We start from the raw sequence: 144179 nt of genomic DNA on the forward strand, positions 1-144179 counted from the left end.
ATATTCAAGACACCATTTTTTTTTTCCTGAGGAGATCCAAATATAGGCAAGGAATCAAATGTAAATGAGAAAAGCAGTAACTTAATCAATTATATTAATTTATTACCTGTAGAAAGAATGGGATGCGTTTATAGAAGCACAGTAATGTAAAGTGAAGCTAGAAAATGGGGAACCAAAAATAAAGATTCACAAAAATTTCTTCAAACTAAGAAGAAGAGATACTATATTTAAATCCCCCGAGATAAACTCTCATTGTATAAGGATACTTCACCAAGCTATTCTTATAGCTTTTAAACAACTTTTAGGATCTCAAGAAAGAATTGAGAAAATAGATATCTACAATCAGTCGACTTTAAGTAAAAGAGATTATTCTAGATACACGGATGGGCCTGATTCAATCAGTTGAAAAGCTAAGAGCAGACCTGAGGTTTTCTGGAAGAAACAAAGAATTCTACTTGCGGACTGCAGCTTCAGCCTTTTCTGAGACTTCCAACCTGCCTCTTCTGACAGCCTACCCTACAGATTTCAGACTTCTCTGACCAACTTTCACAATCACATAAGTCAGTTCCTTGAAACAAATCCCTTAGCATGTATGTCCTGTTGGTTCTATTTTTTCTGATTGAACTCTGATATACTCCAACACAACCTTTCTCAGAGACCATACTTCATCAAAAAAAGGAGGAAGACTAGGATTAAACCAACTGGGAATTCAATTTAAAAGAGAGATAAAGGCAATCCCAGGATGACGGTGACTAAAAAACCCCGATAATAGCTGTGGCCCATGTTAGATAGGCTGTCTAACATCCATGAGAGAAACAGGAACACGTACTCATAAAGAAAAAATTATTAATATGTATCAGATTGGAAGCTTGAGAAGAAGGGTAAGGGGGGTGGGGGGTGGGAGATGAGGGTAAGGGGGATCAAATATATGGTGATGGAAGGAGAACTGACTCTGGGTGGTGAACACACAATGGGATTTATAGATGATGTAATACAGAATTGTACACCTGAAATCTATGTAATTTTACTAACAATGGTCACCCCAATAAATTTAAAAAATAAATTTAAAAATAATAATAATAATAAAAATCAAAAGAGAAGAAGACAAAAAACAGACAGATTTTAAAACAATGTTGACAGGAGTTCTTAGTAATCAAGACAAAAACTACAAGTTGCCTGCCATTCACTGAGCACAGGGAGTAGAGACACCAACAAAACTCTTCCAGTGCCCTAAATGTGCCATAATTAGCTTTTGCCTGAGCTTATTATCAACTTTATGTTCTGTGTTCTGAAGAAAAATCTAATTTCCATTACAAAAGACAAGGTTAAAATAAAAAGTCTGAGCAATGAATTCTTTTCCATGATTTGGGGTGTTAGAGAAAATGAAATTTTCTGCATAAGGTTGAAGGAATGATCTGGGAAAGATGCCAGGAAGGAAATGATTTCTAGGAGGCAAAGGAGAATTAAAATTTGTGTTGATAGAAAAATGCTTTTCGTAGATGGGAAGAAACTCAGTACAACTAAAGTTGAGCTGTGGGAAATAAAACACCCAGTGTCAGAGTAACAACTTTGATATCTTTTAGCTACCAGAGTCTATACAATCAAATCACATTATGTAGATATCAGCGTCATGTTTTCTGCTCAACTGGGTCAAAGGCTAAATTTAAAGTAACTTCAGGAATGAATTGGATTGTTAGGAAAAGAAATGCCTTCTGAAGTTCTTGGGAGTCCATAAATCATTAGGTAATGGGATTATGAGCAATGGTTTCTCTTAGCCTCAGGTAAATATATGAAGCGTCACTCAGGCATCTCACAGATCCTGAAGTCGATGGACAGGTTATAAATAGTAAGTATAGTTCTCTAGGGTCAGTTGAGTAGTTCTTCAAGGGTTTCAAGTGGCTTTAAGACTGTCTTCTTCCATATCAGCTTCTGAGGGTTCTAGGGAAAATTAGACATGCAGTGCTTTAATCTTAAAACAATGGAAACAAATTTATCTTAAAATAATGGAAACAAATACATTTATATGTGCACATAAGGGAAAACACCATGGCATCATAAATTGAGCAGACTGAGACATGAGGCATCCTGGTACCTTAGCAACATATATATCCGAGGAAGGAAGAGAAGCTGAGACTGAAAAAGAGGGCATGAGAATAACAACCAGTCTTGGGCAGCTAGCTTTTGAGGTACATAGCCAGGAAGTCAAATGTCCAAAAGCTAAAGGACATGACAGCCTCAAGGTTGAGACACTAAGGGTCCCCATCAGTCAGGCAGAGAACAACGTCAGGAATCCATATGATGTTGATCATCACTCTCTTGCAGCAAGCTTCTTGCCAGGATCCAGGGTCCACAGGAAAAAGGCTTGGTGCTCATCAAATACGTAGCTGGAGTCACAGCCAAGTGAGCTCCAGCTCAGGGACGATGTCAAGTCCAGAAAGGAAAGCAGAGCAAATTCATGAGCTGGATTAATATGGTGGGTAATGGGGAAAAAATCCTTCCTACGACATTCATATGTTCCTATCCAAGAGCTTCCTCCATCCACGCCAATTACAAACTAGGAAGAATAGTTCTAGGCTCTATTGATTGGTGGTGCTAACAAAACTGCTCTAACTTCCTGACCTGACCAGGCTCTGCTAGAGAACTGGGGTCAGCCTGGTCCAGCCTGAAAAGGCCATTATTGTCTCCAGCTGGCAGAAACTGGGGACAACAAAAGAAGGGAAAATGAGATCATTAGGAATGAGCGGTACACATCTGTAGCTACATAAAAAGAAATGACACTTGAGTCTTCATTTCATACCTGTTATGTATGCTTAGAGTCCAAGAAACCCTTGTCAATGATGAATCAAAGTTTTTAATGAATAGGGTTACGGGAGTTCTATGCTGTATATTTCTAAAAACTATGCTCCTGAGCAGACCAATGAAAAGAAACATCTGCACATTTACTCAGGCAGATACTTGTTCACAGTGATAACAGGAATTATGTTTTGATCTCAGTAATAGTTTATGAAGCTGACTAGAAAGTCATGGAAAGAATGATCAAAGCAAGGACAAAAATAATCTATACTTTCTTTTTCCCATACAGCATGAAAAATCTTTTTTACCCACCTTTCATTATCCTTTGAAATAACTTGTAGGGGAATAAAAGCAGATGTCTGGAGAAGTCATCAAGAAAGGCCATAAATCAAAAAGAGATTTCAAATAGAAATGTTTTTAATGAACTGGCTGAAGGATTTGTGTTTCTTTATTTATTTTTTTTTACTTTTTCCCCCTGTTCCATCCCAACTGATCCCAGAATATTGGTGGCAGGGTGTTCTATCAATCAGTACTTTTCCAAATCTAAATGTGCTGTCATTCTATTTTCATTGGGAAAAGAAGACTTAAAGTGGGTGGAAGCATGCCTTAGAGTACCAAAAAAGCTTTCTTCTGCAATCCCGTCCTATTGCTTTCCTTTTAGTCCACGGTACATCACTCTGGAGCTGGGAAACTTGGAATAAATCCTTGGCCATCCTCCTGTCACACTTGCAAGGGAAAAATACGAAGTGGCTCCTTTTAAGAGCTGTCTTGATTCACAGAACATTCATTCATTGGCTTTTCTTTTCTTTTCTTTCCCAGAGTCATAGTATTTAACAACAAAATGTAAAAAATCTTTTTGTAATTTGGGTACTTGTTTTTCCTTTATAAAGAATAGGTAATTATTTTCTATCTAGGTAGGGGTTTTGGATAGATATATTATTTCTGCATAAATAGATCTCCACCCAACAAAGTCAAGTGATTTCTACAACTTTCAGTTCTTAATTAGATCCTGATTCTAAGTCAGCCAATGGTTTTAGTGTGAAAAGGAGGCCTGAAGAGAACATCTTGCTCTGGTCCCTGTGTTCTAACCAATGAGATGCAATTATGCCCATGTTATACTTTTATGGAGTACAGTTCAGTATTATGCTGAAGTTTCACTGCAACTCAGAAGGGCATGAGAATCCAGGACAATTGCTTCTCATGAAGGGCATTGATCTACCATGCTGTTTCTCTTCTGGAACAGTGGCTGATTTAAGCCATTATTATTATAAACCAGGCCACAGACATTAACTTACTAATTGAGTTCTGTGAAATTTCCAAGCTAGATTACGATGATTAAAGAGTATCTTCACAATAACAACTTCATAATTAAAACAAATGAAGGTTTTGTGAACACTGTGGGCAATAAAATACTTTTTTTTCTTTTTAATAAAGCAGTAAATAATATTAGGAGGTATTACTGGTAATTATTTAGATTCTCATACCAATGTATATAACTACAGAATTTCTACATATCACAGTGAATATATTCTGGTCTGAGATAAAATTCTAGAATCAAGAATTGCAATCAGAAAAACAAACCAAAAAAAATGAAATTCCTATGTAGAAAGATGTGGTAGCACACACTGGTGCAATAAGGTAAAAATTATTGCCCGTGGTCCCTCTGTCCCTTTTTGGGTGGGTCTAGAAGGGGTGAATAGAAAAGGATATGGGCAACCTCGGGTTGGACATTTCCAAATGGGAGTGATGGGCTGTGCATTATGTTACCGTTGCTCCAGAGAATGCTGTCAGTCTCCGCAAAGCATAGCTCAGTCAAAATCCTGGTTTTCCTAGGGAGCAACGTGCACCAGAAGAGGGAAGTGGTATGTCCACAGTCTCAAGATATTTGGGTGGCATCTCCAGCCAACCTTTAAGAAATCTTCACATCCAATGGGAAATGGTGATATGGAAAATACAGTTTGCTAGTATGATATATCTTGTTATAAAATGTTACTAAAGTAATTAAATCATATATTTCTATGACATTGTTTTGAAATATTTTATGAAATCTGAGACTTAATTCTTTACATTAACAGTGTAGACAAAGATCTCTGTGGAGTAAATTAGCACTCCTAACTCCATGTGCATGTGACCATGTATATTCTTTTCTTGTTTTAGAATAAAATCTTGGTTTTTATATTTCTTGTAAAAAATGTAGATATTTTAAAAATAAGATCCACAAACTGACTTTTCAAACACTGTGGTTATGACATTTTAAAACAAATTAGTATAAACTCTATATGACTGATGAAATTAAGGAATTATTTTTATTTTTAAAAGCAATAGTTTTTAAATTTTATACTTATAGGTGAGAATATTTCTGGGCAATATATCCAGATTTACATATATATATATATATATATATATATGTATAATATATGTGTGTATATATATATAAAGAATGTAGGGGAGATTAAAAAGATATAAATAAACCATATGAATCTACCTTTAGATATATTATAATTCAAGGTTATATTGTAGAGTAGATAGTTGTATTTACCAATGTAAGATAGATTATGCTTTGGTTAAAAAAAATAAACACAAATTTTAGTAGCTTAATAAAAACAATAATTTGTTTCTTGTTTACTATGTCTGTTGTGAGTCAAGGTAGCTTTTCCAATAAACGTGTTTCATAAGGAGACTCAAGAAATCAGGCTGCTTTTATAATCTTCTAATGGTTTTCAGAGCATATCAATTTAACTTTTACCAAAATCATTTAAGTGAGAGCATTCTTTAAATGTGTATAGGATGCTAGCAACTGTTCATTTTTATTAAGCTACAAGTTTCTATTAATATAATGTTAGGATAGTTTTTTCTCTTCATTTATCTTCACAGTATTTACACTTGCTACATTGCTTTTTAAGTGATGTTTGAAAGGCTTATTTGTATGATTATCTTTATAATTGTAAGATCATAGCTTCCTCCCCGCCCCCAAAAAATCTATTTATATTACTGTACTTTCTTTCCTGTAAAACAGTTCAGCCAAATGACTTGTCTAAGCATTTAAAACTAGCATTGATTTTGGCTATTTCAATTTGATTGTGTTCCCCAAACAATACATGTTTAAAATAAGGTAATTTAGAAAATGCTCTGCAATGTGAAAGAATTACAAGAATCTGAAGGTAAACAATATCGTTTTATTCTCAGGCATACTTTTGGATAAAATATCAAGAGTCTAATCTATGATATTCTAGTCATTATGCTAAGTACTGAAACAAAGATAATACAAAAGGGGAAAGAGAGAGACCTCAAAACTGCATATGGGTGTGTGTGCAGCATTCTGACGCTGATAGGGAGGGGAGGTCTCTCTCTGGGTGACATGTATGCTGATGGCCAAATGAGGAAGAAAGTGGACCATGTGAGGTTTGGAGGAAGGACATTCCAGGGAGAAGGAACATGAAGCAGAAAGCACAAAAGCCATAAGGGATGAACAAGTTCAGCTTGTTCAAGGGTATGAAAGAAGGTCATTCTCTGGGCAGAAAGCTGTAGAAGATTAGTTCAGAGTAGTAAGAAAGGTGTCAATCAAGCGAGCTTGTAATGGCCATGGCGTGGGGTTTAGATTGAAGTGTGCTCAGAAGTAGCCCTTGGGGTACTTTGAGTAAAGCTGTAGTACGTACGATCTGATTCATATTTGACAAAGGCCACTCTGTCTTGTACAGAAAGAATAGCAGCCAGGAGCAGGAATGGAAACAGAGATCTGGTAGGAGGCCAAGGGTCTAGTTCAGGTGGGAGCTGGTGGAGGCTTGGACCAGCAGTGGAGTGGAGAGAAATGGACAGCATTCCCTATGGAAATTCCAAAGACACACAATGAACTGGAGAAATATTTTCACCTCATATCGCAAAGGGTTGATTTTATACAGATCAATAAGAAAAGCACGATAGCCTGAAAGAAAAATGGACAAAAAATATTAACATGCAGTATGCATAAAAGGAAATTCAAAAAAGGTTTCTAAATATATGTTAAGCTGCTCAACCTCAGTCCTAATAAGATAAATGAAAATTAAAATTACACTGAAATACTTGTTTATCTAGAAGATTGGCAAAATGAAAGAATTTATTAGAATATAGACTTGGGGAAGGTATGAAAAAATAAACTCTCATGAATGTAAATTTCTGGTGTGATGAAATTAGTATACTCTATGTGATGGAAAATTTGGAGATGTATACCAAAACTACAAATGTACTTGACCTTAGACCCAGCAATTCTGCTTGTTATAATCTATCCTACAGATAAACTTTTATTCTATATCCTGGTAACAGATGCTGTCAGTGCTTTGCCCATATCTCTCAGATACACAATCCTCAGTCAATGACTCCCAGATGTTGGGTATTTACCTCAGGTCTTTCACCCTTGAGATTGTGAGGAGTGTTTTGCTCTTTTCTTAGACTTCCCCATTTTAAATTCCCATAAAGTTAAGCTCCAGTTACCCAGTGAAGGACTTGGCTTAATAGTGCACCATTGGTTGATCCCTTTTTCCTGAATCATTTTCCTCTTCCTTCACTAGTTTTCCCAGCACCCCCAAATAAACCACTTACAATCAGTGGTGCTTCCTGGAGGAACCCACGTGAGAATCCTCAGCTTCTTCTCTCAATGTGCTTTCCACCTTTAGCTTCCTAGTGAGGATGCTGTTGGCATATGCCGCTACCTCTTGGGACTTTTAGCATCCCTCTTCCCCAAACACTTAATTTCTATAGCATTCCAGTTCACTAGTCACTGTGACCACCAAAAACTTAATCCACGCTTTTCCATATTTCCACATGTCCCTATCTTCCCTGGGAACACAGCATCCTCTGTGGCCCTCACAAATAGTGCCAATTTCTTCTCTCTGGTGTCCCATAACCCTGGGCCTGGTGGGGGCTTCAAGTGTCTTCCTTACGCTTTGTACTTTACTGCTTCTGGATCATTTTCCTGCCCTCTTTCTCCAAAACTCCAGCTTTGAACTTCATCTCTTCCTACCAAAATACCACTACCCCTCATTGTAGGGGTACCCCCTGAAGACTCCTCCTTATTCCTTAAAGATTTTAGCCCCGAGCTCATTGTCATTCTATCCAACACGACTCTTATCATAGTTCTTGGGGACTGTAATATTTACCATGGCCTCTCAGTTCCTTGACCTTCTCTCTTCTCTTTTCCAGTGACCTTATATGTCCTTCAAAAGAGAATGTTTCACCACAATATCCATTTCTCTGTATCTGTGCCACAGTACTGCCTTCCTTTCTGTTAGTGTGAATGAACGGCCTCTGCCCCTATCTAGACCAACATGGTTTCCAGTATCCTATTCCCACACATTCTTACCTGCTTAAGGATATCCCCCCAACAAATTATACCTCTTTACCCCCATCATCAATTTTTCCCTTTCTACTGGATCATTACCAGCATTCAAGTATGCTGCAATTTCACCCATACGTCTATTGAAATGTTTATGTACTCACCTAGTTTTTGTCCTACTTTACTGGCCACTTTGTTATAGCCTTTCTTGCTGATTCTGCCGTATCCCCAGGACTTCTAATTAGTGGAGGGTACCAGGACTCAGTGCATGGCCTTTTCTCTATCCATGCTGCTGATAATGGTGATTTCATCCAGCTTTGTGGCTTTAAATTTCACACACATACTGACAACTGCAGAATTTAAAATCTTCAGCCGGGCCCTCTCCTCTGAATTCTAGACTCCTATATCCAACATCCTACTTGATATCTCTCCCTGGATACCTGATAAATGATTTTAACTGGAAATATTCAAAGTCAAATTCTTACCTCCTCCTACCCAACAAACACGCTCTTTCAGTAGTCCTCTGCTACTCAGGAAACGGCATATCCATTCTTCCAGTTGCTCGGACATACTCCTCATATCATTATTTGGTTTTTCTCTTTCTCTCATGCTCCACATCTACTTTATTAGCAAGTTATTTTGGCTCTACGTTAAAAGTATGCACAGAATTCAACCACCACTTACTCTGCCACTGCCAACATTCTTGTACAAAATATCACTCTTTTTAAAATTGTAATAGGCTACTAATTGAGTTCCATATTTTCATTTTTGCCCACCCTGCCCCTGCACCATAATTTAACTTCACCACAGAAATCAGAGTGATCTTTAAAGACTTAAGCTAGATCATGTTACTATTTTGATCAATTTCTCAAATTTCTTTTGGAGTAAAGGTGGCCCACAAGACCACATAGAATCTAATCCCTCAGGTATAGCTCCATACGTCCACTCTGATTTCTTTGAATAAATAATTGAAGAGCAGTACAGACAGATTAAGCATGTATTTTGGGAGTAGAACTATTTAGACCTGCCAATGAATTAGATGTGATAGGATTAGGAAGAGAGCAATTAAACGTGGTAAATGACTTATTAGCTTTTGGCCTGAGCATCTGGGTAAATGATTAACTTTCATGAGAAAGACTGGGGAAAAGTAAGTGCATGGGCTTGATGTGTTTATGTAGAATAGGGTTATAGTGAGTAGATACGAATTCTGTCATGTACATTTTAGGTTTTAGGCACCTATTAGACATCTAAGTGAAGATTCATGTGTACACAGCTGGTTATACAAATCTGGTAATAGAAAACTAGCTGAGTGTGATTTCATGGAACTCTAGAAAAGAAAATGTTTCAAAGAGAATGCAATGATAAACTTATTTTTGATGTGGTTAAGACTGAGTAAAATTCGGACAGAGATTGACAATGTATTAGACAAATGCACATCATTAGTGGCCTTGAAAACATCATGTCATTGGAGTGGTGGGATGGATTAAGGAGAGAATGGGAGGAGTGAAATGAAGGACAGTTTATACAACTGACTTGATGGTGGGAAGGTAAGTTGGTTACCTTCTGATTACATTCATTTTTGAAATATATTTATTGTGATATAATTAACAAATTTACCATTTAAAGTATACAATTTAGTGGTAATTAATATATTCACAAGGTTGTGCAACCATCACCACGATCTAATTTCAAGACATTTTCAATACCCCCAAAAGAAACCCCATACTCATTAGCAGTCACTTTCCATCTTCCCCACCCCACCATCTAACCCCCAACTTCTGGAGACCATTAATTTACTTTCTGTCTCTATAGATTTGCCTATTCTGAACATTTCATGCAAATGGAATCATACAATGTGTGACATTTTTTTTCACTTAGCATGTTTTCAAGATTTATCTATGTTGTAGCATGTGTTAGGACTTCATTCTTTTTATGGCTGAATATTATTCCATTGTATGGATATTCCACATTTTGTTTGTTTATTCATCAGTATACAGGCATTTTTATTGTTTCCACCTTTTGGCTATTATGAATAATGCTGCTATGAACATTTATGTACAGGTTTTTGTGTGAACATATATTTTTATTTATCTTGGGTATATAACTAGAAATGAAATTGCTCGGTCATATAGTAACTACATGTTTGGCAATTTGAGGAACTGCCAGACTGTTTTCCAAAGAGGCTGTACCATTTACATTCCCACCATCAATGTACCAGGGATGTATTTCTCCACTTCCTCACTAACACTTTTTATTATCTAACTTTATGATTACAGCCATACTAGTGGGTGTGAAGTGGCATTTCACTGCTTCCCCCTGCCCCAGTTTTATTGAGAAATAATTGGAATATATCACTATATAAATTTAAGCTGTGCATCATGATGGTTTGATTTACATATATTGTGAAATGATTATTGCAATAGGTTCAACTAACATCCATCATCTGATATAGATACAATATAAGGAAAAGAAAGAAGAAATTTTTTTTTCTCACAATGAGAACTCTTATCATGCGAGTTCTCCCTTAACAACTTTCCTATACATCATATAGCAGTGTTAGCTATGGTCATCATTTTGTACATTAATACTGAGTACTTATAACTAGAAATTTATGCATTTTGGCCACTTTCTTCCAATTCCCCTTCACCCCAACCTCTGCCTCTGCTAACCACATATCTGATCTGTGAGTCTGGGATGTTTTCGTTTGTTTTGTTTTAAATTCCACAAATGAATGAGATAATACAGTCTTTCTCCATCTGACTTATTTCACTTAGCATAATGCCATCAAGGTCCATCCACGTTGTCACAAATAGTAGAATTTCCTCATTTGGTTTTGTGGCTGAGTACTATTCCATTATATATATAAATCCATTGATGGACACTTTCGTTTCCATGTCTTAGTTATTGTAAACAATTCTATGAACATGCGGGTGCAGGTATCTTTTTAAGTTAGTGTTGTTTCCTTTGGCTATACTCTCAGAGTAGAATTGCTGGATTGCATGGTAGTTCTATTCTTAATTTTTTGAGGATCCTCCATGCTGTTTTCCATAATGACTGTATCAATTTTATTCCGACCAAGATCGCACAGGGTTTGCTTTCCTCAGCATCCACACCAGCATTTGTTATCTCTTGTCTTTCTTATGATGGACATTCTAACTTGAATGAGGTGATATCTCATTGTAGTTAAATTTGCATTTCCCTAACAACCACTGATGTTGAACATCTTTTTATATACCTGTTGGCTGGCTTGTTGTATGTCTTCTTTGGAGAAATGCTTATTTAAGCCCTTTGCCCATTTTTTTTTTAATTGGGTTACTTGTCTTTTTGTTATTGAGTTGTATGCTCACTGTGCTTTTGATGAGTAGTTCTTAGATGATTATTGTTGAACATCTTTTAATTGCTTGTTGACTGTTTGTATATCCTTAGAGAAATGCCCATTCATATATTTTGTCCATTTTTAAATTGTTACTTACCTTTTTATTTTTGAGCTGTAAAAGTTCTTTATATAGTCTAGATACAAATTCCTTATCAGGCACATGATTTGCAAATATTTTCTTCCATTCTTTTGGTTGTCTTTTCACTTCCTCATAGTGTCTTTTAATACACAAGAGGTTTTTTTTAATTTTGATACAGTCAAATATATCTAGATTTTCTTTAGTTGCTTATGCTTTTCTTATCATTTCTAAAAAACTATTGGCTCCTCCAAGGTCATAAGGTCATAAAGATTTACATCTATGGTTCCTATTAAAGCTGCAGCTCTTATATTTTTTTCATCTGTTTTCAGTAAATTTTTATATAAGTTATGTGGTAATATCATTTTGATATTACTGTAAATAGAATTACTTTCTTAATTTAATTTTTAGATTATTCATTGCTAGAGTATAGAAACACACTGATTTTTTTATATTAATCTAATACCCTGAAACTTACATGAACTTATTTACCATTGCTATAGCATTATAATAATTTTTAAAATCAGGGACTATTAGCCTTCCATCTTTATGTTTTCTTTTTCAGAATAATCTGTGCAATGTGTTTATCTAGTTTTGATATTAAGATAATACCGACTTCTATGCAGTTTGTTTCAGGTCTTATGTTTAGGTCTTTGATCAATTCTGAGTTAATTTTGGTACACGGTGACAGATAGCAGTCTGGTTTCATTCTTTCGCACGTAGCTTTCCAATTCTCCCAGCACCAATTATTGAAGAGGCTGTCTTTTTGCTCCATTGTATGTTTTTGGTTTCTTTGTTGAAAATTATCTGTCCATATTTATGTGGGTTTATTTCTGGGTTCTCAATTCTATTCCATTGGTCTGTGTGTCTGTTTTTCTGCCAGTACCATACTGTTTTGCTTATTGTTGCCCTGTAGCACAAGTTGAAGTCAGGGAGTGTGGCCACCCCAATAAACTTTAATTGGAAAAAAAAAATAAAGATAATACCAACCTCATAGAATGAGTTATCATGTAGTCCCTAGTCTTCAAATTTTTTGGAAAAGATTGGGTAGAACTTATATTATTTCTTCCTTAAAAGTTTAGTAGAATTTACCAAACTGTGAAGAATTTACCTGTGGGCCTGCAATTTTCTTTCTGGATAATTTTTTTCGGAAAAAAAAAATTCAATTTCTTTGATATCAGTTTTTTCAGGTTATTTTTTTCTTCTTGAGTGTTTTTTCAAGGAATACATTCATTTCATCTAAGTTTTCAAATGTATTGGTATAAAATTATTTATATATCCCCTTATCATTTCACTGTCTGTAGAATCTGTAGTGAAGTCCCTTGTCATTCCTGACATTGGTATTATGTGTTGTTTCTTTTTCTTCTTAATCAGTCTGACTATGGGTATATCAGTCTTATTTGATTTCTCAAAGAATCATCTTTTAGTTTCATTTGTTTTTCTCTATTATTTGTTTTATACTTTTTATTTCTGCTTTGACCTGTATTATTTTATGCCTACTATTTTCTTGGTTTAATTTCCTTTACTTTGTTACTTCCTTATGGTGGAAGTGAGTTCACTGACATGAGACATTTCTTTTTTTCTGTCATAGGCACTTCACAGTACAAATTTCTAAGAGAAACATTCCACAGATTCTTATATGTTGTGTTTGTATTCACACAGTTCAAAGTAATTTCTAATTTCCCTTTTGGCTTCTTCTTTGCATGATGGATGATTTAAAAGTGTATTATTTAGTTTTGAAATATTTGGGAATTTCCCAATGATCTTTGGATTATTGATTTCCAATATAATTCCATTGTGATCAGAGAACATACTCCGTATGATTGGAATCTTTTTTAATTTTCTGAGATTTGTTTTAAGGCCCAGAATATAATCTGTCATGGTAAATGCTTTGTGTAAACTTGAGAAAAATGTGCATTCCCCTCTTGTTGTGTGCAGTGTTCTGTAAAGATCAATCAGGAAAAGATGGTCATGAGCATTGTTCAAGTTTCCTCCTTCATTGTTGGTTTTCCGCCTACTTGTTCTATTATTGAGAGGAGTGTTAAAATCTCTGATTATAATTAAGGATTGGTCTATTTTTCCTTGCAGATTTGTAAGTTTTTACCTCATATATTTTGAAGCACTGTATTAGGTACATAAACATTTGGGATTATCATGTCTTCTTGATGAATTGATCACAGATCCTTATGAAGTGACCATCATAATCCTTATTAAATGACACAAGATGTGTTCTCATTTGGATCTTTTCCAATAAAAAATATCTCATTTCATAAGGATTATAAGGGATCATGGCTGGTAACATATTTTTGCTCTGAAAATTTCCTTTTTTAATGTTATATGGCCACCTCAGCTTTCTTTTGACTAGTGTTAGCATGGTATATATTTTTTCCATCCTTCATGCAGGCAGTATATAGTTGGGTCTTGCCTTTAAATCCAATGTGACAATTTTACTGTTTAAATTGCAGTGCTTAGACCATTTACATTTAATATGATAATTGATATGGTTAGGTTTGAATCTATCATTTTGTTATTTGTTTTCTATTTATCTTTGTCAAATATGTTCTTTGTTCACCCTTTCTTCTTTTCCTACATTCTTTTGGATTGAGTGTTTTTTATGAATTAATTTTTTCTGCTTTGTTTGGTTATTCACTGTAAGTCTTTCTTTTGTAATTTTAATGATTGCTTTACCTTGTCACAATCTATGTTCAAGTAATATTATACCACTTAAACTCCACAACAATAATTTTACAATAGTATACTTCCATTTCTCCCTCCTGGCCTTTATGCTAATGTTGTCATGCATTTTATTTACACATGTTTTAACCCCACAGAACATTGTTATTATTTTTGTTTAAACAGTGAATTATCTTCTAGAGTATATAAAGAATAAGAAAAATGTTTTATACATTGACTCATGTAGTTACCAATTCCTTTGCTCTTTATTCTTTTGTGTCTATTCATATTTCCATCTGCTATTATTTTTCTTCTGCCTGGATAACACTTATAACATTTCTTATAGTATGCATCTGTTGATAATGAAATCTTTCAGCTTTTATATGTCTGAAAATATCTTTATTTTACCATTGCTTTTCAATTATATATAATTTAGCAAGATATATAACTCTAGGCTGACAAGTTTTTATTATTATTTATTATTAATTATTATTATTATTATTATTATTATTATTACTTTAAAGATGTTCCTCTGCTGTGTTGTTTCCAATAAGAAAAATATCTCACATCACTCTTACCTTTCTTGCTCTGTATGTCTTTAACTTTGGATACATTTAGGTTTTTTCCTCTTTAGCACTATTTTTGAACAATTTGGTGATGATGCAACTTTGTGAAATTTTGTTTCTTGTGATTGGGTTTCATTGAGCTTCTCAGATTTGTGGGTTTGTAGTTTCTAAATTTGGAAAGGTTTTGGATATATTTCTTTGAATAATTTTTCTGCCTCTATCCCTTTTCTTCTGTGAAGACTCTAATTATCCACCCAATAGGCCACTTGAAGTTGTCCCAAAACTCACTAATACTTTTTAATTTTTTTGTATTCTTTTTTCTGTTGTTTCATTTTAGATAGTTTCTATTGCTTATACCTTTAAATTCACTAATCTTATCTTCTGCTATATCTAAATTGCTGTTATTTCCATCCAGTGTATTTTTTGTGTCAGACATTGTGGTTTTCATCTCTAGACATGATAGGTTTGTTTTTTAAATCTCTGCTTAACTTTCTGAATACATAGAATATATAGTCACAGTAATTATCTTAATATCCTTCACTACTAATTATATTATCTGTGTCAATTTTGGGTCAGCTTTGCCTGATTATTCTCCTCATTGTGTGTTGCATTTTCCTATCTCTTTGCATGCCTATAATCTTTGATTGCATGCATACTTTATGGATATATTTTGTTTGGTGCTGGATACTTTTGAATTTCCATAAATCTTCACCATTTTTCAGAAATGATCTTAAGTTACCTGCAAACAGTTTGATTATTTCAGTGTTGCCTTTATGGTTTGTTTGGGAGGCTGGGAGCAGTTCTTAGTCTAGAGTGAATTATTTCCCACTAATGAGGCAATACCTTCTTGAGTAATCTACCCAATGCCTTAAGAATTGTGAGTTTTTCCCATCTGGCTAGTGGAAACAGGCACTATCTCTGGCCCTGTGTGTGCCCTAAGCACAGGTTCTCTCTATTCCTTACAGATGATTCTTTCCAGGGCCTCATGTAGTTTCAGGCATGTGATCAGATCTCTGCTGAATATTTGACAAGAGTCCCTCTACAGACTGCCAGCATTCTTTCTGTGCAGTTTTCTCCTCTTTGTTACCTGTTTTATTAACTCTGACTGCCCTGATCTCCCGGGATTCTCACCTCCATCTCTTCAATTCATGGTTCTAACTGAGCTTCACCTCAGTTCTTTCCATATGTCATGGCCTGAAAACTCTCATGTCTTTTGTTTCCTGTTTTTCAGGAATCACTGTCCTTCACTGCCTGATAGACACTTCAGTGTCTTCATGCATTTTATCTGTTTTGTTTCTGTTTATTTCCTTTTTTCTTTTTCTCTCTCTTTTTTTTTTTTTTTTTGGTTACAGGTTGGAGGATAAATCTATTCCTTGTAACTCCATCTGGGCCATATAGATTTTCTTAGAGGTAGCAGAAAGGACTGTGAAATGACCCATCCTCAATGCCTTTTCTTCCTTTTTTTGATGATAATGGTAAATTTGGCTCAAATTACATATATATGTATATATATACATATATATGTATATGTGTGTATGTATATATATATATATATATATATATATATATATATATATATATGTTACAAGAACACTCATAGTGTGAATGTTAGCCCAAGTTTTGTTCCGGCAGAGTTTACAGCCGGGGGTCTGATAGATGGGAAGTTGATGGGAAGTTGCAGACTGGATGTAATATATGATGAACTGCGGAAATGGCAGTAAATGTAGAGGTAGACCTGGTCATCAGTAATTCAAATTGAGTAATATGATAGCAAATAAAAGGGCCCTAACTTTCTGGCTGAACTTATAGGAACTGTTTGCATCCTAACCTCCTACCGCCTACCTCAATCATAAGATTGTTTCTACTGAAATACTCCATGAAAACACAATCTTTAAAAGAAGAGCAACACATAATATCAGTAAGTGAGGAAATGAATCTGATTCTCTTAAAACAGTAGGTATTCTTTTTAGCTGCGTTGGAGACATTGTGTGTCCACAACACTTAGAAATATACTCATGTCAAGGAGAATACATCTCTTCTGTCTTCCCAGCAAAAGTAGCCCTACTATTACAACCTGCTTCTCCTGTTTTATAATCTGCTTTGGTCAATATTTTCTTAAGAAAGGAAGAAAGCTAACCGACACAGCTGGAGATGAGAAACTGGTCTTGGAATCCTGTTGACAAAACAAGCTAACAAAGACATGTTTGAAGAGCTGGGGTCAGTACTTTTAAAATAATAATATCTAGATTTTTGGGTGCGGTTTGGTTTCCAGTGTCCTAGAAATTCAATGGTAGCTGTGATGCTCATAAAATTCTAACTCCTCCTGCTCCCCAGGGTAGTCTATACAGGTACAGACCGAGAATATCTGAGTCACATTATGACTGTAATATTTGCTCCTACTAATATTTCATCTGAGTTTCCTTGCCTTAAATGACATCAAAAGATATCAACATATAATAGTCAGATATAAAGTACTAGTGTGATTTTTTTAATATCTAGTAAAAATAACAAAAGGTATTAATTGTGTTAAGAATGCCCATCTTGGTTAGGCGGACCAACCACAATACTGAGTAGGAAGATTAGTCTCTCCAGCATAAATATTTACTGGACACATCACTACTGTGACAATAACCACTGATTTTCACGGGGTTTATGGATCTCTAAGGCAGGTTATGTTTCATGACTAAACTGCATTTTTAAAAAGATTTTTTTTCCAAAATCTTCTTTAGAAACCTAAGCTTCTTATTTATTTTAACAACTTAAATTTAAAAGACGTGACATTTTTCCAAGTAGATTTGGTTAGAAGATCAGTTGTTCTCAACCCAGGGGGTCATTTTGCTCCTGCTTTTCTCTTGGGGGACATTTGGCAATATTTAGAGATGTTTTGGTTGTCAAAACTGAGGAGGAGGGTGGTACTGGCATCTAGCAGATAAAGGGAGGGATTCCACTAAACATTTTACAATGTACAGAGCAGACTCATACAACAAAGAATTATCCAGTCACAAACATCAATAGAACTGAGGTTGAGAAATCCTGTTTTATATAAAGGCTATGTGATGCTGTTAAACTTCAATATAAATTCCAACTGAGAAATACCTGTGCTGCTAACTTTTAAAATTACATTTGTTTCAAGAAAAAGTAACTAGTATTATTTACTATTTTAAAATAATAACCTCTTACATTTGCTTAGCATTTATAATTTACAAAATTCTTTCATATGTTTTCATCTCATTTGCTCCTCATAACTCTGATGACGAAACCTTTTCCTGTTTTACTGCCAAAGCCACTTTTGTGCAAAAAGACGCTAAGAGTTTCAAGCAAGGTCACATAGATTCAAATTCTGGGTGGAAAATCCAGTGACCTTTTTGCTATCCTACAGTTGTGACATTCTTGTTAAGAACATTATATAAAAAGGCATTTAAAAAATTTGAAAAGCAAATCATTGTGCATCTATGGGGATATTGACTAGAGAAGACAGATGTCATTTGCTCTAAGGATTGAAGGTGGGAGAGGGCAGGGCATGGGTTGGATAGATATTATGGGAGGCGGGAAGCAAGCAGGGAGGTAAGCAGCAGAAAGAACAACATTAGTCAAGCCCCGTGGAGGAGCATAGAGAGATCCCTAAGTTTAAAGCGACTATTTCCCTGTTAAAATCATTCCTTCCCCCTTTAAACAGGATAAGACCCTTCTGAAAATATTAAATGGATAATCGTGTTGAGTCCAACCAAAGGAACAGAAACCACACAGTTTACTTCAAACAGAGAATTTGATACAAGAACTCTATTGCACAGGAAAACTGAGAAGAATCCAGTATTTAACAACCACAAGAAGCCATTACACCTTCAACCAGGCAGAAGTCAGGAGGTGGTATTGCCAGGGCCAAGCCTGATCCCTGGTAGGCCTGCCCAGCCGGAAATGGAGCCTGGAAGCGGACACACTATACTTAAGGCGGGAAAAGAGCTGGAGAAGTAAACCGGCTTTCCCCTTCCTCACTCCCTCCAGGCTCTTGACAGTGCTTTCTATTGGCCTAACCCAGCAGGAAGCCAGCTGACATGGGAGCCTGGGAAACAGCCTGCAGGAACAGAGAAGGAAAAGGACAGGGGATGGATGTGAAGGTAAGGAAGCTCAGAACCATCACATATCCTGTGTGCATTATGCCAACAGAAAGATACCGTGAATTAATTTAAGGCATCGAGTGAATATTCTAGGACCTAAATCATGTTTTCCTTCAAGTCAAGGAAAACATGTCTTTATTTGGGACCAAACAAAATAAGTAAAATAAAAACCAAACTTAGACTAGAGAAGGAATTTGACAAATGAAGCACAATCATATTTTGTGTAAATATCCAGACCTTTATGTTTAAGTGATAACAATGGAGAGAAATAAACAATAGGAAAAAAGAAAGGAAATAGCTCTAATAGGTGTTTGGAAAGGAAGGTGGGATTTTTGTCACACCTGTTTTGCACACAGTAGGCTCCACATTCAAAACAGAAACAAATGCTTGCCGGATTCTTGGCAACAAGAAAATAAAAACGTTCATCACCTTTCCTCTCAAAATTGTAGACTGTACAAAATATGATTTTTAAAGGACTAGACTAATATTCCTACTGGGGAAAAAAATTGAGAAGGGAGACAAAGAGGCAATACTGTACTCCTGTAGGCTCTCCCTCTAAATTGGCTCACTGTGTGCTCTGAATATGCATAATTCAATTTTAATAAGTATATTGAAATTACAGAATCACTAGTGTAAAAATCTAGAAATCTGGAAAGTAAAAGCCAAACTTCTATTGGCTTTTTCAACTAAATACTGGTTAATATTTAGAAGAGATGTAATCTGGTGTAATTTCTGGGGACATTTTCGTTTTCTTGCATATGTTCTGTTTGCATAAGTGAACAGGAAAGCCTCCAGAGAAGTTCATCAGTGATGCTGTATATAACTGAGGCATAAAAGGCCTCCTTTAGAGAACAAGACACCCAAAGCACAGAGAAATGTGAGCAGGCACTTAAGTAGGAAAATGTAAAGTGTGAGTGATTTCTGGTAGCTATCCTGCTTCAGACACAGTGGACTTCACTGGTCAGTCCCAGTAGATAGGGTAAGACTGAAGCATCCAAAATGCAGTAGTGGACCTGTCTTGGAAAGGGGGGACAGGGCAGACAGGTGGATGTCGCTGCAGACTTACTAGAGTCCAGTCTGCAGAGAACATCATCATATCTACAGGATCAAGTAAACAAATACCTTAGCCCAAACCTGCAGTTTCCTGGAGACAGGGGGCACTAAGACAATAACCAAGGGCCCTAAGTGGTGGAAGGAGCCTGTGAAAGGGAATCCAGAGGTTGAGCATGCTGTGAAATCCAGGCAGGGCAGGTGACATTTGGAATAAGGGAGTATCTCTGTGAGACGTGTGGGTAATGGTGTGTGACCAAGACAAGATATCAAACAGAGAAGCCAGGTTATTAAATACTGGGGAATGGAAAGCTTTAAGGGATGATTGAGGTGTGGAAGGAGCTGAATAAAGTGTGTTTACCACCCAAGCCACTTTTTTAATCCTTTTAAGGCTCAGGTTCTCACTATAGACACAATGCCCAAGGCCCATAAGCTTTTCCAGGTTTTATCAAATTGCTTGAGAGCTAGAAAAGAAAATGTTTTTGCTCTAAAATGAAAAACAAACCAAACTGTAATATGAAATTAGTAAATATTTCAAAAGGAAACTTACATCTTTCATTAGTATAACAAAACATTGTATTTTTCCTGTGAGATATGGCTACATTTTCCAGTGTTTGCTAGCATGTGGGATGAAGCCTCTAAAAGAATATCCAGGGTTTGTATAGCCCTTGAGTTGGTCCTTCTTCAGTCTGGCATAGATCAGGCAGAGAAGGTCAAGAGTGTGCAAAAACTTTGGCAAGGATGGGCAGGTAAGGAGGGGAAACCCAAAAACCCAAATCACCAAGGATAGAACTGTAGGGGAGGGGAGAAGAGGAAGGCTTGGGGGAGGGTGTTTGGGACAGTTGCAGAGGTTGGTCTTGACCAGGTAGGTGCTGGACAGTACAAGCGCAGTGTCCCTGCAGATGGCATGTCTGGCTTGTAATTCTGGAAATGGCTATACCAGGGTTTCTAACACAGCAGACAGGTTGGCAGAGAAGGGCTCTGAATAGTGGAGAGAACCATCTGGAGGCAGGTGGGCACTCATTGCTGTGTTGGGGTATGGATGCAGAATTGGCAACAGCTAGATAGCTGGGCTTAGCTTCCAAAGTGTGGAGGTGGCAGAAGGGAAGGAAGGACTGAGTAGGAGAACTCAGTCCTTCTCAGGCAGCAGAGCTGTGGAATATTAGCGAGTCAAGGAACACTGAGGCCCAGAGGTTCCAAGGTTACCCAATGGACCTTCTCGGACTTCTAGATTGCTCTTCTAAATGCAGGGCCCAATTCTATATTCCTCCCCCTTGGGAGGAGGTGTGCCTTAGTCAGAGTGAAACAGGAGGCCTGTTTCTGCTGCAGGAAGGGCTCCTCAAAATAGCCAGAGAAAGCAGCCTTGGAATTGCCATTTCTTGAGTCAGGGTCAGAGAAGAGTGGAATGAAGTGACCCCAATTTTCAGAGAGAAGAAGTCTAGAGAGACAGGGAACCACCCTTTGGCTGTTGCAGGGGCAGATGTTTAAATAAACTCCTCTAGCCAGAAATTGCCCTGATAGGCAGAAGGGTGTGTCTCCCTGGGAGGGGATCAAAGACCCTGACCCTGAGACACTGTGATAACTGAGCAGAGATAAAAGAGGAGCAGACTGAGCAGCTACACTTCTAGAGCCATTTGGGGCTGCTGCAGAGATTGGTGACCTCTGCCTAGAGAGCAGAGGAGAGCTCTAGGTTTCACCTGGGATTTCCTGCAGGGTCCAGAACCAACTACAACTTCTCTGGTTACCTGAGAGCAGAGAAGGAGCAGGGCCAGAGCACCCCCAGAGGACAGTGAGCTTAGCAGGCCAAGCTGAAGAAGAGAGAGGTCATCACAGATTACTAGATCATGGCTGCAGTGACATCCTGGATCCCTGCAGAGTAAAAGGTTTCCAACAACTGCGAGCTTGAATGAGAATTCTCAGGGCATGCCTGGACTGATGCTGTAGGGCCTTTGGATAATCTTGTTTTCCTTCTATTATACTGCGAGTAGAGGACTTGCAGGTTGCTGACCAAGAGTTTTCTAAGATGTTATATTGCCTGGGTAGAAGTATTGCTACTTCCTATTCATTGGACATTGTTGATCCAGAATCTAGGGATTACTAACGTTTTACGAACCTCAAAAATATTTCAAACCTGATTAAAATTAATATTTAACTCAACTGCTATAAAATGTTAACAGTATGCCAGCAAGTGAACTGTAACTCAACCCTTTCTCTTCACCTGGTGATAAAAGAAAAAGAAACAAAAATCACCTCTTATAGTAGACTTGACAGATTATCCAAAGGACCAAAATATTAAATATATGAATGTGTATTTAATTTGAAACAAAGGAGAATCCTGAAATATTTGACATAATGTGGCTGGGAACAGGAAAATAAAGGTTATCAATGAAGAACCTAAACAAAGGAAATAAAAATTATCCTGTTCTCAGAATTCTGGGTGGGCCCTGTTCTGTTTTCTGGGAATGATTTTTGAGGTTTAAGTGTATCAAACTTGCTGGTGCTTTTTTTGCTAGAGATATCACTATACAAGGGTTGTAGGTGTAATGATAGAGTTCTGAAATTTTTGGATCCTTAAGAAGTGACCACACTTTTTAAGAAGTGACCACACTTCTTAAGAATGGACCACATTAAAAAGGGTAGGGGTAAGAGCAAAATGTCCAGGGAAGCTCAGAAAGTCATCACCTAAGGTTCACGAAGTATGTCATCTTTGCTAACAAGCATATTACTACTGTGTTTTAACCTCTAAACAGAAGGTAATAGTGGATTTGTGAACTTTGGCCACTGTATGCTTTCGTTTTGACAACTAGAATTGGAAAATGATAGTACAAAATTGGTGGTGGTACGGAAGGCAGTGCTGAGTCCATTGTGCATACCCAGCCACGAAATGGGAGTGTCTGTGGTTTAATTTAGAAAAGGGGAATAAGATGCTGCAGTCCCTAAACTATCAAAGTGGAATGCTTGGTTGGCTCTCCAGACAGAGCCTTATAGTGTTAGGTCAAGAAGATGCAAAGTCTGGTCCTCATCTGTGCTCATTAAGTTCAGAGGATGGCTCTTCTTATCTTTACTAACTGCCAACCTATTAATTACAATCAGTAGAACTTCCAAGTGAGCCACATCCATTGAGGAGTCTGAATGGTTTCCTACAAAAAAATTGACAAAACAGCAGCAAAATGAGTATCATAAAGTTTCTTGGTGTCTAAGGAGTTGGATGATCCTAATGGTTAGTACCATAAAAGTGTAAGCCTGATACAGGACTGGTGGAAGCACACTATGCTCTACACCAGTGATAAAGTTCTTATTTATTTATTTATTTTAAAGATTTTATTGGGGAAGGGGAACAGGACTTTATTGGGGAACAGTGTGTACTTCCGGGACTTTTTTTTTTTCCAAGTCAAGTTGTTGTCCTTTCAATCTTAGTTGTGGAGGGTGCCATTCAGCTTCAAGTTGTTGTCCTTTCAGTCTTAGCTGTGGAGGGCGCAGCTCAGCTCCAGGTCCAGTTGACGTTGCTAGTTGCAGGGGGCGCAACCCACCATCCCTTGTGGGAGTCGAACCCGCAACCTTGTGGTTGAGAGGACATGCTCTAACCAACTGAGCCATCTGACAGCTCAGCGGCTGCTCAGTTCAAGGTGCCGTGTTCAATCTTAGTTGCAAGGGGCGCTGCCCATCATCCCTTGCAGGACTGGAGGAATTGAACTGGCAACCTTGTGGTTGAGAGCCCACTGGCCCATGTGGGTATTGAACCGGCAGCCTTTGGAGTTAGGAGCATGGAGCTCCAAACGCCTGAGCCACGGGGCCGGCCAGTTCTTATTTCTTTTTCAGTCACTTACAGGAACAATAAACTAAAGCCTATTGTAATAGACTAGTTTATTGAACCACTGCCTGACTAGAACCCAGTCAAGTGTCAAGGGTCACCAAGTAACACTCATTTCTTAACTCCCAACTGGCAAACTGCTTAAAGGATTGATTATAATTTGACTCCTTGAGCTTATTACATTTATTAGGTCCTAATGATTGACTAGTGAAAGAGACGGCATGATATAATATGAACGGGCTGAAATAACTAAGAGGCCTGGGCAAAACTTACATATAATTTTCACTGTCTCTGTTACATAGCATAAAGTTAACACAGGACCACAATGAATATAGCAAATAGTTTTAACTGTTCTTTGTTCATGTTTAGAATGTGAAATTTTACGCTAATATTTTCTTTTCCCACCACTTGCACCAATGCTCACTCTCACTTGTTTTTAAACTCTTGGCCGAGGCAACTTTGAACTCTATGGTTAGGCTGAGCTTATTTTTTTCTACTATTTCTTGGCATATTTTGTGTGTTAAATACATGAATAAGATTGCCAATGTAGTATTAATTTGAAGTGAGGGGTATCTGTTTTCCCAGATTTCAAATCCCAGTAACCCTGGGATGAATGATCCTTTCTGATCCTCAGAAGTTGAAAGGATTTAAAAAAGATAATTGAAGTCTGTGCTTTCAGTGCTCAACACATAGTAAAACAATAGAAGTTTTCGTCCATCCCCTCCCTCCTCCTTTTCTTGGAAAACCAGGTAAGCAGTCAGTCATTTAATTGATATATAGTTTTAGTGAAAGGAGCTGGGGTCCTTAAATGACATTCCTGCCTGCTTTGGCAAAGCCTGAATTGTTAGTCCCCCAAACCTCTTCAATGAGAATATTCTTAGCAGCTAGAGCAATTATGTCTTGCCCAATGGGCGTGCTGAATAAAGTTCTCTTCTTTGTCACCTGTTTCTCCAAACGCCACGAGGCAGTCCCCTCAACTCTTTGGATGTTTCCTTAGAGCTTTATTTACCAAAGTCTAGTCTTGGGAAGAAGCCTGCTCTCCCTCTCCCATGCTTCCCAAGTATCCTTGAGGTCGTCCGGCGGCCCCCTCTCCTCCTAGGCCTGGGACTTATTTCCCTTTGAGGCTCATCCTTCTCCAAAGGAAAACCATTCCACTGTGGCACTTCATTTGTCTAGTCGAACTGTTTTCTAAGTCCTTGTCGTTTCTCTTTCTCTGAGACTGTATACTGATGTATTTGTTTTGTCAGTTCATATAGGTCTGGGCTCGAAACAGGAGCTCAGTAAAAGTTGTACCTCGGCTTTTTCGCCTGGTACAGCCCCAAGGAACTCGTGAGCAGAAACGGTTGCCGCCGTTCGCACCCGACGTGGGTCAATCAGATCAGTTAGGAGGCGTTATCCTTGGGCCTTTTAGGTAAGGAAAGTTTTATGTTGGGCCAAAACGGGGTCCCCTCAAAGCGAGGTACGCGCTCGGCCTCCCCGGAGCGGCCCGGACCGGAGCCCCGCGCCTGGCGCCGGCAGCGGTGGCTACTTCCAAAACCCGGCGGCGGATCCGGGTCGGCCCGGAAGTGCCCGGCGCGGGAGGGAGTGAGGATGAGCCTCGCGAGCCGCCGCCGCCGCGCGCACGCGCCCTCGCGGGCTGGGGCTGGGGCTGGAGTCGCAACTCGGAAGCCGGAGCCCGGACGGGCCCCGGGCGGGGGGTGGGGGGGCTGCGCGGGGGCGGGAGCGGCCGCCCCTGGCGGCGGGTTTGTTTATCCCGGGGAAGAAGTTTAGGAGCGGGAGATAGGGAAGGAGGGCGGGTCGGGGAGGAGGGATGCGGTTCGGCGGAGGCGGCCGCCACAGGGACTCGCCGCCATCACCTCAGCCGTCGCGGCCGCCTCAGCCTCTGGCTCCTGGGGCCGCCGCAGCTGCCACCTCAGCCGGAGAGGAGCCGCGGCCGGGACTGCCCGCCGCAGTTCCGCACGTACGGGTAGGTGCCCCTCCCCCGCCGGGGTCCTTGCCGCAGCCCTGGCCGTTCCCCCCCCCCCCCACACCCCCCCACACCCCCCCACACCCAGACTCGCTTGCGTCGGAGCCGGGCGGCCTCCTCCGCGCTCACCGCGCCCCCATCCCATTTCGTTCGGGAACCCGGCTCCGGCGGCTCGCCTGCTCTGGTCTCGGATTGCCTTCCGCCCCCGCCCCCCAGTCCCACCCTCCGCCCCCCGGACCGCCCTCGCCTGGAGTCTCTACTTCCCCTGGGGGCGCTTCCCTCCCCCCCCACCATTGATATCCCAGCCTCCACCTACCAGGATACCCCCCTGACTTGCATCCGAAGCCTCGCCCTGTTTCCTTTTCAGTCTCCCTCTGTACCTGTATACCTCCATGCCCGCCTATTTATACCTTGTCTCTTCTTCCCTCCCTGAGTACTGCCCAAAGTGGGAAACTGCCTCACCCCCGCACCTAGCATCCATATCCATACCGCCTATTTCAAACATACTCGAAATTGTCATCCGTGTTAGCCCATTTTTAGGGTAAATTCTCAACTCCCCAGACAGACATCTAGTACCTCCACCTCGGTGGTCATGCCCTCCACCTCCCTACCTCCAAGCACAAATTGCCCACGCAAATTCTCATTCACCAAGGTACATCAAGCCAACTTTGTGGTGCGGAATCCAAGACTCGATTTCCCCCCATTCTGGTTCCTTCTGCTGTCATTTCTCCTAATTGCTTGAATCTATGTACTCGTGTAGTGAATCACGTAAAAAGAAGAGGATGGCATCTCCCCCAAAGTAGATCCAGTAGAAATGAGATTCACCCATTTGCTTATCCCAACTTTTGGCTTCTTTCTCTGTGAATAGTGACATTCAGCCATACTTTTGATGTTTTGTCTATAGTCCTGGGCCTGGATTGTTCCATTATAATACTCGTGTTCCCAGTTTTTCCTTACAATTGAATCGACTGTTTTTCTTAGACTGGAAACTTAAGTAATTAAAGGTTCATGCCTTGGAAAATTACATCTCTTTTGCCATAATGGGAATAGTTGAATATTTCAAATTATCATCCTGGTATTCTTGAGAGAAATGGTGCCTGGTGTTTAAGAGCTCAGACTGTAGCCGAACTGCCATGATCTAAACATCAGCCTTGCCATCTACCAGCTCTGGTCTTGGACAAGATCTCCCTGTGCCTTTATTCTTAGAACTGTAAAATTGAGATACTGATATACTTCATAAGAACGTGGTGATAATTGCATAACTTAATGCAGGTAAAGTGCAACAGTGCCTGGCACATGGTAAGCGTCAAGCAAATGTTCATTATCTCTTGACTTGATTTGGCTATTGGTATATTAATTTTGAGAGAGTAAGGTGGCAATCAGAAGCTACCTTTTTGCTCTTTTTCATTTAACACCCTTTTTGATGTAGATATGATTCATATTTTGTTACTGTATAAGTTAATTCCTTCTGGTATGAAAAATACAGAGTTTTAGTTCCCTATTTTCAGGTAAGTTACGAGACTACAAGCAGGTCAGTCCCAATTTCAGTTGTCTGGAAATTTTAAATTTCTATCTTTGTTTTGAGATTAAATAAAGTTGAAAGTATAGTAGATTTATCATACTGGAAAATGAGGATTTTACAGATACTATAATTTTACAGATTAAATACTCAAAACTGGTGGTATTCTTCACACCCATATGTCCTTTATGTTGAATTGCTGGTCAATATGGAGCTTTGTCTTCATTCAGAATACTAGTGGCTTTTCTCTCTTAACATGTTACGTTTGTTCACATAACCATACCTTGATGTTTCCCAAATTTTGCTCACTCTAAAACTGACAATTTTTGTCATATTTGCTTATCTCCTATGCATTATTATTTTCTTAATATATATTTTTGAAACAACTCACTTAAACAATCCAAATAGGTACTGTTTAATGTGGTTACAAATAGCAAAATTTTGGTATCACAATTTACTGTCCTAATTACATGTAAAATTATGTGCATATGCAACTATCAGAATAAAGATCTTTGCTCATGTATAGCCTAAATGTTTGCTCATTAATAGCTTTTTGTGTCAACAGAATGTACTCCAAACTTCCGGTGACACTGCTTTTGCTTATGCTATTTCCTGGTCTAGAATAACCTTTGCCCTTTCTCCTGCATATCCAAATTTACCTATCTTCCTTCCATCTCTTACTATATTCACATAGTTCCTGCCAACATTGTTTTTTATTTTTGTTTCTTGGCTCTCCTACTTTCTGTATTGTGTATTTTTGGCTTTTAATAGTACAGGCAGCTCCGGTTCAAGAAAAATGACTCCCCTAGAATCAGACTTTTAAAACTTAGGGGAACTTTGAAGGGGTGGAATAAAATTGACATTTTGCATCTACTCTGTACTAAGCACTATTCCTTTGGTTTTGTCAATACTCATTATTTCCAAAAATATTTAATGAACACCTACTTTGTGCCAGCCCTTGCGGATACACAAGAGCAGCCCTTCTCAACTGGGGTCTCAGTGAGTATCAAGCCCTAATTCTCTAAGGCATCCAAGGTATGCAGTGAATTAACTCCACTCCTATGCACCTAAAATGGTACTAGCTTTGTACCAGCCCTGAGAGAGAGAACTGAGGAAATAGTCACTTAGTTCAGTTACTGTAGTATTTAATTCCTACAGAACCTTGGTTGACAAAAGCTTCATCAGACAATAATACAGACTCTATTCTTGTGTAATTTATATTTTAGTGGCACTGATAGACAAAAAGGAAATAAACAGATAAAATTATTGTATAAGAGAGCACTGGTAATATTAAAGATAATGATAATCACTAACACTTATAAAACACTGTGCCCAGCACTGTTTCAAATGACTTATATATATTAACTTGTTTAAACTTCATAACAGTCCTTTAAAGAAGGCTTCATTGTATCTCCATTTCACAAATGAGGAACCTGAGAAACAGAGATTACTTAACTTCCACAAAATCATTTAGCTAAATAAGCAGTGGAGCCAGGAAATATGGTTTCACAGTCTTATCACCTTTTGTTGGCTCTCAGATCTTCCAATTTCTTGTTGGTTACCTAAGACAAGGTTCTCCACCTTTCTGAAAAATCCTCTCTCGCTCTCCCTTTCTCTCTCTTTCTTTTGTTAAATCGCAAAAGTTTCCCTGTCTTTACGTTGTTTAGGGAAGTAAAAAAAGTGAACTTTGTGTAGGGCACCTGGTACACAGACTTATCCCAAGTCTTATTTATGTATGACTAGATACTGAAGTCATTAAAATGTGGTGTTCCTGCCCACTCTTTTGTTTCCTGTCTTAGATTTATTATTTAGGAAAAGTTTGTTGAACTGATCTATGCCAGACACTGTGCTAGGCTCTGCTGACACATGCTAATGGAAAGAGTGTACCTGTCTGTATTCATGGAGGCAAAAGTCTGTTGGGGAATAAAAAAACTAAACAATTACAAAAACAATAATTTCAGTTATGGTAACTGCTACAAAGGAAAATTATTGTAAGCAGTGAAAGCCCACTAATGTATCAGTGAATAGTTCTCTAAAAAAGGACTTTGAGCCTGAAACCTGAAGGATGAACTGGAGTTACCCAAGGGATGGTGATTTCAGCTTTCTGGAACTGAAAAGTCTTGTAGGGGCTGGACCTTAGCACATGCACCTGGGTGATATAAAACGAGACTGTAATAGATCACAATGGTCAATCATTGCTAAGCATTTTGTACTTAATCCTAAGAGCAATGGGAAACCACTGGAGAATGTTAAACGGCTGAATAAGTTACTTACATTTTGTTTTAAAAACATCACTTGGCTGCTCTGTGGAGGACGAATTGGAGAGAGAGAGAGGCATAAATCCTGGGAGACCAGTTAGCCCAGTGCTTCTCAAACTCATCTGTGGTGAAGGACGTGTTTTGTTTTAGCTTCTAATCTGTACTGTTCTTTAGTAACACAATAAAATGGATGTTGTGGAAGTGTCAAATTGCGATAAAAATTTCTAAATGCTTCCTCTCTGTTTCTGTATTTATCTTATCTCAGACCAGTAGCAATAGTTCGTGGACCAGTATTGGTCCACAGACCATACTGAGTAGTATTGAGTTCAGCTATTATAGTAACTTAGGCAAGAGATAATGGAATCTTTGTCCAGGATGGCAGTGATAGAGAAAAGCAGGTGGATTTGACAAATATTTGGAAAGTAAAATTGATAGGATTGGGTGATGAATTAGATTCGGAGATCCAGAGAGAAGAGAAGTCTGATTTCCAGAGTTAGTGGTTCTTGTGTCTAACATGGGGAGTACTGGGGGAAGAACAGTTTTTTGTTAGTTTCTGGGAAGGCAGGGAGTATTGATCATAATGCAGTTGGGAATAGTCAGTATATTGCTTGTAATTGATGTCTTAGTGTGGGATGAGGTTGCCTAAGGAGACTGTATATAGAGAGAAGATATAGGGACATAGTCCCCTATAAATCTTCAACATTTAAACATTGGAAAAAGAAATGAAGCAAAGGAGACTGAGAAGGTGTAGCCAAAGGTTGGAGGAAATTTTCCTGGTCATTACTGAGGCTACCAGTAAGGCGAGAGACTGTAAAAGGAGGGAGTGGCTAATCAATGTTGAATGAAACTGAGAAATCAAGTAAGTTGGGAACTACAAAATATACATTGTATTTAACAACCTGAAGGAAATTATGTATGTCTCAATAAGTCCATCCATAAATTACTTGATGAATTTTGTTTTAATCTGCCAAAGCAACAATCCTAAATTTAGAGTAAAATTATCATATCTGTATCATGAGCCATATCTTCCTTCCTGAGCTCAGACCCATGTTTCTGTTTGTCACCATCTGGATGTTCTATAAGCATCTTAAACTCTATTTCTGTAACTCATTCATTCACAACACAGTCCAACAGAATATGTTATTTTAAGTACTATTTATCCGGCATTGAATACTAGACTTTTAGGAATACAATTAGACCTCAGAGACTAGGGGCAATGGACAATTCAATACTGTTGTTATAGTATGATTAGAGCTGTCAGCAGTTTATTCAGGTTGCCTTGGAAGCACAGAGAAGGGGCATCAGCGAAGGCTTTCTAAGGAAAATGACACTTGGGCAGAGTGTTTCTGAAAGACAAGTGGAGTGGTGGAGAAGGCAATACAGTGGTAGAGGAGGCTAAGGAAATTATATTTAAGTAGTATTTTGAAAGCATGCGAAGGCAAGAGCAAGGAATTGTGGCTCTAGCATACGGGTGGTAGGTTAGGTTGGCCATGCCATTCAGAAGTTTTTCTCTTGAATTAATACCTCTTTCTGTTTGCTGTTTGATTAATATCACCACCCGTGTCGTCACCAAACATGGAACTATCTCTGAATACCTTAAGAAATTAAAGATTGTCTTTGTTGTAGTATTTATTGTCCAAGGTAGTGTTTTATGTTTGCTGGTTAGCTTTATATTTTATATATTATACCTATACTTATCGAATCATTAAGTAACTGATAGTATAAATTAAATATTTCAGTTATGCTTTAGTGATTTTTTTTAATTAGATAAATTTTATACATATAACTTGTTATCAAATTTAGAGAGTTGAAAATGAAGGCCTGGGTAAGGATTGCTAAGAGTTTAGTAATAAACCTCAGGTAGATGGTCAATGATGGTGCTTTTGCGTTCAGTAGAATAAGAACAATCCCCTGGTACCTTAAATGCTATGTAAAGTAGTTGTCTAAACATCCTTGGACTTACCTCTTGCACCATAGAACACAGTCCATCTGCAGGGATTACTTTCTGAAGAATATTGTAGTTGGAAAATCTTAATTGGCAAGATCAAAGCCTCAAAGGAAATAGTGTGTTAGAAGGGGAAATGATGTTCTAATGGATTTTAAAAATGCAGTAAAGGTTCTAGAAGATACCTGCTTTAAAATAAAAGGGAGTGGGCTACATCAAAACTTGCTTCTGACATACTTTCTTGAGATTGTGTAAACGTGTTATTCTGCATGCTCTTTTTGTAACTTTAAAGTTTATTTTTGTTCTTAACTTGCTTTAATATTTTTTGCTCTTGCCTTTTCCCTGGTTTTTGTTTTTCTAAAATCTTACTACATTTTTGTGTAATATATGCTTTTCATATATTATTGTGGTTTTTACAGGCACTCTTTTCCAGGCTTTTTATTTATATAAATAAATAAGTAAAGCCCTTCTGTGATATTCTTCAGACCTGCCTACGTTTTCCAAAGGAGGACAGAATAATTATTAACATTGTATTCTGAATTGTGTTACATAACTATGTAAAACAACTTTTCGTAGGTTAAAGATAGCAGATTAAAAAAATTTGATCTACAAATATAAATTTGAATTACCTCAACTATGGTTGGGACAGGTTGTTTACATACCTGAAGTGAAAGAATGATGGAGATATAATTCATCTCTGCAATATGAATGTGCTTAGAAAGTACCGCCTTCCCCCCAAACTCCTTTGGGGTTGTCATATTTGCTTTCATCCTTTATTAAATACATGAATAAAAATAATTGGGAATAACAATTCAAAACAAAAAAAGGTTTTCGCTCATATTAGATAAAGCGAGATCTCAAAGGTTGTACTATAACTGAAAAGTAGTGTGGTGCTTTTTTAATATTGTTTGAGATTTGTTAACTAAGAAGATAAAATTGTTTCCTGTGTGGGTATGTTTTCTGAAGCAAATTTAAGGTTTTCCTTGTGTAAAATTCAGTTGTACTTCTCCTTTCCTGTGTTGCCCATCCCCACCCCCATAATTAAGTGATTTTTAAGGTAGAGTGCAGTTGTCTTATGGCATTTGTTTTCATTGTAATTTGGATACAATTTCTGATGTTTTAGTGGGAAATTCCCCTGAAAGGTAAATAGTTCTCATCCTATAAAACGAAAACAAAAAAAACAAACACAAAGTATTAGTGAATATAAATTCATCCTGAAATTGTCAAGGCTAGTATCAGTATCAGCACAGGAAACTATCAAATAGGTACATGAATTTTATTTAGCTAAATTTTTTTGGTGGCGACTCTTAGGATCATTTAAAACCTTTATTAGCCAGTTCTTCAACATGGCGGTTAAGTTTAATATGTCCAGTTTGGTAGAGAAGATCAAGTGGGGCGGGAGCACATATGAAATCGATTTGGTCATTTCTGATTCCATTCAGATTTATTTATTTATTTGTTTATTTATTTATTTGAAAACGTGAAAATACTTTTTCATGTGAGCATTTTATCAATGGCATTTGAGAACTGGCTTGAATCAGTATTTTGGAGGTATCTTGATTCATGCTTCACTGTTGGTATTTTTTTCCTCAGGTGTCTTATTGCCACTGTGTTGTCTGTCTGCCTCCCCTCACCCCAAATCCTTCATCAGAAAAGTTTCTTCATTAAATTGTATAAGGAAACCAGTATTTTTCTCCTAGCAGACTATAACCAGGATTATTTGAACTTGGGCCTGAGTAACTTGACAGTTTACTATAGTGTAAAGATACCATGACATGGAATTTCCTCGTAGATCATTTTGGTTTAAAGACAACTACTACCCTTTTTAAAGGTGCTTGTACCAGACAGTGTCAGTACTTTAGTTATTTTACCTCATTTACTTATTACTAACCTATGAGATGTGGATAATACTATAAGTTTTTAATTGCAGTTACCATCAATTACCAGATGAACCATTACTTTATGTACGAGAGAGAGAGAGAGAGAGAGAGAGAGAGAGAGAGAGACAGTGTGCGCGCACGCACTGTAAATAACAATTATAAAATACCATCAATTTCAGAAATGTTAAAATATGGAATAAAAATGGGTACCTTAGAATTAGTGAAATGTGGCATTTGTGCTGCCTCGCTTTATGGTTACCACCCAGTCTTCAAAATAGCTAACCTCCTAATATCAAGTAAAGTCAGGATAAATTTAGTTCTGCTTCATTTCAGAGCTCTCCAGGCAGCATAGCATAGAGGTTAAGAGTGTGCATGCAGACTGCTATTTCATAGCTTTAGCTTTGCTATTTTAGGCAAGTTGCTTAGCATCTCTGCCTCAATGTTCTCATCTGTATAATGGAAATCATAGTACCTATCTCCAGAGTTGTTATAAGAACTAAATGAGTTATATTTACATTTAGAATAATACTTTCCCCATAGTTAAGTGCTTTGTATAGATGTTGGTTAAATAAAAGCAGTAATGCAATTTTTGATCTAAGCTATATAAGTTGATGATGTACTTAAAAGGGAGGGAAAAGGGGCCTTGTCAAATGGTTCATTGATATTTTGTGCATACAATGAAGATTAAAGTATTTTATTGATTTGTCTCTTAAAGCTAATGTAAGATTGCAGTCTTGGCAAGTTTGATATCTAAATTGCATTTTTATTTTCATAAAAATGATACTTATAAAGGATCAGCTGAAATCTGCTTTTCTTTCACCTCTGTTACTACATTTAGTCATAATATCGATTGCGAATAAGATGGATGTCTTGAAAATAACCTGTAATATACTTAGGATTCCTGTCAATCTTACAAGGAATTCATTCAGAAATATTTTAAAGGGTTTCAGTATTAACCATGTATTTTTTTTTTTATTTTTTTTTAATTTGCAGGTGGCATTGCTATTTCATTCATACCATAAATGTTCAGAATCAGTTTTTTCCTTCATTCGCCCTGCTCCTCTTCCTTTCCCCATTTTGGATAATGGCATCACAACCAGCTGCTCAAACCAGGAACCTGGAAGTCAAACTTGCCTCATACCATTTCCCGCACCACATCAGTCTCTTTTCCACCTCTTTAATATTTCTTCAATCCTTCCTCAACTTCCAGTTTCACAAAACAGCTTCATAGAAGCATATACCTCTTCACTGGTTGAAGTATGAAGTTTGCTGTGGGTGCAGAGGCACGTTTATTTCAAGCTCTGCAGCAGGGAACAGGTGCTGGAGGTTGTAGTGTTGCAGTTTGGTAATGTTTGGAAAGGAATGGGCAGTAATTTCAGAATCAACATCCCACTCTATGGAGGAAAATTAATACTGAAGCAGTTTTTGTTTATTTTAATGGTTTTATGTGTATATGGTTTCATTGCTTCATATTGAGATTTAAAAATCTTGTCATATACACTGATAACAAAAATAGGTTAAGATCTTCCTTTGATCCTGATTTTTCTCTCATTCCTCATTCCCACTTTTGCCTTCTATCAGTTTGTTCTTTTTTTGTTTGTTTTGTGCTTACATCATTCATTTATTCCGCAAATATTTATTGACCAACTATTTTCTGTTTACCGTGGTAAATTGGAAATAGCCCTTGACCTGAAAGACTCACTATTTGGAATTTATTAATCCTGTCCAGTTATTGAGTTCTTAGGCACAGTGCTGAAATCTTTATATACACACTTCTTTTTTAAAATTAAAATTACTCCTTTATAAACAGATATTGGTTAATAGTATGTTTTGTTCTACTATATATACTTAAACACATTTTAACTCATCAAATGTTATGTGGCTTCAGAATGTTTTGAGTGGCTCTTACCCAGCCTCTTAAAATTAAAACCCATCAGGAAGTGTTCTACTTGGCAGTGTGTCATTGTTAATTTTAGAGGCTGAAAATGGATAGGCTTTCATCATCTTAGATTCAAATGGTCCATTCTTAGTTATCAACCAGCCAACTGAGTCCTTCAAAACTAACATCTTAAGGCCACAGACCCAATCCAGGTCTATATATCTTGAATTTGAGTTTTGGGGAAGTGGGGCATTAAGAACAGGACGCTGAAATCATAGAACTTTTTTAGTAATAACTTGCCATCTTCAGCCAGTATTTCCTGTTGGTCAAAGGACTGTTTTTAAAGAGGCACATAAATGTATCCAGTATTTTCTGGAGAGAACTGTGTTGTTAAAATTCTTTTCAAATTAGTATTTTTTCCTAAACAGGATTTAACTTTTATGTTCTGTTACCTTAATATAGCCTTCTTTGTTTTAATATAAAAATGTTTTAAATTAGCATGAGGGAAGATTCCAAAAAGTGTTCTGTCCCAATTTTAGGGTGGAAGTAACATGGCACTGGGAAGAGGATTTTTATTATAAATATGTAGGCATCAAGGATGTGTATTTATTAGATATTTATTTGCTTTTTTTTTTGTTTTAGTTAAACTTTTATTGAAATATAACATGTTCAAAGACATGCACATAGCAGCATACAGCATGTACACCTTTGTGTCTGGCTTCTTACCCTGAACATTTGTATGTGATCTGTCCATGTAGTTGTAGCAGGAGCTTATTCATTCTCATTGTTCTGTAATATTCTCTTCCATTGTATGACTACACATACACCATGATTTATCCATTCTACTGTTGGTGAACATCTAGGCTGCTTCCAGTTTTGAGCCACAATGAATAGTACCCCTATAGAGTACTCTTCTACATAACTTTTGGTACACATGAATACATTTCTGTGTAGCACATTCTGTACCTTGTAGTGAAGTTGTTGGTCTGTGGTGTGTGTTTATGTTTAGTTTTAGTATAAATTACACATTGTTTTCCAAAATGATTGCACCAGTTTATAGTTTAATCAGTAGTAAATGAGAGTTCTGCTTGTTCCACATACTCTGCAACATTTGCTTGATACTTGTCTCTTTTATTTGGCAATTCTAGTGAGTATAAAGTGGTCTTGCATTGTGGATAGCCTATTTTTTTCAAAATAAACATGATTCCATTTTCCCCACTCATACTTACACATCCCTCCCATGTGCACACCAACAGAAAGTACAATAGAGACATGCTTATTTACACAAAACCCGTTGGATTATACTGGTTGCCTTTTCAGTTGATAAGATGCAGACTATAAAACACATTTAAGTATAATTTAAGGAAAATGAGACCGTCATGAAAATTATAGCTTCACTGTATAGTTCACTGATTTTCAGACAAATGGTGCACTTCTGCCTATTACTAAACATGAGAAAGGTTTTAAGATTTTGCAAGCTGGTGAAAAGTTTCGTAGGCTCTTTTATTGAGTGAGTTTGCAACATTGGCCCACAGCTGTAATTACATAGTGCTGGAATGCACTTGCTGTTACTTGACTGTCTACCCAGATTGTAGGTTGTATTCATTCATTATTTTGTGAGGTTTTGCTACCTCTTGAATAAGGAAAATACTGCCTATACAGCAGAGCTTACTCAGTTTTCAAAACTTGAAAGTCAAATTGAGAAAAATTTACCATATGCCCACAATAAGCTGTGTATTGTTTTATATTTAATTTCTTGTTATTTATGGATTTTTTTCTTGTGTCACAAAAGGCAGTGTTGCTAATATGTATTCATTTTCAAATTGTATAGTGAAAATCAAGGATGCGAAAAATATTTCAGCCTGCGTATTCTTTCAGTATTAGGATTACGGTTAGTCTCTTTTCATTCTTCAATGAATGTCGATCATGTTAGAATCATATGTGGGGAAGCACCATTCTTGTACATTTTGGGCATCGTAATTCATTGTTAACTTCTATGTAAACACACATATAGAGTCATAACTGCAGATAAGCCCATAGATTTTCCTTTTTAACCTTTTATATGCCTTTTTGTAGCTAATATTTTTATATCTTACTTCATTTATTATTGCCGCAAAGTACAACTGCAAGGTAGAACAGTTGTTTGATAAATACTTGTGCTCTACATATTCACATGCAATTACTGATTTTTACTAGTTATAAGAACCTTGGGGGTGGGGGCAACTACCTTGGAATTCCTGGCTCATCATCAGAGGAGCTGAGATCGCATTCATGTCTGTAAAGTGCTCCTGTGAGGTACGAGAAGAACTCAGTTTATTTTGCAAAACATTTCCTTGTTAGAGAGGTAGGATTAGTAGGTGGATGGCAATAGATTCCTTATTAAGTCTAGTTTGACCACATGTTAACTTCATTTCAGAAAAGACTGGATTAAAATCCAGGGTCTCCTCACACATTGCTCTTCCTGGATCATATTCCTTTAATGACAGTTTTGGGGCAGGGATCTCCATGATTGGACATGGGCTAGACACAAACAATTAGAAGCAACTAATTTTGGTCTTAGGTGATGATGGTAAGAGAGAGGTTTGATGCCACTGCTCTTAATGTTTGGTACCAGCCTGTTGTTTCATGTTCTTTGGTGCAGCTTGAAAGATTCACGAAGTCACAAGGATGTTAGTAGGTGCTATCAGTGGGAAATTACAGGTTTGTGAGCGGAAATAGTGGCTGGGCAACCCTGCTATAGAATGTGTAGAGCAGCACTGTTTACTAAAGCTTTGTGCGGTAATGGAAATGTTCTATAAGTTCCACTTTCCATTTTCATAGACACTAGCCACTTGTGTCTACTGAGTACTTAAAATGAGTCTAGTACAATTAAGAAACTGAATTTTTAATTTATTTTATTATTTGGTAAGACTTATTTTGCAACAAATCATTTTGACAACAATTAGTTAAAAAACAAGTATGTGTTTAATGAAAGCATACACTTAAGAAGTTGCTATTTTGTTTTTTTAAGATTTTTGTATACCATTGCCCAGCAGCCAAAATAAAGGAGCAGACAGTGGGTGGTTAGATTGATATGGAGTGAAGGAGGGTTTACAGAATGGTTGTGGTTAAAAAAAAAAAAAAGTGAATTGTTAAGCATGCTTGCTAGAGAGTGTTTGAAATGATGCATTGTGGATTTTGATTCTGATAAGGAAGGGAAGCTGTATGGGGATAATGACTTAAGAATGAGAAGGGCTAAATGAAGTGTTGATAATAAGTATTAAGGATTAAATTGATAACAGGAATAAGTTCTGTTATAAAAATGATATACTGAGGTTTATTTTCATAGTTGGTTAAGCTATTCCAGGTAATACGTTCCAAGTCAGAATCTTTGGGGAAAAATTGCTAAAATGTTAAGTGGATGAGATCATTCAGGAAGGTAAGGAACTTTGCTGGTTGGTCAGAATCCACAGACGTGAAGTTATCCAAGGTGATGGCAGGAATAGTGAAGAAGGCAATGGAGACAAGTGCGAAAGTCCTCCATAAAGGAGCGTAACTGGAAGAGGGGAGTAGATCAAAGCACAGGCGAAGCTGGTAAGAGAATATATTAATAATATTGGACTCATGAAATTGCCACTTTTGGAAGTGTGGAAAAGTAGTCTGGGAGAACAATGAAGAGTTGGAAGAACTCTACTTCAACTTTTTTTCCCTAAATCCTTCACAGGTGTAAGGACAGTATTATTTTAGTAATTCTACTTTAGGTGCTTATCTTTGTTTCTCCAGTGCCTGAATTATTTAGGTACCTAATAAATGTTTGTTCAGTAAATGCTAGAGTGAAATTCTTTCAGTGTCCTGGAATTCTAGAACAAAGAGTATTGCTTAGAGACTTTAAAAAAGTGATTTGAAAATTAGTAAAAGGAACTGTTACTTTAACACAATTGTATTTTCAAAGTATAGATTAATTACCCCAATTTTAATTAGACATATTTGTATTTGAAAAGGTAATACAGGAAATGAATTATATAACATTTTACATAAATTGGTGGATAGTAGTTTCATAACGGGTAGCTAGGATATTTGGGGATTGTTGATCTTTACAGGTTGACAAGAAGTTATTGCAAAATTGATGCATATCTTTCAGACCTTTCAACGATTATTACAGCTCTAATCTCCATAACTCCTTATTTTGTTGTTCCATTTCATTGGCACATTAGGCTCTTGAGGGAGGTATTGTAGCACATTAATTTTGGGCAAGATAGATAAAGAAGTCTTCAGTAATTTAAGGTAAAATTTTTAGCCATTGCTAAATGAGCAGGAGATGAAGAATGAAAGTGAGAGACTCAATAATTCTGTAAAAGTAAAACTATGGGGTCAAAAGGTTTAAACAAATGGTTACCCATATTTTCCTAAAAAGATTTTGGGGGAGAGTAGGAGAAAGGAGAGGGAAAGAATATTGCTTTTATATTGCGGATGAATGCTTTAGGACTCAGTAAATTTGAAAAATGCCCGGGGTTAATAGTGGATCCAGATGGCAACAAACTGTGTAGACACTACTGTAAGTATATTACAGACACTACTATAAGTGTGTATCTCCTGTAATACTATCATCTTTCTGAGTAAGGAATTATTCCCTTTCTGAAGATGAGGAAGCTAAAGGCCACAAAAGGAAAGTAACTTGTTCAAGGGTTATGAAACTTAATATATATATGTATATATGCATACGTGTGTGTGTACACACACACACACACACACAGCGTACAAAAAATGTATACACATTTTAAGAAAGGAAAAACTTAAAATTGTCATACTCAATATACACTGATAACAAAAGATGAATACAAGTCGTGTATACATTTGTTTTTTTGGCACCCCGGTATATATATGTTTAAATTTGTATTGTTATATACACAGATCTTACAGGTACATTTCAATAGTTTTAACAGATGTGTTCATCTGTATTACAACAGCCCAATCAAGATATAGATCATATCTGTTACTCCAGAAAGTTCCTTGAAGGTTACCCAATTCCTTCGAGAAGTTTTGGACATCAGTCTGACCCTTTCCAACTCTACCTCCACATTCCTTGCATTAAAAGGGAGATGGAAGTTGAATTTATTTTATCATTTGTATTTTTAACTAACAAGAATTCTTTCTTGTTTTCTGACCACCTTTTCAAAGTAGCTTGTTCTTGTTTTATTCAAGTATATGTTTATGAGAAAAAAAATTAAGTGTACCATTCTGTTCCCTGAATTATTTTCATTTCTACTAGGATTATTTCGTTTGTTTTATATTTTTGGATCTTTTCGCAAATATCTGTTGTCTTTGGTTTTCCATTAATGTTTTGAGATGAACAAGTAAGTTGATGAGTAACGGTATCTGACTGATAGGTTTTCTTCCTGAAGTTGTTAGGTCTGTTTCCTGGCAGGCCTCTCCCCTGAAAAAGGAAGACTGTGAATGTGTTCAGTGTAGGTGGGCAGTGTCTCAACAATGACCTGTAGGTTGTGTGTGTAAGTTGCGAACGTGTACACATGTCAGAGTAAGGAGGGCTTTATTTTGTGTGGTAGAGTGCTTTAGTATTTAATGTCTGTTAGGAATGATCTCTTCTCTCACCACCTTGTCCCTGATGTCTGTTATGATACTCAAGTTAACTCCAATCTCTACTTTGTTTGTCTCTCAGTCACTGACACTCTCATAAGGAATGTGCCCAGACAAGTGGCCTGCTTCCTTTAGAGGGCAAGTCTTGGGCTTTGGCATGATGGTAAAACCCACAACTGCCAGCCTTGGGAAAGGGGAGGGCTCTACCTTTCTCAGCTAGCCCAAACACTGTTTCCAAAATAATTAACCTGGGGAATGTCATTGTCCTTTTCCTGCTGTTTGTATTTGATGAAGGGATGGTTCTTATCTGGGCCTCCTTGAAAGAACTGTGAATACTTCTAGTGTCTTGGATTGTGATTTTTCTCTCTTCATTTCTCTGCTAATTTGTTCCCATCTAATTGATTTCTCTACTAATTTGTTCTCATTTATCTGCCTTGAATTTCTCAAAATTTCTGTTACACTAACATTACCGTTTCTTACTTTCCAGCCTTATTATGCCTTCATTCTTTTGTAAAACTGTTTTGTCATCTCACTGGTATGTTGAAAAGTAAAAGAGACAGATAAATGTGCTCGCTTCACTGCCTTGAGCCATGGCCTGTTTTCAAAATTCCATCTTGGGTGCAATATCTGATGTAGTTATCTAGAAATTAGAAAATTGATGGAAAGCTATATAACTGTCACATAAGTTTGGGAGAGGATTTGAATCCCTTTGTGGGTTTTTTAAACCAGACGTCTTTTTTTTTTCCCTGTTACTAATGTGCTGAAAAGGATGTCCTTAAGAACTTATATGTTGGTAGTGTAAATTTAGGCTGAAATCCAGGCAGGTCTTACCAAATCTTAGTGTTATAATTTTGGGCAGGTGATATAGCCTTTTTGTACTCAGGTTTGCATCTATATATAACATTGGCAGAGGCAGTTATTACCTTCTTCATAGAGTTATTTTAGGAATCAAATCAGATAAATACTTAAGCCTGGCATATAAAAAGTCATTAAAAAATAATCTATTCTTGGTATTATTAAATTGCTTCTATTCAGGAAAATGTTAGTTATGAATTTTGATAGCTCTTTCCTTACAGAACAGGTAAGTTCTCCAAAGGCTTTGAAGTAGTTTATCATAAAATAAAATCTCACAGTGATTCTCTTTGTAATACTGAAGGTGCATTTGCAGAGGAAAATCCTCCTGCTATGTGAGTTGAAAACTTGGTGAAGAAATTTGTTGGTGGTTTGTTGGAGTCAGTAGCAAGCATACTTGCAGGGGTTTGGCTACTAGAGATTGTTGTTCCCTTATTAGGAAGCGCTGACTGGAGTAGTATAGCTCTTTGCATAATTGGGCTCTCAGAAAGCCAGTAAATAACACTCATCTCATTGTATCATTTCTGTGTGTGCACTTCTGTAAAGCTGTGATAAATATGATGTATACTTTTATGGTCTTTTTAAAAGACCATGTAGCACCCTACCATCACCACCCCGCTTCTCCTACTGGGATCTCAAACTCCGAAGTTGTCCCAAAACCCAACTTCTTACTGTCTTTTACATGAATTCCCTGCGTTACTGAACTAAGTCTGTTTTCTAAACTACAAATCTTGATATCCATAATTCATCAAAATCTTGTCACTTGGACCTCTGCTAGTCTGACTTCTTATATCATAAGTTAGTTTTACCTGTTTTAAAACTTTGTCTGAATGGAATCATACAGCATGTCTGCATTTTTTGGCTTAACATTATGTCTAAGATATATCCATCTTGCATGTTTTAATAGATTGTTCATTCTCGTGGCTGTATAGTATTTCATTATATAACTGTGTCACAATTTATCCATTATATTGTTGATGGACATTTGTGTAGTTTTTCGTTTTTGGTTATCACAAGTACTTTATTGCTTTATTTTCATGTTTATATATGGAGTCCCTCTATGAACATTCTTATACACACCTTTTGTACAAATTATATTCTTGTACATGTGAATGTATGCTATTGGATATATACCCAGGAGTGGAATTGATGGGTTGTATCCATTTGTTTGGCTTTAATAGATACTGCAAATAGTTTTCCAAAGTGGCTATACTAATTTATACTTTCACTATTAGTGTAATTTTTATTCACTTCTCAATATCTGTCAACATTTATTTTATTGTTTTTTGTTGTTTTTTTAATTTTAATTTTAGCTATTGTGTTGTGTGAGTAGTGGCATCACATTTTTGTCTTAATATGTTTGCCTAAAGACTGATGAATACCTTTTCATATGTTAAGTGACCTTTTGGATGTCCTCTTTTTTACTTTTTATGTTAGTCTTCGGCCAAATTTATGTTAGTCTTTGGCCAAATCTGTTGGATTGCCTGCATGTTTTATAGTAATTTGCAGGAATTCTATTTGTATTTTAGATATAAGTCCTGTGTTGGATACCTGTATTGCAAATTTCTTCTACCTTGTGTTCTGCTTAAGAAATATTTGCCTACCCCAGTGTTATAAAGATATTCTCTCATTTCTCCCCCCAAAACAGTAATGGTTTACTTGCATATTTATATCTGAAGTATGCCTAGAATTGACCATTGTATATGATGTGAAGTAGGAGTCAAAATTTTATTTTTCTGTATGACTATCCATTTGACCCAGCCCGATGTATTAAAAGACCATCCCTTCTGTACTTTATTACTACCTTTGTCATGGGTGAACTGACTAAAATGTGTGTGTTTCTGGCCTGTTTATTTTCTTCCACTCATTGACCAGTTTCTCTATTTTTTACACCAATACCACACACTGTTAATTTCAATGACTGTGTTTTAAGTCTTGATACTTAATACTTATTTCTTATACTTGAGTCTTGATGTCATATACCTGATATACTTAAAATCCTTTAGTTTTGTTGTTCAAGATTACTTTGGGTATTCTTCACCCTTTTATTCATTGCGAAATAATTTTAGAATAACCTGCCAATTTCCACAAAAAGCACTATAGAGATTTTGATTGTGATTGTGTTGAATTTATATGTCAACCCGGGGTGAATCCTTTATTAGATAAATTTTTAATTTCATGAACATGGTATATTCCTCCATTAATTTAGCTTACCTTTGCTTTCTCTGAGTATCATTTTGTAGTTTTCCGTGTAGAGATTGTGAACATCCTTCATTAGATTTGTTTCTAGAATTGGATTTTTAAATACTAAAAATGGTATCTTTTAAATTTTTTATTTTCTGATTGCTGCTAACATATAGAAATACAATGGATATTTGTATGTTGACCTTTTTTATACAGTAACCTAGACAAAATTACCTGTTAATTCAATTAATTTATACATTCATATTATCTGTGAATAATGATCATTTCTCTCTTTTCCAATTGCTTTAAGGTACTGGCTAGAACTCCCAGTACAATGCTGAATTCAAGTGCTGATAGTGGTCTTTCTTGTCTCATCTGACTGGGAACTTAGTGTAGGGGTGTGTTTTAAGACACTTCTTAAAAAATTAAGGAAGTTCTCTTTTGCTTCCAGTTTGTAAAGAGATTCTGTCCTGAATTGGTATTGAGTTTCATCAGACATTTTCTGCATCTATCAAGGTGATCCTTTTTCCCCTTTTTTTGGTTAATAAGATAAATTACATTATTAGATTCTAATGTTAATCAGCCTTGCATTACTCGAATAAAACCCCATTGGTCATGCATTATACGTTTTATGCAATGCTAAGTTTGACTTGCTATTATTTTGTGTAGGATTTTTACTCCTGTGTTCATGAAAAAGACTTTCCTATATTTTACTTTCTTGTAATGTGCTTGACAGGTTTTGGTATAAAAGTCACATTGGTTTCATAAAACAAGCTTCAAAGTTTGTTTTTGTTTTCCGTTTTGCGGGAGAGCTTGTGCAATGAAGCTATCTGTAAGTTTTCTTTGAAGGAGGGTTTTAATAACTAATTTAATTTTAATCAAAGTAGGACTATTTATGATTTTCTTTCATGCTGTGTATTAGTTTTGGTAAGTTATATTTTTCAAGTAATTTTCTCATTTCATCTAAGCTATCAATTAAATTAGTGCAACGTTTTCATGATTGCCTCATTATTTTTTAGGGCATCATTTTTGGTGGTGTAAAATTGTGTCCCTCTGTTTTCCTTTGATTAGTCTGACTAACCCTGTCAATTTTACTATTTTTTCACAGTCAGCTTTTGGCTTTTTATTTTGTCTTGTACATTTCCATCCCCCAATCATTGGTTTCTGCTCATACCTTTATTATTTCTTCTACTTTCTTTGGGCTTGACTTTTTTTTTTCCCTCCTTGCTTCTTTAGATGGAAGCGCAAGTGTTTCATCAGCTTTCCTTTTTTGCTACATTCATGAAAGGTTGTATGTTTCCTAAGCATTGATATCGCTATGACTTGCAAGTTTGGAAATTTTTTATCTTTAATATCATTCAGTTGAAAATATTTCTGATTCCCATTGTGATTTCTTTTTTCACCCATAGATTATTATTTAGTATACTGTTTAATTTCTGGGGACTTAGATATTTTGTAGCTATCTTTTGCTTATTGATTTTAATTTAATTCCACTGTGATTAAGGACATTTGTTTGCAAGGTTTTCTTTATCATGTAATAATATGGTTAATTTTGGTAAATGTTTTCTGTGTAGTTGAGAAGAATTTGCATTCTTTTGCTGTTGGGTGCCATGTTATCTCTCTACTGTGTTTCCCCAAAAATACGACCTAGCCGGACAATCAGCTCTAATGCGTCTTTTGGAGCAAAAATTAGTAAGACCGGATCCGGCTAGGTCTTATTTTCGAGACAACACGGTATATGTACTGGGGGTGCCAAAAAATGTATACAAGTGGACACTTTGGTCATCGTTGCTCAAGCAGTAGTTCACCGTGATCAGTAGTGTCTATATGCTGATGGTAACCACTTTGAGCACCTTTTGTAATTGCAGAAGTCAAACGTGACTTGTATTCATCTTTTCTTATCCGTATATATTGAGTATTACAATTTTAATAGTTTTCCTTTCTTAAAATGTATACATATTTTTGACACTCTGTATATATACATATACATACACACAGACACATGTGGATATCTAGGCTATTCTTTTAGTTATTGAGAGGAGTGAATTAAAGTCCCCTATGGTTTTTGGAACCAATGTTATTGCATGCAGACAGATTTAGAATTATGTTTTCACAATTAGTCTTTTTTCTCATTATGTTCCTTTTTACCTTTTCTAATGCTTGCTTTAAAGTGTGTTTTGTCTGATCATGGTATAGGTGTACTTGCTTTATTTTGGCTAGGATTTGTAAGTATATATTTCCCGTCCTTTTTACTTAAACCTTTCTATATCCGTATATTTAAGTCTTCCCAGAACAGTAAATACTTGCGTTGCTTTTTCCTCACACAGCTTCCCATAATGTTAACACCACATTGAACCCATATTAAACACCCGTAAATAGAAAAACCTTGTTATTATATTAAATAATATAACGATATTAAACTTAATGAAACCAAGACATTAACATTGGTATAATACTGTTAACTAACTGAAGACTTCAATCAGATTTTTTACCAGTTTTCCCACTACTGTCTTTTTACTACTCTGAAACCTGGCATTGCACTTAGTTGTTATGCCTTTGGTTATCTCGTTATTTAATCCAGTCTGATAAGTGGAGTGTGTAGCCTATTTACATGTAAATGTAATTATTTTTATCTATTATATTTTGTTATGCTGTCTCACTTTTCTTTTAGTGGTTGCCCTAGTGATTACAGTATGCGTCATTGACTTACAGCTAATACTAATTCTTAGACTTGCCACTTCCCCAAGAATGACAGACCCTTGAAACACTTTTCATTCCATTTACCCCCATGCCTTTTACATTATTGTTGCCATGCTTTTTAATTGTACGCATATTTAAGCTCCACATGACATTACAATTATTGTTTTGTTGTCAATTTTGGGAAATTCTCATTTATTTACCTTTTCTTATTGCAGTTCCATTCACACTAGGTTATACTTTCATTGTGTCTCACATTTGTCTTAGGTTCCTTTTGTATTTTTCATAATTTTTTTCTACTTTAGTGCAGATATCTATTGACCTTTAAAGTTTATAGTCTGTTCAGTCTGCTGTTAAACATATATTAAATTGTTAATTTCCACTTTCCAGTTCTAGAATTTCTACTTGATTCTTTCTTAAAGAATTAAATTCTTGATAAAATTTTCACCTATTTTTCCCATCTTTTTCTCTCTACTACAACATGTTAATCACAGTTATTTCGGAGTTCTTGTCTTCTGACTTCTGTTTGAAAGTTCTGTGGGTGTGTTTTTGGTGCTGTTTTTTTTCTCTCCTATATTTCATTCATAGGCATCTGTCTTTTGACACCCTGGTAATTATTAATTGAATACCATCCATTATGAAAATTGTAAAGACTCCAGATGGTATCTTCTTTCACAGAGGATTCATGCTTTCCCCTCCTAGTTATAAAGCATAGGGGCTGGTAACTTTGAGACAGGCAGGGACTGTGTGAGTCAAGACTGAATTAGGCTATTCTGTCCATTTGGTTTGTCCTCATACAGCCTAGCTTTCCAGGCCTTCAAATGAGAGCTTGATGTTCTACTTGAACCTCTCTTTCTGTAGGATCTTGAACTCTAATCCTTGTCTCCTCAGCAATATGAGATACATGAAAATGTCGCTGTGCTTTTTGAAGGCTTCCTTCTTGGCATCTTGCTCCATGCAGTCAACATTCAGCAGAAATATTAAAGGGCGTTTTGCATTAGGATCTTAGCTCCTCAGGTATCTTACTTTTGTTTTCTACCTAAGAGACCCACAAAATCTTCGCTGATATTTCTACCCCTTGGCAGCAGCCCTCAGCCAGGACAAAATCTGGATTCTCATTTTTCTTTGTAACTAGAATCAGCAAATAGCTTTACGGAAGAAAGTAGCTGTAGTATATCAGCTTACCTTTAGGTTATTCCCTCTTCTCTGGAATTGTGGGACCCCAACCCTGATTGCTTGAGCAGCTCTAGATGCCTTTAAATAGATAGTTATTTTTATCCAAATTTTTCTACTTGACAGCAGAACTTAATTCACCTGCCAACTATTCCATCCTACTCAGAAGACCTCATGATAACTTTTAAGTACTTTTTAATATACATTAATTTGACTTGATTATTACCACCCTTACCACCACTACCCAAATTATTTATCCTCATATGTCACCTGTGAAGTTTTCCTTGCTGTTTGTGTTTTCTGGTACTCACTTTGTGCTATGTGTATTTATATATTATTTGATGTTAGTCAGTTACTAACCACATTCGAGAAATGAGATGCTATAGTCAAAGGATAGACAAAGGAAAGGCCCAATGTCTATAAGATTACAGAATTCATGACAAAACAATGATTCAGGTTGGTCTCAGTATTTCTATACTTGGTGATAAGTAAGATCTGTGCTTTAGTTTGTAGTCTTATAATTCATTTGCTTCCTTTAGAGTCTAGCTTGGACTATCTTCAGGACATGCTTTCTGTCCTGACAGTGCTTCATTATTCCATACGTTCCACTGTCCTATTATATTGAAAGTATCCCAGCATGTATTGTCTCTCCTGCTATTTTATAATCTTTTCCAGAGTAGGGACTATAATTTATTCATCTTTGTACTTTAAGATCCATTAGATTGCATAATATATCTAGCGTATAATAAATGTTTATTGCACTCACATGAAGTCATATGCTTAATTCAAAGACATTTAAGAAATTTATGATACATGTATTATCACCTTTATAAACATTTATTGTGGTCTAATTATTCTTTCTGATAACAGTCTTTGCAAAACTGTTGAACGTTATATATTGTTACATATTAATTCATTTCCTTTCATTATGTAATCATAGTCATTAGCTATAGAAAATTGCTTTGACCTCAGACAGTATTTTTAGTTATAACTTCATGAAGCAGTTCAGATAACTTTCAACATAAGTATGGTAGTATTTTATAGTTGTAGAGTGATTTACATTTTGTTAATTGAAGAATTAGTAAACAAAAATACACTCTATGATTAACATTGCAGTTGATTAAGCTAGCTCCTGGAAGACTAGCACTTACTACAGATGACACTATGAAAGAGGTTACAGATGATCTCATAAACGTGATAGTCACATTTTATAACTGGATAGAATTTTGATAATATTCTTCAGAGAGTGATTAAAAAAAACGATTTCGCTGGATAATTCATATATTTCTTTTGCCTGGAAGCTCAGTAGCCACTGTGTTTCCCCGAAAATAAGACTGGGTCTTATACTAATTTTTGCTCCAAAAGACACATTAGGGCTTATGTTCGGGGGATGTCATCCTGAAAAATCATGCTAGGGCTTATTGTCCGGTTAGATCTTATTTTCGGGGAAACACGGCAACATGTTAGGAATACTGCACAATTCAAGACAGTTATTCAAAAAGCTTTATAGTTTTTATTTTGAGAGTTACTAAAAATAATCTGTTTAGTACTTTATCCTGTAATAGTGGCCAATTTAGACTCAGTGGTTAGCGAAGAAACTTTATAATTGCTTCCATTACTTTTTTAATCACAAAAGAAATATGTGTGTAGATGTGAGTAATGTATGTGCATATATATATTTTTAGTGAGGTAAAATTCATAAAACAAAATTCACCATTTTAACAGTTTTAAAGTGTACAATTTAGCGGTGTTTAGTACATCAACAGTGCTATGCAACCAGCACCACTGTCTAGTTCCAGAACATTTTATTACTCCAAAAGGAAACCTCATATCCATTGAACACTCACTCCCCTCCCTCCAGCCCTAGGCAACCACTAATATGTTTTCTGTTTCTATGTAGCTGCCTATTCTAGATGTTTCATACAAATGAAATGTGTGGTATTTTGTGTCTGCCATTTTTCACTTTACATGATATTTTGAGGGTCATCCATGTATAGCATATGTCAGTACTTTATTACTTTATATTGCTACATAATATTCCATTGTGTGGATATACCACATTTTGTTTATCCATTCATTTGTTGATGGTTATTTGAAGTGTCTATCTGTGGATTGATTATTAGCCAGTAACCTTTTGGCTGTTTTGAATAGCTGCTATGCACATTCATCTACAAGTTTTTGTTTGAACACCTGTTTTTTATTATTTTAGATATATGCTTAGGAGTGGAATTGCTGGATGGTAATTCTATGTTTAACTTTTTGAGGAACTGCCAATCTGTTTTCCACAGTGACTGAACCATTTTACATTTCACCAGCAGTATACAAGTTTTCCAATTTCTTTGTATCCTTGCCAACACTGGTAATTTTTTTTATTACAGTCATCTTAGTCACTATGTTTTCCTTTTCTTTGACTTTCATCCTTTTTACTGTGATGTGTTTGTGAATCTGTTTACATTTATCCTACTTAGAGTTAGTCGAGCTTTTAAAATTTACCTATATTAATGTTTTCAATAAATGTTTTTAAAATGTTTTTTCAATAAATGTTCAATAATGTTTTTCAGCCATTATTCAAATTTTTTCTTGCTCCTTTTTTGTCACTCCTCTCTTTTTTGTACTCTCATTATATTTACGTTAATGTGTGTAATAGTGTTTACGTTTCTCTGAGGCCCTGTTCCCTTTTCTTTATTCTTTTGTCGCTTATTGTATAATCTCTATTGATCTCTTAGAAAGCTTAATAATTCTTCTACCAGTTCATATCTACTATATATGATTATAGCCCCTTATGAATTGAGTTTTTTTCATTTTTCAGTTATGTTTTTGAACTCGAGAATTTCCTTTATTTTTAAAACAATTTTTACCTCTTTATTGATATTCGCTATTTTTTGAGACATTGTCAGCATACCTTCCTCTACTTAAACACTGTTTCCTTTAGTTCTTGAGGCATATTTACAGTGGCTACTTTGAATGCTTTGTCTGTTAATTCCAACATTTTGCAATCACAGACAGTTTCTGTTACCTACTTTTCCCCTATTATATAGGTCATAATTTCCTGTTTCTTTGCATATTTCATAATTTTTTGATCAAAACTGGACATACAGGCATACCTTGGAGATGTTGCTGGTTCGGTTCCAGTCCACTCCAATGGATCAAGTATTGCAATAAAGCAAGTCACAGTTTTCTTGCTGGTGGAGTGTCTTGCCTTCAATTTGTAAAAACTCAGCATCTGTGAAGCACAATAAAGCAAAGTGCAATAAAACAAGGCATGCCTGTAATGTAGAAATTATTGGAACTAGTGTCTCCCTTCCAATATGTGTTATTGTTTCTTGCTTCTTTATTTGTTTAGTGAAAGGCTGAGTTAGTGCAGTCTGTTTTTCTCTCCTTCTACCCTCCTCCCTCCCTTACACACACACACACACACACACACACACACACACACACACACGCTTTTTTAAAAATTAAATTTATTGGGGTGACTGGTTAGTAAAATTACATAGGTTTCAAGGGTACAATTCTATAATACATCACCTGTTCGTCACACAGAGTCTTAAGCCTCCAGTGTTGCTCCTCAGAGGCACAGCCTTGGGTTTTCCCAGTTACCCTGGGGTGACAGTGGTTTGGGCAGGGCTCTCTTTGACAGTCTCTTACCCTAACTACGCACAACTATTAAGCTCCGCTAGCGTAGTGCTAATATCTCTGTTGTTTTCAGCAATGCCTTGAAGTATTAATTGCTCCACAGACTTACCAAATTTGAGTTCCTTTGGAGGGATAGTTTCCTAAGTCAGTACTTTGAGATTTGTTCTGACCCCAGGCAGGCTCCTCCTAGTTAGCTCCCTTCCTCGTTCTCTCTTGGCCGACAAACTACACTATAGATTAGACCTTTTTGTCCAAAGATTTCTCCAGTCTCCTCTCAGTTGCCTTTCACCAGGACTTTGGTTGTTTTTTAGAGCACCCTAAAGTCAGTATTTCTCTGAGAAGAGATTTGAAACTATCTGTTTTATAGTGTCCCTTCTCCCTACAGGCAATATCTCCAAGCCTTGTCTCTGGAATATGGAGCGGTGATGATATGTTGCTCTCCATTGATATCTCTGCTGTAGGAGCTGAGCACATGGTGGAATGGGGAGAGGGGAAGCGAACAGTACCCTCAGGTCTTCTTGGCTTGGCTCCCACTGTGGAACTCCCACCTTACAAACTAGAACAATAGCAGTCAGCGCCTGAGCAGCACCGCACATAAGGTAGAGCCTACACCACACCAATGGGGGCTTCATGGAAGAAGGGAGACCCCTCCCCCTCAACACACACCTCTTGGCCACATTCATCTGGGAACTTAGCTTCAACGCAGGTAGCTGGAGGCAGGATGAGAAATACTGACATCCCCTGGGGAGTCCCTGAGGGGAAGAGGGAGTGCTGTGCCCTTGGTTGTACCAGTCTGGAATGGAGTTCCTGCCTCCCTGAGCTGGAAGGTCTGAGGGAAAGATAGGTCCCACTTCAAACACTATAGAATCTCACTTTTCTTTAAAGTCCCTAGTAGATTTTCTTGAATATAGTTTCTTCATTTTCTCTATGCCCCCAGAACCATTTCCAGAGACTTTAAATGGTTGTTCTTTTACAATTTTCATGTGTTTCACTGTAGACCAAATCCATGGAGTTCCTCAAGCTGTCATGCTGCAAGTTTTCTTTTTGATTCTGTCTCTTTACTGGTTATAGGTTTGTTCAGATTTTCTGTCTCTTCTCAAGTCAATCTTGATAATTTGTGCTTTTTAGGAATTTGTCAATTTCCTCTAGGTTATTTAACTTGTTGGTGTACAATAATTCATAGTATTCTCTTACAGTCTTTTTTTATTTTTGTAAGGTTGGTAGTAATGCACTACTCTCTTTTATGATTTTAGTCACTTGAGGGTTTTTTTCTGTCAGTCAAGTTAAAGGTTTGTTAGTTTTGTTGATCTTTTTTAAAGAACCAGTTTTTATTTGATTTGATTTTTTCTATTGTTTTTCTGTTCTCTGCTTTATTGAGAACTTTATAAAGTTCTCTATCTTTGTTATTTCCTCCCTTCTGTAAGCTTTGAGTTTAGTTTGATCTTTTTTTCCTAGAACCTTAGGTATAAAGTTATCTTACTAACTTGAGATCTTTGTTCTTTTTAAATTTAGGTGTTTACGACCACACATTACCCTGTTGTACTGCTTTCATTGCTTCCTATAAATTTTGGTATATTATGTTCTCATTTTCTTTTGTCTCAACATATATTCTAATTTTTCTTGTGATTTCTTTTTTGCCTGTTGGTTGTTTAAGAATGTGTTTAATTTCCACATATTTGTAAATTTTCCAGTTTTTCTTTTATTGTTGATTTCTAATTTCATTCCATTGCAATCAGAGAAGATACTTTGTATGATTTCAATCTTTCATACATTTTTAGACTTGTTTTGTGGCCTAGCATATGGTCTAAATAGAGAGTGTTTCATGTGCACTTGAAAAGAATGTGTATTCTGCTGTTGACTGGTGAATGTTTGTTAGGGCTAGTTGTTTTTTAATGTTGTTCAAGTCCTCTGTTGCTATTGAGCTTCTTGGTTCTGTGCATTATTGAAAGTCAGATATTGATATCTCCAACTATTATTGTAGAACTGTCTTTTTCTTTTTAATTCTTAGGTTTTGCTTGATACAGTTTAGAGCTCTGTTATTTGGTGCATATATATTTATAGTTGTTATAGCTTGATGAATTTTTTACCAACGTCTATTTTGTCTTAGTATAGCCAACCAGTTCTCTTTTGGTTATTTGTATGAAATATCTTTTTCTGTCTTTTCACTTTCAGTTTATTTTGATTTCCATAAATGTGTGGAACCACCCACCCCCCCAAAAAAAAATTTAAAAATGCTGAAAACATTTTCTAGTCTGTAGAGATTAATTCTATGTTGGGATACTCCTTAAACTCTTAGCGAGGTCCTTTACAACTCACCCTTAATCTTCACTTTTTGCTTGCTAGGCACCTAAAGGTCAGCCAAAGTTGATAGTTCAGGGTCTTCTCACATATTTTCCAAGCATGCATGTAGCCTCAGGTATGCACATAGTTTTCTAGTTCCCCTGGTATGGGAACTCTTCAAAGCTCCTTTCCCCCAACTGTCTTTCTCCAGTATCTTTTGTCCCAGGCTTTCCTGTCTGGCTCTTGCAAGCCCCCCAACTCTTATGCCTTGCGGCTAATACATTTGCCTTTAAATGCTTTTGACAAATGTTGCCATCCAGAATGCAGCCTCTACCATGGGGAAGCTCCAAGGCAGGTGAAATAAGGTAAGCCCTTGAGCTAGCTGGCTCTTCAGGGAGTTACTAGACTGGGCAAAGCACACAGCCACACAGTTCTTTTAGAATAGGTCCATATAGCTGCCTCTGGTACCAGCAACCTGCACCAGGAATGTGGGCTGATGTCTTCACGCCTGCTGCTGAACGGGGAAGGGGGCCATGGTGAGTATGTTAAAATGCCAGTTTCTCCCTGAAATTCAACAGCTGCATTCGTCGTTAAGCATTCCCCTGGTTGTAAGTGTTGTTTTGATTCCAGAGTTCTGAAAAAATTGATTCTGACAGTTTTTGCCAGCCTATTTATTGCTTTTGTGGAGGGATAGAGTTTTCAACTTCCTCACTTTGCCATTTTCTGTGACATCTTTGTACATATACTTCATTACATATCTGTGAACTTCTATCTCTCTAGTATAAGATTCACAGATATACATACAAGGTGTGATGAAAAGATATGGTAAATGTTTAAAAAAGATTTATTACAGTAAAAGACACATTGCCATTAATCCCCCTCAAAATATTCCCCCTTACTGCGAACATACTTATCCCATCATTCTTGCCACTTTCTGAAGCAGTTCTGGAAGTCCTCTTTCATGAGTGTCTTTACTTCATCCTCCATCCTGACAAGCAAGGCTCAGTGTCACACATGACTTCTGGTACAGCAATTTCTGTCAAGTAAAAACATTACAGTGTGTCCTCATCCACCTTATTCACTGGATCTGGCACCATGCGACTTCTAGCTCTTCCCCGAAGTCAAAATGACCATGAAAGGTAAACATTTTGAATCAATTCAGGACATCAAGGCAGCCACGCAGCACATTGTGCTAAAGACACTCACGAAAGAGGACTTCCAGAACTGCTTCAGAAAGTGGGCAGAACGATGGGGTAAGTGTGTTTGAAGTGAGGGGGAGTATTCTGAGGGGGATTAATGGTAATGTGCCTTTTACTGTAATCATTTTTTTTTTCCTGGCGGCCAGGTGGCTCAGTTGGTTACAGCGCGAACTTGGAACAACAGGGTTGCCGGTTCGATTCCCACATGGGCCAGTGAGCTGCACCCTCCACAACTAAATTGAAGACAATGAGCTGGCACTGAGTTTCAAGAGGGGCAGCTGAACGACTCAGTTGGTTAGAGCATGAGCTCTCAACAACAAGGTTGCCGGTTCAATTCCTGCATGGGATGGTGGGCTCTGTCCCCTGCAACTAAAGGTAGAAAACTGGATTTGGAGTTGAACTGTGCCCTCCACAATTAAATTGAAGGACAATGACTTGGAGCTGACGGGCCTTGGAGAAGCACACTGTTCCCTAACATTCCCCAATAAATTTTTTTCAAAAGGCAGCTTTTAATTAAAAAAAATATTTTTTGTGTATTTAAACATTCACCATACTTTCTGATCACAACTTGTATGATAAGAATGTGAAGAAATGCATTGATATGATAACACATTCAGGATACAGATAACTTCTGGTAGAGGAGGAGATTTGATGATGGGAAAATGGATACACTAGAATGGTGGGAAGATGGTTGTTTGACATGTGACTATATATTCTGAATATTTGAAATTCTTTATAGTTCATGTAGCTGTGAGTATGTCTATAACATACAAAACTTTAAGTCTGACACAGATATTTTGTTAAAGTAGAAAATTGCATGTGTTTATTCCGATTAAAAGTAAGAGTCTTCCTTTAATAAGTAAAACTAGGAAACATCACAGTTAACATTTTTAAAAGAGGCATATTTAGAATATGGAAGAAGCCTTTACTTATTTGCTAATTGGTGTAGATTGCTTGTCTTAAATTATTCTCCAGATTTTGGTTGTGCTCTCTTTCTACAAGCTTTTCCGCGAGAACAAGAATAGGAAGTCCAGAATATCGTGGTTGTAACTGATAGTTTACTATCTTTTTTTTTTCTTTTGAAGAGAAGAAAAAAGTAGAATACTGGAAATAGCACTGAAATGGACATTGGGAGATCTTTGTCTTTCTTCTAATGTTTATCTAACAGTGTACACTTGGATGGTTTATTTCTCTAGTCTAATCCATTTCTCTCATCTTGGTTCTCATCTGTAAAATAAGAATTGCATCAGATAGATAATGGCTATTTCAGCTCTAATACCAGGAGGGGCAGCATGATTATTTGGAAGGGATGGGCATACAGAGTGGAGCCAGGTAAATTTGTCACTTTCTGGTTACTTACAGTGTAAAGTAAGCCTTCTAACTGATCTAATAATTTTCTCATGGTTAAGATGACATTATTACCACCCATTTCACATGAGTTGCTGAAGAATAAACAATGTCGGTGCATAATGACATGTAAGTGCTAACAAAGGTAACTGCTCACCACATTCTCCATACCCCCATCCCATAACTACATCATTTGAAGGAGTAGCTGGAAAGAAAACAAAAATCTTTGTAACCTTTTATTTAGTTTGCTTTTATATATAAATTATTTTGTGAGTTACACTTGAGAAAGGTAATAACCCTTACAGACTTGTTAAAGAACTGTCTCTTCTTCTCCAGGTTTTTAAAACTTACTGGTTATTTATGTATTTTATTAGGATTAAATTGAGAGTGTCTTATAAAGCTTTTCTTTGATTTACCATCTTCTCTGACCTAACATCTCTCAATCTCTACTGCGTTTATAAAAGTGAGGTTCTTTCAGGCATTCTCTTTGTGTGATTTGTTTATATACAACTTATGTTGAAGTCTTCATTGAGAAAATGTTATACACTCTTAATAGTTGCATAGTTCTTTGTGTATAAATATATCACAAAAGCACACTGTGTTTATACTGAATTATCACAGTTGTAATACTTTTCCCAGGATGAATTTCTAGGATGAATCTGACAGAATTTCTGTTGATACTAATTGTAAAATTGTCCTACAGAAAATTCTTACCCATAATATCTGCTTCTGTGCAATTTTGCCAACAGATTGACAGTTTAAAATAATCTTTGATAATACTGTAGGTGAAAAATGCTGTGGGTTCTTTTTGTATTTCATTGATTACAAATGAGGTTTGTAGCTTTTGTAGCTATTTTTCTACAAATTGCTTGTTCATCTCAATACCTCTTTCTGAATGTTTTTGAAATTATTCTTAGTTGCCACAAACTATCTAAGTGATTCTCATGGACATCAAATAACTCCATTGGCATTTTTATATAAAATTATGAGCTTATTATCATCATTTCTTTCCCTCTTTGCCAGAAATTTCACCATAAAAAATGAGCAGGGTGATTATTAAGACAACTTTACAATTTATGTTCCCACTAGAAATGTATGCTTGTTCTTATGTTGTCACCAATCTTTTGGATTGTTGCCAATCTGATAGATTAAAAAAAGGCTTCTTAAATTAGTTTTAATTTGTATTACTCTAATTATGGGTTAAGTTCTTTTTATGTGAATTATTTGTTTGAATTCTTTACTTTTTCTTTCCAATTTTTAGGAATTCTTTATATATTAGGAAAATGACCCCTTTATGTGTTGTATGTATTGCAAGTACTTCCTTGGTTCATTGTTTTTAAAATCGGTCGTGACGGTTTATTGTATCAGCTTGCTTCAGAGCCACTGACATATGTATTGACTAGGACACAGCCCTTTCACATATTCCTGCCTGTTAAGTCTGAGTCATTACTTTTTCAGTACATTTATTAACTATGAATTTGCTTAAGAGAAATATCCAACTTGTATTTTTGCTCCTATTTCCACCCCAGCCCAGTTTTACCAGCCTGTGGCTACCCTAGAAAAACAGTAGCTTTGCTGCCAGATCAGGTGAATTAGATTTGGGGCTGGGAGTGTGGAACCTATGTACCATGTTTCCCCAAAAATAAGACCTAGCTGGACCATCAGCTCTAATGTGTCTTTTAGAGCAAAAATTAATATAAGACCCAGTCTTAATATAATATAAGCCGGGTATCACATCACATCACATCACATCACATCACCGGGTATAATGTAATATAATATAATACCGGGTCTTATATTAATTTTTGCTCCAAAAGATACATTAGAGCTGATGGTCCGGCTAGGTCTTAATTTCAGGGGAACACGGTATTTGTCACTAAAAGTAGCAAACTCACTTTGAAGGAAAGGGGACAGCCTACAGTTTTGCTAACCAGGCAGAAAAAAAGAAAGTATAAAAAGCCAGAAACATCAGCAGCCACACAATATGGTGGAGACAGGCAATTTACTATAAAAGAAAATTGTCCATAGAGAAACAAATCAGAATCCAGAGTTGCTGCAGTGTATTAACTAAAATGTATAGCTTTAAGGCAAAAGTTATGAGACATGCAAAAAAATGGGAAACTATAACACATATTCAGGAAAAAAAGCAAGCCAGGCATAAAACTATATATTATACAATTTTATTTACTGGAAGTTCCTAGATAAGATATAACTATAGAAAGCAGATCAGTGGTTGCCTAATTTTGGGTGTGGGAAAGACCTTGTGGAGTGATGGGAGTACTGTAAAACTATATTGTGCACAACTTTATGAATTCATTAACTATCATTGATCTGTACATTTAAAATGAGTGATGATACGTAAATTATACCTCAATAATGCTGTCAGACATGGAGGGGGAATCAGCATCTTTAAAATGACGGTACTCTATTAATGGTCATAACTAACTGTTGTGACTACATATGTGTGTTTGCTATTCTATTTTTAAATAAAAGCAACTATTTGTGGTTTATGAAGGTAATTGAAGATAACAGCTGGAAGTACTTAAAAAAGCAATACTTAATTTTTATGTAGAGGTGAATTATTTTTGTTCAAATGATACTATATAATGCTCTTAAATTGTTTAAACATTATTCTTTGAGGCATTCTTATTTTCTTCCATCATTCATCTACTGTATTCTTGCTTGTTTAATTAAGGAACACCCATTCTTTTTCACTTCTCCTTTAATGCTGATTGTGATTTGTAAGTGCTTCAGATAGAATATTTCCAGTGTTAACCATCCTGACTTTCTTACCTGGCTGCCATGCTGATTTCTCAGTTCCTTATGTTGTGCTACAAATATATTACATGATAGGAACTCTTGTATGTGAGGAACCTACATAAATTCATTTGGGTGAGTGTATTAATATAGGCACCATTATTGAAAAGGGAAATTACATAAACTAATGATTAATTGAAAAATTGTTCCATTTGAAATTTTCCTTTCAGTTTTCACCACTGAGTATGATGTTGGTTGTCGGCTTGTCATATATGACCTTTATGGAGGTACATTCCCTCTATACCTGTTTTATTGAGAGTTTTTATCATGAATGGATGTTGAATTTTGTCAAATGCTTTTTCTGCATTTATTGAAATGATCATATGATTTTTATCCTTCATCTTGTTAATTTGGTGTATCACATTGACTGATTTGCAGATGTTGAACCAGCGTTGCATCCCTGGAATAAATCTTACTTGGTCATGGCATATGATTCTTTTAATGTATTGTTGAATTCTGCTTGCTAGTATTTGTTGAGGATTTTTGCATCTGTCCATCAGGAATGTTGACCTGTAATTTTCTTTTCTTGTGGTGTCCTTGTCTGGTTTTGTTATCAGGGTAATGATGGCCTTATAAAATAATTTTGAAAGAGTTCTGTCCTTCAATATTTTGGAAGATTTTGAGAAGGATTGGTATTAATTCTTCCCCGAATACTTAGTAGAATTCACCAGTGAGGCCATCTGGTCCTGGATTTTTGTTGTTGGGACTTTTTTATTTACTGATTCTATTTCCTTACTACTAATTAGTCTGTAGTCTGATCAGATTTTTTATTTCTTCATGATTCAGTCTTGGTAGGTTGAATGTTTCTAGGAACTTACCCTTTTCTTTTAGGTTGTCCAATTTGTTAGCATAGTAGTCTGTTATGTGTTTATATACAGTACATAGTAGTCCTTTGTATTTCTGTGGTATCAGTTATAATAGCTCCTCTGTCATTCCTGATTTTATTTATTTGAGTGCTCTGTTTTTTCTTGGTGAGTCTAGCTAAAGTTTTGTCACTTCCATTTATCTTTTCAAAGAACCAGCTATTACTTTCATTGTGCCTTTCTATCTTTTTAAACCTTATTTCATTTATTTTGCTCTATTCTTGTTATTTATTTCCTTTTACTAACTTTAGGCTTCATTTGTTCTTTCTCTAGTTCCTTGGGTGGAGGGGTATAAAATTAGGTTGTTTATTTAAGACTTCTTGTTTCTTGATGGAGGCATTTATCAGTGTGAACTTTACATTTAGAACTGCTTGCTGTATCCCATAATTTTTTGTCATATTTCCATTTTCGTTTGTCTCAAGGTATTTTTTTTAGTTCTCTTTTGATTTCTTTGACCCATTGATTGTTTAGTACCAAGTTGTTTAAATCTCCACATATTTGAATTTTCCAGTTTGCTTCATGTAATTGATTTCTAGTTTAGCACTATTGTGGTTGGAAAAGATACTTGATAGGATTCCAGTCCTCTTAAATTTACTAAGACTTGTTTTGTGGCTTAACATGTGATCTATCCTGTAGAATGTTCCATGTGCACTTGAGAAGAATGTATATATTCTGTTGCTCTTGGGTGGAATATGTATGTTAGGTTGTTACCTAGTCTAGGATATCAGTTAAGGCCGATGTTTCCTTATTGATTTTCTGTCTGGATGACCTATCCATTAATGTAAGTGGGGTATTAAAGTCCTCTACTGTTATTGTATTGCTGTGTATTTCTCCCTTCAGATCTGTCAATACTTGCTTTATAAAATTAGTTCCCCTATTTTGGATGCATAAATACTTACACATGTTATATCCTCTTGTTAGATTATCAAGTGTTATATTGTCTTGTTATATTTATCATTACGTAATGCCCTTCTTTGTCTCTTATTACAGTCTTTGTTTTAAAGTTGATTTTGTCTGATATAAGTACAGCTACCCCAGCTTTCTTTTGGCTTCCATTTGCATGGAATATCTTTTTCTGTCCTTCACTTTCAGTCTGTGTGTGTACTTACATTTAAAGTGAGTCTCTCATAGGCAGCATATAGGTGGGTCTTGGGTGTTTTTCTTTTCCCCTATCCATTCAGCCTCTCTGTATGTTTTGACTGGAGAATTTAGTCCATTTACATTTAAAGTAATTATTGATAGGTATGTAATTGTTTTTCTGTCTGTTTTATAATTTCTCTCTGTTTCTGTCTTCTTTTGCTCTTTTTCGTTGTGATTTTATTATTTTCTTTGTTTCTATGCTTAGATTCCTTTCTCTTTATCTTTTGTGTACTTACCATAGGGTTTTGCTTTGTAGTTATCATGAGACTTACATATATCAACTTGTATCTATAACGGTCTGTTTTAAGTTGATAACAACTTAAATTTGATCACATTTTAAAACTCAACATTTTAACTCTCCGTGTTGTGGGTTTGTGTGTGTGTGTGTGTCACATCTTAAACATCTTTTTATCTTGTGTATTTCCTTGAGTAATTACTGTAATCATAGTTTTTACTACTTTTCTCTTTTAATCTTCATACTAGCTTTATAAGTGATTAGTCCACTACCTTTACTCTATTTACCTTTCCAGTGAATTTTATTCTTTCACATGTTTTCTTGTTACTAACTGATGCCGTTTCTTTTCAGCTTGAAGAAATTTATTTAATAGTTCTTGTAAGTCTGATTTAGTCATGATGAAATTCTTTAGAACTTGCTTGTCTGGAAAACTCTCTATCTCCGTTCAAATCTGAATGACAACTTTGCTGGGTAGAGTATTCTTGGTTGGATTTTTCATTTTCCTTTCAGCACTTTGAATATATTATATTGCACCATCTCTTCTGGCCTACAAAGTTTATGCCAAAATATCTGCTCATAGTCTTATGGGGGTTCCCTCGTACATAACAAGTTATATTTCTCTTTCTGCTTTTAACATTCTCTCCTTGTCTTTAACTTTGGCATTTTAATTATAACATGTTTTGATGTGGGTCCCTTTGGGTTCATCCTATTTGGAACTCACTGGCTTCCTGGATATTGTTGTCTGTTTTCTAACCCCAGGTTAGGGAAGTTTTTAGCCATTATTTCTTCAAATAAGAATTGTGTCCCTTTTTTTCTCTTCTTCTAGAAGCGGTATCATGAGAATTTAGTTTGTTTGACGTCGCCTAAGTCCCTTAAGCTATCTTTACTTCTTAAAATTAATTTTCCTATTTGCTGAGCTGATTGGGTGAGTTCCATTGCCTTGTCTTCAAATTGACTAATCATTTATTTGCTTCATGCAGTCTGTTGTTGAACCTCTTTAGTGTATTTTCCAGTTCAGTTATTGTATTCTAGAGGTCTATGACTTCTATTTGGTACTTTTTTTATGTTTCTCTTCTCTTTGTTGAAGTTCTCACTGCATTATTCCGTTCTTCTCTGTAGTTTGGTGAGCATTTTTATGACCATTACTTTTAACTCTTTATCAGGTAAATTAACCTGTTTTCATTTCATTAAGTTTTTTTTATTATTTCATTTGGAACATATTTCTTTGTTTCTTCATTTTGTTTCACTTTCTGTGTTGGTTTCTATGTAGTAGGTGAAACTACCACATCTCCTAGGCTAGTTTCCCCCAAAAGGAAGCTATGCACACACACATCTGGTGCTGTAATTTTTGTGCCTACTGGCCAGGGAATACCCCTTGATAATCTGGCTCTGGTGGCCAAGGGGGCTTGCATTCACGGGACTATGGCAATTGGAGAGCTGGGTTTTAGCATGCTACCACTCTCAGTGTATGAACAGGCAGCAAACTGAGGCACATCTCCTAGTCTTTCTGTGAAAGAAAACTCTTTGTTTGGCCTGAGGGTTTGGCTCACATCTAGCATCCTGCATAGCTGCTCTCAGGGCATGTAGGCTGTGGACACCATCTTGATGCTGTCTCTCTGCCTTGCTCCGGCTTGCTGGTGTCACCCAGAAAAGAGCTTGTATGCACACCTGGAGCCCCTATTGTTGCAGCTGCCACCCAAGGGACACCTGGCTCTGGTGGGTAGCGTGACTTCCTCTTGTGGTCCCATAGGACTCTATGTATTTGCATACTTTTAAAAGTTGCCCGAAAGTCTGGCTCTCATTCAGCCTGCATCTAGGTGCTGACATCCTCCTGTTTGGGACACTGACAAGTCTTGGCAGATGCTTAACTACTGGGTGCTATTAAAAATGTAAAAGGTTGCTTAGACAAGCACAAAGGTTTGAGAGACAACCAAGAGCCAGGGCAAAGTTGAACAATATGAATCATCTCCTACTGAGGCCACTACGTCAAGTCTAGTGCAGATTTTTAATATGCTTCTTCATTTGTAGTTTTAAAGTTTTTCATACCTTTTATAGGTCCTTTTGTTTCTATGTATCTTTCAGGTGTTTTTCTTCAATCTTTGTTTTCTCATTTTATACTGTTTCATTGAGTATAGACATAGAGCAAATATTTTCTTTTCCATTTGGATGAAATCCTACCCTTTTTTGCCATAGTGGTTTATTTTTATAGGAATCATGTAGTTTTCTTCCCTTATTCTTAAATGAAAAGAGGGTTCTCCAGACTCGAGTTCCTGTGTTGGAATGTAATCTTGAAACGCCCCCTACCTATACTCCTGCAAAGTACCCTACATATGTAGCTCTTTTGTATTTTGCCTCTTATAGACTTTCCAAGTTGCAAAGCATCATCATATAGTTACTAATGTCCTGGCCAGGTTATGAGGAATTAATTATGCATCCAAATGGATGTAGTATGAGAACAGCTACCTGGGAGGAATGTTGCTGATACAGTACATATTATCTGGTGGGGAGCAATATGATAGGGATGAAGTCTTAGAAGAGAACAGGTTTATCTGAGATGGAGTTAGACTTTGTGGAAATCTATGTAATTCTTCTTACACAGCATTACCCATTAGGTCCCATTTGTGTTTCAGTTGATCAAAACTTTGGGGCTAACAGATGAGTGACTAATATATGTAATTTCCAGGACTCTCCTTACTTTTCAGACCCTTTGGTTTTTTGTGACTATGCCAATGAAAATATGAAAGAAGGTGAATCAGATATTGTTGCCATGTTATTTTGTGATTTTTATGATCGTACTATTAAGCTATGTAAGTTTATGATTTATGGTATTTTGGTAAGTCTGCCTTTATAAAATAATGCCTTATCTACAAGTATTAGGTTTGTTTAGATTTCAAGTGTTACATTACAAAGGCTGATTTTATTTCTTAAAGACTAAGCAGATAATGAAATCTTCATGTTCCCATATAATCTAATTTGGGAAAGCAGTTGTTTTATAACTGTTTAATTTTTCTTCTCTTGATTTAGTCACTTAAACCTTTCAATCAGTAAATGAAACTTTTTTTTCTTTGTAGTAAAGTACTCAACTCTGTGGGATATTGCATAAATCTTGGAAGACTGCAATAAAGTGGCAATGTCTCGGGAACCCACCCCGCCTCTCTCTGGAGATATGTCTACTGGGCCTATAGCAGAGAGCTGGTGTTATACACAGGTACATGTTGAAAATGCCTTACTTTATGTCACCTATAAATTTTGTAGTATTTTAAGGATACTGTGAAGCATAATTTTAGAAATGGCATAGTTATTAGAAAAGTTAGGAGAGTGGGTTATAGAATGTGTAACGTGACAGGTTAAAAAGCATAAAAGTCATTATAAAAGTTTTTCTGAATCTCTTAGGTTAAAGTAGTAAAATTTTCCTACATGTGGACCATTAATAACTTCAGTTTTTGTCGAGAAGAAATGGGTGAAGTGTTAAAAAGTTCAACATTCTCATCTAGCCCAAGTGACAAAATGAAATGGTAAGAGTTTTGATTGTTTTGGAGTTTTGTTTGGAGTTTCAGCTACTTTATGGTTTTGCTGTTATTGTTCCTGAATGGATATTCCTCTATTTTATACTTGATTTGTAAGAAGTTCCTAATAATACAGAGAATTATGAAAAACTATTGGGATGTCGATGGGATATTGACAAATGACTTTAATATTGCCTCTTTCTTGAATGTTTAAAGTATTTTATTTCTCCATGTGAGCCTATTGTTTTATTTTAGGTGCCTGAGGGTAAATCCAAAGGGATTAGATGATGAAAGTAAAGACTACTTGTCCTTATATTTGCTTTTAGTCAGCTGCCCAAAAAGTGAAGTTCGAGCAAAATTCAAATTTTCCCTTCTGAATGCTAAAAGGGAAGAAACAAAAGCAATGGGTAAGTGATTTGTAACATGAGTGAAGAAGTGTCTGTGTAACTACATACTGTGACTTCTGCACTTTCACCTAGAAAAATTTAGGATATTCTTTTCCTACTAAAATATGCTTAACCTAAAACATTAACTTTGGCCATTATTTAATTTTAAATGCCAGTGTAGAACTACAGTTGTACTAAATCTTGGACTTAATAGACATGTAAAATTTTAAAAAATAATATTAAAATTCAACTTTCTCATTTCCTAAAACAACATTCACTTGTCACTTGGAAAAACAGTACCTGTTAAGGGCAAGGTGTTTGATTCAATGCCTGACATATATAACAGGTGTTCAGGAAATATTTGTCTTCTCCCTTACTGTTTTTGCCAGATAATACAATCAAAGAACACTGTGAAAAGAGATTAAATATCTTGTCTCTAGAAATTTTTTCAACAATAGACAACACTGACTGAAAATAAATCAGTTTTTCTTAGTCTCAAGACCTGGTAAATTCAGTTCAAGCTTCACACATAGCGCCAACTGATACCATATAGCCTAGAGCTTCGTAATAGAAGAGCATTGTAGGAGATGTACAGTGTGCATAGTAGGACAATATACAGTGAACTGTCACATTAAATGTTAAGAGTTTTGTAAAAGTGAATCACAGAATCAAGTAACATTATTACAAAATAACCTCTTCCAAATTCACATGTTTAAATAATATCTTTTATTGCTGAAGTAATACATAGTTTCATACATATATTTTTACTTTGTCTGGCATTTAAGATAGTGGAATATCTTAATAGGTCAAACTGCCATAACAAAATACTACAGACTGGGTAGCTTATAAACAACAGAAATTCATTTCTCACAGATCTGGAGGCTGCGAAGTCCAAGATCAGGGCGCCATCATGGTCAGGTTCTCATGAAGACCCTTTCTGGGGTGTGGACTGCGTACTTCTCAGTGTGTCTTCACATGGTGGGAGGGGTTAAGGAGCTTTGTGGGGCCTCTTTTATAAGAGCAACATTCCCATGAGGCTGAAGCCCTCATGACCCCATCTAATCCCTTCATGACTTCTTACTACCATCGCATTGGGAAGCATTGTTTCAACATAAGAAATTTGATGGGATACAGACATTCAGTCCATAACATGGAGTATTTCAATTCGATTTACTACTGGTTTCTGCCTCCAATTAATTCTCTGTATAACATAGTGAATTCTTACTGTAGAGGATCTTACTTCATAGAATATGGTTGTTATACAGTATGATAGGCATTGGAAACATTCACTTCAGACATTTATTTATGAAATCTTTTAGAAATTATACTGATCACTGTCTTTTGCACTTTTATGAAAGTTGTTTTTAGGGGTGAAGGGATTATGTCTAAAGACCTAGGAATGATAAGGGACTTTATTTACCCTTTTCACCAGTTAATGAATTTTTTTTAATTCAGTAAAACTAAAGTCAGTGGGATGGATGTCCCAGGAAAGCCTAAAGGATGCCCTGGTGATTTAGAGCATCAATCTTTAAAGGAAAAGTGGGACATGAGAGGTATATTTTTAATCAGGTTCTGATGGTAGACGATGTATAGTATGCCTATACCTGTGTGTTTTGATCCTACTTTATTATTATAGGGCCTAAATCTTCTCCACAGTTTTCATCTGGCTTTTCTTCTACTTAGATAACCAGAAATCTGAAAGTGAGCTCATTTGATGGCTAAAATTTGTGTAGTTACTGTGGGATGATCTGGTTCTATCTTATGTAACTCTTACGACTTTTTATTTAGGAACACAATTATCTGTACTTTTTATAATGGATATACTGATCAAATCATATTTTTGCATATTAATTTAACTATGTTATCATTAACAAAACTATTTTTTGGATACTTGTTTTATTTAAACTTTTATTCTGTTTCCCACCAGAAAGCCAAAGAGCATATCGATTTGTACAAGGGAAGGACTGGGGTTTTAAAAAATTCATTCGAAGGGATTTTTTGCTTGATGAAACTAATGGTCTTTTACCAGATGACAAGCTTACGTTATTTTGTGAGGTGGGTACATTTTTTATTTCAAGGAACTCCACGGTTATATTTAGCGATAAAGCAGAAACATAAACTACAACAATATTGGGTATTCTGTAAAATTAACAGTTGGTATAATTGATAAGGTTTCATTTGTAAATGTTTTACCAGTGAAAGCTGCCTAGATTGTCTTAGAAATCAGTAGTAGCTCACTATGAAAAATTTCAGTCACATCTCTATTTATAAATTGTGTATGTAGTTATACTAACACATACTAAATATTTCTTCCTTTTAGGAATACTATTAATATGTACATCTTTATATAAGAATTTTAAATACCTTCTTCATCCTGAATAATTCTGACATAGATGTTCAATATTTTTTGTTATATTCAGATTGATCATGTTAGGTATTAGTAGTAGTTTATCAATTTGAATCCGTACTTGAACAGTAAGTGCCTGAAAAAGATGGGGACATTTTTTATTCATTCAAACAGTTGAGTTTATTTAATCAAATGTTAACATTATAAGCAATAGCATTTCAAATCTTTAAGTATGCCCATGTCTGCAGACAAACTTAGGAAGTATATTTATATGCATAAAATACTATATTTTGGAAGTTACCAGCATTGCTTCTGCCAATAATTTAAACTTACGATTTACTTTAATTTGAAGTTGGGATTTGCTTCTGTCTTTGTTATCATTTTGTAATTTTATCTATACAAATTGCTGAGATTCATCTTTGGAATGAATTCAAGGATATTGTGTTAGCGGTAGTTTATAGAGAATATGCATCAGTAACATAATTTTATCAAAAATGTTTATTGTAGTTGATAATTTTCATAGGAAAGCCACTTGAAAAGGTTATAATCAAGTAAACTCAATGTTAAGTATATTTCAATAGGTTATTGTAGATAGATGAGTGTCTTGGAAGCTGATAACTTCCTTAACCTTCTACTAAGTTAGCTTTAATTTCTTTATAGAAAATGTGCAAAATTTCTTGGCAAGATTACAGACTAATTGTATGTCATTATGCTGTGTCAGAAGAATAATTGAAATATGGCTCTAGAGACTACATAGTGCAAATATAGTGCATTTATTTTCACTTAGACGAGTTAAATGAACTGTAATAAATTTGTTACGAATACAATCATTTGGTTGGTAAAGCACATACTACAGTGTGTTGAGCAGAACTTATCATTAAAAGATTTTTTTAAATAACTAAGACATTTATTGTCAATAAATAGATATTCTAAGTAGTTGTCTAAATAAATATAGGTCATGTTATTTAAAAATTTTAGCACCCTTAATATATAATCTTCTAGAATTTTAGCACTTATCTTAAATTTCAGCATGTTAATTTTTTAAAATCTTGTAATCTTAGAATTTAAAGGACCTTTAAAGCTGTGAATACAACTTAAAAAAACTACTGTAGCTAAAAGTCTTTCATGAATAAACTTTTAAAAGATAATATATATTTTAGCATTGAAATGCTATTTACAGATATTTTTCTAAGCATATTGTATTGGAACCTAGACAACCAAGAAATTCAGAATAAAGGCTGAAATAAAGAGTATATGTTTTTTCAAGTATACTTTATCTACAAGCTAGATTATACACACTAGTGACCTAAAAATAGAACCCACCATGATAATACATTTTAAGTTGTCATTGATCAGATTCGGTTTTAGAGATTGTAATATGTACCTTTTTATCGATCTAGACATTTATACCCTGGGCACCGTATTTGGCATAGACAGGCAAAAAGCACTTTGAGCAAACATTCCTCATGCCCTCCACCGTTTCTTCCATACCTCTCATTGATGCCCTTCCTTCTACAGCATCTCCAGCACTGCTTGCAGAAGAGGAGGAAGCATTGCACTGCCCTCCGTAAAGAACTGCCTCCTCCCCCTCCCCTGCAAGTGGTGCTGTAGACAGGTAAGGCAGTTTGGTGCTACCCTTTTTGTGCAAGACATAACTTAATCTTGCAAGTTCCATACTTTGTACCCAATAGCCAGAGGTAGAGATTTCTAGCCATGTAAACAGCTCTGCCTCTTCTCTCCCAAGGTGATATAGAAGAAAGGACTTGAGGAATAAGTAGGAAAAATAGAAAATTGGTTAGATTAATTCGTCTTTTGAATCCAACAGATTTTAAATAATCTCATAGTCTACAGCCCCATGCCATTCCATGATATATAGAAAAATGGATGGATGGATAGATAGAAAGATAGATAATGAGTTTTTCATTAAATTATTTCATTTAGAAAAATACCGTTTTTTCCATCCTACTTTTCTATTGCTAAGATATTCTTTCTGCTTTATACTACTTGTGGTAATGGATGGAAGTTGGGTTTTATTCTCTAAAAAGTCCTTTTATGGCAAACTGAAAAAACTTGACAATCCTATTTCTATCACCCAAATGATAGAAATAGGATACATATCTATGAAAGTGAAAAAGTCTTGAGACCCACTATCCTATAAGATGATGTGAAATCGTACTGTTAAAAGTTTCTCACTTTGGAGCCAGTATGAGGAATGGTTAGGTTGTTGATTAGAGTGGCAAAATTTGTAGTCCTATGAACCTTTGTAAATTCCTAGCTTTCAGAATTAGTTTGTGGAGAACTGAGATTTTAAAAAATTGGAACCAGTTGTCACCACACTAGAGGAGACCCAGATTTCTAGAATCATTATAGTTGATTAGAGCCTGTGCATGTTCATTGGTAGTCCTAATTGAATTCTGAAAGGTAAGCCAACAGCAAATTTGAAAAAGAACTGTCAAATGAGTTTGAGGTGCTGCATTGCAGCATTTGTCAATTTTGAGTATTGTTCACTTGCCTTTTTACTTTGAAAGAACAACAATTTAACCTGAGGAAAGAATCTCAGCCTTTTTTCTGAATTTTTTACTTTAGGTTCTATTCAACAGGAATGTTCATTATCTATATTTGAATATGTACTAGAAAAAACTAAAAATTTAGTAATTTCTTAATTATAGGTATTCATTGCGTGTCAGTTTTTAATTAGATCATTAACTTATCTAGAAATAGTCCCTTGATTATCCTTTGGAGTATGAAATGTCTCAGTTAAAATTTGTGGTTGCTATGACACTACTATATAGATACGTATGTCAATAATATAAATACTTCTTAATTATGATTACACATACAAAATACAAATACCGTTTTTCCCATCTTACTTTTCTGTTGCTAAGATATTCTTTATGCCTGATAATAATGGCTTTATTTTTTGATGGTTTTATTTCTTGTTACCTGATTTTTGCCAGGTTTTTACATTAAATATACTAGTTTGGGTTAGGATAATAGACAATGAATAGGATTTAAGAAATCATTTCTAAATTAAATATATCATCACATTTTTATAACTCCACTTGCATACTTTATACAAGTAATTGAATTGATCCAGTTCTTGCCATCTAGAAATTTCAAGAGAAATGCTTCAGAACAAGTAAATACTGTCTATATGACAAAAAACTGATCCCTAACTAAACCTTGAATATTAACACCAACATACTTGGTTTATGTATCATTAAGTTATAATGTATGGTGTAATGGGGCAATCAAATAAGGATTAGAGAAGCTTTTTTCTGTTTTGTAGTTATTAAAATTTTAAAAATTATTTGAATAATTAAAAACTCAATAGGAGACTATTATTTATGTACACAGTATTTTTTGGCTCCTGTGTTTAGAAAAGCATCTCAAAAGATTATTGTGATAAATCCCCTTTATGAATCATAGTTGCATTAAAAGTACTACTAATTTAAAAAAATATCCAAAGAAATATTGTGTAGTGCAAAGAGCGCTAAACAAAAAAGGAATCTGGAGATATAGGTCTAATCTTCCTCTGATACTGACTAGCAGTGTAATTTAGGACACTTTAGTTACTGTCTCTTGATCTCACTTTGAAAACATTTTACAAAACAAGGTAATTGGATTAGATGATTTCTAAGGGACATGATTCCAAAAGGTTAATGCAAGTTGGCAAAAACAAAGTGATGCATAAAAATATACTCAGAAAATAAAATTTTTCTTTAGAAGTGTCCATTCATTCACATGCGATATGTGCATGCATTTGGTTGAATGAGGACTTCTGAGATTTAATTTAATTCTCCCAAATATTTTATGCTGGACCATTATTATACTTTCTGTGTTAGTGTGTGAGTAGTTTGGTTCAATTTACCCATATGCAATTTACATTTCCTACATAGTTTACTACATTTATACATTTCCTTATTTATACCTACTTTTATTTAATAAAAGCTTTATGAAATATGTTTTTTAAATGAGCATGGTTATTTATTGCTGCATAAGAAATGACCACAAAACCAAGCAGTTTAAAACAGCTTATTTTGTTTAGCCGGACCGTCCGCTCTAATGCGTCTTTTGGAGCAAAAATTAATATAAGACCCAGTATGATATGATATGATATGATATGATATGATATGATATGATATGATATTATATTATACTATATTATACATTATGTTACGAAGACTCGGTCTTATATTAAAATAAGACCAGGTCTTATATTAATTTTTGCTCCAAAAGATGCATTAGAGCTGATGGGCCTGGTAGGTCTTATTTTTGGAGAAACATGGTAGCACTTTCATAAAATATGGTTCATTTACTCTGAAACATATGCTTTACTTGCTGAGGTAGTATTTTTCTATACTTTATTAAATGTGAAATTTCTAATAGTAGAATACCTTTTCTTAAAAGTGGTGTGCAAGACTTGGTCAGTAGTGTTTTAAGATTGTATTCAGTAGATAGTGGTCATCTTTAATGAGAGATGATTTAATTCATATTATATTGGAGTCTGTAAAAGGAATGTAACTATATCAACTTTTATTTATTGATTAGTTAATAGGCAATAAAATATCTGAAAATTATACTAAATTATATTTATATTGTTCTTACTGTTGATTTTTTTTATGAAAGATACCATAAGCTTCAATAACTATAATTGCTTTTGTGAGAATTCTTGTACTTTTAAAATTTAAATCAATTTAATTAAATATTTGAATCAATTTTACTAGAGTTGAAACATGTAGAAGCAGCACTTGAAATACTTCCCAAATTGCATATCATAGACTGTAGTTTTACAACCTTTTGTAAACTACAACTGTAAAAGCCATTATGAGTGTGATACTATGGTTACTGTATGTATAACAAACTTGAAATATTGATAGGTCTGTAGTATGAGAAAATAAAAATTAAAGAAATTTCTCCACCTCACAAACATGTCTTCTTGTTTGAATTTGACATAACATTATGACTTATTTCATGTTGAGAAATGGTTTTTGTAATTACTTCAATAACCAAGCATTCTAATCAATTAATAACCCTTTTATTCATATAAAGTGTCACTTGAAAATGATCTAGTTTGTTTCCGAATTTTTCTGTATTATTTCTCTTTAAATTGTGTCCGTAAATTCAATTCTTAGGTATTAGCATTTTTGATCAGGATTACATTGAATTATTCAAATCATTTTAATGATAAGAAATTTAAATATAGTTTTAGTAACTAATTATTGTAAATTATAAAAGTGTTTTTCTTACTGTCCCTTTTTTATTAGGTGAGTGTGGTCCAAGATTCAGTAAATATATCAGGGCATACTAATACAAATACTTTGAAGGTGCCTGAATGTCGACTAGCAGAAGATTTAGGTAATCTCTGGGAAAACACAAGATTTACAGATTGCAGTTTTTTTGTGAGAGGACAAGAATTTAAAGCTCATAAATCTGTACTTGCAGGTACTTTCTACTTTTGGGTAATACAGTACATTTTTTTTCATAAGTTTGTGCATTAAATAATGATGCTTAATCTTGTTACAGCTCGATCCCCAGTTTTTAATGCAATGTTTGAACATGAAATGGAAGAAAGCAAAAAGGTAAGAAAATATGGTTTAAAAGCTAATATTGAATTTGTATAAATGCAGAATAGTGGAATGTATATTTTAAATGGAACAGTGCATGTTCTCATTTTTATGCTCTGACTTTAGAAAAAAATACAAAGACGGGGAAATGCATTCCATAATAAAACAATAGATGTAACCCAATGCGGGTGAATATTCCAAATTACAGTTATTTTGATTACCACTTGGTCGGAAAATAAATGGGTAGTTGTTATCCAAATGAGTATATATCCAAAGGACTGTTCTGGTCCATAGCTGTTGGAGAGTTCTCTGGTTAAGGTATATATTTATCCTGTCAAGACTTTGTGAGTTAATTCTGGAATTTATTTTCTAGAACAAAAACAATGTCTAAATTCTTTTTACCACTGAAGTGAGAGGATATTTATTAGATTTAACAAAAATGACATAAATTACATTATTGTACATTAACTGTAATCAAGGTATTACTTATTTGATTTTCCCAGACATTTCTGTCACCTGTCATCTTAAAATGTCAGATTAAAGATCAGAGGCTGATTCTTTGCTGGTGGTATTAAAAATGATCCTTAGTGCTCCAATTCCAGAGTTTGTTTGTGTGGCTCAGCTTTATTCTTTCTGCAGAGTAGAGGCTGCAACAAAATAGCTGCTTTTTTCCTTTTGATTGTTGGTCTGGGCAGGTACTATGATGAGCCTTCTTATCGCTTCCAACTAAGGAGACATCAGTGATGTCAAGTGGTATTGTCTACAAAGGGTCCAAAAAGTTTGGTATCGTTTAGTATTAGATATTTCGCTTGATTGATTTCAGGAGAGGTACCCAATTTACAAAGAGCAAAAAAGGAACTAGTCCCCTTTGGACTTGAGTATGTGTCAAGCAAAGAAGTGAGGTGTCCATAGATAATATTGCATGGCATTTTGCAAAAGGGAGAGTTCTGAGGTATTGTGGGCTCTAGAATTATCTCACATACCTGACCCTCTTTTGCTTAAAGCTGGGAACAGAACCATTAGTCATAGAATCTTAGGCATTGCATTACAACTTAGGAATTTAGCAAAAAAAAGTTAATAGACATCTTCCTCTAAGGTAGAGGTTAGAAACTGAACACAGACATATTTTGTCAGGCCTACAAGTTTTTTGTTTTACTCTTTTTAATTGAGAAGTTGGGGTTTATATTCCTATGTGTTAGTATTAGGCTGGGGTATACTTGTCTTGTTAGACCTGCCTGTTTTACTTTGCCTCCTTAGCTTACGGAATATTTACTTACCTCAATTTTAAAAGACTTTAATGTATATTTGAGTTGTACAGTACTTGAGTGCAGATTTAGGGCTTTTAAATTGCTGTCAAAGTTTCCCCTTGGTTCATTTGTGTGTGTATGTTCTTTAAGTATAACTTTTTTGTGTTTTCAATATCAGAATCGAGTGGAAATAAATGATGTAGACCCTGACGTTTTTAAAGAAATGATGAGATTCGTTTATACAGGGAAAGCACCAAACCTTGACAAAATGGCTGACAACTTGTTGGCAGCTGCAGACAAAGTAAGTAATGGGGCCTTGAAGAGCCAAAAAATGTCCTCAAGGTTTTGATGCATCTAGAAAGCTGTCATCAAATGAAAACCCGAAATAACTTGAGATATTGAACTAATTTATACTATTCGTAGATGGTTCTTGAGAATATTATGAAATAGCATACAGTGGGATAATAAGGAAATGAGATTTTGTTTTTTTAATCATTAAGACACAAAAACATCTTGAGCCAGTATTATTTGGAGAAAGTGAATTTTTCATGGGAGATTAAACTGTGAACTCAGTAGTTTTGAGTGTATCTTTATTCTGTTTTATAAAAACACACAATAGCATATATAATTTATTGCAATTTTCAGGTATTCTTAGTTTTAAGATACAGTGCCTGACTTCTGTTTAAAGAAAGGAAGAAATATTGGGTATTGTGTCTAATTTAATTCTCTGTATTCATAGATTTATTTTTTAATATGATAGAATAGAAAGAGAAAAAAAACAATGTTAATTTTATAATACTCTTTTATGATGGTGAGGAAACAGTGCAAAAATACCAGGATATTTTGAAGCCAGTATTTTTTAATCCTGAAAGCACATTGGCATCAAAAATATTAAATACATAGGCATAAATCTGTCAAAAATGTTCAGGATCTACATACTGAAAATTATATTGCTAAGTGAAATTCAGGTAGACCTAAACAAAATAGAGAGGTAAATCTCATGCTTGAATCTCAAAATAATTGTATTGAGTTGAAGAATTGAAGAATCCAGACAAAAATGAGTATAAATTCCAATTAAGGAAGACTCCAGAAAATGCATACTATAGCAGCAGAAAGCATATCATAGGTGTTGCCTGGGATAGGGTGAGAGAAAGGATGACAGGGCAGGATACTCCTGGTCATGATGAATGTGTTCACTGTCTTGATTTAATGGTGATTATCTGGCTGTATGAACTTATCAAAGTGTAAACTTCAAATATGTGTAGTTTGTTGTATGCCAATTAGACCACAATAAAGCTGCCTAAGATGTTCTAATAAATATACACACTAAGATTTTTGGTGGTTATGAATATGATTTGTTTTATAATTTATTCTTCAAGATTGAGTTGTAACAACATGCAGTGTACTGGTTGGTACACTCATGTTCAAAATAGTAGAGAAGAGAAGTACACTCATTAAGAGTGTTGAGTAATAAGGTGATTTTTTTAAAAGAATAAATAAGGTTTATTTTTTTAAAGACTAAAACTCTGTTCGTAAAATATATATTATTTTACATTTATGCAAATTGAAATTTTCTTAAGAAAATTGGTTGTGCTCTCGAATGTGTTCCTGTTTATATTGGTCAATGTGGGGTAATACATTATCATGTTTTCTTCATATTAGGTTTAAAATAACTTGGAGACTTTTAAAGTACCTTCAATTCAAAGGATAATGTGCTTTTAACTTCATTTTCTAAGTCACAAATATGTATTTAAAACTTGGTAGTTTGAGTAAATGTTTAATGGTTATGTTTTCCTTTTGGATAGTATGCACTGGAACGGCTGAAGGTCATGTGTGAAGAAGCTTTGTGTAGTAACCTCTCAGTAGAAAATGTTGCTGATACCCTTGTTCTTGCAGATTTGCACAGTGCAGAACAGTTGAAAGCACAAGCCATAGACTTTATTAATAGGTGAGCTATGCTTGTATTTTAGTGGGCATGACACCTTCAACTTTTTTCACTGGACTTTTTTTAAGTGTGTTTAAATCTTCAATGCAGGTGCAGTGTACTTCGACAGCTTGGATGTAAAGATGGGAAAAACTGGAACAGCAAGTAAGATGACTTCTGTTTCTGACTTAAAAGTTGATCTGCTTACATAAAATTGTTTGCATAGCCTTTTGTTCATCTGCAATAAATATGAATCCAGATATTAGTTATCTGAAGAAAGCTGCTGGTTGTTTAAAAAAATAATAATTTGAGTACTTAGTGGATTCTTGAGGCTATGACTCCTTGTAGATCAGCTGTTAATGTGAACTGGGATGCATGCTATAATAGCTTAAGCACATATGCTCACATAATATATAGCTGAGTCTAGGTATTTCAGTGGCTACTAGAATTCCTTTCTTTGTCCCGTCAGAAAGGATTTCTAAAAATACGGAAAATATTCATTTTATCCTTTGAGGAATGTACCCTCCAAATTTGCCTAGGAAGTCTTTACATTTGAATGTTAACCCATTGCTTCTTAGGTTAGCCAAGTACCTTGCATCAAATGCTATATTAAGGTAGCTGCCTAACATTCCAAAAATGGGAGCAATTTGACCTTAGTTACCCTGGTAAAACTATAAGAGGTGGCATAGTTGTTACATCTTTCTAAGCCTGGACTTTCTGAATATGAGCTATTAGAACTTATTATTTTCTGTGTTCTTCTCTCATTTTTAGAGACACTTTTCTACTGTTTATAATTATTCAAAATCAAAAAGGGAGAGTTGATAGGTTGAAAAATTTGTATCTGCTTTTGATTAGTTTTTGTTTCTAAACCCTTAAATTCTGTTTTCGCAAATTATCAAAAATTGATATGTCAAAAACAAGTTTACAAAAAAGTCAAAAAAGGCAGTGTTAGGGACAATTAAATGAATGTTGGACTTAATTATTTCCCCTTGCTTTGGTCTGTTTTGGTATATATGAAGTTGGTTAACTGAATTCCTCTCAATTTGTAAATTCTCTTTTCTCAAAGTAAAAATTAGTGACTACTTTTAAGTTATTGGTTGTTCTGTATATTGGTCAATGTGGGGTAATACATTATCATGATGGTATAGGACCCTAGAAAAATACCACTTTGAATTTATAATACAATGTATTCGAAGCAAAAGACAATTTTGTGATCCTTTGTATTACACTTAGCCATTTTCAAGCTCCAGTTTTATTCTGTTAAGAAAATATTTTACATTGTATAACTTTTTCAATGTCAAAAAATACCAGCTTATTTTATATCCTCTGAATAAGCTGTTGTACGTACAGATGTTCAGTAGCTATTTGTTGAATTAAATGAATGAAAACATCAGTTATATTAAGAGGTATCTATGTGATTCCAAACAACTATTTGAAATTATAAACATAATGACAAACTTGTAATTTGATGTGAGGCAAATAAAAGGGATTGTTTTATTATTAGCTACTGTTTAGTTTAACAAATATTTACCTAGTACCTGTTGTGTCTCAAACATCATGCTAGGGTGCTGCCTATAAAAACAACTATGAGGAAAAATCCTTGTTCTTGAGAAATGTATCTAATGAAAGAAACAAATACATGCATATATCATTCATATATAGATAGAAATATAGATAGAAATTTTGTGAAAGAAACAAATACGGGAATGCTTTGTTATAATATGGTAAGCAATGTGATGAAGGAGGGTACTTAACAAAGGCTGGAGGTTTAGGGATGCCTTTCTGGAGATGACTGAGCTGTCTTAAAACATGAATAAGAATTAGCAGAATTAAAAAGGAACTAACAGGCATTGCAGACAGAAAGGATAGTTTGAATCAAGTATGAAAGCATGAAACAGTAGTCTGTCATTTTACACATACTTACATTTATTATCCAGTAAATACCCAAGGCACTGTGCTCAGAATCAAGAATATAATGGTGAACATGACAGATGTTTTCCCTGGCTTCACAGAGTTTATAGTTTAGCAGGAGATGAATAAGAATTAAACAGGTAATTGAAACAAAGTTTGATGATAAAAGATAGCATGCCCATCTGAGCATATCGCAAAGGAACCTAACCTAATCTAGGGATCATAGAAAGCCCTTTCAAGGGAAGTTTGTATAAAGGCCTAAAGCATTAGTAGGAAGTACCCTGGTGAAGAAGAGGCAAGAGTGGGAAAGTGTATCCCTTCTTCTGATTCCCCAGAAAAAGGGAATCAGGTATGTAAAGTTTTGGTGATAAGAAAGAAGAGTATAGAGTGAGAGAGAGGGGGGGGTTATGAGAAGAAGCTGGAGAAAGCCAGCAGGGATCAGATTCTGGAAAGCCATGTGAGTAACATCAGGGCTTTTAGACATTACTTGAAGAGTAAGGGCATCTAGTAAAAGGTTTTAACTTAGAGCATTACCTAATCAGGTTTGCATTTTTCGCATTCTCATTTCATGCAGGGTAGGGAATAGATTGTGGGAAGGTTGAGGTAGTGTGGTAATTGAGGAGCAAGGTTAAATAAATATAGGTAGACAAATTGGAAAGTTATTGGAGTAGTTTGGCAAGAGTTGAAGGGTGATATTAGACTTGATTAGGGGTGACAGAGGGACCAGAGAGAAATGACCGGCTATAGTATTTTGATGGAACAATCTATAAGATTTGGGTATTATTTGGATGCAGGGTTGATATAAGGGAGAGAAGACAGGAGACATGGAAGGGTAACTAGCAATTAGGTATTTTAGCTATTAGGTATTTACTCTGATTGCTCAGTGAAAACATGTTGTACATAGGATAAAATAAGCAGTTCAGTATCAGTTTACAAAATGCGTGAGCACGGAAGTGGGAGGTGGAAAGCTAACGAGAGGAAGTAGAAAACCTGTTTCTCTTTCTAAAGAACCTGGATACAGGCACTGGGGAACAATGGAAGAGGACCTGATGGAGTCATACTTATATTACGAAGGCAGCATGGAAGGAAGCTGGTTGTGAGAGGAGAGGAGCAAGATAGGCGGCTAGAAGACCAATTAGGAGACTGTCGTCATAACCGTACATGAAATGATATGGGCCTTAACTAGGGATTCAGGGTGTCTTTGGGAATTAAAGTAGGGCTTTGATGATTGATTGGAAAGCACAGGGTCTAGGGTGACTCCCAGGTTTCTGACTTGAATCACTGGCTAATGGTGGAAGCATTAGCTGAATGGGAATGAGGGAGGAAGAATTTGGAGCTTCAGGAGAAACATGTTGAATTCTTATCAAACAAACCTGAATTTATGAGTCTTGATGCACATCCAAATAAAGAGAACAAGTGGTTGTGGGAATGAATGTTGTAGGAGGCTTAAGATTGAGCGAATCAGTAGTTTTTATCATTGAACATGACAGTAAAATTGTGAAGAATGGATGAGATGGAATAAATAATGAATGTTAAGGGAGAAGAGTAGAGAGCAAGAGTTGGAATTCGGGAGAAAACCTGTGTGTAAACTAGGGAAAAGAGCTCAAAGAGCTGCTACGAAAATGCTAACACTGGGAGTGGGCCTGTGGGGACAAGTGTCACATACATACTTCAGGAGAATAGACCTCCCAGAAAAATTTGATAGTTTCAATTGCAACAATAAAAATATACTAGTAAGGTAAAGATGATATTTTAGTGAATTCAGATGGTTTGAATACATACATACAAAGGCAAGTGTTCAAAACGTTTTAAAATCCATCAATAAAAAAAAATTTGACAGCTCATTTTGAAAAGTACTCTTTAATAAACATCTCTTCATTTTATTTTTCAGCCAAGCGACAGACATAATGGAAACATCAGGGTGGAAGTCCATGATTCAGTCGCACCCTCATTTAGTAGCGGAGGCCTTCCGAGCGCTAGCATCTGCACAGTGTCCACAGTTTGGCATTCCACGCAAACGGCTAAAACAGTCCTGAAACCTTCCATGAACTATAGAAAAATGGAACTGACTTTTATTCCTCCAGGTCCAGAAGGATTCTAGTAGACAAACCATAAGCAAGAGTTGTTTCTGTTGTCTTGTCCACAGAACAGAAGCTGAAAAAAGCATATTGCTTACGTTTCAGGTGGATAATTTATGGTTTATTCTTCAGCTTTAAATTAGACTGACTATACTCTAATTCACTTCAAGGCCTTAAATTATCTCCAGTGACTTCTCTTGTTCATATAATACTTTAATTTTTTTATTGTGCCTTGTCTTTTTGACCAAGGCTATGCAGGATTGCACTAGCTCCATAATGCAGTAATATTGATAAGTGAAGATAATTAAGTTTCAAAAGGATCTTCCATTAGCTTGAGAAGAGCAAAATTAATTTTATAGGGTTTGTGCTGTGCTATCTCAAAGTTTAAAACTAGGTTGTCCTTCAGAGCACTTGCATTGGAGATAACTGGTAATGTCTCCGCTCTAAGTTCTATAAATACAGGAGAACCTGCTTACCTCCGAGGTAAGTTATGGCAATACACTGCTTCAGTTCTAATTTATTTTTCATTTCAGGGGGCAAATATGCAATGAGTTGGCCCAATTTTTAGTAAAATTTGTGATGTTTGTCTGTATGTTAACTGTTCAACAAACTAAGAGAAGCATAACAAACCTTTGCTTGTGTTTCTTTGTGGGTTTATCCAAGTTTAAAATGATTTAGAACTGATTGAGGTTAATATTTCAATGAGAAGAAAGCCTGTTTTGTGCTGTATTTTTTTATTTTAATTTACAGTGACCTGCATTTATAGGAAGAATTCTGTACATGTTAAAAGTAAGAATGACCAAATGTAAATTTAATGAGTGGGCCAATTAAGAAAGATATATATGCACTTTTAATGCGTAACTTTTGTATGCTGAATGGTACATATATTTTTTTTGCTTTTGAGGAATTAATAAGGTATAATTAATTGTGTCTTAACTTTTGACAGAATTTTTTAAGACAGATGGAGACAACTGGGATGTTTGTGATAATTGATAAGAAAGATATCCTTTATTATAGTTAAATTGGTTTCGATTTCAGATATTCATTATTGAATTTATTCCTGCTTTATCACATTTTGGAGAAGGCACCTGAATAATAAATAAATCCTGTACAGTCTACTCCCTTCTAAAAACAATGAACTGATACTATTCACAGATTAAAGGAGAGAACTCTTAGAAATGTCAGGCCACACTCTGAACCTTTTCTAATTCTCCCCGCTCCCCCCGCCCGCAACTTCTTTCTATTTCAGTTACTATACTAAACATTGTGGATGATACTGAAATTCTTCGTAATGTGAACAGGATAAACTATTTATAAACTGCTTTTCATGGGCCAGTTCTTTATTATTCATTTAAAATTCTTTAAAATTCATTATAAATGAATTTTAGCTTTAAACATACACATGTTCAGTGTTTGATAGCTCTGTTCACAATGGAGGTCTGTTCTGGTGCATTGTCCTGGAGAAGGAGGAGCTGTCAGTGTCAAGTCACTGCATCGTATTTCCTGTAACAGTGACAGTATGCTTCTTAGGAAAGATTTATATTTGACCATAAGTGGAAAATTGCATATACCTATAAATTTGCATATATAATTTTATTCTCCAGATTAAAATCTGTATAATTTGTTTATTTAGTTTTTGAATTTAGGACAAAAGGAAAAAAAAAATTAAGCCTGAGGTTTTAAAATAGATTTTTTTTGTTCTCTTTGTTAGGTATTCACTGAATTCTAATATATTAAGAGTGATTCATATTTACTTTAAACAACACTGTCAAATGAACATTTGTTGTCCATAACAAACTGGAGTTTAAAAGGATCATATTTTCAGATATCTTCATGTCTTTCTATGTAGTTTCATTGAGTCTTTGTTGTGTTAACTTGAATTTGAAGTTAGAAGAAGCCCTTGGGATAGAAGATTCTTACGTGTGAATGGACTCCATCCTATGTAACAGTACAGCAGGGAGCAGAAACTCATTTCCTTAACTTTACCATGAGACTGAATTTACAATGTACAGTTCAAAAACACATACATATAAACTAAGATCTTAATTTAAATTTTGTCAGGGTCTAATAAGAAAACAAAAATTCCTTCCTCAGGCTGTAGAATTTTGTTGTCATGTCAAAAACAGTACTGGTATACACATTTATATCAAATGCACAAGGCACATTGTGAATTTACTGCTTGAATCTACGTTTCTAACCATAGTGACTTCAGTAATAACACCATATAATGAACATTTCAGCTTGCCTTTACTTAACTTGTTTTCATGTTTATTGCAAATCTTAAGGGTTTTATTATAAAGATTTTTTTAGTTTGATAGCACATTTTGTACCAAAAACGTCAAACACTGTGCTGTAAGAATATCCACGTTTGTAGAAATGTCCACTTTTCAGATAATATAATGCCTACCTTTATACTAACAGAATTGTATGTAGTTGATTTATTTTTTTTATTTATTATGTATATTTTTGGCATTGTGGGTTCTTGAGGCAATGATAAAAACTGTTAATGTTTTCTGATGTGAGTGCTCAAATAGCCTTTTTTTTTTTCATTTTTAAAATACATTGTTTTCAGTAGGCACAGATTCTGTTCTGTTTTTGATTATCAACCGGCTCCTGTTTCCCTTTTGTCACCTAAACAGAACTTCTCCTTAGAAAAGTAGTGACTGGTTTTAAATGTTACATATTACAGAAAGAACCATTGGAATACTGTTCTTTACGTTGAGATACAGAAACACTATATTTGTGCCTTTTTTGTTTCTGAATATTAATGTGTATTGGTATTTGGAGCACAAATATGAAGGTGCCATAATATTATGGCTTGCCATTGTTACCTCCTTGAATACTCGTGTGTCATTGTCTTGAAATAGTAATTGAGGAGCCTTGCATGTATTATGTGGTCCTTTGGGTGTCTGTGTGCTTGCGTGCATGCATGTGTGTGCGTGAGTGTACGTGTATTTGTTTTCACTTGGACTTGTGTGTGGTATATTCAAAAGAGTGAACTTTTGAAACTAGGACACAGTTAAATATTGAAATTTCAGGCTAGTTGAAATATTTAAATGTGCTTTACTTAGGGGGACAAATGATTGACAAAGGAAATTATAACTCTCAAAAATGTGACCAATTTACTACTGCATGATGGACTAAAAATAGTGCCTTTTTAGGACACCATTAATTTTAAAATTAATGTTAAAATGTTAACAAAGATCTCTTATAATATCATGAACGTTATTGGCTTAATTTTAAACTAGACCTAAGTTAGAGCTTAAATTGCCAAAAGTTTAATTACTAATTTACCCATTTAAGTTTGTGCATAAATTTGAAACCTAAGCCGATTTCTTTATGAAAATGTGGATCATAGATGCTATCCAGTATTACTAAAATAGAACACTAGGGACTTCGGTAAGTTGTTTTGTTAAAATTCAACACACAAGCTTTTCTGATAGCCAAGTATACTTCAAGTGGTGCATTATTTCGAGTTGGATTTTAAAGCTCATTGGTGGATAAAATAAAAATATTCAGTGTATTCTTGCAAAATAAAGTGGGTGGGTGGGTTTCAGTGTTTTCAGATTATAAAGATAGCACTTTCACACAAGAGTATTTTGCAAACCTCTTTTATACAGATTATGAGCTTAATTTAATTATTCATGGAATGATGTGAGTTTTAGCTTCAGTTAAACAAATACTGAGTGCCTACCGTATGCAAGACTTCTTCAACTAGGAATTAAATCACCATACCGTGTCTTCTGCTTGCAATATGTGGACTTTATATTTGAAAAGGAATTCTTATATTTAATTTTTTTCTGTTGTTAGAGTTTATCATAGTATACTGTAACCCAGTTAATTTTGCATTCATTTTTTCAGAATAAAGGTAAAACTTAAGTGAGCCCCACTTTCGAAAATAAAATTCTGCTAAAATTGTTTAAAAATTAGTTCTGGGGGAAGTTGATTTTCAAATTTCAAATGTATAAAGACTTATATTGAACTTTTCAGCCTCAATTTTAATCAGCTCATGTTAATGATGAGATACATACTTTTGGTATCTTGTTGCTGAAAATACTTTTGCATTTCAGCACGTTGCATTAAAATAAAGTTGTTATCACTTATTCAGAATTAATTGGTTTATTTTGTGTTTATTTGAAAATACGAAACTCTTCTTTTTTAGATGACTGTGATGTTTTGTGTAAGAGCCATGTATTTGATATGATAGCTTTCAAAATTATGCAGAGTAGTTGTCTTATCTAATATAGGAAATCTAGTATTTTTTTGAAACCTACTAAAAACTTATTCCTTAACTGAGGTATTGCACATGTATTTAGCATATGAATATCATCAATATTAAATGACTTATGCTAATGTCCTGTAACTTTAATATAGCCGTTAAAAATCACCTTTCCCTAGTCCTCCCATCCCTTCTTAATTTCAACTGGCAACTTAATCATTTGCTCCTATCAAAAAGAGCAGATTTGGGGCAGTGCTTTCCTGGACCAGCTTAGTAACAGTAACACAACTGACTAGAAAATGATGGCCAAAGTGGCAATAGAAGTGCACAGTGGAAAACCTTTCATATGCCCAACATGCTCATACACATGTGCAATCACACTGAATTTGCCTTAGAAACATATGAGAAAGTTTGAAGAACACTGGATTATAGTAAAACAGGACAAGCAGTCATATTCTAAACTTCAAGTGAACTGAATAACTTTTTCCCTTCCACTCTACAGCAGGCAGCGCCTGTAACACTTTTAGAACATTGAAATGTTGAGTGTTCTCCATTCTCCCACTCAGAGTCATTTGTGTCTAAGAGAAGGCCAAAAGTGGCATTTGTTTTGGTCACTATTTTTAAATAGAAAACATTGGTAGAAATCTTTCATATAATATGTTGCTCTTACTTTTTTCTTTTCTTGGCCCCAGGGAGGTTTGCAGCATCTGCAGTGGATAGTGGGGTCGTTCCTCTTAGGAGAGCTTCCTTTCAGCTCTTCTGCTTCTTGCTCTCCACCCTTAATCTTTTTGTGAAGGATTCAGGTGTAGTATTGTGCCAGTCTGTAACATAATAGCCAGAGAGTTCCTATAGTATCCAATCTTACCCTTTTGCCCAAATTCAAACTGGGCCTTAATAGACAAAGAGCAAAGAAAGAAAAATGTGGAATTTAAGAATACTAATTACAGTACCAAAAACAAAACAAAACAAAAAACAGTGTCCTGATGACTCTGCTATTCACTTTGCTCTGAAATAGATTCACTACCATAATAGAACATTTGTAGAATATATGCTATTAGAATGCTAAAAAGATCTTCAGGACATTATAAAAATTAGGCATAATGAAGTAAATGAAAATAATGTGCAATTGAAAAAGTAAAATTAGATGCATTGAACTTCATAATTACCAGAAATGATAACAGAAATTTGAGTCAGTAGAAGACAAGATTCGGAAATGCTCCCAGATCACAAAGACAAGAATAGAGATTAAAAGAAAGGGGATTCGGTTTAATTTCTGTCAGTGAATTAAATGGAGTGCCAGGCACTGCGCTGAAGATGTGTCCAGTGATAAGGTATAAGTGATCCCTGTGAGCATCCAAGCAAGAAAGAAAATTGTAAAAGTTACATATTTCTGACAATAAGTGAAAAAAAATTTGACTCAAGGACGCTTAGCTCCTTAGTGATTCATTTCTAAAGTTAACATTTAAATTACACAGATGTTAACATAGTACCCAAAGCATAGGGAATGCTGAAAATTGATCAAAATTAATACAAGCATAGAAGTTGAGTCTTAAAAGGAATGACAATGAGTATTCAACTGTTAGAGGGAATTCTAACTTATTGTAACATTATTTACAAATATAAATGTAAACAATGTAAAGATTGATCACAACTCCCTCACCCCAACTTCTGGTACCCCTCCACCCATTCTCCCACCCCTCAGGAGTACATATGGAAACAGTTAAACTATTTTCCCTGAAGAGACTCACTGTCTTGCCTTTCTGAGAGGCCCTGGATAGTTAAGAAAAATAAACTGTAAAATGTAAAATTATAAATGTTACAAATATAAATGTAAAGGTGACCATGTATTATGTATAAAAATGAAACTAAACAGGAGGAAGATGGGGAACTGGGATTGGGAAATAAAAGTGCAAAATTCTTCCTCTTCCATAAACAAGAATTAAAATGTTTTCTTACTGAATTTTAAACTTTGAGGTATAAACATTTAAAGATTTTTAAATCGTTAAGCTGTATCCACTGGTAGAATTTGAAATAGACTTTGTATATCCTCCAAAGCACAAACAAAACATTGTGTGTGTGGCAAAATCGGGGGGGGGGGAACAATTAGGACACCAAAAAAGGAGAAGGCAAAGTAATAATACTGCAAAACTCTAGTAGAACTAGTATGACAAATGGAGTAGGTTAAGCACACCTACTCGAAGAAAAACTTACTCAGCAATGATCTCATTCATCAGATTGTACTAGCTGAGTGTGTAATAGAGAGACACCCTGTCCTGATGGAATTTATAATACCAATAACAAAAGATAAGCCTTATGAAAGGGGAAGTAGAGGGTGTTGTGTAGTGCATCTCAGCAGTACATAATTGCTAGCCAGGCAGAGAGGAGAAAGTTTTTTATAACGGAACAAGTGTAAAGGCTCAGGCAAGGGGATGGTGATTTTACTGAGAATGCAGTAGAGTTGAAAGGTCAGCTTTTTGTTGACGTGCAGTGTGTCTGTGCATGTCTTTTTTTTTTTTTTTTTTTTTTTTAAGGGGATAGGAATCCAAGTGAGAGAACTCTGGTCAGACTAAGTCAGGAAAGCCCTTTTAAATTCTAAATTGTCCAAACTGAATCAATCAAGGAAAAGAATGAAAACAAATATAAAAATAATAATCTCCACAGAAGGCTTGGGACTAGGTTGGTTTTATATGGAAACTATTTTAAACTTGATAGGAACTGATAATTCCATGGTACAGGAATTGAAGTAAATACTGAAAAATTAAACAATCACTTTTAATCAAGCTAGTATAAACCAGATAATGTTAGAAAATTGCAAAAAATAAATGAAATCAAGACACTAATGCAATGTCCAAGAGGTAGCAGTGATCTCGTAAATGTTTGCTCCCAATCCCACTTGCTCTTGCTAAGCAAGTAACGAAAAAGTGAGTTTTACGGGCCCATTTCTTTTAAAATATTAAAGATAGAATTTTAAATAAAATGGTAGCTAAAATTCAGTAATGGAGAAAAAACAAGTCACCTAAGGTTAACCTAGTACTCTTAAGGGTAGTTTAGTATTAGGGTATCAGTTTTACACCACATCAAAAGGTAAACTAAAAGCCATTATCATCTAGTTAAATTCTACAAAACCACATTCATTTCACCCAAGGTATCTTTACAAACTATGGGAGTTAATTCTTCAACACCATAAAAAATATCACTCACCATTAGTCAACATCATAACACATTATAGTTCCCATTAAAATCAGAACTAAAACACAGGTAGCTTGACAATATGTGTATTATTTAAAATTATTCCATAAATTTTAATCCATGAAATAAACATGAAACAAATATGCAGTACAAGTGTGGGAAAGGCCTATATTTGAAAATTATATACAATTTTCCTATAAGACCCAAATTTAAAATTTGATGCTAATTTAGTAAAATGGCTAGGAAAATCTAGAGATAATATGCAAGATATACGTACTGGCGGAAACCTTTTATAAGAAATAACATCTCAAGCACAGCAGAAAATGAAAAGGCCTAGGAATGATCTTAGATTTAGAAGTAAGAGTACTACAACATAGGAAAATATCCTACAAATTTTTACCAAAGGATAGGAAAATAATTGTAGGGAAAATATAAGATAAATCATACTATTATGTACCAATATTTAATAAACATATACTGGATACTTTAATAAAAATATAAGAACACTAAAAATATTTGTCTTTGGGTTATGTAATACTGTGAATCATTTGTCCTAATGGACTGTATTTTCCAAAATTTCCATAAAACAAATGTGTACTACATTATTAGAATAAAGAGTAAACATTTAAAAAAAATGTACATTCTGGGAAAGTCAATAAATTAGTTTTTTTTAAAGCTATCCAGAATGGTAAAGGTGGTAAAATCAAGAGAAATTAGTGAGACTAATTAGTCCCCAGCTTGGGGAACGTAATATTACAGGTCATGTGGTCGATTTGCTATTAGGCTGATGCAAAAGTAATTGTGGTTTAAAAGATTAAAAATAATGGCAAAAACCGCAATTACTTTTGCACCAACCTAATAGTTTGTCCTTAACTGAGATTGTTTGTAATCATTTGGGAATAAAGTGACATGGAAGTGCTAGGATAGTGCAAATTCTTATTTTAAAAAGACATTTTTCATAAACCTATTTTTTTGCATTTTCCATAAAATGGATGATCATTAAATACTGATCTTTTAAAAATGAAAACTGGTAACAAACACGGGAGAATTTAGCACATGGGAGTCTTGACCTGATCCATTCCTCTTGGGATTTAAGGCTTTAGACAGAAAGAAGGGATGTTTCCTTTAGTTACAACTATACAATTGAGCCCTTATTCTGTGCAAAATGCTGGGGATACAGTGATGGTAAAACAAAACAAAATGAATACAAGCAAAGATAGGCCCCTTACTCTCTTGCACCTTGCTCACAGACTAGTAAAGGAACTGTCATTAATCAGTAATGATCAATCTTGCTAGATGTGTATCAAAAACACTTGATTTTCTCTGCTGTTAGTCTATTTTCTATTTTATTGATGTCCTACTTAACTTTATTACTCATCGTTTCCTGGCTTAAGGTGGAAGTTTAGATGATTGATTTTTACACATTTCTTCTTTTCTAATAATCATGTAAAGCTATTGATTTTTTTCTAAGCGCTGCCTTATTTACATCCCACAATGTTTTTGTATGTTGTATGTTCATTATCACCAGTTCAAATTAAATCTATGGTGATCAGAGAATATGATCTGTATCATTCCAGTCAGTTGATATTTATTGATATTTGTTGTATGACACAGAAAATGGTCTATCTTGGAGAAGGTTCTAATATGCACTTGAACAGAATGTTTTGCACAATTGTTGAGTATTGTGTGCTAGCAATAATGATTAGGTCAGGCTGATTGATAGTGCTGTTCAAATTTTTTATATGTTCACTAATATTTCTCTACTTTGTTCTAGCAATTACTGAACAATGAATGTGAAAATCTCCAACTTGATCTGTAGATTGTTCTGCTTCTCCCTTATCTGTTAATTTCTTTGTGTATTTTGAAACTTTGTTTTTAAGGGCACACATGTTTAAAGTTGTTATATCTTCTTGGTAAGTTGGTCCTTTTATCTTCATAAAAGACCTTTCTTTATCTCTAGTGATACTCTTCATTTTGAAGTCACTTTGATGGTTAATATAGTCACATCAGCTTTCTTATACTGTTTTCAGTATATATTTTCCCATTCTTTTCCTTTCAGTCTGACTCTGTTTTTTATTTGAAATATGTTTCTTATAAATGGCATATAGTTGGATCTAGCTTTTTATCCAGTGTGAACATCTCTACATTTTACTTGGGAGTGTTTGGTCCATTTCCAATTAATGTGATTATTGATATGTTTGAGTTTAACTCTCCCATCTTGATATCTGGTATTTATTCCATCCATTTGTTTTCTCTTCCTCCTTTCCTGCTTTCTATGGAGTGAATCACATGTTTTTTGTTTTGTTTTTAAAAATATTTCATCATACATTCATGATAATTTCATTATATTGAAATTCTTGCTATGTAGTTCCTTTGATCTGTTTTCAAGTGAGTGCTCTTTATCACAGTCTACCTTCAACTAATACAATATTTCACATACAGTAGTATAAGTTAATCCCACCTTTTGTGCTTTTATCTGCTTATATATTATATGTATACATGCTCAAATCCCACAGTGTGAGAGTGTGTGTGTGTGTGTGTGTGTGTGTGTGTGTGTGTGTGTATATATATATATATATATATATATATAAACAATTAAATACAATTAAATTATTACATGTGTGTGGACCTTTTTTAGAAGTTACTTTCACTTACCCCAGTATTTGTCCTTTTTAGTGTTCTTTGTTCCTTTAGTTATCTATTTATAACTGGTATCATTTACATTTAGTCTGAAGAGCTTCTATTAGCATTTCAAATTATTTGAGCTTTTGTATGCCTAAAAATGGTTTCTATTTCTCCTTTATTTTTAAATTACCATTTCACGGGATGTAGAATACTAAGTTAGTAGTTTGTTTTCTTTCAACACGTTGAAGATGTTATTGCTTTGCATTTTGGACTCTGTTGTTTCTGGTGATTTCTATTATTATTCCCCTGTATGTAATACGTCTTCTCCCCAACTCCCACCTACACCCCCATTTACTTTTAAAATTGCTGTTTATCTTTAGTTTTCAGCAGTTTTGACAGTAAAATATCTAGGTATGTTTTTCTCTGCATTAATCCCTTTTGGGGTTTCTTGAGCTTTTTGATATACAGATTGATGTCTTTCATCAAGTTTGAAAGATTCTCAGTCATTATTTTTTTAAATATTTCATCTTTTCCATTCTCTTTCTCCTCTGTTTTTGTGACTCCAATTATGTATGTTAAATCATTTAATATTGCCTAACATCTCAAATGCTCTGTTTTGTTTTGTTTTTTCCATTCTTTATTATTTTATTTCCTAGTTTGGGTACTATCTATTGACTGTTTTCAAGTTCATGGATTCTTTCCTAAGTGGAATTCCATCTGCTATTAATCTCACCTAATGATGTAATTTTCACTTAGGGAATTTATGAACTTTGATTCTTTCAATGTTTTGGTGTGTCTTCTGAAGTTTCTTATTCTTTTCTTGTATATTGTTTAGCTTTTCATTTCCTTCAGCATTTGTATTATAGTTTCAAGTCCCTATGTATTAATTCTGACTACTTGGATATAGCTGAATCTGCTTTTATTGCCTATTACTTTTCTTGACAGGGAGTCACATTTTTTTTTCTTAATTTTTTCCCTAATGTTTGATTTTATGGCACACATGAACAAAAAGCAATAGAAACTAAAGTAAATAATATTTGTTTCCCCACAAGTGCATGCTCTTTCTTGTGTCATGCCTCTAATATGAGGCTGAGTCAATATGATATGTAGTGATTCTGTCTTGGGTTTTGTTGCAGCTTTGGGTTAATGCATTTCACCAATGGCTTCAAATACTTTGAAACAAGATCAAGATTTTCCCTTCTGATCACTGGCAATATTCCAATGTATCTTGTTTTATAGCCATGCTATCAGCCAAGAAGTTTCATTTGCTCTTTAGTCTTGTTCCAGGCTTTCAATTCCTTGGGAGATCTCTTTCCACCTAGATTGCACTGGAGATATACAAGGTGTGATTAAAAACAAACAAACAAAAAAAGGTGAATGTTTAAATTTTAAAAAATTACAGTAAAAGACACATTGCCATTAATCCCCCTCAAAGTACTCCCCCATGCATCAAACACACTTATCCCATCGTTCTTGCCACTTTCTGAAGCAGTTCTCAAAATCCTCTTTCGTGTGAGTTTCTTTACTTCATCCTCCATTATGACAACGCTCCATGCCACATATCACTTCTGATACAGCAATTTTGGTCAAAAACATTACAGTGTGTCCTCATCCACCTTATTCACCGATCCGGCACTGTGCAACTTCTGACTCTTCCTCAAAGTCGAAATGACCATGAAAGGAAAATGTTTTGAATTGATTCAGGACATCAAGGCAGCCATGATGATGCAACTAAAGACATGAAAGAGGACTTCCAGAACTACTTCAGAAAGTGGCAAGAATGAAGAGATAAGTGTTTTTGAAGTGAGGGGGAGTATTTTGAAGGGGATTAATGGCAATGTGTCTTTTATTGTAATAACTTTTTTAGAATTTAAACACCCCATATTTTTTAATCACACCTCATATGTCTTCATCCCCATACCTTGGAAGCTGAGAGTCTAGAGTGCCTAGAGTGATGGGGGGTGAGAGATACTCTCTCAGTTCTAAGGCTCTGACACCTACACTTCATAGGTAAAAGTCCTAAGTACCTTGAATCAATTTTTCTCATTCTATTTGCTCTATTTATTCAATTAACTGAGTGGCTGTCTTACCTTAGAAAGAGGCTCTGCATGCCAGAGGGTGTCTTTCCCTCCCTGCCCTGCCCTGCCCTCAGATCTCAGATGTAGTATATGGTTCCTAGTACTCTGTAAAGTGCCATAGGAAAGGTTTGGCAGGTTGGTGCCTGACTTGCTCTGTGACTGTGGCTTTTCAGAATTCTAATTTGTCATACCAGTCCATGCACAACCATTAAGTGGTCTAAAAAATGGGTTAGTTTCACCTTATACCTATGATAGATTCTGCGTTACCCTGCTGTCTCACCAGAGGTGAGAACAGCCATGGGTTTCTTCTTCCTTATGAAGAGCTAGTTACTTTCTGGAGTTTTCATTACTTGGGTGTTTTTTTGTTTTGTTTTTTTGTTTTTGTTTTTTTTGTTTTGTTTTTGTTTCTGGTTTTGCATGTGCAGTTCTTGATGGATTTAGAAAAAAAATATGGTATTGTACCTTCTCTGGCTTATTTTGATGGTTAGGGTGAAAGTGGGAGGCTCTTGCAACCATCTAAATACTAAATGGAACTGGGGATTTTGGTATTTTAAATTTTTTTATTTTTCACCGTTTGCTTCTAAGATAAAGATGTACAATTATTCTTTCATTGCTTTTGTACTTATGAACTTCTATATTCATTTATTAACTGTACTAGAGATTTTGTTTTGGTTTTTGTATATTCCTTGTGATTTGCTACATAAATTTTTGTCCTGTGTGACAAAAGAAAGTTTTACTTCTTCCTTTCTATTCTTTATACTTTTAAAAAAGATTTTTATTTAAATACAGCTGACATAAAGTATTATATTAGTTTTAGGTGTACACAATAGGTATTCAGCATTTCTATACCTAAAGTAGTGATCACCGTAAGTCCAGGAACCATCTGACATCATACATAGTTATTATAATATTTTTGACTATATTCTATGCTATACCCTACATGTCCATGACTACTTTGTAGCAATCAATTTGTACTTAATCCTTTCCCCTTTTTAACGCTACCCCCAAATACCTGTCCTATCTGGCAACCTTCAAAATGTTCTCTGTATCTATGAGTTTGTTTCTGTTCTGTTTGTTTATTTTCTTCTTTAGATTCCAAATATAAACAAAATCACATTTCATCTATCTTTTGCTGTGTGACATACTTCACTCAGCGCAATACCCTCCAGGTCCATCCATGCCACTGCAGATTGCAAGGACCCATTCCCTTTCATGGTCAAACAGTATTCCATTGTATATGTGTACCACCTCCTCTGTACCCATTCATCCTTCGAAAAACACCCAGGCTGCCTCGACACCTTCGTAAACAATGCTGTAATGAACATATGGATGCACATGTTCCCTGAAATAGTGTTTTGGGTTTCTTCGGATAATTACCCAGAAGTGGGATTACTGGGTCCTTTGTCACTTGTTATGATCTTTATTTTAAACTCTGTTTTGTCTGGTATAAGTATTGCTGCCACAGCTTTTTGTTTTGTTTTGTTTTCATTTTCATGAAATATCTTTTTTTCCATTGCTTTACTTTCAGTTTGTGTGTGCCTTTTGATCAGAAATGATGTGTAGGCAGCATATGCAAGGGTCTTGTTTTCTTATCTATTCAGGAACCCTATTTTTTGATTGGAGCATTTAATCCATTTACAGTTAAAGTAATTGTTGATAGATATATAGTTATTGCCATTTTATTGTTCATATTTCCAACTTTTTTTTTCTTTTTTTTTTCATCTTAAAGAAGTCCCACTAACATTCCTTGTAATACTGGTTTGGTGGTGATGAACTCCTTTAGCTTTTTCTTGTCTGGGAAGCTCTTTATCTGTCCTTCAACTCTAAATGATAGCTTTGCTGTGTAGAGAAATCTTAGTTATAGGTCCTAGCTTTGCATCACTTTGAATATTTCCTGCCAATGCCTTCTGGCCTGCAAAGTTTCTGTTGAGAAATCAGCTAACAGTCTTATAGGAGCTCCCTTTAGGTAACTCACTGCTTTTCTCTTGCTGTTTTTAAGATTGTCTTTTTGTCTTTAACCTTTGGCCTTTTAATTATGATGTGTCTTGCTGTGGGCCTGTTTGCGTTCATCTTGGTTGGGACTCTGTGTTTCCTGGGCTTGTATATCTATTTCCTTTGTCAGGTTAGGGAATTTTTTCGTCCTTATTTCTTCAAATAGGTTTTCAGTGCCTTGCTCTCGCTCTTCTCCTTCTGGTACCCCTATGATGTGACTGTTGGTAGACTTACTATTGTCCCAGAGGCCTCTTAATCTGTCCTCATTTTTTTTTTTGGGGGGGGGATTCTTTTATTTTTTTGGGGTGTGTGTGTTTTGTTTGTATATAAACATATTTTTTAATTTGTTTTTTATTAGTTTCAGGTGTACAAAGCAATGTAATAGACATTTAAACCCCTCATAAATTGATAACCCACCCCCCAATCTACTACCCCTCTGTCATCTTATGTAGCCCTTACGATACCATCGACTATCTTCCCTATGTTGTACTCCACATCCCGTGACTATATATACCTATATATTTAGTTATAGTTGACATTCAATATTATTCTACTTCAGCTCTTCAGGTGTATGGCACAGTGGTCAGGCATTTACACAGTCTATGACGTGATCCCTCTGATAAGTCCAGTGCCCATCTGGCACCTTACATGATCTTTACAACATTGTTGATTATGTTCCCCATACTGTATTAACTACCAATTTGTATTTCTTAATGCCTTCACCTTTTTCACCCTGCCCCGAACCCCGTTCCCATCTATCATCCTGATAGATCTAGTACCTATCTGGCACCATACCTAGTTATTACAATATTATTGACTATACTCCTTATGTTATACCCTGCATCCCCATGACTACTGTATAACACCCAATTTGTTCTTCTTAATCCCTTCTCCTTTCACCCATCCTTACCCCCCCCCTCCCATCTTAAACAAGTCCCTCTAAGAGTCCTTGTAATACTGGTTTGGGTGGTGATGAGCTCCTTCAGCTTTTTCTTGTCTGGGAAGTTCCTTATTTGTCCTTCAATTCTAAATGACAACCTTGCTGAGTAGAGCAATCTTGGTTGTATGTCATTGCTTTTCATCACTTGGAATATTTCCTTCCACTCCCTTCTTGCCTGCAAAGTTTCTGTTGTGAAATCAGCTGACAGTCTTATGGGGGCTTCCTTTTAGGTAACTAACTGCTTTTCTCTTACTGCTTTTAAGATTATCGTTTTGTATTTAACCTTTGACATTTTAATTATGATGTGTCTTGGGTTCCACAAACCTTTGAGAGAACTTAGAAAAGTCTGCAGCTTGAGCCAAAGCCTCTTTTTGCTGTTTTGATTGAGTGTTTTCTGCTACCTTATTTTCTAAATCGCTGATTTGATCCTCTGCTTCATCTAGTCTACTGTTGATTCCCTCTAATGTATTCTTCATTTCAGTTATTGTCTTCATTTCTGACTAGTTCTTTTTTGTTTTCTATCTCCATTTCTGTTTCCTATCATTTTGTAGAAGTTCTCTCTGAGATCACTGCGTATCCTTATAACCAGTGTTTGGAACTTTGCATCTGATAGATTGCTTGTCTCCATTTTATTTAGTTCTTTTTCTGGAGTTTTGTTCTGTTTTTTTTTTATTTGGGAAATGTTTGTTTGTCTCCAAACTTTGGCTACCTCCCTGTGTTTGTTTCTATGTATTACGTAGGGCTGCTATGTCTCCCAGTCTGGTAGAGTGGCCTTATATAATTGGTATCTTGTGGTACCTAGTGGTGCAGTCTCCCTGGTCACCAGAGCCAGATGCTCCAGGTATGTCCCTGTGTGGATTGTGTGTGCCTTCCATGTATAGTTGAAACTTGATTGGTGTTTGCACATTAATAGGAGGGATTGGCCCTCAGGCTGATTGGTTGTGAGGACTGGCAGTGACTACAGTGGAGGAGCTGTTGTGCAGGGGATGACCCTATAGAGCAGAGTTCACTTTAGCAGGGCTCTGGTGCCTGCCCAGTCTGCTCTTTGGGTGTGTTTCCATGGAGGTAGCTGGGAATGCTCTGGCTAGTCCAAAGCTAGATACTGGGTCTACCAGACCCGGGGACTCCTGGGAGGGGACTCACTGTAGGCCAAGTTCAGATTCTGTCCATGTCCTGACCAGGGCCACTTGGCATGAGCCGCAAAGTAATCTAGAAATGGCCACTGTCCGTTCTGTGCTTGGAGGTAACTTGAGAGTCCAAGCCATCAACCAAAGCCACTAGTGCTGGGCTTAGAGCTGATCAGCCAGAGGTACAGAACACAACGAAGCCAGATGCTGCTTGTTTGGATTTTGTGAACCTTTGAGAGATTTTAGGAAAGTATGCAGGATTTGCTAGGGCAAGCCATTTATATGGAAAAGCCACTGGAAACAGCTTTGTTGTGCCTGAAAGTTGGGTGGGGTGTGGTCTCAGGAAATCACTGGGGCGGGGCAGAGAATGGTGATAGTCAGTTTGATGGAAACTCAGATAAGGCATCTGCCAGCATGCGTCAGCACGCCAAGAAGTGGGAGGGCTCAACAAAGAAACAATGGCTTCCCCCAGCTCCTCCATCTGAGAGAAAGCTGCCCCTCCAGATTACACCCTGAAGCTAGACAATTCAGTTCTTCCCCATATGTCCCTGACACCTTTGGAGCTGCTGCCCCAGCACTGGAGCTCAGAGCGAGTGAGTCCATCAACGAGTAAGTTTGTGCGCGGTCCCATTAAGAGGAGCACCTGGGAGTGCAGCTGCCCTCCGTCTCATTCAGCCACAATCTCTGCTTGTTTTCATAACCAGAAGTTGTGGGGACTACTCTCCCAGGCACTGAAACCCTGGGCTGGGCTGAGGCTGGGACCCCTTGCTCCTCAGAGGTTGACCTCCACAGCTGAGAGATTCCTTCTGATTCAATTTTTAATGGTCACATCCTGGTGTGGGTTCATCCTGTTCTGCATCTCTGCCCTTCCTTCCGGTTTTGAGTTGGCTTTTTTTATATGTCGGTAGATTAGGGCTGTGGTTCAGCTAGACTTCAGGTGATTCTCAGTAATGGTTTTTCTGTGGTTTAGTTGTAATTGATGTGGTCCTGAGAGGAGGTGAGCACAGCATTTACCTACTCTGCCATCTTGACTGTAAATCCTATTCTTTATGCTGTTTATTTATTTATTTATTTATTTGTTTGTTTGTTTGTTTGTTTATTTATTTATTTATTTATTTATGCCTTACTTCATTGTCTAGGATCTCTGGTGCAATGTTGAATAGAAGTGATGTGTGTTGTTGAAGTAAGGAGGAAAACGTTTACCATTTTTCCATTAAGTATGATGACACCTTCAGTTTATCAAAGATGCCTTTACCAAACTGAGGATGTTCCCTTCTATTCCTGCTTTTGTCAGTTTTCTCATAAGCAGGTGTTCAATTTAGTCAAATTTTCTCTCTTTTTTTAATGTATTGACATGATTACATGTCTTTTATTCTTTTAATGTGGTGGATTACACTGAGCAATTTAAAAATTTTAAACCAACCTTGAATTTCTGGAATAAAACCAACTTGGCCATGATGTATTAGTCTTTCACTGTATTACTAGATTGAATTGGCTAATATACGTGTGTATGTTCATGAAGGATATTGTTCTGTGTATTGTTCTGTGTGTGTGTGTGTGTGTGTGTGTGTGTATTTTCTTATAATAGTTGTATTAGACTTTAATAATGCAATTATTCTAGCTAAATTGTTCTAAGTAAGTTGGGTAATGTTCCCTTGTCCTCTGTTTTCTGAAAGAGATTGTGTAATATGGCATTACTGACTTCTTAAATGCTTGAAAAAAAGCTCATCAGTTAAGTTATATAGACCAGAAATGTTCTCAATAAGGATGTTCTTGCAATTTCTTTAGTAATATAAGGCTATTCAGATTTTGTACTTCTTGTGTTCATTTGGTAAGTTGTATTTTTCACTTATGACCATTTTATATATGTTGTCAAACTTAATTGACATGAAGTTGTTCATAATATTGCCTTTTTTGTGCTTTTAATGTTTGTAGCACCTACAGTGATAACCATTTTTCATTCCTGATGTTGGTATTTTTTTTTCTTTTATTTTTTTCTTGACTGGTCTGATAAGAGTTTATAAGCTTTCATTAATCTTACCAAATGTCAAATTTTGTTTTTTTAATCTTTTGAATTTCTTTTTCTATTGTTTATATTTTAGTTCATTGATCTCCAGCTTGTTGACTATTTCCTTCTTTTTAGTTACTATAATTTGCTCATCATTTTCTAGCTTTTTAAGGTAGAAACTTAGATCATGCATTTTATACCTTTATTCTTTCATATCACAATCATTTAAAGCCATAGCTTGTCCTATTACAAAATCTTATAACTGCATCTTATAAATTGCTTTTTGTGTTTCATTATTGTTCCATTTGAATCATTTTCTAATTTTCCTGTGATTTTTTTCTTTAACCAATGAGTTTTTTCAGAAGTGTTTTATCTTGATCTAAATAGGAATATATATATATTTTATATATTTATATATATATACACACATATATATATAAAGATATATAAATTAAGATATATACATATATATGTATGTGTGTATGTATATATATATATATATATATATATATATATATATATATATCTTAATTCTGTTATGGCCAGAGGATAATACTTTGTCCATTGATATTTATTGATCCTTGTTTTATCACTAAGCGTATAGTCTATCTTGGTAAATGTTTCATGTGCATGGGAAAGAACGTGTATTCTTTAGTTGTCTTGTGTAGCAATCTATAAATGCCTGTTACATCAAATTGGTTGATAATGCTATTCAAATCTTCTATACTTTTACAAAATTTTATCTACTTTTTATTTGTTACTGAGAGAAGGATGTTAATCTCAATCTCACTAATTCTAATTGTGGATTTATTTCTCCTTTCAGTACTTGTCAATGTTTAAGTCTTGTATTTGAGGCACTTTTAATTAGATATGCACACACTTAGGACTTTTATGTTTTTCTAATGACTTAATCTTTTCATCATAATAAAATAGTTCCTCTTATATCTGATAATATTCTCTTTGTCTTGAAGTCTACTTTAGTAATGTTAGCATAACTACACCAGCTTTTTAAAGCTTACATAGCATGGTACATATAGTTCTACCCTTCTATTTTCAACCCCTTTGTGGTTTTATATCTCAAGTTAGTGTATTATAGACACAGTTATGTCTTACTTTTTGATCCAGACTAATAAGTTATGCCTTTTAATTGGTGTGTATATACTATAAGTACATTATGTAAATTTAATTATGTCATTACTGGTATGTTTGAATTTACATCTACTATCTTAATATTTCTTTTCTGTGTTTTCCTTCCGTTATTTTTTGTTGCTGTTGTTGTTTCTCTGTTGCTCCTTTTCTGTTCTTTTTGTGTTTGTTGTTTTTTAATGTTTTTAATATTCATTTCCAACTTTTACTTTTAGCTATAATTTTTTGCACTTCTGTTAGTTGTTCTAGACATTGTAATATGTATCCTTAACTTATCAGTCTACTTATAATTAATGTTCCATCATTTCATGTAAACTATTAAAAAAGCACAACTGTCTAAATTTATTTATTGCCTCCCCATCCTTTGTGTCACTCTTGTTAAATACTTTATTTCTACATACATTATGAGCTCTGTAATATCTTATGTTACTGTTGTAAACAATATCTTTTAAAGAAATTAAGAGAAGAAAAACGAAAGAAAATATATTCTGTTTACCCACATATTTACTATTTGAGTGCTATTTATTTGTTCCCATAGATTTGAGTTTCCATGAGATGTTTTGCTTTTATTTAAAAAGCTCTGGCAGAGAGTTTGTGGATACGTTAATGATGGATAATTAGAAAACTAAGCAAATATACAAACATAAACATTTGTTAACTCCAGGGAACAAAAATGTTCTTCAGAGAGGAAATTCAATCAGATCATAGGATATGGCTCAGCCGGGAACAATGTTTTTATACTAGCATGTTAGTATAAACACTAAATATTGCCATAACCACAAATTGTGATTTTACACGCTTAGTCTTTCTCACTGGGAAATCAATAGATAATGTCTGAACTAAAAAGTAAGAATAACAAATAAATAAATAAATATGCATCACAGTAATTTGGAGTTTGGAAAGAGGAAGGTAATTCCGGAGGGAAGAGTTCAGAGTTGGCAGAGTTTGCCTCTGAGAAGCAGAAATTGCAGTAAAGTAGTGGGCTGCTCTTTCTCATAATAGGTTTAGTTTTATTGTGGACTTTTTATATTATGTTCATGTACAACTCTGATAACAAAAACAATTATTAAGCTAAGGGGAATATCCCAGTGAGAGGGAAAACATGAGTATATAAAAAACAGACTAATGGACTGTGTAAGATTTCTGAGTATACACATCGGGATGATATTCAATAAAGTAAGTGGCCTTAAGTAGTAGAAAAGATAGTTGCTCTGGCCTGTTTAACAAGAGGGAAGGATAATAGGATCAGAGCTGATGAAGAGGTTTATATGTTTGGTGGTAGGAAACTGAAGGGTGGTCTGATTCTGTTTTCTTTACAAAGAGATCAACATGAGACTAAAATGGAAGCAGTGTGTCAGCTGCCTCTCCCTGAGGCCTCACAGTGATGAAAATGAGAGGATGTATTTAATCATTTAAATTTCCATTAATTTTCTTTTTCTTTTTGTTGTCATGTTCATTCTTATAAGCTGACACTTTACTTCTTACTTTATTTTATATGTATTTCCTTCTGTAGTTTTTCTTTTTCTTCTACTTAGTCTCAGGTTTCCCCCACTGAAAAGACATTGGCAGTCCTTTGAAGCTGTGTTCTTTTTCAGCTTTCTGGATAACCAAAATAAGCTTTATTTATGAATATCTGAGTGCCAGTATCAGATGTCCATACCATCGCTATAATTTATGACGTCCTGCTTTGGACAGCATACTGTCAAGATGCTTAAAATCAAATGGGTATAAAACAAAGTCTACTCCTATGCGTAATTTTGTCTTGAAGGGCCAGACAGATGTGCTTGGGGCCTCGAGAAGGATTTAGTATGCCTGTTAATAGTACTGGAGCTAGCGCATAGACATTGAGGGGACCCCGAATCTAAGCCACGTGATTAGAACGCGGGTCCACCAGCCAGCTGTATTGTCCTGTTCTCCGCACACAGATTTAATTAAGTTACTCAGAGTTGGTATCGCTGTAATCAGATCCTCCACTACTTACTACCTGTATGTGCTTGGGCAAATTACTTAAACTCTGAGTGTATTGCCTTATTCTTTTAAAATGCTGATAACTTTATTATCTTATCGGAATGTTGTGAGGGATTGGATGACAGAGTGGACATGAATGCCGTACTTATGGTCACATCACCTACCGCCACCGTCACCTGATCAATCAGTAGTTACACTAAACACCAGCTCTCCTAAACTAAGGAAACCTGCTCTCTAGAGGATCAGCAGTTTTCACCTTTCCGTGAGGGAATTGGCAATTCGTTTAAGGTTCTGACGTGGGAAGTGTGAAAACAAAGTGGAGAACAATGAGGCTAATGTGGAAGTTTAGGGAAAGGGAGAGGCTGGAGCTGGAGACAGAAGGGAGAGTTGGGGAACAACTGCAGTCAAAGATGCTGAGGTCCTAAGGTTTATGGCCATGAGACTGGACGTAGGAGCAGACCTAATATTTTCAAACAATGTTAATGTGACCAGTGTGTAAACATGGGCTACCATGAAACTAATAAGGCTTTCACTTCAAAGCCCCTCACTTGCACAGATGAGCTCCTTCCAAGGCTCTGGGAGACATTCTGGTAACATGATTGCATATTCATGTTTTCATAAAATTTGCAAAACGAAGTGTTTTGATTGCAATGGGTTACAACTTGCCTCTTTTCACTTCATCTCTCTGTCACTCTTTGCATCATATTGGGGGAATACTGGAGTGCCTAAAGGCATTTTGAAGCTCCAACCAAGCAAAGATGAGTTGGGAATTTAATTTGGGTTTTGTAGGACCTGTGTACGTAGGTCACAAATATTCATGTACGATTAAGTTATTGCTAGCTGTTCTCATGTAGGAATCATTTCCAGGAATAATCCTACTGCCAACCATGCCAACTTTCTGAAAACATGTTAAAAAGATGCAGGACCAGATTTTGTATTATGATATAAACATGCCCCACAGTGCCTGGCATTGAAGACTATAGGTAATGAGAAACAATATTTGAGTCAAGTGGCCTGTGGAAAACTTCCAACCCTCAGATACATAAATTTTTAAGAGTTGAATTCAGTTCTCAATACCTAGAAAAAAAATGGAAGTTGTGTTCTGTAAGCATATACTCAATAATGTACCATATATAATTATCAATGCACAATCATTTTTTCTTTTGTGATAGAATTTCTGTGAAGTTTATCAAAATTTCTATGTATGTAGGGCACAAGATCTGTAGCAGTATTACAGATGTAGTATAACTGAGTGTGAAGTCATGTTTTATGCATCCCAACATACCTCATCTCATTACCAATAACAAATGAAGCTAAATGTTTTTTTAAAAACCATTTTTTAAAAACTGTAACACAAATTTTATCAGCCATGTTTCAGGCTGAATTTGTGTCTGTTATTTCTAGAGATAATATATTACAAAATTGTCAATATGAAGAAATGTTCAAAGGTTATAAAACTTGTAGGAAAAAGAAGTAGAGTGTGTTTCTAGCAATTAATTAACAAAAACATTGTGTTTGTATGGATTTTATGATGTCTATATTTACCAGCTTTTATAAGTTTATAATTTATTGCAGTTTCTCATTCAAAATAAATATTCACTTTTCTAACAAATTTTGTATTAATAGTAATTTAGTTTTTTTCCCCCCCTAAAAATGCCCCCCTCCAATTGTATAAACTACAAACGTCACTAAACCTGACACCACCCCAGACAGTGAGATAATGCAGGATAGAACAGTTTTTCCAGAAAGGGACATTAGTTCACTCCTAATGCTCCTAATAGCTTGCAGTTAATCACTAAACTTGAATGAATCATTCCACAGACAGGGCTACTCTTAGAAATTGACTTATTTTCTTTTAGTACCTAGCTACGGATTCTTAATTCTCCATAATGGATCAGCTCCATCCTAGAGCAGATGTTGGCCAAAGCCTTTGAGTATACTTGTGCCTAATGATTTTCTCTTTCAAATTAGCATGAGACCTCTCAAGCCTTCTTGTTTCCTCCCAGCAAAATGGGGCAGCCAGGACACAGGACCCTGAGATACCAAAAGAAAAGTCTGTGATTTTTTTGAGTTGCTCTAAGTAAAGTTTATCTTAATTTCTCTCTCTCTTTTTCTTTTATGAACGGTAAATCTAGGAAATCTTTATGTCTTACAAATCAGAAATTGGGCTTGAATTGTTTCTGAGATTGTGCAGTGATTACATATGAAATATTTATATTGTGGATATTCACAATGTAATATTTTCAATGCAAACTACTATTAAGAATCCATTGAACTCATTTTTGTTCCTAGCCTTCAAGAATCCCTGTAAATATCTACAAATTTTGTCATTAATTGCACATTGAAAACTGAAAGTTAGGAGCAAACTACTTTTTCACTGATCTTTTTCTTCTCATAGAATTGTAAAGAAAGCCAGCCCAATAGACTGATTTATAACAGGATCAGTTCTCATTTAAGGTACTGTTGTTATCGTGCTTCGTGTAGTTTCCTGTGATCTCCTACACTCAAAATTTTGCAGATCAATGTCTGACTTCCTAAGGGCGAATCCATTCATATTTTCCTGAGAGAAAAATGACTTTTAATACCATAAATAGTAAAGAAAAAGTAGATGGACAAGATCAGATCAACTTAAGGAAGATCTAATTATTTTAAATTTGATTTTCATCTTTATGGAAGCTGAAACAATCATCTTTTTAATAAGAAGACCAATTTTACTAAGAATGCTCTGGTTTCTCAACTCTCAAAAAAGCATGTTGAACCAACTTTCTAAGATAGAAGCCGTGGGGATGAAAAGCTAGGAGAGCAAACAGATGAAACTGCAGCATCTTGTTAATCTGTAAATTAAATGTTCCTCACATGGTCTATATTCCTTCTGCCTGGATCAGACATGTTTGTTTGTATTTTCCAATCAGGCAGTGTTTCATTCCTTCCCTTCCTCTCTAAAATGTTTCTTTATTTTCAGATTTGTAGGAAGGGCTTTAAGTGATGGCTGTATTTATTCCTTTTGTAGTCCTTGGTTGTACTAAAATGCATCTCTGCCTCTCATCTACATTTAAGTTTAGTGATTTCCTGTCTTTCTGGTCAAAGTCTGTACCTCTCAGGGTTTTAAGTTTGTTTTGTGAAAAGGATGCTGAGAACCTCTTCCTAAAATTGTCTCAGGTTAAGCGACCGTCTATGTATAGTCTTCAGGCTTATGTTTTTTAGCTGATTCTCCCCTACTCCTTTTCTCTCCACTTCTCTGTCATTTTCTTTTCTGCCTGGCTCCTTCCTCTTAATTTCATTGTCATTCAAGAAAGACTGGGAGAGTGAGAAATGACTCATTGGTTCTCATACTGTTTACTGGGACCTAAGGGGGATTCAGGCCACCCTGACAAGGTGACTACTGATAACATCTAGGCAGGAGACAGCTGTCTCCAGGGGACAACTTCTGCCTAGAGACCATATGGATCCAGGCACGTTGGGTTACAACCAATGGTAAAATCAGAACATCATAATAAAGAAAGGAGACTTCATGAGCCACCGATAGAAGTAATTGTGGACTTAGAGAAGGAAGTATTTCTCAGAATTGTGAAGTGGATATTTATCTCTCTGTTTCTGGTAGATATACCACCTCAAATCTGCCATAAGATAACTTTTTGAGAAAATATTCACTCATGGTACAGAAAAACCTTGGCAAATCTTGGATTAGATCATACAAGTTTGGACAATTAAGTTCACAAACTCATCCTAGAAAAAGCGCTACATACCTCATTGCTGAATATCACTATGGTCACCTTCAAAGTACTCCCCTTGGGAAGCTCTGCACTGACACTAGTGCCTAGTCCACTCTTCAAAGCAATTTTGGAACTCTTTTTCTGGAATGGCTATCAGAGCTGTCATCGTATTACCCTTGATGTCCTGAGTGTCATCAAACGGTCTTCCTTTCGATATTTCCTTTATCTTCGGGTAAAGAAAGATGTCATTGGGGACCAGATCAGGTGAATAGGGAGGGTGTTCCAATACAGTTATTTGTTTACTGGCTAAAAACTCCCTCAAACAGTGCCGTGTGAGCTGGTGCATTGTTGTGATGCAAAGGCCATGAATTGTTGGCGAAAAGTTGAGGTCATTTTCGTCTAACTTTTTCACGCAGCCTTTTCAGCACTTTGAAATAGTAAACTTGGTTAACTGTTTGTCCAGTTGGTACAAATTCATAATGAATGATCCCTCTGATATCAAAAAAGGTTAGCAACATTATTGCAATAAGTTCGCAAACTTAATTGTTGTATGCCTCTCCAGCCCCCTGAATCTGAGGTCCAACCTGCATTTTTATTTGATGTTTAATCCACATTCCTCACTTTGTCCCCAGGGTTCTCCTTAATAGTTTATCTGCTGCGTCTTCCTGTCCTTACTGCCACTATGAGGGAGATATCTTCAGGGGTCCAAGTGGCAACAAATAATTTTGTGTTTATCTTGACTCTTTAACTACAGTGCATGCAGTAACTCCCAGTACAGTGGTCCCCCTTTATCTATGATTTTGATTTTCATGGTTTCAGTTACCTGCAGTCAACCGTGATCCAAAAATATTAAATGGAAAATTCCAGAAATAAAAATTCATACGTCTAAAATTGTGCACCGTTCCGAGTCGTGTGATAAAATCTTGTTCAGTCGCACTCCCTCCCGCCCAGGATGTGGATCATCTCTTTGTCCAGTGTCTCCACACAGTAGAGTTAGTCACTTAGTAGCCATCTAGGTTTTCAGATCAACTGTCTTGGTATCATAGTGCTTGTGTTCAAGTCACCCTGGCTTTGTTTAATGTCCCTAAAGTGCAAAAGTAGTGATACTGGCAATTCATATATTCCAAAGGGAAACCTTTGTAAACTGCTTCCTTTAAAGTGAAAAGGTAAAACTTCTCAATAAGGAAAGAAAAAAAAATTGTGTGCTGAGGTTGCTAAGATCTGCAGTAAGAATGACTTGTGTCCATTAAATGACTAATTTATAAACAAAACTTTATCATGGGTATGCATGTATTGGAAAATATATAATATAAAAGGTTCACTGGGGGTCTAGGAATGAATGCCCTGTGAATAATGGGGGCCTACCATACCTCTTATGAGACTGTTTGAACTTAAGGTTTAATTTATTCGGGTATATCCAACTACTGTTTAGTTCTTCCATTTTTCCTAGATAAAGAGATCACCAGTTTTACCAACTACAATTATTTTTATACTATACCTTTTACAAATAAAAATACTACAGAAAAAAATTTAAAGCGTAACCAAAAGTTAAGAAGAAAAAGGCAAAAGAAAACATGACAACCATTAAATGTCAATACATTTAATGTCAAGGCAAAAAGAGAAAGCTGCTGAATTAATACTATCCCGTGAAAGGAAACATACCAATTCCTAGATGACATCTTTCTTAATGTTGACTGCTTAATGCAATTGATCAGATGACAACATTCCAACAATATCAACATCTCCCTTCTTCTTTAACACTCTATCATATATTCAAAATCTGTAAAATGGCAATAGTAATAGTAACTATTAGAAATTACTATTTTTCAGGTCAAATAGTTAAATATTACCAATTTCATATGGGATAACCCTTTATCTGGTTTATTGTGTTTCCTTCCAGAATACCTTTAATTCAATATAAGCAAATAAAAATACATATTCTTTACTTTTCCTTTACTTGCAAAAAAAGAAGTATGTATATCATATTCACTGTATTGTACCTTGTTATTTAAAAACATTTAACAACATATTTTATATATCAGTAAATTATCCTCCTTGCCCTTCCTTAAAAAAAAACACAAAAAAAAACACAAGTATATAAGTATTCCATTGTAAGAGTGTAATATGACATATTTTATCAGTGCCAATTGATGGATTTTTCAGGTTGATGGTATTTTTAAGATGACTATTAATATCTCAGGTGAATTTTTTGCTGTTATAAACATTGTTGTAAAGAATAAGACCACCATTATGGCCTATGTGTGCATATGTATGGCTAACATACATTCTTTTAAAAATGAAGATGCATTCCCAGAAATGAAATTGCTGAGTCAAATGGCAAATGTATTTTCACTTTTGATAATCAAGGCACTTGCCTCCACAGGGACAGTTTGTGTTCCTGCCAAGCGATGAATGAGAATCCTATTTTCCTACAGCCTCACCAACAGGATATGTTGTTAAATGGTTAAAAATTTTGCCAACATAGAGGAAAGTAGCATTTTATTTGTATTTCTGTTAGTATAAATAAACCTTAGCGTGCTTTTTTTTTTTCCATTTAAGGAACAATTTTTCCCATAAAGATCCTTTTCATCTTTCTCCCTTTACTGTTAAGTTGTGGGTCTTGTTATTATCATTTTCTAGAAACTCTTTATATATTGAAGATTAGCACTATACGTCTACATAAATTATAATGTTTTTTTCCCAGTTATTCACTTATATTAATATTTTGACTTTGCTTATATTTTTGGGTTTTTTACTGTGTAGAAATTTTTATATTTATGGAGGTGATCCAACTACTTATCCATCCTTAATAGCATCTAGATTTTGAATCATAGAAAGGCTTTACTCCAAGTTTGTAAAGGATTTTGCTCAAGTTTTCTTTTAGTACTTTATTTTTTATAAATATTTAATTTTTTGATCCTTATGAAATTTATCGTATTGTAGAATGTAAGATTTAAATCATCATTTTTTTTTTGGTGGCTATCTAGTTTTTCCAATACCACTTGTTGAAAAGCCCATCATGTCCCCAATCATTTCAGATGCCACTGTTATATAGGTCTATCTCTGGATATTTAGTTTGTTCCGTATTTATTTTGTTCCATTGTCTATCCTTGCTCCTATACCTCACTAATTTCATTATGAAAGATTTATTATCTTTTTTAACATTTGATAATTCTAGAACCTTTTCAATGTTCCTTTGAAAAAAAAATTTCCAAACTATTTTTGTTTACTTTTCCATGTAAACTTTACAAACACCTTTTTAAAAAGTTTTTTAAAAAGTATCCCATTGGTACTTTTGAGGTTACATTACATTTCTAAATTAATTTAAGGAGAACTGATATCTTGTTATTTTTCCCCCTAGAAATTATATGGGTTTTTGTTTATTGCAATTAGTAATGGGATTTTTTTCCTCTTCTATTACTTCGCACAACTTGTTTCTGGTATATATGAAGTCTATTGATTTGTGCATATTAATTTTCTACTCTGCTACCTTATTGAATTGTCTTACTGCTTGTAGTAGTTTTCAAGTTGATTTTGTTTTCCAAGTATATAATCATACCATGTGCAGATAGTGATAGTTTTATCTCTCCCTTCCCATTTTATAGAAGCAATATATGAATATATTATCATTGTATATAAATGAAAACAATACAGAAATATTTTGACTCACAAACAAGAACCCTTCCTAACTTCCCCAAGCAACTATCTTTCCCAAATGTAACCACTTCATCTAAAGCTCTTTCTGCATATTTCCATAGGTCTGTATGTAAAACTACACATAGTTTTGTTTTTTCTATTTTCATATTTGGAATGTACTTTATATACTAGTATTTTGCATGGTTGTCTTAAAAAAATTTTTTTTAAACAATTTCAAACTTAGAAGCCACATGTACAGAATAAAGAATTTCCTTTCCTGAATCATTTGAGAGGAAATTACTGGCCTGATACTCCATAACCCTGAATACTTCAGTGTGAAATTCCTACATACAGGGATGTAATCCAATAGAATGATCAAAATCAGGTAACCAACATCAATACATTAAAACCATCTAATCTAAGACCACATTCTCCCTTTGCCAATTGTCACAATAATGTTCTTTATGGCCAAAGGATCCATTCAGCATCACATGTTGGATTTAGTTGTAATCTCCCTTTAGTCTCCTTTGTCCTTTCCTTGACTTTCATGACCTTGACAATTTTGAAGATAATTCGTGAATTATTTTGTACAATGTCCCTCAATTTGGGTTGGTTTGATTATTTTTTTTGCTCATAATTAAATTCAGGTTACACATAGGAATGCACTAGCAGAATGTGAGAAGTAAATGTGTGTTCTCACTGTATCTTACTGGGTGACCCGTGATTCCCATTTGTCCCATTACTGATTATATTCACTTTGATCATTTAATTAAGGTGCTGTCTGCAGGGCTTTTCCACTGTAATGTTACCCTTTTATCCTTTTGTATTCACAGTTGACCCTTGAACAACACGAGTGTGAACTGCATGGGTCCACTTACTTGTGGATTTTTTTCAATAAATATTGGTGGTTCTTCATATCAAAGGGTTTCCAATCCGTGGATTCAACCAAACAGGGATAGAAACTGTATTTTTGCGTTCCCAACCACAGGAAAATACTGTTTTTTTAATCCAAGGATGATTGAATCTGCGGGTATGGGTGTGGGTGCAAAAGACTAACTAGAGTCAAAAGTTACACTTCGGTTTTCGACTGCGTGGGGACCATGGGGTTAGCACTCCTACCCCCCCCACTCCCAAGTTGTTCAATGGTCAGTTGTAATAAGCATTTTGTGAGGATGTTGCTTTGAAACCATGTAAGTATCCACTCTTCATGAAACTTTTTATTTGTTTATGTGTTTATTTATATCTGTATGAACAGTGATTTTTCTATTTTAGTCAATGGGTTATAATGTATTCCTATAATTTCTTCTGATGTTCAAATTGTCCCTGATTTGGCCATTGAGGTCTTCATCAAGCTGAGTTGTGTGTCCTTTTGTCTTATCTTCTGATATTCATTAAGCACTTCCGTGCTCCCTGATACAGGAAGATGCTTTATTCAGACTTATATTTCTTCTACCTCACCTCTAAAATCAGTCATTTCATCAAGGAATCCCAGTTTCTTTTAGTGGAGAATGGTATTTAGAAGCCAGGATCTGGGTACTTGGTATGCTTATTGCTACTGGAATATCTGTTTCCAAATCCTTTTAATAGACAGAGCTAGGAAATATTATATATATATATTTTTTTTTTCTTCTATATTTATTCTATGTCCATCTGTATATTGAAAACCACAAGTTTAAATCGATATTTGCGAATTCAATATAAATCACACACAGTTAAATGTTCTCATAGTTATAGATCCCTTCTTTGCTAGTGATAAAACTGGCTCCCTTTATCCTTAATATATTTAGTTATTTGATCAGTTTCCCTGAGTGACATCAATCTCTGACTTCCAGCACCACCTCCAAGGTCACATGGGCATCCTCCTCAGCCTGTTGTATTCTAACATCCTACCCTGGACCACTGCAGCTCTTCCATTCTCTGGTGTGGGCACCTATCTTGTTCCACCCCCCTACTTAGTAATGGCTTCAGAACTGAGTTGTACAGGATGGAGTCGAGGAACAAAAAGTAGAGCTAGATATCTTCCATTATTTTTTATTGTAAAATAACCCAAATATCAATTTTGAAATCAAAATCAATTTTGGTTTCCATTTGCTCACGATTTTACTTAATGTACGTATTGGAGATCTTTCAGTGTGAGTGTACCTTATATATCTACTTTATTCTTTTTAAATTACCTTGATGAATTTTATAATGTGGCTGTACTGTAGCTTATCAATAGAGGAATGGTAAAATACATATATACCACTTGACGTCTTATTTTCAATGTCATAAACAATACAAATCTTGTACATATTGCCTCTTCATGTGTATTTCTGTGTAGAAAACAGAAAGTGGACTTTCTTAATTGAAGGATATTATTGATATTTTATTTTAGTTAGTATGTTTGACAGGTTTTCTTTCAAACTGCTTATATTTTTCTTACTGATTTGAATGAACTCCTGTTTATTAAGAATATTAAGTTTGTTTCATATGTCACAACTCATTTTTCAGTTTGCCATTTGTCTTTTTATTGTTTATGGTGTCTTTAATATGTATATATGTGTGTGTGTGTGTGTGTATACATATACATATATATGTATCTATATACGTATATATATATTTTTTACTTTAAGAGGATTGATCTATTCATCTTTTCATATAGGCCTCATTGATTTTTGAGTTTTGTTTAGAAATTCCAGATGTTTTTCAAATAACTTTTGTTTTCTGATATTTTTAACTGAGATATACCTTACCTAAAATAAAATGCCTTGAGTGTAGTGTTCTATGATGAGTGTAGCATTCAACAAACCAAACTGTTAAGTTGGTCTTGGTAAAAGAAAATTTTCCACAGAGAGTTTACTAATAGGCTTTTATTCAGTGCTTCATGAATTGCACAGCATCTAACCTAACTGATAGAAAGGAGCTCTGAACAGCTGCCCAAGACAAGAGATTTTTATAGACCAAAGTCAGCAGGAAAAAGGATGCTATACTGGGCATTTGCTCACGGATTGAAGCGGAACAGGGTTAGGTAACCTGTGATGAGCAGACAAGCAGTGAGTAGTTGGGCCAGGCTTTTCTTTTCTGGGGGAGCCACATATAGAAACTTGGTTAAGTTTTGATTTGCTGGCGTGGACTTTAGTGTCAGCAGTGCCATCTTGGGCCTAACTTAGACATTTTAACAGCCTATTCCTTAGATACTTCATACATATAAATTTAATTTTTGTATATCGTAAGAGATAAGAATATACTATTTTTTTTCAATTGTATAGCCAATTGTTTTAATATCCATCACAGTTGATTTGATATGCCACCTTTTACATGTCAGCGACTATTCTTGACTTCAATATTACTTCTGAGGGTCAGGTACACAATTATGTAATACGAGAGCTGACACAAACAACTGTAGTCCCACCAGTTAATCACTCAAAGTAAATTTCTGAATAGACGTAATTCATGAACACTGTCATAGTTCCTCTCTGCGTCTCTATAGTATCCTAGCCTGTTTTATATATAGTCTATATATTCTATTTTATATATATTCTAAACATAAACTGATTCCATACATTTAGAGCAGTGCTTAAAATCCTTCCACAGCAAGCTGGCTATGCAACAAATGACAAAGCAATAGCTATCAGGGACTGTGCCCTTTTATAGAAAGTATGACTTGTACTTCATAAATGCTCAACCTATATCAAGTAATTTGAGTTGGCTTCACTTGCTGATATTTTTTCTTAACTCCTGAAAAAAAAATTTATTTGGGGTGCTGGACTCTTTCTGTGGCTTAACTGTTAATTAAGTTGTGACATGTTCCCTTGGAAGATCTTGTCCTTTTTAACTGGGTGTATCCCTGTGAGGTATCCCAGTGAATTGACAGCTCTATTCCCCTGAGAAAGGAGGTGTGACTAAGTGGTGCTGGTTGTTTGGGGAAGGATGTGAGGCATGTGGGATGACAGACAAGTGTTTACTCTGGCTTTTTTGTCTTTTCCTGAGCCATCCGGCTAGAACAAATGATTCCCTCTTAGAATGCTTAGAACTTCTCTCTTAGGATGTCGATCACATATGGATTTGCACTGTTATTCAGAGACACAGCCTACGTGGTCCATGAAAATCTTTCTTCTGGGGACAGAAACCATGCTTTAATCACCTTTGTAGGTGTTACTCTGCCAGGCCCACTGCTTTAGCACTTGGGAAGAGGAGTGATTAAGCCATCTGGATTTCCAGAAGACAAGAAGGGGCAATGCTGGGGATTCCAAGCACTGATGTTGCTTTTCTCCCCTGGAGAAGGATGTGGCCAATTTGACACTGCTTTTCGCTCCAGAACCAGCTGAATCTGAAACCTTTTAAATAAGAGTAGGTTCTTGTGGACTGGCAGTGGAAGCCCCATGTTAAAAAGGCAGTGGAGAGGCATATATGCAGGGTTTTCTCTGCTCAGAAGATCCAGCCAGGTCAGACAGTGTCACCACCTGCTGTGTGCCTACCTATGAGAAAAGCTTCAGGTCAAAGCTTCCAAGACAGACTGTATCTGCTTCGGCTCTATACTGCTGCCTACCTTCGCTTAAGTCAGGCTCCTCCCTTAAAGACATTAGGAAATTCAGGTTGATGTATATGCTCTTTCCCCACCAATCTCTAATTAGCATAAAATCCAAAAGGAAAATGTAAATCACGGGGGCAAGGGAAGGAGAGAGGGGAAAAAGAATGAAGTATTTCAAATGATTCTGTAGGGAAAACCAAGTGGCTACCTAGACAGGTTGTTTTTTCTACTTATTTTACTAGATGCTTTTGATTTGTAAATTAGAAAAAAAATTGAACCAAACAGAAACCTTATAGTCAGCACACAGGTGGAAAGTGGAAAATATACTCAGAAGAGCTCTTCGTTTTCATACCAGGTGATGAGTTTTAGTTATGGGTGAAGTTTCCAGACATGACCTGCTGGGTATCCACACCAGAAGACAGGACCCTGTGGCCGATCAGTGTTGCAATTTTAGCTGCTAAGATTTCTGATTCTGCCACTAGGAAACCCCATGTCCTTGGGCTGGTAACTCAAACTCCCCAGGCTCTGTTCAAAAGAACGCTTGAACCTGGGTCTTTATTTATCTGCTTCCCAAATGTCAAACAGTGCAAAGCTAGGGGGAGACCATGATGAATAACAAGAGTCCCTAATGTTGACCAGGCGGCATCTCTAACTACGTGGAGAGCCAAGTCCAATAAAACATAAGATTATTTTTATGTTTAAAATTCTATGACTTTATGAAGGAAACGAAATATATGAAAGTAAAAAACACATACAAGTGAGATCATGTAGTATTTATCTTTCTGTGCCTGGCTTATTTCACTTAGCATAATGGCCTCCGGATTCATCTGTGTTGTTGCAAATGTCAGGATTTCCTTCATTTTATGGTTAAATAATATTTTACTGTACACACAATGGAATTCTTTATCCATTCATCCATTGATGGACACTTGGACTGTTTTCATATCTTGACTGTTATGAATAATGCTGCAATGAACATGGGAGAACAGATAACTCTTTGAGATATTGATATTATTTCCTTGGATATAGAGCCAGACATGGGATTGCTGGATAATATGGTAGTTATATTTTTAATTTTTTGAGGAACCTCCTTACTGTTTGCCACAATGTCTGTACCAATTTACATTCCCACCAACAGTATTCAAGGGTTCCCTTTTCTGCACACCCTCAGGAACCTAAAAATATTGAACTCATAGAACCAGAGAATAGAATAGTGGTTTCCAGGGGCTGAGGCGATGGGAGTAGGGTGAATAGAGAGATGTTGGTCAAAGGGTATAAACTTTCAGTTAAGAGATGAGTAAGTCCTGAGGGTCTAAAATACAGAATGGTGATTATGGTTAATAATACTGTACTAAATACTTGAAATTTGGTAAGAGAGTATATCTTAACTGTTCCCACCACACACATACACACCAAAAGTAACTCTGTGAGGTGATGGATGTATTAACCTGAGTGTGCTAATCATTTCACAATGTATATGTATATTAAATCATCACATTGTACACCTTAGAAAAAAGTCACGTTGTATAATCTAAAAACATGCAATTTTTATTTGTCAATCATACTTCAAGAAAGGTGGAAACAAGTTAAAAAAAAAAAAAAACAGAGTTGCAAATATACTCCCTTAAATAAAGCCATCTCTGATGGGAGAAAAAAAATCATGTACGGTCTTAGTGTGAGTATGGATTTGTAATGTTGGAAGTCAATTTGGTAATTTCTATCAAAATGCGGAAAATGAGTATACTTTGGAACCTAGCAATTCAAATCCTTTTCATGAATTCTTCAAAATCAATGTATAAGGTTAGTGAAAAAGTAACTGTTTTTTGCAATTACTTTTAATCTTTTAAACCACAATTACTTTTGCACCCACCTAATACACTGAGATGTGTGTATAAGACTATTTAGTGCAGCATTTTTGTAAAAGCAAAATATATAAATGGTCGAAATTCCAGTTGATAGAGGGATAGTTAAAATGCTGGCCATTGAAAATATGGTAAATCTAGAGATATAGATGTAAAAATACTTCAAAACATATTGCTATGTTAATAAAAGGCCAGTCACTGGATAACACATAGTTCTTGACTTAACTGAAGTGAAAGGAAACTTTATATGTGTCCTAAGCTACACATATGGTTCCCTAGTAAGGAGAAAAGGATCATGGTGGACGGTAAAAGGTGACCTTAGCCTTTTGCTATATACAGGATTGTGTTTCTTGAATCATTTAATATGAGAATGTTGTCTTTTATTACTCGTGTAACTATTTTCATTTTGATCATTAAAATATAGAGAAAAAAATGAAATAATGATTGACGATGCTGTCTTGCCCTATTAAATTAAATGTTATGTGCTATATTGGGTAAGAACATAAACTTTATAGTCAGACTAATCTGTGATCCAAATATTATTTGAATATCTACCAGCTGTGCCTTTGTATAAGTTATGTGACTTCTCTGGGTCTTCATTTTTCATCTGTAAAATAAGGATAATAATATTTAAATGAGATAATATGCTTAAGGTATATAGGATAATATTTGGTGCATAGGAATTCTTTGATTAATAGTAGCTGCCTTTTTCCCCTTCTCCTTGGCTTTATTATTATTAACATCGTTATCATCATTTGAAAATGATTTTAATTAAGGTATACACATGAACTTTTTAAAGTCACCATACCAGAGTGTGTGTGTGTGTGTGTGTGTGTGTGTGTGTGTGTACATGCACATGTGCTATTTTTACAGGTCTTGTTTTATGAATGTGACTCTAAAGGCCACTTTTGTCTGTCAGATTCCTATGGTACTGAGCCAGTGAACCAGCAAGCTATGTTAAACAAGAATCCCAGGGAACTGATGACTATTTGCACTATCACCCTTACACCTGGGCAACAGCTGTCTCTGCTCTGAGTCTTCTGTTAGAGGCCCATATTATCAGGCCCCTGAGACACCAAATTTCTTACCCTGTATCCTTGAAATATAGTTGACTGTGAAAATTTTGGGATTGAGTCACTGCCAAAATTTTGGGATTGGAGTCAGACACTAATTTGGAGTTTCAGGAGGATTTGGATTTGAGGAGTATTGAGATAAAAGGCACATAAGTTAATTTGTCCAGCCTTCCCTCTCTGATGGCCTGGATGCACTGGATTTTGCCTACTGAAGTGTCTTTTCAAATGTAATCAAAGTAAGATGAGATCATTCTGAATTAGGGTGTGCCCTAAATCCAAAGACTGGTGGCCTCATCGTGTCTAACATTCATTTTCTTGTTTTTCTGTGTGTTCCATTTTGTAGTTCAGAAAGGAGACATGAATTAGCATGGAATCCACCATACTTCACATTGTGACAGAGGACTATTTTGTAATATAAAAGAAATACAAATACTTTATACACATGCATATATACAGAGGGTGCCAAAAAATGTATACACATTTTAAGAAAGGAAAACACAATTAAAATTGTAATACTCAATATATACCGACAACAAAAGATGAATACAAGCCATATTTGCTTTCTGCAATTACAAGAGGTGCTCAAAGTGGTTACCATCAGCATCCAGACACTTCTGATTATGGTGAACTACTGCTTGAGCAACGTTGACCACAGTGTTCACTTGTATACATTTTTTTGGCACCCCCAGTATATATATATATATATATATATATATGCGCATTTAAAATTATAGACTGTAGTTTTATAATCAAAAGAAAATAAACTACCTATGAGTTACTCACCAAAGTGACATGTGAATAAAATATAAGAAAATTAACTAGAAGTTAGAAACAAAAGTGACTTTAAGGAGAAGCAAATGATATGTGCAAATAGTCCTAAAACTAATTTTTCAGAAGAGTGTTTTCTGGCTATTATAGATTAAAATATATTCCTATTTAATGAGATATTGAACACATCTTATAATATACTGCTATTTTCAGTTTTCTTTGTAAACATCTCAATATTGAAATATTTCAAATAAGAAAAACTCAAGAAAGGTGAAATGGCTCTAGATAATTGCTTTAATGGCCAAAACTATGGTATAATTGACAATTTTTATGATGAAATTAAATATATTATAACATTTTCTGTAATAATGATAAAATTTTATATATAAATGAATTGTTTGAATATGATCTATAAACATTCATGAGCCATATCTGAATCTAGGTATGCTTTAAGTATTTTGTTGAAAGTACCAGTTGCTCTTGACTCAGCAAAGCAAACTTTCTTAAGATTAAAATTAATAAAAACTACCTACAAACAATAAGGACTTTGGTCTAATTTGGCAATGCTGTCAATAAAACCCAAGTTATATGAATAGGTTGATAACAACATAATTAGTACATTTTCTGAAATTAAAGCAAGAAAAATAAATTTTATGGAATAAATAAAATAAAACAGGGTAATTTATGGATTATGTATGTCTTTATTTTATTACTCATCCTAACATCACCAACCCTTTCACACAACATCCAAATGGATCATCTTTGATATTTTGTGACTTTCATTAAATCAAAACCATAGCTTTCCAACTTCTCTTTACGTTTTGTAGTAATGGAGGTATGCTTGACAAAATAGGAGAACAGAATATATTTAATGATTTGTAGCATGAAAAATAACTTTAAAATAATTACACATATGCTGTGTGTGTCTCCATTTGTGTTCTTATCCTGACCCTTGCATATGTTAAGGGCAGGCTGGTCTATTGTGATTACATTAGCGAACTTTCTATGCCATGAACAAGTAATCATACATGTTACAGGTCTTATCACAGGGGAATGAAGGGGTCTGATGGGAGTGAAAAGTAAGGGAGGGGAATCCAGAAGACTGCACTGCTTGTTTTTCTGCACAAGCACTGTGGTGTTTCAACAGCCATAGGCCTGACTTGTGATATTCTTTCTACCAGCAAGACCCTCTCTTCTATATTCACTTACATGCTTCCTATTTCTTCTTCATGTGGCAATGTTGTAGGTTGACTTGTGTCTCCCAAAAAGATATGTTGAAGTCCTAACTCCTGGTACGTTGGAATGTTATCGTATTTGGAAATAAGGTATTTTCTGATGTAATCAAAGTAAGATGAGCTCATACTAAATTAGGGTGTGCCCTAAATCCAGTGACTGGTGTCCTTATCACAAGGCCATGAGAGACACAGAGACACAGTGAAGGAGGCCGTATGGGGTGGAGGCAGAGAGTGGGGTTATCTTGTCAGAAGCCAGGAAGAGGCAAGGAAGAATTCTTCCCTATAGTCGTAAGAGGGAGCATGGCCCTGAGAACATCTTGACATCAGACTTCTAGCCTCCAGAACTGCAGGGCAATACATTTCTGTTTTCTTAAGCTATCCAGTTTGCTGCAATACTTTGTCACAGATGCCCTAGGAAACTGATACAAACATTGTGGTATTTCAAGCTTGTGGGCCTGAGTCATGAGGTTCTTTCTACCAGAAGTCCTCTCTCCTCTTTTGTCCTTCACGTGCCTTGGTTGATTCCTTCTAACTCTACCCTTTTTGAAGGTGGCAACCTTGGTTAGCAGCTGCTTGTGGTCTAACAGGGACAGCCATCTTGACACTCATTCATCTATACGATAGAGACTTCTGGCTCTGTGGATGGGTCCATTAGATTCAATGGCTTTGCTTCTCTGAGCCCGAGAGCTTGAAGTCTCCAGTGCCACCTACCTGGCATTTATTCCAAGAGCAGTATTTTCAAAAGGACCCTGCTGTCAGCAGCTGCTTGCATGGATAACACTAGGTATAATTATCCACTTCTGTTCTCAGATTAAGAGTTGATTAGGCCAATTGTATCCAGATCACTTTTTCCTTATGAACAATGACAGCTGCCAACCATGTTTTTGAAAAATCTAATCTAAACTATGAGGAAAAGACACTGTTTTTGTTTTTCTTGGAAATGAGAAAATAGATTTGGACTCAGCTCGTGAATTATATGTTATCTCTCCCTGGGTTTCAATAGCAAGCCTAATGTAGCAGTGTGTAGAAAAGAAACATTTTACTCTGGAAGTAAGGAGTTTGCCCTCTCAACAAATCGACATTCTCTTCTCTGTAAAACACTTGAATATGCAAATGATCCTCTAGTAGAAATTATCATTAGTCATTTTTTTCACAAAGAAATAATTGAAGAACATTGTGTACATGACAGACAGCATTAAGATTCATCAAGTTTCAATTCTTTGGATCTGTCAGCTCATCATAAAGCAGATGTCTGATTTTGTGGCCCTGCTGGTGAAACATGGGACTCTTTCTCCTCGTGCACAGTTTAGTCACCTCCTATAATTTGTTTGAAATGAATAAGATCTGGCATTGTATGTCTTCTATTTAATGGGCAATATTACAAACAAGATGAAAAGAAATGGCTATAAAACTATTGTCTTTGCAAACTGAATTTGGCAAGATACTACCACAGGCAATTAATGAGCTTAGTAGATACATTATCAAGACTGATCACCAAACTCAGGAATGGCATCGTTTTCTTTACAAGCTTTAGTAAATGTATAGGTGAGTTTGTTATTCAAACACTAATAGTTACAGAGAATTTAGGACACATTCCAGCAAGAGATCATGTGCTTCAATTTTATACACAAATGAAAGGAAATCATTAGTAAGCATAACTTTTATTGTTAACTTTGATTTGGTGTATAAAGTTGGGATAGAATTGGAGAATCTGTAATTTTGAAAAGTTTTACTATTAATATAATGTTAAAAGCATTTACCATTTACTAAGTGGTTACTATATACCAGCCATTGTATTAAATGCTTTTAATTTAATCCTCATAGTTATACAAGGAGGTAAGTAATACTGTTATTTCCATTTCATATGAGTAACATGAGCGTTGTAAACATTAACTTGCCCAAGATCAAGAGCTAGAATTCAACCTATGCCTATCTGACTCTAGAGGCTGCACGTTTTAGTCGCTGGGTGAAATATCTCAGAGACAGAGAAGAGCATCTGTGTGGAGATGCTCATTTATGAAGCTCACTGCGTTACCTGATTCTCTTGGACCCGGAATCTAGACGTAGGGAAAAGACAGCCTTGAGGAATTGCATTTGGCTCTCAGGATTGATAATTTTTTCTTTCTGGTTTCTGCTCTCTCTGAGCAAATAGAAGTTTTATACCTATGGAAGCACTGCACCTTCAGAAAGGAAGGAGTTAGGTGTATGATACTGTGATTTATAATAAGAAATGTATGTTTGAGCTTCATTCCCATTCCGGGCACAGAGCTACTAAAACCCTCGGAATTTCCTAAGTGATGAGAGTGATAAAGGTGTTTTAATACTCCTAACAGAGCCTTTTCAACCACACCTGAGTTTATATTGATGAGGTGACTTTTGGAAAGTACCTAAGGATGGGGCTTGTTGCCAGAGGAGTCAAGCATATGATTAGAGGACTGGAATTTTCAGTCCCTTCCATACTGGGGTAAAGGGCTGGAGGTTGAACTAATCACCTAACCATTTAATCAGTCCTGCCTATGTAATGAAGATATAAAAACACAAAAGGATGGGATTTAAAGTACTTCCGGGTTGGTGAACATGTGAAGATTTGGAAGAGTGGCATGCCTGGAGAGGGCATGGTAGCTCCACATCCTTTCCCCATGCCTTGCCTTACGCGTGTCTTCCATTTGGCTGTTCCTGAGTTATATTCTTTTATAACAAACTGATAATCTAGTGAGTAAAATGTTTTTCTGAGTTCTGTGAGCTGCTCTAGCAAATGAATGAAGCCCAAGGCGGAGGCCCTTGTAACTTCCAATCTATGGCTGGTTGGTCAGAAACACAGGTGATAATCTTGACTTGCGATTGGCAGCCAAAGTGGGTGGGGGGGCATCAGTCTTGTGGGACTGAGCCCTAATTGTGTGGGACCTGATGTTCTCGCCAGGCAGACAGTGTCAGAACCGAGTTGAATTGCAAGACACCCAGCTGGTAGCAAAGAGGGATTGCTTGGTATGGGGGGAAAAAAACCCATACATTGGAACTGGTACTGGAATTGCAGGTGTAATATTTAATGTGACTTTAATTCAAAGTTTTCTGTGGCAGATAATTCCAAAGGAATTGTGCCTCCACTCCAAATATTTCCAACTCTCTTCTTCTTGCCACTTGCTTACTTTCATATATTTGATTTTCCAGTTTTCCTTGAGCTAAGTGAGGCTATATGACCTACTTCAAGCCCATGAGATATAAATGCGCAAGTCTTTTAGGAGTATGCTCTCAGAAAGCTCTGCTCTCCTGATAAAGGGGGAAAAAGAGACTGTTGATTCCTGAACCAACCTCAGTAATCACCTATTCTAGGCTTGTTCTATGAGAAAAATAAACCCCATTCTTAAAGTTACTTTGAGTTGTTTCTTTTACCCAAATACACTCCTAATAGCTACAACTCCTTATATTTAATTACATTTGAAGTTTTGCTCTTTCAGTTTGATGAGCTCAACAATCATATACAGTAAATAACACAATATTATCTCCATTTTAAAGATAAGAAGAATACTACCTATGGGGACAAAACCACCAATTCCAAGACCTGGAGGTGGAACCCTACTCTTGCCTGGGTGGTCTTTAAAACACTCACTGAATAAGCTGTGAAAGCTTCAGGGTCTTTCCTGATCTTTTCATTAGCACCATTGTGGGGCTTGAACACCACCACAGGTTGATTTAAGATGGAGAAAGGGTAAAATTCATTAGAAAGAGTCCTCTGAACGACAAAAGGAGTCATTCATGGAATAGAGAGAGTTAGATTGCTGAATGTAATGGATGAGAAAGAGGATTCTTCATACACAAAGAGAAGTAGAGGAATGGAAGAAAATGAATAATAACTTCTATTATCGTAGTGAATAAGCTAGGGGAATTATCACAGGGAACAGGAAAAGAGGTTTACCTAAATATTTTGATGTGTTTCCTTTATAGAGTTTTGATTAATGGATGTAGCATATGGGGAGAGAAAAAAGGGACTAAGACAGTGAGAAAGAGAAAGAAAGAGGGAGAGAGTATGAGATATCTCTAAGCTGGAGCAATCATTTAATTAAGCAGTAAATTTCTTAATTATTGGACAAGCCATGAAGCAATACTCATAATATAAATATTCACCTTCTCTTCTTCCTGTCAAGAAATCCAAATTGAGCCTTCAGAAAGGATCCCTTGTCAAGTCTTCCCCCTGCCCCCCACCCCTTGCATTTGGAGAAAATTGAATGGTGTTCTACATTGATGGATGTAGGCAGTCACCCTTGTGTTGTAGCTGGAGGCTTCCTTTGGCAAAGATGTCAGCTCCACTTAGATATTCTGGTTGACTCTGGCCCAAGACATTGAAGATCCTATTTTAAAAACACAAATGTTTGAGCTGCATAAGCCATTGTCATTCAAAGACATACCAAGCCAGAGTTCACCATAGAAATGTAAGTCAAAAGATGGATAGAGAATGAAGAGTTTGGGTGTGAATTCAGTGACACAGGTTTGGACCTGAGTCCCTGATTATCAGCCTGTTGGAGTGCCATAGAAGGAGGAACTACCTGGGTCAGAAGACAGAGGGATGGTCAAAAAAAACAACGTTGTCCAGCCTTATCTTAAGTGAATGTGTCCAAAAATTCCATAATGAATGTGAACCCTGGGAGGTCTCATCTATACCATAGTTATAATTACCATTTACATGTCAATGACACACATTTAAGTCTATTGTCTGGTCCTTTCCATTGAGCAAAATGCCTTGGTTTCTGATGCGTAACACGTTCCAAAGCTCAGTGGTTTACAATGATGCTTACAGGTATGCAGACCAACTAAGTAAGACCGTGCTCAGCTGGGTCAGGTTGGACCCAGGCTTCATGTTATGTTCATGTCAGCTCCACATGTCTTCATTTTGGGGCTTTAAATTTGAGGGCCAGTAGCTACCTGAAACGCTCTCTTAATGGAAGATCAAAAGAGCACAAACCAAACATGAAAGCATATTTAAAGTCTCTGTATATATCTTGTCCACTAATATTATACCGATCAAAGAAAGTAACATGGCCAATGCCAAGATCAAATAGGGGAATATGCTCCTCCCACTGGTGAGAGTCACTGCAAAATTACATGGCAAAGGGTGTGGGTATAAAATCTTATTACGGGGGAGTGAGGAATTGGGAACAATAATCCAGTCTGCCAGAGAACGCTAGCCTCATCTGTCCAGCTGCCTACTAGAGACAAATGCATTTGGATACCTCTAAGGCACTTTAAATTCAACATGAGCAAAACCAAACCTCTGATCCATCTCCTCCTTACCTCATACATGCTGCACACACAGACCATTCCTCCTCTACTGTTTTCTGTCTTGATCAATGACACCATCATCCATCCACCCACCTGTGTGAGCCCAACCCCAGAAGTGGTCCTTGGCATTCCTCTCTCCATCACCCCTCCCTAACTAATCAATCACCAAGTCCTATTGATTTATCTACTAAATTTCTCTTGAGTCCATGAACATTTGTTTATTTCTAATATTATCCTTTGCCGGAGCTGCCGTCTCCTTTTGCCTGAGCCATTATAGTGCATCCTAACTGTCTTTTCAAATTCATTCTTACCAACTTCTATTATACCCTTTGCACTGTAGACAGTGTGATCATTCAAAAATGCGCATCATCTTTTTCTTTTGCTTAAAGACCTTCAGTTTCTTTCCATTGTCCTCATGACAACCATTGAAATCCTTAACGTGGCACGATTCAATCTGTTCCTAACTGCTGCCTTGTTCTATAACGCAATCCCTCCATGTCCCTATGCTCATGTACCACCACTCTCATATGAGTTCCTTGACCGCTCAGGGCCTTTTCCTATGCTGTTCTCTCTCCTAGGAAACCTCTTAACCATATACTATGCCTCTGTAACTTCAGCCTCCTATCTCAGCTCAAATGTCACTTCCTCAGGGAACCTATCTCTGGCCACGAAGACTATGACAGATTCCTCATTGTTGACTCTCTTGGCACAGTACACTTTTCTCTGTTGGCCCTCATCACAGTTTTGCCATTATGTGGTTCCCTAGGAAGGAAGCCCATGCTAGAGGGAACTTTATGAAGGGAATTGGTTACAGAGATGCTGGATATGTGGGAAGCAGAGGTTGAAAACTACTATCATCCCTGGGACAGGAGGGACAACGAGGAGAAAGTGTTATCAGAGCCCATGATCTGGGGATGCAAGGTGGACCCTGGAATTTTGGAGAGAAGCCACATAGTGGGAGGCAGAGCTACAGCCAGGGCTGTTCCCAGGATACATAGTGACGGAGGAGAACTATCTCAGGTGTTTTCCCTCCTCCCATCCTCTAATCCTGACACTACCTTCTGTTGGCTGAACCACCCAGGGAAGAGCAGGAAATGGCTCTGAGAGCAAACAAACCTAGGCCCATGACTGGCAAGTTATGTATGTGTTTATGGAGTTATTTGTATACTGCTTCTTTCCCACACTAGAGAGAGCAACTTGAGTGAGGGCTGTGTCAATTTTATTGACTATTGATTCCTCAGTGCTTTCCATAGGTACTAACACTGGTTCTTAATATTTGTTGAATGAAAAATGAATGAATGACATTTAAGAGTACCTAATAACAGGGGAAAAAATGATCTGTAAACATTTTGGCAGGCTGCTCGAGAACGGGCATAATTTCTCCCATCTTCTCCCATATCATTTTGCAGAAGTTTCTAATTAGGACTTACCATCTTAATTTGGAGGTGTGTTGTTGAGAGAATCAAATAAAGAAAAGAGGACCATGATGCTAATTGTCCACATTCTAACACACACACACACACACACACACACACACACACACACACTTCCTTTATCTTCCCTCAGTCTCAAGAGCAGGGCCCCGAGGAAGGTCTTTTGCAGTCTGCAGAGCCTGTTCCTGTCACAGCAGAATCTGTGGAAAACGGGTCAGATACCCAGCTCCTGTTTTCCAAGGTGAAAATTAAATAATGGCTTCCAGTCCTTGGGATTTGAGCAAAACGTTAAATATAATAGAAATAAAAGTGCCTACAATTATAACCATCTCACATAATGATTGAAACAGGTTACTCATAAATGTTTTTGGCTCTATTTCCAGAACTTGTTATGAAAGTATTTTTCCTGTTTTGGGGGAATATTAATATTTTGGGTAAGCTGTCTTTTGGAAATTACAACTTCAAGAAGAGATTCTTATAACCATTGCCACAGATGGGGATGGTGGTGGTGGCAGAACTTAGGGGAAAGTGATATACACTTCCAGGTGTACTTTCCAACTAATTCTACATGTTGTATAAAATTGAAGAAAAACCTTCCAAGACCCCCTATGTTGGTGGTGGTAGGAGAGTAAGGCAGGCAACAACCAGGCTCCCTGGGTGCATGAAACCTCCTTCTTTCTGTGTTCTTTCTGTGATACCCTTAGTGACCAGTGTGGGAGAGACCGTGGTATTCTGCAAACATCCAGTTGCTTTCCCACATTTGCCAGCATCCTCACCGGTAGGCAGGGTTGCCTGATTGGTTTTGGCTAATGGGCTGTGGGAGAACGATGTATTGCATTTCCAGGCCAAGGCTTGGGTGAGCTGCCATAGTTCCTGAATTAGACTTGTGTTGAGATGCACACCTTGGGTTGCTGATTCAGACATGGAAGAAAGTTGCTCTAAAGAGTTGTATGGACCCACAGCAGACTTTTGTGAGCAAGAAAGAAACCTCTGTTATGTTAAGCTAGTGAGATTTTTGAGATTTTTGCAGCTAATGTAGGCTAATGATTATTAAATTGTTTACAGAGTCATTGGAGGATGGAGGGAACTAACTATAGGCAAAGCATCCAGGGAAGACTCCCAGGGCTATGCCATGGAACCTGACAAGGGTCCTATTGCTGAACCATAACCACGAACCCGCCTTTCCAGTCCACAGGCAGCCTCTGCAGCTGCCCAATGTTAGACCATGCCGCTCCTGTTACGGTTGGCATCAGCAAAACCAGGGCTGTTCCCTACATCCAGTTGCATACTCAAGTTGCTCATAAACAAATATGATTGGCAAAAACCAAATTAAATCCAGACCACCAGTTGCAAGGTCTTCTGAGAAATGTCTTTTTAAACTTCTAGGCCTTATAATACAGGAAGACATCTTAGAAAGAAGTTGGAATAAATGCTGATCACATCATTCTGTATTCTCCAACAGCACATAGTTTATTAATTTCTATAGTGCTTCACCTTTGTTATGGACTGAGTGTTTGTGCCCCTCAGGCCCAACTCGTGTGTTGAAGCCCAATCATTAATGTAATGGTATTTGGAGGTGGGGCATTTAGGAGACAATTACATTTAGATGAGTTGATCAGGTGGGTCACCATGATGAGATTAGTGTCATAAAAAGAGGAAGAGACCAGAGAGGTTCTCTCTCTCTCTCTCTCTCTCTCTCTCTCTCTCTCTCTCTCTTTCCCTCCCCCCTCTCCTTTTCCTTCTCCCTGTCATGTGAGGATACAAGACGAAGGTGGCCGCCTGCAAGTCAGGAAGAGAGCCCTTACTGAGAACTGAATCTGCAGGTACCTTGATCTTGGGCTCTCCAGGTTCTAGAACTGTGAAAAGTAAATATCTGTTGTTTAAGCCACACAGTCTATGATATTTTGTTACAATAGTCTCAGCAGGCTAAGGCAACCTTCAATAAAGAACTTCCATGAATCTTGTCTCATGAAGACCCCCTTGAGATTTGTAGAACAGGAATCATTATTCCCATCTCTGAGATGAGAAATCTGGACTCAGGCAAGTCACATGGTGAATCTAAGACCAGAACTCAGTTTTCCTAGATGCTAGTCCAGTGCCCCTTCCAGTACACTCAGGAATCTAAATTTTACTAAAGCCTAGACCCTGAGAATTTGAAAATTCAGTTGCCACTGCATAAGGTGGCATTATCAGTGATGCAGGGGAGCTCCCTGGAGGAAAAACCCGCCCTCTGACAGTGTGGGGAGAGTCAGCTCCAGGGAAAATAATTACTCCTTCAGTCCTCTGATTCCTCTTAGGATAGCATCTCTCATTTGTTATCTTTAAATGAAGTGAAATGGGCGCTATCAGAAAAGTGGTGCTTCTTTCTCAGCTTTTTGGGAAGTTGGAAGGAAGCAAAAATATTTTCCACGTTTTGATTTTCACTGGAAATTTTCACTGGAAGAGATAAGTCTTTGTGGGCCACTTTTATACCTAGTAAATCCTACTTGCTGTTACACAAATCTGACCAGAAAAAAGAATTGTTGATTTTCCTGGGAAAGAATGAAATGCCATTAATGCATTTATGCTTACATGTATGTAGAGTGCCAGTGTAAGACTGTTACACTGTCTTACACTGTATTTTAGATGGTACTTATAGAAAATGATTCACTTTCAGGTCAAAGAAAAAATGAATTTTAAAATTCAGGAGTCCAAAATATTTATTTCATAGCCTCTAAATCTAGAGATGATTGAATCCTAGAATGTTTGAGCTGGGGGAAATCTCAGAAGTGATCTGTCTAGTGGATTTTAACCAAATTTAGAGCAAGAAAACTCTTTGTTCAAATAAGATGATATAAAGAACCCCCAACCAGAGTAAAACAGAACTATTTTGACTAAAATGGGGCAAGATCGCCAAACCTCAAATATTTTCTCACAATACTCTCACCCACTCCAGGCCTCCAAGGAAAACCAGGCTTCGAAAAACAAAGTTCAGAGACCACAAAGTTTGTCCAACTGCAGGCCACATAGATAGTATGAGCACTGAAATTTTAACCCAGGCCTTCTGATTTCCATGTTACTTCCTTGAAAAATTCCTGGGGCAACATTTTCTTTGGTGATGTTTGTAGATTTTTTTCTGCCTTATTCCCATCTATTTCTTACAGCAGCTGAAAGGACAGCTACTTTTGTAGTAGATGTGCTGGGATTACTCTGTTTATGTGGTCTTAGTTTCCAGGCCCAGCCACTGTGCAAGACATTAGGGATGCATTGGGGACAAGACATTGTCCCTGAACTGAAGGGGGAGCAGAGTGCAGTGGGTGGAAAAGGGGAAACCCAGAGACAGCCAGAGGAATAAAAAGGTAAAGACATGGATTTTAGAGCAAATTCTAATTGATCTTGGACAACTCCGGGGGAAATGACTTCTGTGCTTGGCTCACCCTCTTCTTCTAGGGACTGGATAGTTAAATGGACGGAATCAGGACAAACCCTCTTTTCTCTATTCTACCCCTTTCTTTCTTCTCCACCCAAGCACTGCTCCGAATCTTTCAAAGCAATCAATGGCTCTCAAACTAGTTCCAAGGTTAAATTCTAAGATTAGCATTCATTTGCATAAAAATTAAGATAATTGATAGATTTTTCACAAACTGAAATCTGTCTCCCAAAGAATGTCTTAACCTTTGGTGTGTGCTACTACTTGTCTGTCACTGATAGCCAACAGATGGCAAAATCAGTGAACATATAGCAAAGGAGTATTTATGCAAAACTTAGAAGCAACTGATCCAGCTCGGTTTAGCCAGCTTTTTTCTTTGTGGACTCATGGGCTCACGGCTTTATGCGCCATCCATCCATACAGTACAGACTGTCCTGTATTTGGTGAGGATAGTTGTTAATAATTCATATAATGACAATAGGAATATCAATTTTTAAACTTATATGTGCTTAGGATATCTCTGCATCATTGCCAAGAAGCTGGTAATACTGGTATTGTCTGAGAAAGATAATAGGGGTTGGAGTAAGAGGTGGGAAAAAGACTGACTTTTCTTTGTACATCCTTGTTTATGTGTAGAAACTTTTACCATATGCTTTTTTTCAGTTTTCAAAAAAATTAAAATTCAAATACACATGCTTTAACCATACTGACTCTGGGATCTCACCTCACAGATTCTGACTTAATGGGTCTGGAGTGTGACCTGGGCATTGGGATTTTTGAAAGCTCCTCGGGTAATTAGAATGTACAGCCAAGACTAATAACCACTGCTCTAAGCTATTATCAGAAACTCTTTTACTATCCTATATTGATAATTGTAAATTATTTAAGGCAGGCATTTCTGGCTTTTTGAGCAGGGAAGGGCTTCTTGAATGTGAAAAACTTTCACAGTCCCTCACACCACAGATAACATATTTTGGTAGATATTGACAGAGGAAATATCAAATGTCCAAAGTTACTATGGATTAATGTCAATAAAATTTTACAAATTTTTAAAATAGTAGATATATAAATATAGGTGAGAAGCAATATCAATGCTTTTTACAGATAATTCTACATTCTTATAATCTCATTTGTATATCTACAGGTATGAAGGCCCCTTGCAAAATTCCCAGTCCCCCGGAATTACACAGTCTACAAAGTAGAAACCACTGAATTTGGGAATTGCTTTTCCAGGACAAGACTATAGGGAGACATTTTGAGCTCTTAGACAGTAGACAACAAACAGCTGATGTTTGTGTTGACTTGAGATCTGCTTGTATTTGTGAATGTTTTGTTTAAATTTCTACCCATGTCCCAATATTCTCTAGAACACAAACTCTGACATTTGGAATCTTATTTACAAGCTTTGCCTAAATATTTTCCTGGCTTTTCTCTCTTGGTAACTTTGCAGGGGCCATTTCCTTTGCTTGGAGTGATGGCTGAGTGTGAACCCTCTCTCTTTCTGACCTAATGTTTCTCCATCACGAATACGTCCCTGCTTAACCTAATTGTTAGTGAAAATTCCTCTCTGTACTCTTGTTAACATTGTGAGGTAACTAGCCCTTTAAATTATTGAAACCAGTGTGACTTTTGTCTTTGAAGGTAAAGATCAAGAGGTCTCCTGATTCCCTTGTGTTGGATGTCATTGGGGAGTCACTGTGAGGAATTTTTAGGACTACAGGTTACTTTAGGCAGCCCAGAAAACCTTTGGGCCTCTTCCATAAAATGACAGTATGAAACGAGGACTTCATCAGAAGTTCATTAAAGCTAGGGAAATTGCCAATCCTGAATGCTCCATGCTGTGTTACCCCAGTCTGTGGTCACGGATTACATTTACTCTTTTTCACCTCCAATCAATGAGAAAGTTTCATACAACCAAAATTAACATATCTAAGGCTAATCTAAGGAGAATGATTTGGTATATTGGATTTTTTCTTAGATATATTACCATATCATGGTACTTGGCATGATTTTTACTAAGCTTTACACATTTTCCTGTCAATTTTGAAAACGATGGATTTTTTTCCTCCCTTGTGAATATCTGACTGTAACCTAAAGTTAGAAATCATTAAAGAAACAGAAAAGCATTTAACCTCTGGAATGTACAATAAATATATAGTTCAAGCTCTACTCGTTTTGCAAGCAAGCGAGATTCCAGCCATCAATCAACCTATGGTAACTCTTAGTTAATTGTAGTTTAAAGACACATAGGGTGAGAGAGGTAATTGAAAAAAAGCCTAAATAGTCACATCATAGTTAACTAATAATGTCATAGGGTTCATCAGAATTTGCTTCTAAGTCTTCAAGAAGAATGGTTTGTTTTTTCATAGGTTTTCCTTTAGCTGTTCCTCATTATAATGAAGTTTCCCCTTTCTTTATATTACTTTTTGATATATATAATCATAAAAGTACTACATATTTAGTATAGAGCATTTTAGAAGAAAAATGTATATTAAAGAATTCTTTAAAATCATTGTTATAGCCTACCAGTTACAGACAACTTACTATTTGGTTGCATTTCCTTTTCTCTTTGCTCTATGTTAGTGTGTGTGTGTGTGTGTGTGTGTGTGTGTGTGTGTGTGTGTATTTATACATATATACACGCAAGTCAATAAACAAAATAAGAGCATACAGTATACATAGACATTTTTGTTTTGCTTTAGTCTCTTAAAATTTATTATTAACATTTGTTTCCCTGTTCCCAATGTCATTTCTTCTCTGTTCTCACATTCAATACACCAATTCTGGATCTCATTTACTCTCTTTCAGTTTATTACAGTAGCCTCCCTACTGATAGTTTTCTCAGTCCTCACCTTCCCACCCTTCTAATTTATCCTCAGTACTGCTGTCAGAGGCATTTTTATTTTTTTTTTACACAACTGTACTAATCACATCATTCCCCAATTTTAAAACCTTTGCGTGTTGCTTCTTTGCCCACAGCGTAAATCCAAGTTTCCCTTAATTTCTTGTATGACCTTAGCCTCCTTACTCAGGCCCATTTTTCAGTTACTCTCTCCCTCCCTATAGTCTCTGCTGTTGCAGCATTTCTCAGTGTGGGTCACAGACCACATGCTTTAGAGTAACAGAAATTTTAAATAATCGCAGTCTTGGGTCACGCTCTAGGCACCCAAAATCAGAAACTCTAGATGTGGGTCTCTGGATGTTGCATTTTTAATAAGCTCTTCAGTTAATTTTTGAATACCTTGCAACATGGAACTTCTTTTCTAAGACCACCTACACAGAAAACAAAACAAACAAAAAACCCCACTAAATTTGGTTGGTTAAAGGCATTTTCTTCATTTATATGCCTCATTTGATCCTCATTGCATTGCTCTGAAGTCAGTTTTGTTATTATTCCACTCATTGCACAGATGAGGAAACATACAGATGAACCAAAGGCATTAAGAGATTTGTCCAATCCATATAACCAGTAAAGTCTGGAGACAACATTCAAGTCTGCTCTTTCCAAATCCAAATTTCATGCGCTTTCTACTATATAAAACCGGCTTCCCACTTGACTCAATAAAGAGAGTGACTCTTTTTTGTGTGTACTTGGTAAATGCTGGTGAATACTTCAAGGTTGTAGTAGACAACATAGGAATCTTCACCTTATTCCTCAGCATTCACCTTTCCAGGTAACATGGTTAGTCAGCATCCCATTGCCAGTCCCTAAGATGCTCTGCTTAACATCTTTCCCTAGGCCTGAGCAAGGGGCAGACTAGAGCTCTGGGAGTTAGAGCTCCTAGGAGCTAATGAGTTGTATTAATATATCTATCATATATATATGATAGATATATGAATATATATGAATATATATATATATGTATATATATATATACATATATATATATATATATATATATATATATATATATATAATCTCATAACGTGGAAAAATCTCAACATAATTATGCTGAGTGAAAGAAGCCAGATTTTTAAAAAGTGGATATTTTGATTCCAAATATATAAATTTCTAGAAAACGCATACTAATCTGTAGTACTGGAAGCAGAACCATGGGTTTGGGGGATGGGGTGGAGGTGAGGGAATGGGGGCAGCAAGGGAGGGATTAAAGAAAATCTGAGGAAACTTTTGGGGGTGACGTGTATCTTCATTATCATGATTGTGGTGATGGTTTCACGGGTATATACATATGGCAAAATTTATACTGTGCACTTGAAACGTGTGCAGTTTATTTTAGGTCAATTTAACCTCAAAACAATCACAAAAAACACACACAACATCTATCTTAGAATATTATAAAGCAGACCTCTCTCTGTTTTTCAAAGGTTTTGATATATGTACATATGATTAGCATACCAATTAGTCCATTTAGTTTATTCCCCTTCTGTTTACAGGAGGACTCAACATAAAATAATTGTGTTTTTCTTGAACATGTGACCCAGGAAATATCAGACAGGTGACTGACTCAAAATTGGGGACCATTGTTGTTTCTTACTTAAATGATAAGAAAAGGCATGGTCCCCTCCCTGCACTCAAAAGCTACTACAGCTTTCTTTTCTAGAAGTAGCATCTCATATTCATCGAATGCTTTTTACTTTTTCTTCAAATTCTTTTTAAAATCGATTCTATTCCATTAGTTCTTCCTGAGAGAAGTCTAAAGCAGTGTACCTTAAGTGTGGTCCACAAACGTTTACCAATTCACAAGATAAAGACAAAAATTGAGAATAAGAGTATAGAAACTTACTGCAATTTGAGAGTAATTTTACATCTATTAAATCTAATCATAAGAAAATTGGGCCTCTATTTTATATGCCTTTTCATTTTATTTGTTTATTCTATTTTTAAGTTAGAAATTATTTTAACGAGGAATATATAACTTCCCATTTTGTAAAATTGTTAAAGAGAATATTTAGAAAATACTCTCTTGGCATAGAAAAATGTGGTTCCAAAGTAAAAAGAGCACCTCGGTTTCTTTTGTTGTTGTTGTTGTTTTGTTTACATATTGATCTCTGAATTCCACATAGGAAGGATTTATTTACTAATACAGTAAAGAGTAGTTTCAGTATAATACAAAAGGTCAAGTGTGCTGGGTCTGGCATCAGACTATTGGGGTTTCATTTCTGTCTCTCCCACTTACTAACTGTGAATTTTGGAAATTACCTACTCTGTGCCTTTTTATTAACTGTTCAGTAATAATAATATTGTAATAGTCATTATCAAACCTGCCTTATAGGGTCTCTGTGAATATATGAAAATCGCTTAGAGGAAGACATGGTACATAGTAGGTGCTGTGGACAAAAAAAGGGGGTTCTGTGGAAAGTAACCTCACAGCATGATTTGATCATAAGCTCCGAACTGGGCAGGTCATGGTGGATAGTCATACCCCAGGCCTATAACTTTTTTACTAAAAGTTTGAGTTTTTGCCTGAGGCATCCCTGTCCATTGTTTCTATGCATCTAGGTTAACACCCCTTTGAAATAAACCCTAACAACACTCAAAAGAGCACATAATCCGGTTAACTATCCTGTAATCCAATCCTTGCCTTGCTTCTCCTACCTCTGTGTAATCTTCCTATGGTCCCTCCTTAATTTTAAATGCATAAAAGAAGCTGCAAAATTCTTATTCTTTGGAGCATCAGAGGTCTTGCTCCCTGGCATATGTCATCGTATGGCTCAAATAAACATAAAAATTCTCTACAGGTTTGGGTGTTTCTTATGTCTGTTCTCAATAAAGGTGTTATCAATTAATATTTTTTTAAACAATTAATCAAATCCAGAGGGCAACACAATATCTAGATTCCCTTACATTAAGATATTCCAATTATTTATGAATATTAATTAGAAAATTACCATTTCAATGGCAGGTGTTGTATCATAGCAAGCTTTGCAACCCTAGTGTAGATAAATGTAATGCACACTCCGTAAAGATGCCTGGCGCACTCGTCCCCAAGATTTAGGTGAGCCTGGATCTTCTTGCCCAAGCTCAACTTTCAAAGTCCGTGCCTCAAGACCCCTTCAGGACCATCCAGTTAAAAGCTGCCCATCATTCCCTATCACGCCCCTGACTTCATGACCTGGTTTATTTTCCTCACATTCGTTAGCACTACCCCAAATTGTCTTTTTCTTTATTGGCTTACCTATCTACTTTTTTTTTTTCCCTCTTTTTTTCCTCTACAGTATAAGGTTCATTGACTCAGGAAACTTGTGTTTTTATTTGCTGTGTCCTCACATCAGTGCCCAGAACAATGTTAAGCAAGTAGTACGTTCAGTTCTTTTTTTTTTCTTTAAATCATATTTTAAAGACCTATCCATTCACAGCCAATTGAACATTAAAAATCAAAGTCAAATGAAAGACACAAAACTGGCCCTTCACCACAGATGGTTTCAGAGACAGTGGTTTATGGGGTTTAGTTACCATTTCCACATGTGTGGAAATTGAGCCATGGGGACAATGGATGACTTGCCCAAAGGCTAACGAGTGGTTATATCGTAGGACTATGAAGGGAAGTAGAGTTCACCACCTCAATACATGCCTTTTGGGATATTGATTATAAGCTGGTTATTAAAGAACAAAAGACTGAGAAAGAAATTTGATCCTCCCCCTTTCCTGCCTAAAGGAATTTAGAAAGAGGACCTGCTCCAGGAAGGGAGGTACTGTTCCAGATATAACTATAGTTTAATACAAACTAGTGTGTGATAAACAGAGAAGGAACCAAGCAGCGCCCATTTGTTCCCATTGTTAAAGATGGCCCCACAGACACTTATTTACCAAATATTTGCTTTTCCATCTCCATGTGAATTACTTTCCTGAACCCCAAACCACAACCCTACCCCTTCTTCTTAGCTTTAGAATGGCATGCAAACCTCAACTGCCCAATGCCTCAATTGGGTCTCTATTTTTATGGCACCCCAAATGTACATCCATATAATAAACTTTGGAAACTTTCTCCTGATAATCTATCTGCGTTCAATTTGATTATTAGTCCAGCTAGAAGAACATAGAAGATGAGAGAAAGGTTTTTCAAATTTTATTTTTTTGTACCTCCACAATTGACATAACATCCTGGATCCTAGCCCTGTGTTCTTTCCTCTCCTGCTGCAGAATCCATTGTTTGTGGCAGGCTAATACCTTGAGCTTCTTAGATGGTACAGACCTGCAAGCTCTTTAACTTTCTGATCTCAGATGACCAACAGTATGCCCTTACTCTGAATGTTTCATCACAATAGTGCAACAGCTGACACCCCAAAACTTGTGCTGAAACAGTGGGGTCCCATCCCTGACTTGATTGAGCAAGGTCAGGATTTTTATTAGTACTGGATTTGCCTTGTAAAGTAAACATGCTTATTTGGTTTTAATGTATTAGGCTTTGCTATTCAGAACTAGATTAAACTGTCAATCATCTCCCCCATATTTCATACTGTTACCTTTGGACATGTGATTTTACACATGTCTCGTCAATAAAACAACCCTCTGGATTGAAATCTGTTCAGTATATATAGTGAATGTCAAATTAATTGTACCAAAATAATGAGTTAGTACCAAATGCTAATTAAATATTGATGAAAGTCATACTTTCAATTATCTTCATTATGGCCCCATGTTTTATGTAGGCATTAAATGCTTGCAGTACTGGAATGTCTGGTAATTAGCTATGTACTATTAAAAAAAAGCCCAAGTTATTACCCTCCATATTAAAAGCACCTAGAAACCACTTGGAAAATGCAAACTCTGAGAAAAGGCAGTACTTTTTTCTCCCGAAAAATATTTGAAATTCTATGAATTCTGTACTTCCTGGTTGTAGTATTGGATACTCTTTCTTTCTTTTTTTTTTTTTTAAACTGGGCCAATTATACATCAGAAGGACCGACCCTTGAAGTTCCTGCTGAGCTCTGCTGAGTCATGTTTTTTTTCCATTCAGGTTAACTTTTGGCAGCCTCTTGTTTTAAACACCTGCCCTGCCTGCCTTTTACCTTTCTCCTGCCTGTAGGCGACATGGCTGCCTCTGGTGAATATGATCTTTATTACCATTTACTGAGTTGTGATTAAAGTGGTTCTCAAAGTGCACCCCTGCACCACTTGTTAGAATCACCTGGGTTACTAAGTGAGGTGCAGATTCCCCAGCCCTCTACAGGTGACACGACAAAGGAGGAGGAGGTGGCCAGCAGTTGGATGATAAAGTTTGACCACCAATATACAACCCAGCATTTTCAGTCCTGGCTGCCTAGTAGAATAGACCTGGGGTCTTTTAAAACATATTAACTTTATGGACATTAAGCAAAGCCACAGTACATATGTGTACCTGTGGACATGCACACACAGACGCACACACACCTTACGTGATTCTAAAATGTGGGGTGAGGAACCAGTATAATGGGTCCTTAAACAGTATGTGCACCTAGTCCTTCTTTCTGTTTGGAAGGTTCTTCTTCCTTCTGCACTTGAATATTTCTCTCTCCATTCATTGTTAGTAATGCACTTTGGAAAAAAAAATGTGGCCATACTCCTGTGCTGGTCATTTGGCTGCTTGTTTTCAGCTCCATTCCTTTCAATATCAAACGGGGGAGGATCAGGTGCCACTGAGACAGCTAGTCATGGACCTGTGGAAGCCATATGGACTTGAAGTCTGAAGGCCCCGGGCACATCTGGTGAATCCTGACTCTATACTTCATTGTCTGTGTGACTTTGCATGACTTACTTAACTTCTCTGAGCTTCAGTTCCCTCATCTGTAAAATGTAGGCAATAGAATCCACTTCCTGGTTTGTCACACACACCAAGTGAAATAATGTGCAAGCATGTTAACTGGGTGGTTAGTCTCCAGCAAAGGCGTAATGGGAGGAAGCTGCTACCGGAACCACTTGTAACATGTGGAAGGGCCTGGAAGAGATTCATAGAAAATGCTCCATGAATGTCATTTAAAAAAATAAATTGGATTCTCCAGCTGTTTTATATGCATTCATTGAGTTGATGTAGAAGTAGAAGGAAGAGAGCATTAGAGTGAGTGGGTTATGTTGATAAAGGATTCTGGTTTCTGGCATAGGTGAAAACATTCCATACTATAAAATATGGCTTTTGTCACTCTTGATTCACAATCTCCCACTGGCTTCCATATCACTTTTACACTCAGAGCAAAAGCCAAAGTCCTCACTTTGCAGGGTCTGTCTAGCCCTGGCCACTTCTTTAGCATAAACTCCTACCACTGGGACTTCCCCTTGCTCACTGGGTGCCAGCCACACAGCTCTTTATGTTCTTCTAGAACAGACCAAGGAAATGCACCTCAGATCTTTATGATTTTTGGTATCCAATGCCTGGACCCCTCTGCCCCATTGCCATATTTATGGCTGACTTCCTCATTTTAGTCACATACTTAAATGTCATCTCCCAGAGTCTTCCTTGACCATTCTACATAACACAGCACCCCGTCTCTCCATCACCTCCTCTCCTCCTCACCTCACTCTATTCATCTTCCTAGCATTTAGCTAGAGTACTGTCTGCTTATTTTATCATCTGTCTACCCTTTGCAAATGGAAACTCCACAAAAGAAGGGACTGTGGGTTTACACACATATCTAGAAGAGTGCTTGACATGTATCAAATGAACTAATGAAGGAAGGAAAAGGGTGAGAAGGGAAAGGGAGTGGACGTTGTTGAGCATTTACCCTGTCGAGTCCTGTGCCAGGCTTCTTAAATACTCTTTAGGACAGTAATGTTCTCAGCATTGCACACATGGGTTCAGGACACACAGATAATGAGTAGCTGCCACTGCAAAGTCACGATGTCCAAAATCACAGTTCTGGTCCTTCCTCAGCCTGCCTTGCTCCAGTGAATTCTATCTCAGTCAATGGCAGCAGCATCTTCCCAGTTGCTCAAATTAGAAACCTAGACATCTTCCTGGGTGCACTTCCTTCCCTCACCACGTCTTACTAATTTTGCCTCCTAAATATTTCTTAAGTCCATCTGCTTCTCTCCAGCTTTATTGTTAACATTCTAGTCCAATGAATCATTATTTTTCACTTGGATCTTGCATTAGTTTACTATCTAGTTGATTCCCCTTTCCATAGTTGTTCCTCTAATAATCCACTCTCTTCACAGAAGCCTGAGCAATCATTACAAAATGCAGAATTGATTAGCCCTCAGCTCCCCCCGCATCCTTAAATAGCTCAATGATTTTTCCATTGTTCTTAGCATAACACTGAGTCCTAAATTTGGCTCACCAGGTTTGGGTCTATCCTGCTCTTGCCTCTCTTCCACCAGTTTCCATGCTGCTTGCTGTGAACTGGCCGTTCCATCCTTGGGCCTATTTCTAAATACTCCAGGCACCTTCCCAGCTCAACCTGCACACTCCTGTCACCCTCACGTCTTGTTGCCCGGCTTTGATTAATTAATTTCTCATCATTTAGGTTTCAGCCCAGTTATATTTTTAGAATGTTTCCTAACCCCACAGATTAGGGACTGATATGAACCATCATAGAACAAGTGACTTCTCCTTCAGGAAGTTTATAACAGATATAACCAAAGAAATGTGAAATTATGCCTGTCTTTCCTATTAGATTATAATCTCCTTGAGGTAGCATCCTATGCAACTGTCTTATCACTGTTTTCCCATGGCTTAGTACAGAGTAGCACGTAGAAAGCACTTGATATATATTGTTGAATTAATGAAAGTGATCACTTTCAATGGTGGACCTGATGAGGTTAGATCCTGGCTTTGAACCTAAGGCTGTATACTCCTGCAGTAGTCCCCCCTTTCCACGATTTCTCCATTTATGGTTTCAAGTTACCTGTAATTAACCTCAGTCTGAAAATGTTCAATGGAAAATTCCAGAAATGAACAATTTTTAAGTTTTAAATTGTGTCCTGTTCTGAGTCATGTGATAAAATGTCACACCATCCTCCTCTGTCCCGTCCAGGAAGTGAATCATCCCTTTGTCCATTGTGTCCACAATGTATACCTTTCCCACCCGTTAGTCACTTGTTAGCCATCTCTGTTATCAGATTGACTTTTGTGGTATCACAGAGCTTGTGTTCAAGTCACCCTTATTTTACTTAATAATGGCCCCAAAGGGTGTGAGTAGTGATGCTGGCAATTTAGATATCTCAAAGAGAAATCTTGTAAACTGCTTCCTTTAAGTTAAGCCAAGTTCTTAACTTAATAAGGAAAGGAAAAAGACTGTGTGCTGAGGTTGCCAAGATCTCAGGCTGGAGACACAAAATTTGCAGTCATCAGGGTATTGGTATATGAAAACAGGAGACTTGATGCAATCACCTAGCACCAGTAGAGAAGAATTTTGAGAACCATACTCAGGAGCATTCCAATATTTAAAGCTCAAATCATAGACTCATGGACTCATATACAAAAACACTCTTAAGAAGTTGTTAGGTCAAATCCCCCCTTTATTTTCAATGAAGAAACTAAGGCTCAGATGATTAAATTGCTCAAATAAGATTACAGAATTGGTGCTGACAGAACTCAAGTACAATCCAGATCTTTGGGCTACTCACCCACGGCTTCTTCATCTCTCTTATAATCAAAATAATTCCTGTGGTGAAGGATAAGAGAGGGGAATCAATGAGATGGAAGAAAAAGGAAAGGAAACAAACTGTGCTTGACAATGTTTGTCCCTCCAAATCTGTTCTTCATCTTTCTTATAGGTGCAGAATACATTCTATGTAAAGGACGGGGTATTGGATAATTTTCATATTATTTCAACTATGAAGGGACTGGAAAAGTACCGGATAGTAGTCAATACTGCGGTGATATTACAAGAAACTTATTTTAGATTAAGTGAAGGAAGTATGATGAGCTGTTGGAAGGAAAAGAAAGGCAAATTATATTCACTGTCCTTATATTGTGAAGCAGAAGTTAATCTGGTTTTGTCCTGGGTTGAGAGCAATAGATTTGGACTGTGGTTGGGGGTGAGGAAAGGTAAGGCAGGCCAGAAACATGTTGGGAAAGAGGGATGAAGGTGGTCAAAAACGTGGTACAGTCTCAAGGGTAGGTCCTATTTAACCAATCTGAGAAGAGGTCAGATGTGGGGACTGAAAAATAGCTATACGTAGTGGGGAAAGAGATGGTACTAACAAGAAAATATCCAGAATAAAAAATAAAGTACATATAGTGAAGGGGAAAATGAACCTTGCCCACGGAAGAAGGAGAATAACCCCGTCTATCTGCTCTTTCTGTTTACCACAGTGATTAAGCCAATCAATGTTAAATGGTGATTTTTTTTTAAATTATTTTTTGTTGGGGGAGGGGAACAGGACTTTATTGGGGAACAGTGTGCACTTCCAGGGCTTTTTTGCAAGTCAAGTTGTTGTCCTTTCGATCTTAGTTGTGGAGGGTGCCATTCAGCTTCAAGTTGCCCTTTCAGTCTTAGTTGTGGAGAGCGCAGCTCAACTCCAGGCCCAGTTGCCGTTGCTAATTGCAGGGGGCACAGCCCACCATCTCTTGCGGGAGTCGAAACCGGCAACCTTGTGGTTTGAGAGGACGTGCTCCAACCAACTGAGCCCTCCAGGAGCTCAGCTCAAGGTACCGTGTTCAATTGCAGGGGGTGCTGCCCACCATCCCTTGAGGGAGTCTAGGAATCGAACTGGCAACCTTGTGGTTGAGAACCCACTGGCCCATGTGGGGATCGAACCTGCAGCCTGCGGAGTTGGGAGCATGGAGCTCTAACCGCCTGAGCCACCAGGCCAGCCCAAACGGTGATTTTTAAACTCTGTCATCCTTTCTATATTAGTTGGCAATCTAGTGTAGGGTGGAACTTTCCCTTCTCCTCCATTTATTTATTCATTTATATCAACATGTACTCATGGCTTCCTATTTACTCAAGGGGTCACAAAATGTTATGATCTTTATTTATTTATTTATTTATTTATTTATTTATTTATACATGACTACATTATTTATTTATTTAGTTAGTTAGTTTCAGGTGTGCAAAACAACACAGTGATTAGACATTTATATACCTCACAAAGTGGTCACCCCATCTGACACTGTACATAGTTATATTCAAATACTCCTGAGCTTTGGTAGTGGGAGCCCCTTTAAACTGAGTCGTGTGCCTTTGTGATGTCTTTACCATTCTTGAGCATTTCATTACTTTCTGGCCCAAAAAGTTTTAATCTCATTATGTAGTTTTTTGTGCCCCAGTCCTGGAGAGAGCCATTTCTTCAAGAAATCCTGGTTCCTTTTAATGAAGAATGATAGTATTAAGAAATCAAGATCTGGACTTCAGAGTGTTGTTGCTGCTCAGAGAGCAGCACTAGGAAATCTATGTATGGATGCACGCATATATACCTAGGTCTGTTTGTCTCTCTATCTATTTACTATATCTATCTATCTATCTATCTGTCTATCTATCTATCTATCTGTCTGTCTGTCTGTCTGTCTGTCTGTCTGTCTGTCTGTCTATATCTATCTATCTATCTATCTATCTATCTATCTATCTATCTATCTATCATCTATCATGTATCATCATCTATTTATCCATTACAAACCAATTCAGTCCAGCACTATAGGCATACCTTAGACATATTGTGGGTTTGGTTCCAGCAAATAATCACAATAACGTCAGTCACATATAGTTTTTGGCCTTCCCAGTGTATATAAAAGTTATGCTTATACTGTACTGTTGTCTGTTAAGTATGCAATAGCATTATGTCTAGATAAACAATTATATATCTTAATAAAAAATATTTTATTGCTAAAAAATGGTAACCATCATCTGAGCCTTTAGTGAGTCATAATCTTTTCGGTGGTGGAGGGTCTTACTTTCAATTTGTAAAAAAATACCGTATCTATGAAGTACAGTAAGGCAAAGTGTAATAACATGAGGTATGCCTGTAAAAGGTTTAGTAGCATTGCCTTTCTTAATTGTAACCCCCTTATCCGACAGTGGAAAACCTGGCTTCCATTATTCTCAGTGTGTTTATTTATTAGCTCAATCTCCTGAGCACAACAGCTGAAAATCTAACCTTGGACACATTGGTTTCTCCCATTACACCTCCCGCCCCACAATGACGAGAGGAAGGGGAGAAGAAAGCCCCCTATGTATTTTGGGAAGAGAATACCTGAAAGGGGTTTATTTATCAGATATGTTGTCAGCCATAGTTAGAAGAAGGCATTTGCCCTACTTAACCTCTCTGGTTCCTCCCCTGTTGTCCACTTCCATTGCCTACAAAGCCACTTGCCAAGGCCTCAGGGTTATAACTGCCATGGGATGAATAACAACTTTGCTTTCAGGAGCCCGTGCTGCTCAATGAACTCCCTGCTGCTATGGGGCAAAGCCTCACCCTCACTTCTCTGCCTCTTTCCACCACTCGGCCCAAAGGCCACTCAGCTTGAGCTCAGAAGTGCGGGGGTTCCATCACCTTCTGGCTCTCACCCATGCCCTGATATCTCTGTAATGCTTTCATTAAACAACAAACAAACACTAAGAAAAACCAGTTCTGTCTGTTTCTCGCCCTTACATCTTGTCGTAGAGACTCAAATGCAGCTTATTGGCTGAATGGGGAGTGATGTCCTTCTGTTCCTAGTTTCTTAGCTCCCCCCTCAGGCCTCCCTCGTCCACACCCTACTCCTCTAACCTTAAAATTCCCACCGCCCCCTTCTCTGAATAACAAAACATGTGCCAAGCGTTTTGATGGATATGAACAGGTCCTGGAGGAAAGAGATTGAAATGACATCTGGTTTAGAGCTCAGCCAACTCCAGCCCCTTACCTCCCTGATCTGATGATCTCTGGCTACTTTTATCACCAAAGGACAGACTAACAGGAACATTTAAAGAATGGGCTGGGTGGCCTCTCATAACCAACTAAGCCCTGTGGTACTCTTGAGAGAAACACTCTGCTCCAGAGTGGTGCCAGTCATGAAAGACTCACACTAGAACCAGGCTGAATGCAAAAACAAAGCTCTGGGGATTGACAGGTCATCCTTGGATCATACGACGAGAGTGGTCAGCTTCCATGTCTCTGTAATTTAAAACACAGTTTTGAGTATGTCCTACATTTCAGACCGTGCTAAGTAGTGTGGGTACAGGGTTGAATATTAATAATATTAATGACGCTTTCCTCAAATAATATACTGCCTAGTTTAAGAGACAGACGAATGAACAAATGATTGCAATGTATTATATTTGGTGAGGTGCCAGAAGTATGATAGAAACATAGAACAAATAGGAGCTGGCAGAGATGTGTGAGGAAATGCTTTCCAGACAAGGTCATAAGCATTGAAAGGGGAGTAGAGTTAGCCAGGCTGAATATACTATAGAAACAGAGGCATGCGAGTGACAGAGAACTTGGCGGAGGCTTGTGTTAATTAGCAAGAATGTCGTGAAACAAGCTCATACACTGAGGGTCTGTTGTACAGTACAAATTGATACCATCTTCCTGAAGTACAATTTATACTTTGACAATCTTGACCTTTGACCCATTAACATTATGTTTTAAATTTATCTTAAGGAAATAATCAGAGAGGTAGAAACATACTTATGCAAAAAATATTTATCTCAATATTATTTATAAAAGATAAAGTGTATGTAGTGAAGAGAATGTTGCAAAGGAAGAGAGGGAAAGTAATTGTTGAAGTTCTAATTTCAAAACTTTGGAAATAACTTCTTTGCCTAACTAATAAAATTAAGGTGTTATTATATTCATGAGATTCATGGGATGGTACATTATGCCACAGTGACTCTGAAGATGTTAAATGTAATGTTTTAGCACACGATTAAATGAGGTGGGTAAGTGTTCACAGTTTACTAGTGTAGCATGCGGTAGGTGACTTTCCAGGCATCTAGGTCTCTG

At 36.1% G+C, this 144179-nt stretch overlaps 1 protein-coding gene across 4 annotated transcripts; it reads left to right on the forward strand.

The window, feature by feature from the left end:
• Window positions 1–25481: 25481 nt before the first annotated feature.
• Window positions 25482–84285, forward strand: SPOPL (speckle type BTB/POZ protein like). 4 transcript variants are annotated; one of them, XM_074335752.1, is made up of 11 exons: window positions 25482–25734; window positions 64281–64417; window positions 64603–64724; window positions 64971–65122; window positions 67029–67156; window positions 72716–72893; window positions 72975–73030; window positions 74441–74563; window positions 76068–76210; window positions 76298–76351; window positions 79989–84285. In XM_074335752.1, the coding sequence occupies exons 2-11, from the start codon at window positions 64340–64342 to the stop codon at window positions 80131–80133; spliced, it is 1179 nt and encodes a 392-aa protein (XP_074191853.1). In that variant the 5' UTR covers window positions 25482–25734; window positions 64281–64339; the 3' UTR covers window positions 80134–84285. The 4 variants fall into 4 exon arrangements, with proteins under 4 accessions (XP_074191853.1, XP_074191858.1, XP_019608123.1 ...); XM_074335757.1 differs by lacking the exon at window positions 25482–25734 and adding an exon at window positions 54127–54144; XM_019752564.2 differs by lacking the exons at window positions 25482–25734; window positions 64281–64417 and adding an exon at window positions 68967–69063.
• The last annotated feature ends 59894 nt before the right edge of the window (window positions 84286–144179 follow it).

This window comes from Rhinolophus sinicus, linkage group LG01 (assembly GCF_036562045.2).
Source record: "Rhinolophus sinicus isolate RSC01 linkage group LG01, ASM3656204v1, whole genome shotgun sequence".
Classification (NCBI taxonomy): domain Eukaryota; kingdom Metazoa; phylum Chordata; class Mammalia; order Chiroptera; family Rhinolophidae; genus Rhinolophus; species Rhinolophus sinicus.

What these genes read in the sequence shown, in the direction of transcription:
- SPOPL (XM_074335752.1), top strand. Translation starts at nt 64,340, where the DNA reads ATGTCTCGGGAACCCACCCCGCCTCTCTCTGGAGATATGTCTACTGGG. An exon ending in AGAGCTGGTGTTATACACAG is followed by an intron (nt 64,418 to 64,602) that starts GTACATGTTGAA and finishes TGAATCTCTTAG; the next exon opens with GTTAAAGTAGTAAAATTTTC. An exon ending in AAATGGAAGAAAGCAAAAAG is followed by an intron (nt 73,031 to 74,440) that starts GTAAGAAAATAT and finishes TTTCAATATCAG; the next exon opens with AATCGAGTGGAAATAAATGA.